At 43.5% G+C, this 113,304-nt stretch overlaps 3 protein-coding genes and 2 long non-coding RNA genes across 7 annotated transcripts; 4 read left to right on the forward strand and 1 right to left on the reverse strand.

The window, feature by feature from the left end:
* Positions 1–432: 432 nt before the first annotated feature.
* Positions 433–9,317, forward strand: TMCO2 (transmembrane and coiled-coil domains 2). Its single transcript, XM_067725639.1, has 2 exons — positions 433–3,321; positions 5,305–9,317. Exons 1-2 carry the CDS (start codon positions 3,100–3,102, stop codon positions 5,617–5,619), a joined length of 537 nt encoding a protein of 178 aa, XP_067581740.1. The 5' UTR covers positions 433–3,099; the 3' UTR covers positions 5,620–9,317.
* Positions 9,318–13,623: 4,306 nt separating this feature from the next.
* Positions 13,624–62,583, forward strand: ZMPSTE24 (zinc metallopeptidase STE24). Of its 2 annotated transcripts, none has more exons than XM_067725637.1 (10): positions 13,624–13,829; positions 15,801–15,947; positions 23,135–23,221; positions 34,299–34,415; positions 34,796–34,948; positions 36,301–36,442; positions 41,323–41,507; positions 54,863–54,967; positions 56,729–56,872; positions 59,626–62,583. In XM_067725637.1, exons 1-10 carry the CDS (start codon positions 13,707–13,709, stop codon positions 59,848–59,850), a joined length of 1,428 nt encoding a protein of 475 aa, XP_067581738.1. In that variant the 5' UTR covers positions 13,624–13,706; the 3' UTR covers positions 59,851–62,583. The 2 variants fall into 2 exon arrangements, with proteins under 2 accessions (XP_067581738.1, XP_067581739.1); XM_067725638.1 differs by having other exon boundaries at positions 62,146–62,583.
* A 3,689-nt stretch (positions 62,584–66,272) lies between these two features.
* On the forward strand, positions 66,273–69,258 carry LOC137218570 (uncharacterized). The gene is made up of 2 exons (XR_010940755.1): positions 66,273–66,845; positions 68,635–69,258. It is a non-coding gene; the product is annotated as an uncharacterized lncRNA (long non-coding RNA).
* On the reverse strand, positions 67,777–83,559 carry COL9A2 (collagen type IX alpha 2 chain). 2 transcript variants are annotated; one of them, XM_067725640.1, is made up of 33 exons: positions 83,425–83,558; positions 82,763–82,943; positions 81,433–81,516; positions 80,183–80,218; positions 80,036–80,098; positions 78,951–79,004; positions 78,791–78,826; positions 78,675–78,698; positions 78,313–78,366; positions 77,907–77,960; positions 77,739–77,786; positions 77,410–77,466; positions 77,268–77,321; positions 76,876–76,929; positions 76,426–76,479; positions 76,275–76,328; positions 76,100–76,153; positions 74,903–74,956; positions 74,486–74,539; positions 74,222–74,275; positions 73,233–73,277; positions 72,805–72,858; positions 72,136–72,189; positions 71,799–71,852; positions 71,642–71,713; positions 71,336–71,371; positions 71,147–71,191; positions 71,038–71,070; positions 70,701–70,847; positions 70,365–70,419; positions 69,845–70,033; positions 69,006–69,083; positions 67,777–68,560 (listed from the first exon to the last, which is right to left on the reverse strand). In XM_067725640.1, the coding sequence occupies exons 2-33, from the start codon at positions 82,832–82,834 to the stop codon at positions 68,361–68,363; spliced, it is 2,076 nt and encodes a 691-aa protein (XP_067581741.1). In that variant the 5' UTR covers positions 82,835–82,943; positions 83,425–83,558; the 3' UTR covers positions 67,777–68,360. The 2 variants fall into 2 exon arrangements, with proteins under 2 accessions (XP_067581741.1, XP_067581742.1); XM_067725641.1 differs by lacking the exon at positions 70,701–70,847 and having other exon boundaries at positions 83,425–83,559.
* LOC137218571 (uncharacterized) lies at positions 81,448–86,288 on the forward strand. Its single transcript, XR_010940756.1, has 3 exons — positions 81,448–81,985; positions 83,974–84,035; positions 84,974–86,288. It is a non-coding gene; the product is annotated as an uncharacterized lncRNA (long non-coding RNA).
* Positions 86,289–113,304: the final 27,016 nt, after the last annotated feature.

The raw sequence follows: 113,304 nt of genomic DNA on the forward strand, positions 1-113,304 counted from the left end.
ACTATTGTTTCTGTGAATATCGTGTGACCTATGGAAAAGTCAGTTTTTCTTTCGGAAAGAAACTTCTGAAAATCAGAAAAGTTGCTTGGTGTCCCCTCTTCACCCCCATGGTAGACGGTGAGGCCTCGCGGCTTTATACTCCTGATTCAGGACACAACCTCCTATTATGTACAGCTGAGTCTGCAAAGAGTGGCCCACTGTGCTAGCGGCCTGCTTTGTCTACACTTGCAGAAATATAGTCTGTGACGGCCTGCATTTGGAGGCCTGAACCTCTCTGAGGAAGTAACTGGGATAGTCAGGAGATTTAAAAACCTGTCAACCTGTATTTGGCAGGTTTAGCCTGGAAAAGAGAAGACAAGAGGCAATAGGAAAGCTATAGCCAGATATTTACTAAGCACACACCTTCTGCCAGCTTCTGGGGAGAACGTTGAACATGACAGGGTAAGTTTCCTGCATCCTGGAGATTAGAGTCTAGTCAGGAAGACAGACATTAAACAAAACACTACAAAAAATTAGTTAAGTAAAAGTGCTACAAAAGATGCCCTGACTGAGGGAACCAAAACAGAGGACAGGAAAATCTTCCTTAAAGGAAGCAATGTTTAAACCTGAAGAAGTAACAGGAGTTAGGATAATCCAATTATGTGCCAAGGCTTTGTGGTACAACAGCTTGGTGTGTTAGTGACATTGACAAATCCAGTAGAGCTACAGAGTTAAGAGAGTAAAAGGGAAAGGGGTAGGAGAGAAGATTGGATAGGTCAGCAGGAACCAGGTATTTTAGTGCCTGTCACTATGGTCTGGATTTTGGATTTTGTTTGAAGGACAATGAAGAACCTAGTGAAGCTTTGAAAGTAGGCACTGCATAAATCATAAGTTGCAGTGTAAGTCAAGAAGTCCTAACAGGGCACAATGTGGAAGTGACTGAGGGATGGATGGATGGATGACACTAAAGGTGGGGCTGAGATACCTCACATGGTGATAAATTCATCGCTGGAGGTGTTCTGGTGTCCGAGAGGCGAGTCAAACAATAGATGGGTTTTCAGACTAGATTCTCTTTGAGGAACTTTATGCTATTGAGATCTACAATACCTTGCATTTGGTCATAAACATCACTATAAATAATAGTTGCCCTCTTTTACACAAATTATCGAGTTCTCATTACAGTAGCCCTACAAGGTAGGAATTACTCTCACTTTACCAATGAAGATATTGAGCCTCAAGTTAAGTAACCTGCCCAAGGTAACAAAGTTAGTGAATAGTACAGCCTAAATTTGAACCCAGATCCATTATACTCCCAAAGGCCTATCCTCTTAACAGCTACTCTATAAAGCTTCTATAGAAACGAGTACACAAATATGGTAATGGGCACTTGATGGTTGAACAGTTTAGGCTATAAGGATATTTGGAATTCTTCTAGGGGACTTTGTATTTACTTAAAAATATTCGAATGCCTGCTAAGTACCAAGCACTAGGGATACAGTAGTCAATAAAATGGACTTGGTCCCTGTCTTCCTTGAGTTTACAATAGTCAGGGAAGATATATTAAACCCAAAATTGCACAAATAACCTTAATCGTGTTAAGTGCTTTGAAAGTAAAGTCTAAGGTGCCATGTAACAGGGGGATCTCATCTAGTATAGGAAGTCTTGGGTAATGATTCGGTTGTCACAACCATATTTTTCTCCAAAAAGTTTTTGGTTATCATTCTTTAATGGTTTCTGACATATGTTTAACTTGTTATAGTAAAATCCCAAGTCTTATCTGAGTAATTTGTATTCCTTTCTAGAAAAGATTCTGGTTGTGGTCAGTCACTAGCAGACTATGGGTTTAACATCATTAGCAGTCGCTCCTAAATCAGTGGGTCATTTCGCCCTGACATGGTACTATATATCCAACAACATTCTAGACTCCGCTTCCTGGATGTGTCCCTGACACCTCAAGCAACTTGCCATACCTCTGATTCCTGCAAGAACAAAACAGTTATTCTTTCTCCACCAGCCTTCCCTATTCATCTTCTTTCTTTCAGTCAACCAGATGAACAAATCAGAATAGCATCAGACAATATTTTTCTAAAAGTTGTCATAACTGACCCTTTCTCTCCTTACTTACCATGCCCCTCCCCTCCTCTTGGTGCAAACCCTCTTTTGGATTCTTGCTGTCTTGGTAAATGATCTCACAATTTATATTATACGCTTGTGTGTGAACTACCTTTTTTTCATGTAAGATTTTTGGGAACAGACCTTATATTTTATACTTCCGTACCTCCTTGTTGAGTAGATATGTACTAGTCAGTAAATAATGAACTTGATAACATGGCATATAGGTTATGGTACAGCATGCTACTGTTTACAAAGTGCTTAGGAAATGATACCATTTGTTCCTAATGTAAATCTTATGAAGGAGATGTAAACAGATGAGCAAAATGAGGCTCAAAAATGTCAAAAGCTTTTCCAAAGATCACGATTTCTAAGCAGTAGTGACATATGAAAAAGGAAATGCTACAAAATGATCCAGTAAGAACCTCCCTCCACATTTACCAAGTAAACTGTTCGCTCTTTAGAAAAGCCCTTTTTAAATCCTGTCTCCTCTCCTCTCCACTTAACCTCAGTTTTCTCAGTTGAAATGTGAAAATAATTGCTCTCCGTCCCATGGATTGTTGGAAATGTTCTATACACGGTTTAAGAGGGTAGCCACTAGCCACATGTGGCTACTTAAATTTACATTTAATAAAATGTAAAATGCTGTTCCTCAGCCACACTGTCCACATTTCAAGTGACTAGTGGCTTCCATGTTGGACAGAGCAAATATAGAACATTTCCATCATTGCAGAAAGTTCTGTTGGACAGTGCTGTGTTAGAGCTAGGACTTGCCGAAGATTAGAGAGAGTGCTATGACTGAACTGAAAATTCGGACCACTGTCTGCTTGGTTTTGAGTGAGAAGGTTCAGTGGGTGAGTGGGAAACAAGCTGAGCTTCAGAACAGTGATATCACAAAGCACAGCTCACAATGGCTTCAGAACTGGACTCCCAGACAACTCTTCCTAACTCTATCTAGGTTCCTAAAGCCTCTGCACATGCAGTTCCTGGAGCTGCTGTTATGTTAAAATGTCACCTTTGTCTTCTATCTGGGACATCATCTCTCTGAGCTCGATATGGAATTATCTACAAGCAACTTTTCTGAGAGAGACTAGTGTGCCTCAGCAAACAAGTTTGGGGCTACTAGATAATCTTGCTCCGGCTGTGCAAGTTATCCTGGAGATTTCCTTTTTGATTTTGTTGGGAATAGGAGTATATGCCTTATGGAAACGAAGTGTTCAGTCAATTCAGGTTATACTCTTTCGTTACAGAGAAATTTAAATAGTTTTACATTGAAATTTGGTCAGTTCCCTCCCATATTGCTGCCACCCAGTTTTAAGACCATGCATATAAACCAGAGTGAACCTTTGTCTCTGAAGTTGGTTGAAACTGCGTTATCCTTAAAAACTTCCATCAGTTATGTTTTTGGCATAAAAATGGTCTTTCTCACAATGATCTTTGGCTTGTCTTATGATAAAACACATTAAAGAAGTTCATAATCTGAGAAGGCAGCCTGACCTCCAAATTTATTTGATCATATATTTGTATTCATCTTTGAGTGTCTAACCGTGTGCCAGACACCATATGGAGTACCTCTTATAGAATAGCACTGCAAGTATAACTGGGATCTTGGGTTTCGCCTTTCTGTTCTTACTGTGCCTTTGCTCTGTAACTGATGAGGAAGCGTGTATATTTATTTAGTCATCACAATGAATATACAGGGGCTCTTTTGGGGAGTAGGAGTACAATTGGCTGGGATTATGAAAAACATTTAGGATTTTACAAGCATACCTCTGTTTAATTACCAATTATAGCTATATTGACAATATAGTTAAAATGCTTTGAGAATCCCAACAGTTCCATGAAATAGAGGTTATTTTCATATGACGAACTAGGAAACTGAGGTGCACTGAGGTTCAGCCTAAATTTAAGGAGACGGGACTTAAAGAGGGCTTTGTTAAAGGGTGACTGGTTTACTTGGTAAATGCTGAGATAAGTTATTACTGGATTATTTTGTAGCGCTCACTTATTTTCATGTCACTACTGTTGAGAAATCAGTCACATGCATTCTCCTAATCTCTCAAAACCTTGCATGGTAGGCAGGGCAGGGATTATTATCTCCATTTTGTAGGTGAGCGAACTTGGTTATCACTGACCCAAGGTGACATAGATTGTAAAAGCTGAGATTTGAACCCAATTTTTAGGATTCTAAATTAAATTCTTCTCCAAAAATCTCATTTAATATAGTCCAACTGACCTAAATCCCCAACAGGGATTTGTGTGTCTACATATTCATGTACATGTATTTCAATTAGAATATAGAAGAATAGAAGGCAAAACGCCAAACTCTTATCTGTACTTCTGGGTTCCGCTCTTGTTTGGTTATTGTTTAATTCAATCAGAAAGATGAATTCGCAGCCAAAAAGAGGTAGTATAACAGAGTGGTTAATAAGCTCTGGAGTCAGACTACGGGGGCTTCTTCATTCTATCACTGGCTGTGTGATGTGAGAGCAGTCACTTAGCCTGTAAACCCCAGTTTCCTTATCTGTGAAATCGGTTTGCTAACAGTGCCTCCCTCAGGGTTTTGGTGAGGATTAAAGGAGATCTTGTATGTATAAAGTTTAGCACACAGTAGTACTCAGTAAGCAGTGCTAGTTATTATAAGGAAAAAAGTTGATTTCTTTTCTTTTCCTACCAGGACTCTGTCCTAGCACATTAAAAAAAATTTTTTTCTATGACCAGGAAATCCAGTGTTTCAGACCACTGTGTCCTAAGAGAATATATATATGGAATATATATATGGAAATCAGAATTCCTGGATTCCAGTCCTGGCTCTACCATTTCCAAATATATGACCTTGGACAATGACAGAGTCCGAACTGGAAGGCATCTAAATGGTTATCCAGCTCTGTTTTTTTCTACATAAATAGGTCCTGCATAGGGAATGAAACTCCTAGCACAGAGCCTTGCATGAGGCAGACTTTCAGCAAACAGTATCTACTATTATTTTTTAAATTATATTAATTATAATAATCCCTGACCTGCCTACCACTCCATTTTGTGATAAAGATCAAAAGACAAAATAGGTGTGAAGATGTTTTGTTAGAAGCCTTGGCATAGGAATGAGGGATTATAATTACTTTTAGAGTCATCTTTTGTTTTTGCATCTACAGTAAACTGTGGCATTTCACATTTATAAACAAGTAACGTTCAACTTCTGTTGTTTTATTTTAGAAAATATTGTTGTTTGCAATCACACTCTACACACTTTACAAGAAAGGCTCAGATTTTTTTCAGGCTTTGCTGGTCAACCCAGAAGGGAATGGTCTCCCATTTCAAGACAATAATATCTTCCTGTCTTTGGGTCTGCAAGAGAAAATTCTGGAAAAACTTCAGACAGTGGAAAACAAAATGAAGGACCTGGAAAGGATGATCATTTCCCAAAAACCTGCCACAAAGAGGGATTGCTCCTCTGAGCGCAGCTGCAGCTGCTCTGACTGCCAGAGTCCCTTGCTTACATCAGGGTTTACATCCACATCTGAAATGTGATGGACTCCAATCTTTTCTAGAAAAGCACTGTTTCCCTCATGTGTGCAGTGGTGTATCAATAAAGACGGAGAACTATATTGAAATTACCCAGCCAGGACTGGCTCTCTATTCAGCAGGGCCCAGCTTCCACTTGTGTGTGTGGTGGGGTTACGTGGGGGATCGTGGTGGTTAAAAATGTCTGAGATTGTGGTGCCCACTTGGCAGGCTGGAGACCCTAAGCAGCCATATAGAAAAGGAATCATGGGAGTGGGAACAGAAGGGAGAGTGGTCAGGGATGTGGCCTGAGCTCCATGCTGAAGAGGTTGGATTCGATATAATAAAAACAGCAAGAAAGTGCTGTTAAGGGTGATGCTGTGGACTGTCCTATAGAGAGGGAGGCTGGCTCTTGTGCTGGTTTTTGGCCTAAAGATAAATATGTGGCCTGGAGTCTCCCTGCATTAATTATTCAGAGGTGGGCAAGGGTGGGGCTGGACATAAAGGAGATTGTTTGATTTTATCCAACTTTTACTAATTCTTATTCTGTGCTAAGAAAGCATTGTGATCATCCTTGGGAATCTGTTCTGAGTGCTTCTGGAGCACTCGGTTGGTTGGACAGGTCATTTCAGAACAAGGAATTATAAAAATAATACAGGGAATTCCCTGGCGGTCCAGTGGTTAGGACCCCGCGCTTTCACTGCCGAGGTCGTGGGTTCAATCCCTGGTCAGGGAATTAAGATCCCACAAGCCGTGCAGCCAAAAAAAAAAAAAAAAAGTAATACAGAACAAGGGTCATATCTTAGCTTAGGTGAATTCTCCTCTTGTGAATCCTAGCTTAGCAGGTAGGGAAGAAGGGAAGGAGGCACCTACCTGCCATTCCACTCAATGAGTGTGTCCCCTGCTGAGAAAGATGGCGTACTGGGGAGATGGTGGTAGATGGTTGTCTCAGTGGGTCTCAGATTCCACAAGCCTTATAGTGTGCGCATTTTGCCACAGTAAATGTGATTACAGTCATTGAAACGCTTTGTAACCATCTGACACCTAAATGAAATACTTTATAAATAGTGGTTTGTTGCCATGCTGGAGGAAAACTGGCTGCCTTGTTCCACAGGACACAACACAGCAGTCTCCCAAGTGATGCCAAGCAGGGCCCTGTGGGGTTCCCGGGCATGGAGGGGTTTTTGTCCCCCATTTCTTGTAGGCAAGATTCCAGCCTCCATGACCTTCCCTGAGTGCCAAAGGGCAGATCTGAACAGTTGCTCATCTAGGGAGGAGCAGCCAGGAAACCACCTGAGGCAGGATTAAAGGGACCAGAGAAGCTCCTCAAGATTAGGAGACCACCAGAGACCCTGCACACAGCCTAATCCTGTCAGCAGCCCCACCCTTTTGCAATTTTGCTGAAGAAAGAAGAATGTAAGACTGTTGCTGCCTAGATCCTTATCACATACCTCTGACCACTACCCCAGACGAGGCGGGGCACAGTTCTTGAGGCACTAGCCTGCGGTGTTCCCTCTCTGCCTGGCAAAGAAATAAAGCCACTCTTTCTTTCTCCTCCATAACTCTGACTCTGTATTTCTGTTTGGCATCGGTGTACAGAGAACCAAGGTTTTGGCATGACAAGTGACATCTTCCTAAGAGATTTCTGCAGGTAATTCTGGTCATAATTTTTGTCCAGTGCATGGGAGTTAGAATGCAACTCCTGAATAAAGATGAGACTTCACTGTGTAGTGCAAAAACAGGCTGGTGAATACAGGGCGGGGCCAGGAAAGCCTTGGCAGAGGAGGTGACACTGAGTTGTCCCATAAGGGGTTACACAGGCAGACACTGAAATGGAAAGTATTCCTGCTGGTGGGCTTACCACAGAGCCACGTGAGAAAGAGGATGGCTTACTTGGAGGGCAAGGAGAGTTTCAGGGTGACTGAGAACTGCCTATTTCCAGAGCGACAAATGAAGGACTTTGGCTTCAGGGAAGGACACACTAACCTCATCCTCAGATCAGCTTTAATTTCTGATGTGAACAGAACAGATGGGAGTTATCAACAATGTGCATTATCTGACGGTGTAGGTGGGAAGGTTTTGAACTGTGCTGCTGAAGGCGTGCTATGCAATCTTTTAAAGTCAGTGTCTCAATTTTTTGTGCTAAATTTCAGTGCCTTCGTGCATAGTTCCAGTCTTCTTGTCTTGGTTACCACTCTGGGGTATATCAAAGGAAAGTGTCAGAAGAAGGTCTAGAAGAGTAGAGTGATGTCAGGTAATGAAGGGCCTTAAAGTTCATGCCATACTGTTGGGAATGGCCCAGTGAAGGTTTTTAAACAGGGGAGTAACATAGATTTGGTAGTCTGTGTGGGAGACAGAGGATAGAATGAGCTAGATGCAAAAGAAACTGATGGGGTTGAAACAGTAGGGAAGGGGGCAGGGCACAACCTTTAAAAGAATGACATAGCCCGAGGACACGACATAAACTGATTAGAAACAGATAGGTCCAAGATGGCGGACAAGTCGACTTCCACTAGACCTTGAGCCTCAGTATACACTCATTGTAATACAGCGTGCTAAATGACACAGCCAGAGGCACCGTGACCGTTCCAAGGCCAACCATAAAGGTCAAAAAGTGCTCCACAACAAGAGAAGCCACCGCAATGAGAAGCCCGCACACCTCAACAAAGAGTAGGCCCTGCTCACCACAACCAGAGAAAGCCCGCATGCAGCAACGAAGACCCAACGCAGCCAAAAATAAAAATTAATTAATTAATTAAAAAAAGAAACTACAATGAGATATCGCCTCACACCAGTTAGAATGGGCATCATCAGAAAATCTACAAACAACAAATGCTGGAGAGGGTGTGGAGAAAAGGGAACCCTCTTGCATTGTTGGTGAGAATGTAAATTGATACAGCCACTATGGAGAACAGTATGGAGGGTCGTTAAAAAACTAAAAATAGAATTACCGTATGACCCAGCAATCCCACTACTGGACATATTCGCAGAGAAAACCATAATTCAAAAACACATGCACCCCAATGTTCATTGCAGCACTATTTACAATAGCCAGGTCATGGAAGCAACCTAAATGCCCATCGACAGACGAATGGATAAAGAAGATGTGGTACATATATACAATGGAATATTACTCAGCATAAAAAGGAACGAAATTGGGTCATTTGTTGAGACGTGGATGGATCTAGAGATTGTCATACAGAGTGAAGTAAGTCAGAAAGAGAAAAACAAATATTGTATATTAACGCACATATGTGGAACCTAGAAGAATTGTACAGATGAACCGGTTTGCAGGGCAGAAATAGAGACACAGATGTAGAGAACAAACGTATGGACACCAAGGGGGGAAACTGGTGTGGGTGGGTGGTGGTGGTGTGATGAATTGGGAGATTGGGATTGACATGTATACACTGATGTGTATAAAATGATGACTAATAAGAACCTGCTGTATAAAAAAATAAAATTAAATTTAAAAAAAAAGTGGGCAGTGGCCCAATTCCTGAAAATCCCCACCCCTTCCCCAAAATAGCTGGAATACTCCTCCTACTCGTTAGCCTATGAAATCACCCACCCCTATAACAACTGACAACCCCATACCCTGGGGCCACTCTCACCTTCTGAGATGGCTCACACTGTCTGTGGAGCGTGTTTCTCCCTAAATAAACCCACTTCTTACCTATCACTTTGTCTCTCACTGAATTCTTTCTGTGATGAGACATCAAGAACCTGAGCTTCATTAAGTCCTGAGACCAGGTGTGATCTCAGTTAAAAGACCGTGGGTTCAAGTCCCAATCTGAGTTACACGGTTTTGGGGTCACCTTGTTCCTGGCCCTCAGTTCCCCAGAAAAGATAAATGATTCTCACCACAATCATAAGAGATTGATACCAAGTATTCATTCCTAGTGGGGGGTCATTCTTTTCTTGCGATCAGATCACTTATGTCCAAGGCATCAATTAAGAGATCTTGGATGCTTGGCAAACAGAGAATCAAGGCAAAATAGGGAAAGGGTTTGAGAGCCATTCTATCATTCAGGTTAGATGGGGTAGATGAACTACCTTACACCAGTGGCCACACTCTAGGGAGGAGCATCCGTATCCTCTTCTTTGGCAAAACCCTGACAATAGCCTGTTTTGAGGCTCCCATGTCAGTCTCCACACAGACCAGCCCATCTATTAACACTATCTTTCTGCAAAGGGGAGCAAGTTATTACTTTCCATGATTCCCTTCTCCCTCCACCCCTACCACCCTAGTCCAGGCCACCAGCATGTCTCACCTGCATTTATGAATTGGCCTCCTAACTGGACTCCCTGCTTCCATCTGTGTCCCCTTTCAATTTATTCTCTACAGAGTAGCTGAAAAGATCATTTTACTTCTCTGTTCAAAACCTTTCAATGGCTTATTATTTCCCGCTGAGTAAAGGTCAAGTTCTTAACTAAAAGACTTTGCATTACGGCATGATCTGCATACCCCTCCTTCTTATTTTTTCCACTCTTTCCCCACTCTCTTACTGCTCCTCAAATATGCTAAGCATTGTCACACCTCAGGGCCTTTGCTCTTGCTGTTCACCGTGCATGGCACACTTCTCCCAGACCCACATGCCTTGGCTTCTTCTCTTACTTTCTTTGGGTCTGTACTCAAATGTCAGCTAACCTTGTAAGCAGATAGGGTAGGGGTCCCCAGAGAAAAAGAACCAGGCATGGCTTTCTTGATATAAGAGAAGCCATTTTAGGCCTATGCCGTTTTGTGATCTAAGCCTGGCCACAAGGCTTGCCCTTGAACAGGTCTCAGTAATTAATGAGTTTAAGGGAACAAAAAGTCAAGAAACAATAGTTCAAAATATCGTATATTAACGCATATTTGTGGAATCTAGAAAAATGGTACAGATGGACTGGTTTGCAAGGCAGAAATAGAGACACAGACGTAGAGAACAAACGTATGGACACCAAGGGGGGAAAAGAGAGGTGGGATGAATTGGGAGATTGGGATTGACGTATATACACTAATATGTATAAAACAGATAATTAATGAGAACCTGCTGTATAGCACAGGGAACTCCACTTTGCTGTCCAGTAGAAACTAATACAACATTGTAAAACAACTATACACCAGTAAAAAAAAAAAAAAGAAAAGAAAGAAAGAAAGAAAAGAAACAATAGTTCAGTGCTAAAACAGATTCCTGTAACAATCTGGTACATATCTTTGAGCTGTTCTTCAGGAACTTAAGTCCCCCCCAGGTGAAGGATGGTAACTACATGCAAAGATCCCAAACTGGGTGGAACCAAAGGAATGATGATGTTGACCTTTTCTGATTCTCATGACTTCAGTCAACTAGAGCTTGGGCTCTGGCAACCTTTGCCCCAATTCTATGCTGAATTCTCCTCTGCTCAAGCTCCTTCACGAATATGCTTAAACTTCCCCAATTTTGCTGTTCGGGGAGACGCTGCTTTGGGAAAGATCCTTGGTGTTCTCCTTACTTGCTGCAAGTAGTAAATCCTTCCTTCTCCCACTCTTTGGCTAGGTTGTGTCTTTTGTTTTTGTTTTTGTTTTTTGGCTGTGCCATGCGGCTTGCAATATCTTAGTTCCCCGACTAGGGACTGAACCCAGGCCCTCGGCAGTGAAAGCATGGAGTCCTAACCACTGGACCGCCAGGGAATTCCCATTGGTTGTGTGTTTTGGCTTGATACCCACCAAGAGGTGACCCAGTCTTTGAGTAACAACCTGAGAGGTCTTCCTTGACCATCTTACAGCACCCCTGCCAACACACTACATCCCTCTTTCCCTGCTTTTTCTTCATAGCACTTATCACCTCCTCTTTTACTGTTACATATATGCTTCTTATCTGTCAACTCCTCATCCACCCCTCTGCTTTTACTGTTACATATATGCTTCTTATCTGTCAACTCCTCATCCACCCTAGCCCACTAAGAATGTTAAGTTTCAGGAGAGGAAGGGGCTTTGGGTCACTGCTATATCCCCAGCACCTAGAACCCTGTCTGGTACTTAGCAGACACACAGTATTTGTTGAATAAATGAATGAATTCCAGTTTTGACTTTTAGAAACCTCATACCAGCTTCCTGATCCCTTATCTCCTCAGACACGTGGTGACAGATCAACTATGGTGCAATTCTCCCAAGTATGGTGAGCTAGTAGCTAATCCTTATTGGACACTTATTCAGAGCCAGACACATGACTAAGAGTTTTATATGATTTTTCTCATTTGATCCTCACAGTGTGAGGGGGTAAATACTATTATTCTCATTTTACTGATGAGGAAGTGATGCACAGAGGGGTTAAGCTGTTAATATGTGGTGCAGCTGTGACTAGAACGTAAACAATGACTCTAAACCTGTGCCCTTAGCCACACAGTTTGGGTGGCAGGGGCTTTGTGAGGATTTGGACTAACTGCAGCAGGCTGGGTGGACCCAGACAGGAGAAGACAAGACTGAAGAGGACATAGCAGTGATAGTCCAAGTGAGCATTCTGAAAAAATGTTTATCCCCTCATATTTTTAAGTTGATATCTAAACGTTTTCATCATAAATTGAAACAGTTGCAATGGATGTAAATTCTGGCAAATTGTAAATAATGACAATACACGATAAAACTGTTAAATCTTTCTTCATAGTGTGTCCAACAGAATCTACATAACAATTGAATAACCATCACCCATTTAAAAGTACATGAATGAGCTCTTTAACATTCGATAATTCTACACTGTTCCTTTATAACTTATATTTATGTTCCACTTCCCCATGTTATCCAAATGTAACACTTTTTATGTTTGAAAAACATTTTATAGATCACATCTTTGCAATAAAAATATGTATGTATTAAAGTAAAATTTAAATTTTTTTCCTGTAATTGTATGGCTCTACATATTAGAATTCTTCTGAACTGAGTAATTTTACAATTACCTTTAACATGTAGCTGCTCTTTTGACACGATTACAAATTCGATAACACATAAACATAAAAGGTAAAATTCTACTGGAAATGCATCTCTCAGGGAGATAGATGGGGCTTCTCCACCAATTAATTCAAGTATCTGAATGACTATTTCTTACTGTTAGATAAGCAGGGTCCACTTTCAATTTTATTTGTTTTTTGTTTTAGTAGATACGGTGCCGAGAAATATTACTCACATTAATGTATGATAATACTTGTAGTTTTGTTAGAATATTAATCAATTCTTTGGTTTTGTGGACAAAAAAAAAAATGCTGCCTGCTATTTCAGTAAACAAAAAATGTTGCCTACGGGACTTCCCTGGCGGTCCAGTGGTTAGGACTCTGGGCTTTCACTACCGCGGCCCCAGGTTCAATCCCTGGTGGGGGAACTAAGACCTGCAAGCTGCACGAGGGGTTCAAAATAAAAACAAAACTCATTACCCACTTTCTAATATGCCTGAATTCAGAACAGCCCAATATAGGCCAAAACACACTTATAATGCCTAGTCCCGCTCTTTAGTCTTAAGGTATCCCAGGGATGAACACACCACAGTCCGAGAAGCACCAGTTCAGAGGAATGATTTCTAGAGCCTGGGAAGCCGGCTCCTCTGCTGCTCTTCCCAGCGACCTCAGGGCCGGAGCGGCGGCCCACTCTGTCCGTTCCCGCTTAGCCCGAAGACCAGTGGTCCTGACCGCGGAAAGAACGGCGCAGGCTGCAGCCCAGCCAGGGCAAGCCCCGGAACGAAGAGAAGAAATTGCCACTCGGGAGGCTAGAAAGCGGAGAGTCCGCGGCTCTGCCAGGCCCAGGAGGGAAGCCGGACCCTCGGCAGAAACACGCCGTGGAGGGGAGGGGAAAGAATGTCGGTGCAACACGACTCAGGGGAGCAACAGCTGGCGGAGGTCGGAACTCGGACTGTGGGCCGGAAGTGAGGAAGGCGGAGCTTATCCTGTTCCTGCAGACACTAGGCGGCCCTAGGGAGCGTCAGCCGGGGGAAGAGTGTCTGTGTAACACTGCGGGCTGAGCAGAGGGCGTGGGATGGGACGGGTGTCGGTATAGGAGCTCTAGGGAGGGACGGATATCGCTGTGACACTGCGGGGGGATGCTCTGAGGGGACGGGTGTCGGTGTGGCACCAGTGCTCGCTGAAGGAGCCGGCGGAACGGGGTGGTCATGGGGATGTGGGCGTCGCTGGACGCGGTGTGGGAGATGTCGGCCGAGAGGCGTATCTTCGGGGCCGTGTTGCTCTTCTCCTGGACAGTGTATCTCTGGGAGACCTTCCTAGCACGGCGGCAGGTGAGCCTAGACAGGGCCCACCTGACCCCGACACCCGGCCAGCTCTAGGCCAGCCTCGGTCTCGACTCCAGGTCCCTGGATGATTGCTGCGGCCCCAGCACCGGCCTCGACCTTATGGGTCTCTACTGAGCCTCCTAACTTGGCCCGATGATGGGGTAGGCCTTGAGGGGATCTGGTGCTTCAGGACGTTTTCCGCAACGTGATCATGGGCCCCAGGCCGCTTAGGATCTGGTGAAAGGGAAGGCAGGGCTGCCGCCTTTTCAGGCCTGAGCTCTTGTACCTGCCCCACAGCTTCCTAAGGATTCTCGGGCCCAGACTTACTTCCTTTATTTTTGGCAGCAACTCATAAACCTTCAGAAAGAAGATACTAAAATTTTATAATCACAACTTCCCCACGATATTTGTGTCATGTTCAACCACAGCACTGGGAAGCCATTTTCTGAAAATGAAGATTTCTCAGTCCTTCCAAAGACCTGAACTCTTTTCCCTTTAAAAAATAAAAAAGAAAGAAAAAAAAAGTGTATATTGTTGTTTTTGCCCAAAGAACATTTTCTTAAAGGCTTCTTTATTGTTTTTATTCAAACAATTAAACAGTAAAGTAGAAAGTTACTTAATAACAGTTCCCTGGAGATAATCACAATTAACAATTTGATGGATTAGAGATATGAACTTTATTTATTTATTTTTTGGCCACACCATGTGGCCTGCGGGATCTTAGTTCTCCCACCCTGGCGGGCAGTAGAAGCTCGGAGTCCTAAACACTGAACCACCAGGGAATTTCTGAGATCTGAACTTTTAAATGAGATAGATTTGAAGTTTAATTGACCACTTTATGGCAGCCTTTCACTGCTGGTTTTCTTCTGTGTTGGCACTGAATCAAGTCAACTGTAATGGTTAGGAAAACCTTTCTTTTTTTAACTGCTGGAACCTTTTCCTTGAGCACTACAATCTTTTTCCTCTGCAAATTTCTCCTCTCAGATTACATTCTGTATGAATCTTTAAATTAAAAATTAAAAAATTTTCTATATCTGTCATTGTCTGGGTTATATCTAGATTTCTTTTTTTAGTCCAGGATATTCAAAGAGGTGTTAAGCTGTATAGCACTAGGTTCTCTGACTAGCTCTTAAGATAGCTTCATTAGTACAGAATGCTGTAGGCCTAGAGAAGATCCTTTGCAGAAAGTAAGCACGCAGTATGTACTGTCTAAATTGGAGTTGGGGTATTGAACATCTACCTACTTGTCTTACTTTAATAATAAGCCTAGTTACAGTAACTACTTTTCAATAATGTCTTCTTTCTTCAGTTATGCTTTCATGTAATGCCCTTTATCAAGGGTTTGGTAAGGTATCCAATAATAAATAGAGAATAGAGATTTATTGTAAAACCATTGTAGAAAATGCTGTCCATTATATTGTTTGGTATCTGTTCTCTGTATTATGTACCATGGGCTGAAATTACTTTCTAGAATTTGGTATAACGAGAAAGTTTGTCTTTCTTGAAGACCTGATCTGTTTCTGTCGTTCCTCAAATTTCCCTTAATTTGTCTTCTAGAATCAAATTTAATGACTAGCCACATTATCTGTTAAAACTCATGATTAGCATATTTACTTCCTTCTGTCCATGAATTTAGTTTCTATATTATAGGATGTGTGCTGTACCTGGAATGAGTAGTACTCTTTGTAATGTTACAATTTTGGTTTACCTCTGCAAACCAAAGTGTGTGACAGCTTTGATTTTAATTTCACCTAGTCAACTAGTTGCAGGTTCTCTCATGCTTTTACTTTCCTGCACGAGTTGTTTTAGTGGTCAGTGTACTTCATCAAACGCAGTATTTGTGTATGTATAAAGCAAATTCAACAGGCTTAAGTGACAAGTTAATGTTATAAACCAAAGTTTGATCGTAAATGACTTGTAATAAGTAATGAGTTAGCTTGACTGTTTCCTTAAGGTGTTTTCTTCAAAATATTTCAGAGACGGATATATAAAACAACAACTCATGTACCACTGGAGTTAGGACAGATCATGGATTCAGAAACATTTGAGAAATCTCGACTGTATCAGCTGGATAAAAGTACTTTCAGCTTCTGGTCAGGACTCTATTCAGAGGTTGAAGGCACTGTGAGTAATTTACTTCTTGGGGAGACAGTCTGTCAACTTATTTAATACTTTGGAATGTTTATTTTCATTTTTGTATTTTTGTGACACAAAAGAGGGTACCACACCTACAAATCCCAGAATGCTTTCTTAACCTTTGTTATTGATGGTAATGAGTGTGGAGCAAAACAGGCAGAAACATAACTATTTAGGCAGTTGAAAACTGTAGAATATGATAACTGTCACCCTGAGGCCAGGTATGAAAAAGAACTTTTTTTTTTTAATATTTATTTATTTGGCTGCATTGGGGCACGTGGGATCTTCATTGCTGCGTGCCGGGTCTTCCTTGCAACGTGCGAGATCTTTCAGTTGCAGCATGCGAACTCTTAGTTGAGGCATGTGGGATCTAGTTCCCTGACCAGGGATTGTACCTGGGCTCCCTGCACTGGAAGCGCAGAGTCTTACACATTGGACCACCAGGGAAGTCTCAAAAACGAACCTTTTGTTGTAAGTTATTCTTGTAGCAATCCCAGCTCCTCTTCCTGCCTCTCAACTCTGTAACCTGTCCTCTACATTGTAGCCCAAGGAATCCTGAAACACGATTCTGATCATGTTATTCTCCTACATAAAACCTTTTGCTGGCCCGCTGTTTCCTTCGGGGTAAAGTCCAAATTTCTTGGCACGCTTTATGAGGTCCTTTTGACCTGGCAGTTGCTTACTTGAGCCTCATCTTTTTATTCCTTCCCCCAAATTCTTTCCGCTTGTTTATTGTCCATCTCATACCCAGCTTGGTTTCTTATGACCTTGAGTCTTTTCACATGCTGGTATCTCTGTCTGGGGTGCCCTTCCTCTCCCACTTTGTCTCCACTCTCTCACTGGGCCTGACAGATCCCTACTGTTCCATTAGGATCCAGCTGAGACATCATCTCTTCTAAGAAACCGTTTGAAACTTCCCCATCTCTCAAGTCTGGTAAAGTAGCATCCCATTATTATTCCTATCAGAGTACTTAGCATATTGTATTGAATTTGCCTGTTTAGCTGACAGACTGGTAGTTCCCTAAAGATAGGGTACTTTAAAGTCTTGTTCATCATTTTATACCTAGTACCTGACATATAATAAGCACATAATTCATATGTATTGAATGAAATAATGAGTGACAGATAATTTTTACTTAGTACAACAGGGCCAGTCTTCCCCCATGCTAAAAGAAGAGAGGCTGTAAAGTACAGAGCCATGTTTCTCAGTCTTCTTTTCATGATCTCCCCTGGCCCCTGATCCTGGTACCTTTTTAGCCAATTTTCCTAGTTGCCCCTCCATGAAATTTTAATACCAGAGATATACTGTATGTTTGTTTCTGTACTGTATGTATACATATATATATATGTGTGTGTGTGTGTGTGTGCTTTACATATAAAATGAGTAAGATTCCCCCTGCCACCACAGACCAGTTCTTGGTTTTCTACCCCTAAGAACAACTGAAAGTGCATGGCGTTGAGGTTGAGAGCTGACTCTGAAATCAGGTGGCTTGAGTTTGAGTCTCAGCTGTACCATACCAGCTATGAGACCTCAGTCAAGTCACTCAACATTTCTGTGCCTCGGTTTTCTGTTAAAATCGTATGGTAATAATAGTTCCTCATTCATAGTGTTGGTGAGAGGATTGAAAATTAGTTAATGTATGTAGGATGCTTAGAATAGTGCTGGATCTGCAGTAAGTGCTCCAGAAGCATTGGCTATTGTGTTTTTATTTATTTATTTATTTATTTTTGGCTGCGTTGGGTCTTCGTTGCTGCGCGGGCTTTCTCTCGTTGGGGCGAACGGGGACTACTCTTCACTGCGGTGCGCGGGCCTCTCATTGCGGTGGCTCCTCTTGCCGCGGAACACAGGCTCTAGGCGTGCAGGCTTCAGTAGTTGTGGCTCGCGGGCTCTAGAGCACAGGCTCAGTAGTTGTGGTGCACGGGCTTAGTTGCTCCTTGGCACGTGGGATCTTCCTGGACCAGGGCTCGAAACCGTGTCCCCTGCCTTGGCAGGTGGACTCCCAACCACTGTGCCACCAGGGAAATCCCTTGTTGAAATTTTTAAGGGCTACAAAATAGTGCAATATAAAGTGATATAAACATGAATAGAATCCAGAAGTTTATATTAATGAAAAATGGGTATATATTCTTTTTAAAAAATAAACTATTATTTAGAGCAGTTTTAGGTTGACAGCAAATTTGAGCAGAAAGTACAGAGCGTTCCCATACACCCCACGCCCCCACATATGCGCAGAACTCTCCCACTGTCAATGTCCGGAGTCACAGTGGTACATTTGTTAGAATAGATGAACCTACACTGACACATCATTATAACTCAAAATCCATAGTTTACATTACCATCGCCTTTGGCGTTTTCCATTCTATAGGTTTGGACAAAAATATAATGACTTGTATTCACCATTACAGTGCCATACAGAATAGCTTCACTGTCCTAAAAATCCTCTGTGCTCTGTCTATTCATCCCTGCCTCCCCGCTAATCCTCGGCGTCAACTCACCTTTTTGTCATTCCCATAGTTTTGCCTTTTCCAAAATGTTATATAGTTGGAATCATGTAGTTTATAGCCTTTTCAAATTGGCTTCTTTCACTTAGTAATATGCACTTAAGAGTCTCCCATGTCTTTGCATGGCTTGACTTTATATTCTTTTTGAAAAAATGCTCTGTCATAATTCCTCCAGAACTCTTTTAGGTCCCTCAGTACCACTAAGAGAAAGATTCCTAAATTGATAATAAGGTTGTAGGTACTTTCACCATAAGCATGTTTGCTGTAGACAGCTTTGCTGTAAGCATTTTCACCACATAACCAATTGACTGTAAGGCAATTTTGCAGTAAAAGATAAAATAATGAAAAATAAAAGAGGGGCATTAAAAAGGACATAAACACGTAAAATGAATAACAAAATTAAAAAGACTTCATTGCAAAATACAAAACATTTGAATACATTTAAAATGTGTGTGGATTCATGACAATACTGCACAAATAACTGATTTTATTTTGTGAATTGTACCTAAGCACTTGTCTTCCAAGTCTTCTGTTCATAGTATTTTATACAGTTTTTTTCTTGTTGATTTGTCTCATTGTTCACAATTGCACTTTTTCTTTTTTGCTAAAACTTCTTCCTTTGTTAAGAGAAGTATCAGTTTTCAAATACTAGGAGGCATATTTGTAACTGAGCTCTGTATTGCGTTGTGAAAGCCTCTATACCATAGTTCGTTCTTGGTATGTAGTCAGATGTCCACTGATAGATGTTCCGAAGCTCTATGGGAAATGTGGGTTCAACTTTGCACCTTGGAGACCTCTTTCTCCTCCAAAGTAGTGTGTTTCAAAGTAAGAAACCAACTCTTGGGGCAAATCATCTGTCAGCTCAATAAAGCCATCAAAAACATTGCTAACTGGAGGATATACTAACCAGTTGAAACCAAACTGTCAACCCCAAAACTGTCAACCAGTTATTTTATCTTTCACAGCAAAATTTCCTTACAGCCGTTTGGTTATGCAGCGAAAATGTTTGCAGCAAGATATTTAAGGCAAAGAAGCTTATGGCAAAGATACAGACATGTAAAAATAATTGAGATTGGCTACCATAATTGCTTCCTCACTTAAAGAGAAGAAACTGGCTGTTTGTAGCTTTGTTAAATGATTACAAAATTGTCTAGTTAGTCACAAAATTTGCATTGACAAATATTGAATACTAAGACTAGTGTGGTTAAAGCAAAGACTCAGAGAAATTAAATGGCTTGCCCATATAATGGCCAAGTGACACTCACTGCTAAATGGGAGAACTGAATTTCAAACTCTGCTCTTCTGAGTCTTTAAAATTACACAGAAGAAACCATTTTTGAAACTCTAGGGACTGCAGCATGAAGGTGCTAAATTTATCCTTGGGGAATTAGTAAACTACATTTTCCATTAGATAGGAAGTATTTTGTGTTACTTTGAAATCCTGTTCTGTTTGAAAACAGTTTCATTAATTCCTATTTTGTGTTGATTAAAATTAATTGGTTTGTAAGCTTTGGTCACAAAGAACAAGTGCAAAGATTAATTTAGACTTTTTTTTTGCCGTGGTACTTTCTACCTGAGGGAACATAAGAGGCCCTTGTGACAAATTACAGATGCCACTGTTCACACAAATGTGACAGAGCACCCAGCGATAAAATGTCCCCCCTTTCTGAGACAAACTTTCCTGATATCTCATAGGTGTCAATAAAGAGCCCTCTCAAGAAATGGAATGACTGGGGAGTAGAGTCGGGCAGAGTAGAAAAGTTCAAATTACAGCTTCTCCAATTTCTGCTTGTTTCTGAGTCAGCAGTTTAGCCTCTTTGAGTCTCATTTTTTCTCCTCTTTAAGATGAGAAGAAGATAGATATTAAACCATATTTCATATGTTTTGTGGCAGGGACTGAGTAAGATAATGTAATGAAGCAATTAGTATAGTACTCAACACATAGCAATTACTTAGTCACTGGGTTTCTCTGGGCAAGTTACTTTAACATTTCTGAGTTTCAGTTGCCTTATCTGTAAAATCGAGATGACTATGCTCCCTGCCCTGCCTGCTTCTCAAGACGTTAGTGAAATAATATATGTGGAAGCACAGGACTTGTTTTCGCAGGCATCATTAGTTCTTTTTACAGGACATCCTATCAATACAGAGAAACTTCACTGTTCACCGTGTTTTGTTTTTTATTCCCCAAAGCATGCTAAGCAAGTTTGCAATAGCAGTTTCCAAATGCATTCATAAATGCATTCAAAGTTCATATTAAAGGTACCCTTGATACTTACTTAAAAGCTGGACTTTTGGAACTTCCCTGGTGGCGCAGCGGTTAAGAATCCACCTGCCAATGCAGGGGACATGGGTTCAAGCCCTGGTCCGGGAAGATCCCACATGCCGCGGAGCAGCTAAGCCCGTGCGCCACAACTACTGAGCCTGCACTCTAGAGCCCGCGAGCCACAACTACTGAAGCCTGAGTGCCTAGAGCCCGTGCTCTGCAACAAGAGAAGCCACCGCAATGAGAAGCCCGCACACCACAACGAAGAGTAGCCCCCACTCGCTGCAACTAGAGAAAGCCCACGTGCAGCAAAGAAGACCCAACGCAGCCAAAAAAAAAAAAAAAAGAAAGCTGGACTTTCAATAGTAGGTGTTCCAGCCTTTCCCCCAAAGCATTATAAATCCTTAATTCTGCATTATTTATTAGTATTGAGAATAGGATGAAGGAAATGCCATCCCAAGTCAATTAGTTCAACAAGTGGAGCATATACCACATACAGTGGTGCCAAAGCATGTCTTCTGGGAAAACAGTTTATATCCAAGATTGAGTTAGTTAAAGTAAAGTGGAAATAGCTGGATGTAGAGTTGAGGGGCCTTTAAAAAGGCAGTCTGTTAAAACAGTGATTTTCAAACTTTGGTGTACATCACATTTAACTGGAGACTGACTCTTAGGCCCCACTTCCAGTTTCTGATTCAGTAGTTCTGGAGTGGAGGCTGAGACTTTTCATTTCTAGCATGTTCCCAGCGACACTGATGCTGCTGTCCAGAGACCATATTTGCGACCCATGGTATTGTATCAATCCCCTGCATACTGGTAAAAGTCTAAGAGATGAATAGCATCAAGTATGAGTGTGATTGTGTGATTGTGATTAAGAATGCTCAAGTATGGCAATGGGAGTGTAAATTGATGTAAACACTTTAAAGAAAAAGCTGATAATACCAAATAGAGTTAAAACTCACCATATATTGGTCTAAAAAGGTGTAGAGTGTAAAAAGTAAGTTGTAGAATGATAAATACAATATGATGTCATTTATATGTGTATATATATATATTCTTTTTAAAAAAAATTTTTTTAAATAAATTTATTTATTTATTTATTTTTGGCTGCGTCGGGTCTTCGTTGCTGCGCGCGGGCTTTCTCTAGTTGTGGCGAGCAGGGGCTACTCTTTATTGTGGTGCACAGGCTTCTCATTGCAGTGGCTTCTCTTGTTACGGAGCACGGGCTCTAGGTGCTCGGGCTTCAGTAGTTGTGGCATGCAGGCTCAGTAGTTGTGGCTCGTGGGCTGAGAGTGCAGGCTCAGTAGTTGTGGCGCACGGGCTTAGTTGCTCCGCGACATGTGGGATCTTCCCGGACCAGGGCTCAAACCCGTGTCCCCTGCATTGGCAGACTGATTCTTAACCACTGCGCCACCAGGGAAGTCCCTGTGTGTGTGTGTGTGTGTGTGTGTGTGTGTGTGTGTGTGTGTGTATATACACATATATATATATATATTCTTAAAAAGCATATGTAAACCGCTTTATTATTTATGGATACATATATAAAAATGGAAAGTAGATTGGAAGGACACCTAAGAAATATATGATAGTGCCCAAACCCCTCAAAGCCACAAGGAACCATGTCTGAATGGATGGGAATATTGTGCTTCTAACCAAGGAGTGTGATCACACTCCGGGGCTCCACAAGTGAAGAAACAGTACGTTGACTCCTCTGGGCAAAATGATTCCACGAACTTGGTATCTGTTGTGAGAAGTCGTGTTTTGTAAGCATGTATTCTTTTCACATTTTAAGAGCTGCTCCCTCATTCATGTGTCTTATTGGTTTGGTGAATATCTGTGTTCGCTTTATCTGCCCAAGACAAAGGGTGGTGCTGAGAAAGTGCCTTACTCCTATGATACCCTGACTCCTACCTCAGGATTCACTTTTTCCTGACCCAGAGAAGGCTCTGATAGCTCATTCTGTCCCCCAACATGGTAGGTGGACATGACTCTGTACTTACACCGATACTAATGCTTTGTCCTAACCAAGAGGCTATTTCCTTTCAAGGAAAAGCCAGCTATGGAGCCATAAAGCCTGGCTCAAATTCCATTTCTTTCACTTGTTAGCTGTGGGATTTTCGACATGTTGCTTAGCCTTTCTAAGCTTAGTTCCTGATTATTAAGGTCTTTTGACAAAAGTTTTTTTTTTTCTCTAAACAGCTTTATTGAGGTAAATTAACAAATCATACAGTTCATCCGTATAAAGTGTACAGGCAAAAACCTTTTAACAGTGTAAACTTAGGATCTCAATTGGTTTGTATCTGTCTAAATGCATATTTTATCCTAAATAAGATCTCTCTCTTTTTTTAACATACTTTCATATGATAGTTTCTAGTACTGCTTCAATGTGACCAACATGTGCTTTGTTTTATAGCTTATTCTTCTCTTTGGAGGAATCCCTTATCTCTGGAGACTCTCTGGGCGGTTCTGTGGCTATGCTGGCTTTGGACCAGAATATGAGGTATGTCATTCATTAGCATATATTTGTCAGTCTTTCTTTTTCCTTGGCCAGCTTTCTACTAAAGTTAATTTTTTGGCTTCTACCGTTATTAGGCTTCTCTGTCTCTGCAGTCCTTGTTGACCTGTGTTAGCATAATGCAAGTTACTGTAGCAAACCCCAGAATTTCAATGGCTTATTACAGTAGTTTATTTCTTAATCACATAATAACCCAGTGTGAGTATTTTGGGTGTCAGCAGGTGACATCTTTTATGTGGTAAGTCAGAGACCCAGTCTCTTCTTATATGGCTCTGCCATTCCCTAAGTGCCCCTAAGTTCTCTGCATCCAACAGGCAGATGGAATGAGAGGGTGAAGAAAGTACATCCCCTTCTTAACTCCCTTGGCTCCGAAGGGATACCTGTCCTTGGCATTCACATTTCATTGGTGAGCCAGCCATTTAGTCTCAGATGCAAGAGAGCTGAGTAATGTAGTCTCTGGCAGGCAGCTGCTTCTTGGGAACAACTCTATGAAAGGGGAAGCATGAATTATGTTGAACTCACGCTAAGCAGATACCCTGTGCCACACATGCTTAGCAGATACTTTCAACAGAGACAGAGAGTATACCTCTTAGAATCTCCACTGAGCTGCTTGAGTTGACTGCCCACTCTTCCAGGAATTCCAGTTATTGGAATCAAAGCCTTCGACCTGAGACTTTCTGCCTGTAACGGATGCTGGGACACTGCTTTTGATTCTTTCTTGGAAATTGCCAAGTCTGTTCTCTCCTTCCTGATTGTTTATTTGAAATGTTGGGTCTTATCTATACATGTAGGTACCTTGGGCTTTAATTCAGCTCATCCTGTATCCCTTTTCTGTGTACCGTTTTCTAAAGGAGCCAAACTCTTTAAGACCTCTTCTTCCTGTGATATCTCTGTATCTTTATAGACTCTGTCCTGACCTGCTATATGCGCTGTTAGAGTTTAACTGCATGTTCTCCGTATTGTTTCATAAAAAATTTAAGGTGGTTTTGTATAAACATGACTGGCTCCTATTTTAGTTCCCATCTTCAATGTCACTTTCTCAGAGAGGCCTTCTCTGACCACTCTCATCTAGAATAGCATCCCTCTGTCACTCTTCTTTTTTTTTTTTTCCCCAGCCGAGCCATGTGGCTTGTGGGATCTTAGTTCCTTAACCAGGGATTGAACCCAGGTCCTTGGCAGTGATAGCGCACAGTCCTAACCACTGGACTGCCGGGGGATTCCCCCTCTGTCACTCTTTAGTGAAGCATATCACCTTATTTTATTTTCTTTATAGAGGCACTTACCACTATTTGCATTTATCTTACTGTTTATTCGTTTACTTTTTATCTGTCACCCTGACAAGACTTTTAAGCTCCAAGGGGACAGAGACCTTACATATTTTCTTCACTGCTGTGACTTGTGCCTAGAACAATGCCAATCATGGTGTAGGTATTCCATAAGTATTTGTTGAACGAATAAACCCAATTTATATACATACATATAAAAATATTCCTTACGTTAATGGGACATATTTTATATAATGTTCTGAGACATTATTTTTGTATTTAACAATGCTTTAGAGATCTCTTCCTGTCTGTTTATATAGATCTTTGTTTTCTTTAATGGCTGCATGGTACTGGCAGTCCTCACTCTGCACAGTTCTGATATACACACATTTCACTTACCATGGTTTAGTTAGTAACACCAGTCCCTCAGCAGGTTTAAATTTCAGTTACCACAGTATGTTACAGGCATAAAGTACAAGTTCCCTGCTAGCTCTTCAGTTCACAGATCACTGTGCAAATAACAGATGCTCATGCAGTGACCAATCATGTCAGTCTTTTCAAATTCTGCTGGTGACTGGTCACTGCACATCTGCTATTCAGTGATTCAGAGCGTGCAGTCGTCTTGCCTCCTGGTCTCCCGGCTATACATCCACATGACATTTTACAAAGATGGATCACTGAAAGAGGGAATTGGCCAACAAGGATGAAAGTGTAGCAAAGAAATAGAAGATGATAACACTGGAATTGAAATTCAAATCTAGGAACTTCCCTGGCAGTCCAGTGGTTAAGACTCCACGCTTCCACTCAGGGGGCATGGGTTCAATCCCTAGCTGATGTACTAAGATCCTGCATGCTGTGCGGCGCGGCCAAAAAAAAGAAAAAGAAATTCAAATCTAATGTACATGGTACAGAGGAAACAGCTGACCACATTCCCACCTGAAACAAGCTTTTTTGGGTTTTGTTGTTTCATAATGTATGAAGCACTAAAATACCCTTTCCCTGGATCCTCACCAGTACTTATTATATACATGATTTTTAACTTTTGCCAGTCAGGGAAAAAATGTTATTGTGCTGTTATTTTATACAACTTATTGAATGGAACTTGTTGAATGGAAAAGTCACTTATGAAGCAACATAAGTAAGTAAAAGTGTGTGTGAATATCCATACAGATTTTTAATATAACTAGTGTCCTGATGATGAACATTTAGATTGGTTCAATCTTCCTTCCTCCCTCCCTCTCTGCCTTCCTTCCTTCCTTTCTTCCTCTGCCCGCCTCCCCCAGCTCCCTTCCTTCCTATGCTGGGTCTTCGTTGCTGCACGCGGGCTTTCTCTAGTTGTGGCGAGCGGGGGCTACTCTTCATTGCAGTGCATGGGCTTCTCATTGCAGTGGCTTCTCTTGTTGCGGAGCACAGGCTCTAGGTGCTTGGGCTTCAGTAGTTGTGGCACACGGGCTTAGTAGTTGTGGCACACAGGCTTAGTTGCTCCGCAGCATGTGGGACCTTACTGGACCAGGGATCGAACCCGTGTCCCCTGCATTGACAGGTGGACTCTTAACCACTGCGCCACCAGGGAAGTACAGTTCAATTTTTCTTAATTGCATACACTCGTGCCCATCCTTGTACACATGTCGTTGTGCACATATTCCACATCTATAAGAAGTCTGAAATAGTATATACCAAAATTCCAAAAGTGGTTTTCTCAGGAGAGAATTTTGGCAATTTTTATTTCCTTATTTTTGCTTATCTCTTAAGAAAATTCAGCAATGAACATCTACTTCTCATATAATTAAAACCAATTTCTTCACTAGAAAAAGAAGAAGAAAACTAAGTGGACCTCAGCTTATCCTTAGGCATAGGCAGTGTGTCTTTTGGCAGGACTTTCTGCTTTCCAAACTACCAACAAATGGTCTTATAATCAGTGTCCTTATTTTTTGACAGTGATATTTGGCCCAGCCTTTTTCAGCAGGTAATCAACTTAATGACTCAGGATGCTCCAGAGTTCTGTTGCCACATTATACATATAAGATGGAATGAATAGGTTCATCTCAAACAAGAGGTGAACTGTGCCATCAGGATGTTTTGGTCTGGATCACTCTGCCCTCATGGCGCAGCACTTTATAATGTTCTGTGTCCTGGAGTCTTCAAGTGTTCACTGATAGGGCTAGAGCCCAGATCTTGTTGCCTTTGAGAAGCTATGCGTCAAAACCCCTTCCCCTCACTGCCCAGTAGATCTTATTCCTAGGATATTTTCTCCTTCCTGAATTAGAATTAGAGATCTTCTGAGAAAAACTCCTGGAGGTTTGTGTATTCTCCAACTTCCCCAGTGTGACTGTCACAACTCCTTTTTTTCAGATAGAATATCTTCCTTAACTCAGTCACCTGTCTAAACTCCAGCTCACAGTTGTCTGTTAGGAGTAGAAGGGTCTTAGAGAAGAGTAGTGAAAAGTAGCATTTTGGGGTTGGATTATGAAAATCTTTAAAAGTATAATGAGTTTGCAGTCTTATAGAGCAGTGGTCCCCAACCTTTTTGGCACCAGGGACCGGTTTCATGGAAGACAATTTTTCCATGGATGGGGTGGGGGGACAATGGGGAATGGTTTCAGGATGATTCAGGAGCATTACATTTTTTTAAAAAAATTAATTTATTTATTTAGATTATGTTGGGTGTTCGTTGCTGCGCATGGGCTTTCTCTAGTTCTGGCGAGCCGGGGCTACTCTTTGTTGTGGTGCGCGGGCTTCTCATTGTGGTGGCTTCTCTTGTTGCGGAGTACAGGCTCTAAGCACATGGGCTCAGTAGTTGTGGCTTGTGGGCTCTAGGGCGCAGGCTCAGTAGTTGTGGCGCACGGGCTTAGTTGCTCCTTGGCATGTGGGATCTTCCTGGACCAGGGCTCGAACCCATGTCCCCTGCATTGGCAGGCGGATTCTTAACCACTGAGGCACATTACGTTTATTGTGTACTTTATTTCTATTGTTATTACATTGTAAAATATAATGAAATAATTATACAAGTCACCATAATGCAGAAACAGTGGGAGCCCTGAGCTTGTTTTCCTGCAACTACATGATCCCATCTGGGGGTGACAGGAGACAGTGACACCCGAAGTGTGTTGCTTATGTCTCTGTGGTCTCGTTTTGGTTGCTGTCACTGCAGAAAACCCTGCTTCACAAAGACAGGATGTTGGAAATGGAAGCAGGCTTTTCAGTGCTTTTGTGTCAATCTCAGGATATTCCACCTTGATTTTCATCCAGAATGTATGGAGATTTGAAGTCGTCTTAAACACACTTTTAAGGCCACTGTCACTTACGATCTCAAGCAGTTGATCCTCTTCTAGCACAGACAAAGTTAATTCACCTGGCTTATTCACAAATGGGTCACAGATCCATTCCTTGCCAGTTCGGGGGTCTTTTGTGGTTGGGCAGTAATGCTCAAACTCTTTCGAAAGCTGAGATAGGTGATCATGCACCAGCTGGGAGAAAGAAGGCCCTCGCTCAGTCTCTTTCAAAATCTCTGCTAATGTTTGAAACATGTCAGAAATCCCAGTGTTCACTTGTCGACCCCATAATTCCAGTTTGGCTCTGAATGCCGCCACTTTATCTGTCGACTTGAGCACAGTTGTTCTCCCCTGAAGTGACAGATCGAGTTCGTTGAGCAGGTTGAATATGTCACACAAGTAAGCAAGTTTTGTGACCCATTCTGTGTCAGTGAAATGTGCTGCCAGTGGTGACTGTTTTTCTAAAAGAAATTTCTGGAGCGGCTCTCGTTACCTCAAAAACTCTGGCCAGTGATCTACCTTTAGAAAGCCATCTCACTTCTGTGTATAAGGGAAGACATGGGACTTCCTTGGTAGGCTAGTGGTTAAGAATCCACCTTCCAGGGCTTCCCTGGTGGCGCAGTGGTTGAGAATCAGCCTGCCAATGCAGGGGACATGGGTTCGAGCCCTGGTCTGGGAAGATCCCACATGCCGCGGAGCAACTGGACCCGTGAGCCTGTGCTCCGCAACGAGAGAGGCCGCTATAGTGAGAGGCCCACGCATTGCGATGAAGAGTGGCCCCCTCTTGCCACAACTAGAGAAAGCCCTTGCACAGAAACGAAGACCCAACACAGCCATAAATAAATAAATTTAAATAAATCATATATTTAAAAAAAAAAGAATCCACCTTCCAATGCAGGGGACGCGGGTTTGCTCCCCAGTCAGGGAACTAAGATCCCACATGCCACAGGGCAACTGAGCCCTTGCGCTGTGGATCCCATGTGCCACAACTAGAGAGAAGCCCGCACGCCGCAACTAAGACCCAACTCAGCCAAATAAATAAAGAAAAAAATATATATTTTTTTTTTAAAAAGGAGAAGATGTGTGTGCTCTGCATCCATCTCCTCACAGAGCTGCACGAACAGATGTGAGTTAAGGGCATGTACTTTAATGTGGTTGATAATTTTAATCACATCCTGCAAAATGTTGTTAAGTTCAGGTGACATTTTTCGGTTAGCCAGCAGTTCTCTATGGATGACACAGTGCGCAGACTCACATTCAGAAGTGACCTCTTTGACCCGAGTAGTGAAACCAGAAAGCCGTCCAGCCGTGGCAGCCGCCCTGTCCGTGCATATACCGATACAAAATGACCAATTCAGTTTTCCTGATATGTAATTGTTCAAAGACTTGAATAGTTCCGCAGCTGTGGTGCTGGTTGGCAACAAAAGTGCACATAACATATCCTCATGCACACCTTCCTGAAAAATATATCGCACAAAAACAAGCATTGTTGCCTTGTTGTCAACATCGGTAGACTCATCAACCTGGATTGCATACCGTGGTGACTCATTAATCCTCTCTAACAATTGTGCCTCAATATCCTCTGCTATTTCATCAATTCGTCTAGTTATGGTGCTAGCTGAAAGAGGAACACGTGCCACCTTTTGAACTGCAGTCTCCTAAAAGTTCATGACAAATGTCCTCAGCAGCAGGCAGGATCAGCTCTTCACCAGTAGGGAAGGGCTTCTTAGCTTTAGCTATGCGGTTAGCCACTAAGAAGGATGCTCTCAGTGCAGACACATTTGATGAAGTGGTGGCCTTCAATAATTGCTTCTGTTCTTCGTGTTCATGGTTTTTTTCCTTTGAAAAACTCCAAAGGCTTGTCTTTCAATGCAGGTGCTTGGTCTCCATGTGGCGAAGCAGTTTTGAAGGTTTCGTGGCTTCATTGGATAGCCGGTAGCCACATATTATATAAAGCAGGCTTGGAGAATGTGAATCCCCTGTTGCAATGAACCCGTAATTTAAGTAGGACTCTTGGTATTTTCTTTTAAATGTAGCTTTCTTTTTGTTGGCAGTCTTAGAGTCTTCTGCTGTCTCATCACTGGGTCTTTCCCCCTTTCCAAAGAAGCTCTCCAATGACGTTTGTTTTTTTACTCATCCTGGCTAGGGTTAGCTTGTGGGCTTACCAAAACGGTGGCTGAGACAAGTGTGCAGTGTGGGAAAGAGGCACGGATGGAAGTAGATAAATTAATGGGCGGGCCACACGCAGACTAAAACGTGTCGGATTCTGACTTAAAGCCTGCCACTAGGTGCAGCTGTACAATTGATGTACATCAACTCACTTGCCACAGTGAAGCCTGCCACCAGATGCTTAATTGTTGCTTGCCACTCACTGATAGGGTTTTGATATGAGTCTGCAAGCAATTGATTTATCATGGTCTCTGTGCAGTCAAACCTCTCTGCTAATGATAATCTATATTTGCCGTTGTTCTCCACTGCTAGCATCACTGCCTCAGCTCCACCTCAGATTATCAGGCATTAGATTCTCATAAGGAGTGCACAACCTAGAGCCCTCACATGCGTAGTTCACAGTAGGGTTCGCTGCTCTGGGAATCTAGTGCTGCAGCTGATCTGAACAGGAGGCGGAGCTCAGGCAGTAATGCGAGCAATGGGGAGCGGCTGTAAATACAGATGAAGCTTCGCCCGCTCCCCCACTGCTCACCTCCTGCTGTGTGGTCTGGTTCCTAACAGGCCACAGACCAGTACCGGTCTGTGGCCCCGGGGTTGGGGACCCCTGTTATAGAGCCATTACGAGCTTTTAAAGTAGAGAAGTGGAGTTTTAGATTCATCTAGGATGGATCGAAAGGGGAGGGATTGATATTAGGCGGGGGGACCATTTAAGAGGCTGTTTTACTGTTTAAGGCAAAATAATTTACAATGCTCTTGGAATCTTAGTGTTTTAAGGAGGGAATAAGCCTACTGATTGGGGAATTAGACTTACTGTTCATCTTCTTTAAGAAGAAAAATGGTTTATTGATAGAATTATTCATTTTAAATGGTATTTATGCATAAGATAAGTGAGATTAAGAAGAAATCAAGTTATCTTAAATTAATTCAAGGCTCCATACGTAGATGATTTATATGTTAGTGTGCAGAAGGAACTTGAACTTATGGCATATGTTGATAAACTAGGGAGAATGGAGAATGTTTCAGAAGACTACAGGTGAGCAAAATCTAGACTTTCAAAAGGAGAAAATGGTACATTCTGTGCAGAATGCTAAACTTGATAATCAGTGCCTTATCACAATTCTTCAGTGAATTATTAAAGAAGAGATGTATAAACTTTAAAAAAAGAGTAGAGGGACTTCCCTGGTGGTCCAGTGGTAGAGAATCCACCTTCCAATGCAGGCGATGCAAGTTCATTCCCTAGTCGGGGAACTAAGATCCCACATCCTGCAGGGCAACTAAGCCCGGGCGCCACAACTACTGAGCCCCCGCACCTCAACTAGAGAGCCTGCGTGCCGTAGACTACAGAGCCCACGTGCTCTGGAGCCTGTGCCACAACTAGAGAGAGAAAACCTACACGCCACAACTACAGAGAAGCCTGCACACCACAACTAGAAAGAAGCCCTCATGCCTCAACGAAGAGCCTGCGTGCCACAACTAAGACCCGATGCAGCCAAAAAAAAAAAAAGAATAGAGCCCAGATATAATCCCAGAGCAGCTTGTGAAGGGCACATGATAAAACATTTTATAGTTAATCTGAAAGACTAAAGACAGAGAAATAGCCAGAAAGATTCTGAATAAGTAAAATAATGAGTGGTAACTTTTAGATATTAAAATGTATCATAAATTTTAAATAGTGTATTGGTACCAGAAACAGGCCTAACTAAGTATATGTAATCTTGGTATATGATAAAGGTGGCATTTCAGATTGGTGAGGAATATATAGGTTATAAATTTTCTTAGGACAACTGAGAAAAAAATAAATTCCAATTTTATATCCTCCAAGAAAAAGAAAGACTTAGATGAATTGAGTATTTAAATATAAACAAAGATACATTGACAATACTTAAACAAAAAAAAACTATAATTTTTTTAAACTTTTTATTTGATATTGGAATATAGCCGATTAACAATGTTGGGATAGTTTCAGGTGCATAGAAAAGGGACTCAGCCATACATATGCATGTATCCATTCTCCCCTAAATTCCACTCCCATCCAGCCTGCCACATAACACTGAGCAGAGTTCCCTGTGCTGTACAGTAGGTCCTGGTTATCCATTTTAAATATAGCAGTGTGTACATGTCAATCCCAAACTCCCTGACTATCCCTTCCCCACTTCATTCCCCCTGGTAACCATAAGTTCGTTCTCTAAGTCTGTGAGTCTGAAGAAACTATAAATTTTAATATGATCTAGAGTTTTTAATTAATTAATTAATTAGTTAGTTAGTTAGGCTGTGTTGGGTTTTCGTTGCTGCGCACGGGCTTTCTCTAGTTGCGGTGAGCGGGGGCTACTCTTCATCGCAGTGCACGGGCTTCTTATTGTGGCGGCTTCTTTTGCTGTGGAGCACAGGCTCCAGGCATGCAGGCTTCAGTAGTTGTGGCTTGCGGGCTTTAGAGTGCAGGCTCAGTAGTTGTGGCGCAGGGGCTTAGTTGCTCCGCGGCATGTGGGATCCTCCCGGACCGGGGCTCGACCCCGTGTCCCCTGCATGGGCAGGCGGATTCTTAACCATTATGCCAACAGGGAAGTCCCGAAAGAACACTTTAGAAAAAATTGAGTACCTCAACACAAAAATGGGCAAAGGAAGAAATTCGTATGATCATAAAATACATGAAAAATATAAATCCATACTGACAATCAAAGAAATGTGTTTTAATACAACAATGAAGAATCGAGGAGTTGTGCTTCTTTCTTTGTTTTGGCCTATCATATCATATCGGGTAAAAAACAGTTAAAAGAATCATAGGACAGAATTGTTGAGGGATAGGGAACTAGTCTCATGGTGCTGTCAGACTGAAAACTATTATAGTTTTTCTAGAGGACACCTTGGCAGTTTGTATCAAAAATCTTTTCAAAGTTTGACACCAGGGCTTTCCTGGTGGCGTGGTGGTTGGGAGTCCACCTGCCGATGCAGGGGACACGGGTTTGTGCCCCGGTCCAGGAGGATCCCACATGCCGCGGAGCGGCTGGGCCCGTGAGCCATGGCCACTGGGCCTGCGCGTCCGGAGCCTGTGCTCTGCAACGGGAGAGGCCACGGCAGTGAGAGGTCCGCGTACCACAAAAAAAAAAAAAAAAAAAAAAAGTCTGACATCAGACATTTCACTTTTACAAATTTATGGGGAATGAATGAAACGGGTTCATTGTAGCATTGGAATGAATGCTACATACATAATGGAAATATATGTAATGGAGCCATTAGCAATGAAGTAGATCTATATTTATTGATATAGAAAGATGTTCGTGATATGTTAAATGAGTAAAACAGGTATTCAAACAATCTATACAATATGGTTGTATTTTTTGAAGATGGGATTCCGATTCAGTAATTTTGAGGAAGGTCCTGGAATCTACTTTTAAAAAATTTCTCATTTCCCATCTGGGGACAAATGCTGGCATAAACCACCCTGCATGTTGTAGCCAGACAAATCTCCTCTTTTCCTCTTCCCTTCTCCCTCTTCCTATGTTTAGAAACATAGTGGCTGCATCTTTACTACCAAGTCAAATATGCTTTGGTGGTGTACTCACACTTAAAAGAATTCAGTTTTACACTGGGGAGTAAGAGGGAGAGTGATGGTGTGGTGGGAGGGAGAGCGAGGGTTTTATTTGCTTCATTGCCTTCCCCTCCCCCCAAGTCCCTTCATACCAATTAGCCCTCATCCTCCACTGTCATAGGAAAAGATATTTGTAAAGAAAAATGAGGCAGTTCTTGGCTTTTGATCTCCTAAGGACCTGTTGTTAAGGCAATTAAAGGAGTTCTAGAGGGTTATTTTCTCTCTTGAGTTTTGGCTCTGTTAAAACTTTAGCACACTCTGCCCCACCTGCCCTGGCCCAGCTTTCCTGATGCTCCATTATGTTTCTCTGCCTGGTCCCAACTAGGCCCATCGTCTTGTCATCTTTCACTTTTAAGGTGCTCTTTTCTTTCTCCTTGCTTTTGCAAATTGTGTGGAATTCCTCCTTGCCTCTTCTGTCCCACTAATTTATCTCTTTCTTCAGAGTAGCATTCCATTTCTCATCAGTGTTGTAAGCCTTTCTTGAATTCACCAGCATATGTGGCTGAATTTAAGTTCTTTTAACCTTTTTGTCTCTATGACTTCAATTAACTTTCATATGGTGCCCGTGTAATAAAAGAGGAAGTGTTTTAGTGCCTCCCTGTCTTGCAAATAAACTCTGAGGGTAGCAGTGATGTTTCAGGCCCGTAGAATCAAGCACATTGCTTGAGTTATAGTAAATACTCAGCAAATACTCGTTGATTGGTTCCCTAATATTTCATTTGAAGAATGACTTAATATTAAAAAACTGCGTCTTTTTTTCTTGTGTTTAGATCACTCAGTCCTTGGTGTTTCTGCTGTTGGCTACACTTTTCAGTGCATTGACTGGTTTGCCGTGGAGTCTTTATAATACTTTTGTGATAGAAGAAAAACATGGTTTCAATCAGCAGGTAAAATAGAGAATGCAAATGTTCTCTTTTGTGCTTTTGTCCTCTGCTGGGAATAATTAAAACATAATTTGCTATTTTAGAGCATGAATTAATCGAGGGAAAAGGAACTGAAGATATGGTAAAGATCATAGTTTAAGGTCTTGCCATAAACTCTTCTAGCACTAATGTCTAGTGTTTTTTCAGCTAATAACATTTAAATGAGTTTATTTTAAACTATAAAATGCAAGACATTGACTTATTGTCTTAGGCTACCTGTTGTCATGTAGTCTCACTGCCTTTTAATTTTTAAAATTGCTTTAATAATGTATCCTTTCTATTCACTTATTTGTTATTTTAAAAGCAGTTTCGTAGTTTCTCATGATGACCTTTTATTTTTTCAGACTTTGGGGTTCTTCATGAAAGATGCAATCAAGAAGTTTATTGTGACTCAGTGCATTTTATTACCCGTGTCTGCACTTCTACTTTACATTATTAAAATTGGGGGAGACTATTTTTTTATTTATGCCTGGCTGTTCACACTAGTTGTGTCTCTGGTAAGTGAAATCTTTGTTTCGATTTTCTTTTACAAAATGTTCCTTGGTGAGATAACTGTCATTTAATCTTCATTAGCATTTAAATGATTCTTAAGAAGCAGAAGAAATATAAATAGGTGCTCATATAAATTCCCCTTCTGTTTTCTGCTTTTAGCTATAGAAATGGGAGAGTTGACTCTGACCATAGATTTTCTTCTCCTTATACTGGCTCTTATAGATTCTAGAAGCTAGTTGTTAGTTACCTTTAATGATGCAGTTGTCAAGCAGTTTGGGGCTGTGCATTTGTGAGTTGCCACCAGAGTGATGACTAAGTTTGACAATTTGATGACTCTTGACTGAGCTCCAGTGTCTAAAAACCATGGATATTTTGGAGAGAGAATAGATGTAAGCGGGATAAGAAAAAGAAAGCATAAACGTGTCTGCTTTCTCCTGCCCTCCTTCCCCTGCCTTTCCCTTCCTCCTCTCCCCTTTGCCCTTTACCCCTTCTTCTCTGTCCCTTGCCCCCTCCTCCTGCCCCTCCCCGTCGCCCTGCCTCTTCCCTTTTCCCCCCACAGCCCCCCCTTCTTCCCTCTCTTCCTTCTCCCTCCTTTTTCCTCTCTCCGCTTCTCCATTGTCCCTTCTTCACATCTTCTTTTCCTCTTCTCTTTCCGATATTCCAAACTGCTTCACAGCACAAACACTACAACACAATCAAAATGGCCTGTTAACAGCCCCCAGAAAATACGTCCTATCAGCTCTTCAGCTGCACTGATGGTGAGGTTTCTTTTAGTCTGAATTACCATGATGCTTATTGCTTCACCTCCTGCTGGTGGGATCATGACTGGAAAATGGGTGCTAATTGGACTTACAAATATATGTTGTATGGCAAATTGAAGTGACAGGAGAGAGAGCAGAGGAAATGCTCCCAAAATGCTTAAGGAAGTACTGTTTCAACCAGTGTGTATAGTTATGAACTGCAGGTCAGTAATATTAGCAGGCAAACCAAATAATAGCACACAGTCAAGCTCTAGTAGTTCTTTTTTTAGCAAACACTTCAAGTCTATTATGATTACCTTGAAAGACAGAATTCCAAGTTATGATGGGCTCATGAAGTGTCAGAAATCCCCAAGATAGTTTTGAATGGACCATTTGGCTTTTCAGTTATTACCATATAGAGACTATTCATTTTGATTTAATTCATCAAACAGATATTGAATGCTGTACTGGTACTATTTCGGGCTGGGAATACCAGAGCAAATAAGATAAGGTCCCTGTTCTCAGGGCTGGGATCACATAGTTTTAATACTGAATCTGTATAGAGTAGTTTCTCTTTAAGGACATATTCATAGGTTGTTCTCATATTTGCGTTTCAGGTGCTTGTCACCATCTATGCTGATTACATTGCCCCTTTATTTGACAAATTCACACCTCTTCCTGAGGGAAAGCTTAAACAAGAAATTGAAATCATGGCAAAGAGTATTGACTTCCCTTTGACTAAGGTGTATGTTGTTCAAGGTAAGGCTCCCTGGGGTAAGAAGATTTTATTTGAGTGATTTGTTTTATTTGATTAGTTTATTCTTAAAGCTTTAATAAAAGAACAAATCAGTTGGTTTGGGGTTTTTTTTTGTTTGTTTGTTTTTGTTATTTAAAGATTAGGATTTTACATTTTGGCTTTTGAAGATTTATAAGAATTGCTGACATAGTCCAGGGATAGAAACTGGTGGCCTGATGCCAAGTCCTGCTCCTGCCTGCAGCTATGTTTGGTTGGTTTTATTGTTTTTAATTCTGCACCAAGGCCTTTATCACTCCCTGCTATGTCATAATATTAGACTGATTTTTTCACTTCTATTACCTGCCTGGCTCCTATATGTAACTGAGTTGGACTCTTGCTTAGATTCCATTTGGCAGTGGTTTGGGGGCTCAAAAACAAAACCAATGTTATTGGCTTTGTCTCCACCAAGAAAACTTCCAGTGTTCTGCAGGACTCTGATTTCACCTGCAGATTACCCAAGATTGGTGCCACTTGGTATTTTGGATTAGTTATACTCTGCTTTTCTGATGATTGCTTTTGAAAATTAAGCTATCTATCTGTTAGCTTGTGTAAGACTACTAAAGTCTCAAGGAAACCTACAAAGATGCAAAGAAAAACTGTGTGGTACCATGACTTTCAGAATCTGTAAATTAAAATCCATGTAAATGAATGAGTGTAGTTCTGCCTCTGCCACTTACCAGCTGTGGGATCTTGGACAAGTCACTTTGCATCTCTGGGTTTCAGTTTTGCTTCCTCTGAACTGTGGTCTGGCAAATGCTTTCTGTAAAGGGCTAGACGGTAATTATTTTAGGCTTTGCAGGTCACATGGTCTCTGTTGCAACTATTCAACTCTGCCATGATAGTACAAAAGCAGCCATAGTAATACATAAAGAAACAAGCATGGCTGTTTTCTAATAAAACTTTATTTATAAAAATAAGTGGCAGGTTTGATTTGACCTGCAAGCCACAGTTTGCCCATTCCTCCTCTAAAGTAAAAATCACCATTGAGAAGTAGCTATGGCGGATGAAGGAGTAGAAACTGAGAAGTAATTGCAGGGTCCAGGAGGACAGAGATGGTCACAACTGGAAAGAATGAATTAACAGCAACGAGAAGGGTATAGAAATCTCAGACATTTGGCAGCCAACTAAAGGCACAATTAGAACATGTCTATGGGGAAATAGCAGAAAAAGAAGCCAATTCATACTACTGCTTTGGCCTCTGAGATTACTAGTCTTTTAATAATATTAAACTAGTAGCACAATGATCAGTATAGTAGGACAATCTCTGAGGCGCTTTTACTGAAGGGGCAACCTAAGTTGCCGATCACTTATAATCAGATAACGTGAATGCTAATGCTATGACAGTAGAGGTAGTCGAGAAGATATGTGATCTATACCATCAGTGCTATATGATTTTAGCTGAAATAGTCAGGGAAGGCTTTATGGAGGGTTATAACATAAGCTGGGACTTTGTGGAAAATCGAGATTTGAGTAGGTGGAGGGTAGCATTTCAGAGGTCAGGCTGTGGAGCCAATAGGTTTGCGTTTAAATTCTAGTTCTAGCACAGATTCCCCGTGTGACTTTGGACAACTTACCTCTGCTAAACAGAAGTTACTCATCTGCAATGCATGTTTCTGTTGTTGTTAATAATGTTGTCAAAAATATTTTGAGTAAAAGAATGTTGTTAATAACAATAACAACACACATGATGGATTTGTAAATTGAAAGGAAAAACCGAGTGAAAAACCAAGAGTCTTGCTCTCAGAAAATATCAGATAGTAAGTACTGTGCAGAGAATTAAACTGATGTGAAGTGATAAAGAATGGCTGAGTAGATACTTACGATTAGGTCATCAGACAAGACATCTCTGAGCAAATGAATTTAAGCTGAGATCTGAAGGAAGGAGCCATCCGTGCCAAGATCAATGGAGAGACCCTCCAGAGCTCTGTATCTTCAAGAAACAGAAAAAAGTCCAGTGTGGCTACCTCATGGCAGGAAAGTGTTATGACATGAAATCTGAGACATAGGCGAGAGTCAGACCACATAGGCCTTTGTAAATCAGAGTAAGGAGCTTGGATTTTATTTTAAGTCTAGGGTTAAAGCTATTGAAGGTTTTAGGCAGGAAAGTGACATGGCCTAGTTTGTACTTTTTACCTATTTTATGTTGCTATATAGAGAATAGACGGTAGGGGAGGCAAGAGTAGAAGCAGGGAGAGCAGTAAGGAGGCCAGTGCTGTTCAGGAGGAGATAATGTGGCTTAGACTAGAATAGTAGTAATTGATGGAGAGAAGTGGATATACTGGGGATGTGTTTTAGAGGTAGAGTTGATGGAATTTGCCGGTAGATGACATGTAAAGGAATAAGAGAGAAAGAGACATCAAAGATAATGACCTAGATTTTTGGACTAAGCAGTTGGATAAATGGTAGGTTACTAAGATGGGAAAAAACTGGGAGAAGAGCAGGTCTGTGAGGGTTTAAGTTCTGATGGGTGTGTTATATACCTATTGAACATTGTACTAGAGTTCTACAAGCAGTAGTTAGTTGCATGCCAGCCATAGAAACCAACTATAGCTGACTTAACCAGAGAAATTCCTTATTGAAACAATATTTGATAACTCACAAAGTCACCAGGAAAGTTAAGTTTACCAGACTTGGGAAGTGGACTCTCCATCGGGAGACCAGGAACTCAGAATCATCCTGCAGAACCAGTCTGGGGAGGACACTGCTAGTGGCTCCTGATGTTGGAGTCAGCAGTGTGTATCCCTAACATCCCTTCCACTAGCACCTGCAGAATTCATTCCTCACTGCCCTGCTTCTTTATGTAATTAGCTAACTGTTTCAGAGTCCCCAGTGGGTGCATCTGATTGACTGAGCCAGGGCACTGGGCTAGCTGCCAGGAGTGCTTGGGGAAGCAGATAGCTAGCTTTTTAGATTTCTCAAATGAGAAGCAGTCTCTCACAAGACTTGCATGATGCGAAATTCCCTAAACTCTGCAAGGGAATTCTAATACTGGTCAGGGAAAAAACTATGCTTGAGAATATAAACAACAGATAGGCACTTTAGCCATCCATGTGGAGATGTAGGCCTGTCAAATAAGCAGCTAGATATATAAATCCAGAGTTCTAGGGAGAGGTCAGGGCTAGAAATAGTGATATGGAAGTACCTGTATCTGGCATGTAGATACCTCCTTGGATGAGGGCACTTAGAGAAGAGAAGGGGGCTCAGGTCAGAGTCAGCAGAGGAGGAAGAGCCAGCAAAGGAGGCTGAAGAGGAGAGACCACTGAGGTAGGAAGAAAACCAGGAGAAGATGGTGTTTCTCTTGAGATAGGAGAAGAAAGTGTTTCAAGGAGGGAGTGGTCAACGGTATCAAATGCTGCCAAGAAGTTGATTGAGATAAGACATCATAAACGAAAGATGAAGAGACAGCTGGCCATGCCTTACAATCTCATAGAACGTTTTGGTTTTCAGAGTTCCCAAATACATTACTTCATACCTCAAGTGGTACGATAAATCCATTCAGTAAACAAGCATTATTGAATAAATACTACATGCAAGGCATAGTGATACAAAAAGCTTATGGTCTAGTGCAGGGACTCTTAAAACTTTAGTGAATATAAGAATTCCCTGGAGAGTTTGTTTAAAGATTCCTCGGCTCCATTCTCAGATATTGGGTGTTTCTAGTATTTACATCTAACAAGTACCCGTAGGTGATTTTGGTGTAGGCATTCTTTGGGCCACACTTTGAGATACTTAGACCAGTGGGAGATACTAAGACATTCATTTTGTTTTATTTATCTGCCTACTTCCATAGGTAACTTCAGGTAGCTTCTAAGAAATATTTTTAAATTAATTTAAAAATTAGAATCAGAGAAGATAGAAATGACATAGAAGTATAAGATCTAGATACCCAGCTTTCCAGATCCTAAGGTCCTATATTATTGACAAAATTGGACCACATATTTGGCTCTTAACTTCCAGGCAACCAAACCAAAAAAGTCCTCTCCTCATATCATAAACGGGAAAATAAAGCTTAAAGAAATTAAGAAAGTTTCTTACATTTACACAACTAATACATGGCAGAGCCAAGATTTGAACCTAAAGTCATTCTTAACCACTAAATTCACTGCACATGCTAGAACATAAAATATAAAGAAAATAAAGTATAGAAAATAAAGAAAATTATAAAGAAGAAGATAAAAATCAACCATAGTTCAGCTACTGTTAGCCACTGTTAAAAATTTAGGGTTTTTTTTTTCAGTCTTTTTAAGATAGTTTTAATTTTTTCTGATTAAATAAGTATACTGACTTTAAAAGCCTTGGAACAGAGCAAAGTATAAGGGAGGGAACAAAAATCCATATTTCTAGAAGCCAGTGATAAACACTTCAATATTTTAATGTATTTCTTAATAGGTTTGTGTTTCTGCTTTTCTATTTACATGTACATTTTTTCATGACAGTAATGGAATTTTATATACATGAAGTTTTACATCCTTTTCAGTTATGTTGGTGAGCTTTTTCCTATCTTGTTAAAATATTTCAAAAGTATACTTTTTATCTGGCTGCTTAAAATTCCATTTCATAGCTTTACCATAATTTAATCATTCCATGACTGTTGGATATTTAGGCTTTATTTATTTACTTATTGCTATAAAGCTGCAAAGAGCATAAATATTTGTTGTCAAGACTGCAAAGAAACAGGCACTTTCCACTGCTGGTGGTGATTTATGTTGATATAATATTCTTCAGGTGTTAAACAATTTGAAAATGTTAATGTCCTTTCCAGTAATTCAGTTTCTAGGCGTCTCTCCAAAAAACCCCATACTTTTTAATTATTTTTCCATGCTTTGAACTGTCTTTTCCTTAGGATCTAAACGCTCTTCCCACAGCAATGCTTATTTTTATGGCTTCTTCAAGAACAAGCGAATAGTTTTGTTTGACACTCTACTAGAAGAGTATTCTGTACTAAACAAAGACATCCAGGAGGAGTCTGGCATGGAACCCTGCAATGATGGAGAAGGGGACAGTGAAGAAATAAAAGCTAAAGTTAAAGTGAGTTCTTCTCTTCCTAAGAGACCCTGGCTTAGTTTTTATGAACAGTTCCTGTGACAACTCAAAATAACATTAATTTCTATGTAGTGAGTGTTGAATTCCGGGAGACTATCAAATAAAAACACAGTGGCCCCTTTGTAACTGTGGTATTTGGGAGAGATTATCATTATCGTTACATGCTAACTACCTTGCAAGCTTTCACAGAATGTACACAAGTATAAGGTAGGAAAATTCTTATGATTATAAGCTGTCTTTAAAACAGAGACTTTATATATAATTCCTGACATGTTTATGATTGAAGAATTCCCACAGGCAAGATAAAAAGGTGATAAACATCTCATTTTTAGCTTCATTGAGATATAGTAACTATAGGCTTTGGCAGTGGAGAGACTTGAATTTGAATCCTGGTTCTGTCATTTAGTAGCTGTGCATTCTTGGGTATACTATGTAACTTGGTCAGTTTTCTTTTGTTTGTTTAACAAATATTTATGAAATGTAAACTCTGTGCTGAGATACTTTCCTTGGCACTAGGAATACAAAAATAAAGAGGCAAACCTTGCTCTTAAGGAGTTTATAGTCTAAAGGGGAGAAAGTCATACAAGCACAGTACAATATGGTAATTGCTGCATTGAAGCTGTAAATACTGGATGCAGTGAGAGCACAAGAGAAGACGTTTGTTAAATCTGACCTTTTAGTCTGAGAAAGCTTTTTCTGAATCTTCTCCTGGATGAGGTCAGCTAATGCTGACTAGCAAAATCTAAAGTATACCAAGACTAAATGGGGAGGGGAAACACTGATAAGAAAACAGTACATATTTCATCAGAAACAGTCTCCAGTAGTTGTGTGTGTGATGGAATGTGCCATTGGCTTTGGTGTCATTCAGAGATGATTTGGGATCTGTGTAACTCTGGGCAAGTAACTTAAGCTCTCTAAATCTTTGATTTCTTAACTGAAAGACAATGCCATCAGGGTTTCTCATCTTGGCACTATTGACATCTTGGACCGGACAATTTTTCATCATGGGAGGCTATCTTGTGCATCATAAGATGTTGAGCAGCATCTCTGGCCTCTCCCTTTAGATGCCAGTATCAATCCCTCCTTTTCCCAACAACTGGGACAATGAAAAATGTCACTAGACATTGCCAGATGTCCGCGGGGTTGGGGGGTGCTGGAAGGAGGGGGCAAGATCACTCCTGGTTGAAAAACACTGGGATAAAGATGCCTACCTTTTAGGGTTGTTAAGATTAAATGAAATAATATATGTGAATAACCTTGTACTCTGTGTACTTTAAGTACCAGAAAATAACTTTTATCACTGAGCATCTGTTTTGACTCTAAAGAGATGGTCTAATAGAGTGCCTAGCCTGTTATAAATATGTAGATGGAACAAAATTCTGTGAAGGGGTTAAACAGTATTGGGTGAAGGTTAACTCCTTTGATTATATTTATTTTTAAGTGGGTTTATCAGATTTCCCCGGCGGTCCAGTGGTTAACACTCCACGCTCCAAATGCAGGGTGCATGGGTTCGATCCCTGGTTGGGGAGCTAAGACCCCACATGCCGCATGGTGGGGCCAAAAAAAAAAAAGGGAAACAAGTGGGTTTATCCTGTCCGGATATTGTAATAAAAGTCATTTTGGTCTGACCAAGAGTCATAGGATTTTAAGCTAGGAAGAGCTCTTAAGGTCATCTTATAGACAGGAAAACTGAAGTCCAGAAAGAGTAACCAGGTGACAACAGTGGGGAATCATACAAGTTCAGCAAGTCAACCTGCTGAAGAGGTATCCACATGCAGGGTGGATTACTTTATAGCCAAACCTGGGTGTTAGATAGTGGTCTGCTGATTTCAGTAATGAAATAACTGACCTTTAGTATCTGTGAGAACAGTATTCTTTGGCTTAAATCTTAGAAAAGATTAGTCTTTTGAACCACGTTGAATGGAGTTTGAGTTATTTTGTTGGCTTCTTGAAGAGTAGCTGCAAATATTTTAGCATCTATGTATAAGTTACATAGTCCTACCCTAGAGAACCTGTAGTAGAGGAGAGTAGATATGTATACAAATAGCTCATAGTTTAAGGCAGAGGGTGGTAAGTGAGTGGCTGAAATAGTGTGGCTTTTAGAAATTAAGAAATTAATGCAGATGCTAATGGTCAGACAGGTTTCTTAAAAGAGAGGATATTTGAACTAGGCAAAATTTTGACTTGGGGATGGAGCTTTTCAGGTTGAAGATATGGAATGAATAAAGCTATAAAGACAACTACACAATGGCTATTCTGAGACTAATGAATAAACGGATTCTTGTAGAAGGGGATAGAAGGGTAGGCCAGGACGAGTTTGTAAAGTACTTCTTCCTGAAGACATTGAGTGGTTGTTTTCAGTGGCCTGGAAAGTTTAGATTGATTTGGGTAGAGGCCAAAGCTTGTTTTAGGAAGTTTAAAATTTTGTGGCAACATATATGATAGAGCAAAGATTAGAGGCAAGGGGGACTTCTAGGGGCCTATTGCATCAAGATAACCAAGATAAGCATGAAATAAGGGCCTACACTAGAGTGAGAGGTGAGAATAAGTGTGGAGTCATAATAAAAGATGGATTTAAAGTACTTGGGTGATTGCTATTATGGGGAGTAAAGGAGGAAATCAAAGATTGACGCAGAACGCCAGTGCATGTACCACAGGTGAGGTGATTTTAGGTAGTATATCAGTATTTGAAATTTGAATGGCTATATGTGTATTAATGTATATTAGGAAAAAGATAAAACTAGCTTATCATGATTTCATGAAAATTGTCATTTAGGATAAGGTTAAGTTTTAAAAAGTGAATTGATTTTTTAAAAGATATTAAATAATCACACAGAGAATACACAGGTGTGGCAGAAGTTTAGGAAATAGTGGTTTGTTCAGCACCTGCTACTGAACACCTACTATGTACAACACAGTGGGGGATGCAAAAATGGTTTTAAGTCTGGATCACATAGAAAGGATGAAGTGTTTCATTTTGAACAGAAGAAAACTAAAGTTATCTGAAATCCCTCCTCTTAGAGATAACTACTATTAACATGTTGATGAATATCTCCATACTGGCTATTCACATTTTATAAGATGACTAGGAAACTTACTCTCTGCAGTTTTATCCTTCAGAAGACAAATTCGATCATTGGAACAACCTGTCTCAAAAGCAGTTTAAGTAAAAGGAAAACTTTTAATATATAAAAGCTGTACTTTTATAGAAGAAAACAAGTATTTCCCCAGCAAGTGCTAGGGTCATGTGAAAGTATTCCCAGTTGATAAGTATAGTAGAGGACAAGATCCAGAGATGTGGGTTTGGCTTTTACCCACTACTTATTAGCAAGGTGGTCTTAAGACATTTTAACTTCTTGGTGTCCTTTATCTCTAAAATGAAGATATTACTTCCCATCTTGTGCAGCTTGGTGTTGTGAGGATCAAATGAATCAGCATATGAATTTTATGAAAAGTGCTATAGAAAAGTGAAAGATATGTGGTACTTATTTTTGTTATTGTATGTGAAAGTTGCATGGGAAGAAAAGAAAATCCAGTTTTGTCTAAGAATCTACCACCAATAAACAAGTCTCCTTTCTGCAGAAAGTGACCCTTATTTAAGCTCTTTTCATTCCACATCTTTGAATGTGACTCCATGCAGTTCTGAATAGCTTCCTAAACCCAGACATCAAACCAAGAGACAAGAGCCTATGTTATCTAATAGAGACCTGCTTGTTTTATAAAAGAATTAATTCATAGTTCATACTGGGAGGCAGGTAACTAGTGAAACTAGAAGCCTAAAGACTGTGTACTTTATATAAAATGATGATAATGATAGCTGCCTTGTAGTAGTGGAGATTAACAAACTGTATGTAAAATATCTAATAATACAGTGTCTAGTACATAGACCATTTAATGAGTGGGAGCTGTTATCATTATTATTAAACAAAGCAGCCTATTTTGCTTATTATTAAACTAATAGACAAATTAGAAAACATGAATAATCCAACTAACCGTAAACATCTTACTATATATATTTCTAATCTTTTTAAATCATCATTTTTTAAAATCATTCTCCTCGGGACTTCCCTGATGGCACAGTGGTTAGAATCTGCCTACCAATGCAGGGGACACGGGTTTGAGCCCTGGTCTGGGAAGGTCCCACGGGAAGGTCCCACATGTCGTGGAGCAACTAAGCCCATGTACCACAACTACCGAGCCTGTGCTCTAGAGCCCACGTACCACAACTACTGAAGCCTGCGCACCTAGAGCCTGTGCTCCGCAAAAAGAGAAACCACTGCAATGAGAAGCTCGCATGCTGCAACGAAGAGTAGCCCCTGCTCGCGGCAACTAGAGAAAGCCTGCACACAGCAACGAAGACCCAAAGCAGCCAAAAATAAATAAATAAATAAATTAGTTAATTAATAAAATAAAATCATTCTCCTCTTATTGGGTGTATGGGTTGTTTCCAGTTTTTTGCTGTTAAAACTATTCTTGCAATGAATATTTTTGTATATAAATCTTCAGTTGCACCTCTTTATTTCCCCCTTAGAATACATGTCCATTAATTGGTGCTTTGTTCGTTATTCCCTCTTGATGGCCATTCCCTGAAGGTACAGGTACACATGTCTCTTAGCCATTTAAGAAACTAGGCTAGTTATCTCATTCTTCACTTTCTCTACCAAATGTATTCTGACGTAAATACTGATGTTTAAAAGGAAAAGAGATAATAAATGTAAATGCTATCTTGCCAGTCATTTCAATCTGTCCCTCTACCCAGCCTCATTTTGAAGTGGTCATTTTCTTTCAAAATGAGGAATTGGTGAAGGAGTGGAAAAGTGGTAGAATATCTAGATTCCAGTATCTTGCTGCCTGTGTTTCCATTAGGTTGCATTTTTCTAAGGTCTATAAAACAAAATAAATTTCCTTTTTGTCTATTTTTTTTTTTGTACGTCACTCTTTTAAGTAGCTGGAGTTTATTTCAAAACCGTTAGCCTTCACTTTCTGGGGTATATATTGTGTAATTGTTGCGGGATAGATATGTGTCCCATAGATGAAGCTTTTTTATTATTTTGTTTATTTTTTTAAAAACAAGAATATTTTTTAAATATTTATTTTTAAATAACAACATACTTTATTTTTTTAATTAATTAGTTAATTAATTTTTGGCTGCGTTGGGTCTTAGTTGCTGCGCGCAGGCTTTCTCTAGTTGCAGTCAGCAGTAGCTACTCTTCATTGCAGTGTGTGGGCTTCTCATTGAGGTGGCTTCTCTCGTTGGGAGCACCGGCTCTAGGCGCGCGGGCTTCAGTAGTTGTGGCTTGCGGGCTCTAGGGCACAGGCTCAGTAGTTGTGGCGCAGGGGCTTAGTTTCTCTATGGCATGTGGGATCTTCCCGGACCAGGGCTCGAACCCGTGTCCCTGCATTGACAGGCGGATTCTTAACCACTGAGCCACCAGGGAAGTCCCGAAAAATATTTACTTTTTAACTTTTTTATTTTGGCTGCTCCAGGTCTTAGTTGCGTCATGCGGGCTTCTTAGTTGCGGCATGCAAACTCTTAGTTGTGGCATGCGTGTGGCATCTAGTTCCCTGACCAAGGATTGAACCCGGGCCTGCTGCACTGGGAGCATGGAGTCTTATCCACTGCACTACCAGGGAAGTCCCTGATGTGGACCATTTTTAAAAAATCTTTTTTGAATTTGTTACAATATTGCTTCTGTTTTATGTTTTGGTTAAGTGTACAGTTCAGTGGTTTTTAGTATATAATGTGCAACCATCACCATATCACATTCATCCTTTTACTTTTAACCTTACGGTTTTTATATTTTAGATGTCTCATACATAGATAGACTTTGTTGTTACGGTTGCTTTTAAATCCAATCTAACACTCACTGTCTTTTTTTTTTGACAAGCTTTATTTATTCATGTATATTGTGATTACTGATATATTTGGAATTATTTTTACCATATTATTTTATGCCTTTTTTCCCCTCTATCCTTTTCATATCACCCCCACCTCCACCCCAAACATATACACACACATCCTCCTCTTGCTTTATTTTTAGAACTTATTGAAGGTTTTTAAAAAATGATATTTGGGTTGTCATTAATGTTTCAAGGTTCATATATGACTATTCTTTTAATGGTTGCTGTTAAAAATAAATCATGCCCATATAACCTAAAATCTTAATATATACAGTATCTTCACTGCTTCCTGAACAATCCAGGAACCTTAAATAAACACTTTGATCTAATTATACCCCCTTCATATTATATTTTAGTTTTATCTTGTTTATTTTTTACCCCTAAAATTAGCATTATTATTATTTTATACAGTCATTATTTAAGTTTACCTATGTGCTTACCTGTGTCTTTGCTTACCATTCCGTATTCATCTCACACCTTCCTTTTAGAAATTACCTTGCTTCTTCCAGAGTATATGCTTTAGAAATTTCTTTGGAAAGTTGTTTTTGTTTTATTTATTTATTTATTTATTTACTTACTTACTTATTGGCTGCGTTAGGTCTTCGTTGCTGCGCGTGGGCTTTCTCTAGTTGCGGCGAGCGGGGGCTACTCTCCGTTGTGGTGTGCGGCCTTCTCATTGCAGTGGCTTCTCTTGTTGTGGAGCACAGGCTCTAGGTGCATGGGCTTCAGTAGTTGTGGCACGCAGGCTCAGTAGTTGTGGCTCGCAGGTCCTAGAGCGCAGGCTCTGTAGTCGTGACGCACTGGCTTAGTAGCTCCGCGGCATGTGGGATCTTCCCCGACCAGGGCTTGAACCCATGTCCCCTGCATTGGCAGGCGGATTTTTAACCACTGTGCCACCAGGGAAGTTGTCCCTGTTTTTGTTTTTATATCACTCTCATTCTAGATATCAATTCAAGATTGACCGCTATTTATCCTAGCATCCTAATATTTGTTTATTTTTTTCTATTCTGTTCTGATTTCCTTTGTTCCTGTTGAAAAAGTCAGCTCTGTGAGAATTCCCTGGTGGTCCAGTGCTTAGGACTCTGTGCTTCCCCTGCAGGGGCCATGGGTTCGATCCCTGGTCGGGGAACTAAGGTCCTGCCTGCAGCATGGCCAAAAAAAAATTCTTCTCTGAGCTTATTGGGTTTTTTTTGTTTGTTTTGGTTTTTTTTTTTTTTTTAGTTCTTTCTGGTTATTCTTAAGATTTCTCTTCGATTTTCGTGTTGTGAAAGTATGGACTTCTTTATCCCAGTCCTGTTTGGGATATACTGTGGTTCCTAAATCTAGGGACTCATGTCTTTCCTGAAGTTTAAAAAATTCTTTGCCATTATCTAAAGTATTCCTTCTTTCCCGTTCTCCCTAGTCTATCTTTCTGGAATTCCAATTAGATGAATGTTATACCATCTCATTCTGTCTCCCATGGGTGCTAACCGCTCTTCTATATTTGTCTCTTGGAGCTGCATTCTGTAATTTTTCAGCTCTACACTCCAGTTCATGGATTCTTCCTTTAGCTATATTTAATCTGTTCTTTAACCAGTCCATTGTGTTTTAAAGTTCTAATTGGTTCTTTTTCAAATCAGTCATTTCTGGTAGTCTCTTATTCCTTCCTCATGTTTTTAGTTCCCTTGTTTGTATAAAACATGCTTCTTTTTATTCTGTATCTGATAATTCCAGTATCTGAAGTCTTAAGGAGCTAATACAGCTAGCTCCATATTGTTTCTGCTAACTCTTACTCATTGTGGCTTGTTTTCTGAAGTATTTGGTAATTTTTATTGTGAGTTCATAATAGGTCAATGATCTTAATCTTCGGGAATCTTGAAGTGTCTGAGTTTAGGGTACATTCCTCAATAGAGGATTTGTATTTGCTTCTATCAGTTGGCCCCAGTGCTACCAAGCCAGAAGCACTTTAATATCTCATCTTGGGGTTTTCTGGACCATGCAGATAATGTTTTTGAATTTTAATGGAGACTTTTCTTTTTTTTCCACTTTAGATGAGCTTGACACAGTTGGGCTACTTCACCAGCATTTTTTTTTTTTTTCTGGCTCACTCTTTGCCTCAGAGTATACCCCTTCATGGGATTAGGCAAGGGATGTTAATTTCAACTCCTCACCTTTGGCTTTTTCTTACTTTAAAATAAACTAAACTCTATGTTTAAAGATATTTGTTTTACCTTATTAAGCAGGTTTTTTTTTTAAAAGATATTGGGGATAGGAGTTTATTAATTAATTAATTTATTTTTGCTGTGTTGCGTCTTCGTTTCTGTGCAAGGGCTTTCTCTAGTTGTGGCAAGCGGGGGCCACTCTTCATCGTGGTTATTAAGCATTTTTAGATGTTTTTCAGAGTATGTGTGTGTTGGTGAGTGAATGTGGGTATGCACATGTGAGAGTGTGTGTATAAGATTAAATTGTTCATTGTGTCTTGGCACTATTTAAATTTAATCTGGAAAGTTTATAAACAGTGAGAATTTTATTTGGCTTTGTAAACATTATATTTTATCATTCATATGACCACCTACCATTTAGGTTTAGTTATTTTATTTAATTAATTTATTTTTATGCGGCGTGCAGGAACTTAGTTCCCAGACCAGGGATCGAACCTGTGCCCCCTGCAGTGGAAGCATGGAGTCCTAACCACTGGACCACCAGGGAATTCCCTATGTTTAGTTATTTTAAAACCAGTACTATAATAATATGCAAATGATTACATATCTGTTGACTAAAAAATTGTTTATTAGATAAATGTTGAATAATTTACTTTTATAGTTATAGCTGTGTGAAAGTTGAAAGCACAGGTCTCTGGCATCAGACTACTTGGCTTCACATCCCAGGTTTTCTGTTTATTGGCTGTGTGGCCATAGGAAAATTAGTTAATTTCTCTGTACCTAGATTTTCTCATCTTTATATTTTTATTTTTTTAATTAATTTTTATTAATTAATTGCTTTACAATGTTGTGTTAGCCGCCACTGCACAAGAAAATGAATCAGCCATACACATACAGATATCCCCTCCCTTTTGGACCTCCCTCCCATTTAGATTACCACAGTGCATTAGGTAGAGTTCCCTATGCTATACAGTATGTTCCCATCAGTTGTCTAGATTTTCTCATCTTTAAAGGGCAGTAATAAGTGTACTTATCTAATATGGTGATTATGATGTATAAATGAGTTATAATACAGTATTTAGCACAGAGGACCTGGTACATAGTCACTGTTTAATAAATGTTAGCAACTTTGTTGTTACTTTTTTAATCTTTCCTGGCCTATTCTTCATATGTGTTGAAGGAAAAAAAAATATGTATGCATGTGTATGTATATATTTTTGTGTATATATGTGTGTGTGTGTGTTTACATATATATTTGTAATGTTGGTTTGAGAGGCTATCATAAAGTTAGGGAAGCAGAACTCCAATAAATTTTAACATTAAATTTTACTTTATTAAAGTAACACAAACATACTGTTTAGAAGTTCAGAGTACAAAAAAAGCATATAATAAAATATAGCAGTTTCATGTTTCTCGCTTCTCTGTGCTGCTCACGTGCTGCCAGGGCCCTTTCCCCACAGACTGCAACTCTTTTAGCTTCTTCTGACATTTACACATATCATTTTCTATATTGTATGTGTACTATTACTTATTGACCCTATCTCTTTTTTTTTTTTTTTTTCCTGCACCGCATGGCATGTGACATCTTAGTTTCCCCAGCCAGGGATCCACCCCGCGCCCCCTGCAGTGGAAGCACAGAGTCTTAACCACTGGGCCGCCAGCGAAGTCCCTGACACTATTATCTCTTGACTTTCACTTACGGTAGATGAGGATTTAGCTCTTGTCCTAACATCCGCTCTGCTCCTCCCTTCCCTCAATTCTTCCAATATAGTCCTGTTACAGTTCTTGGTTTAATCAGTATCAAAACATTTTTGTAAACATTATTGTAAAACAGTGTTGTACCTATTCACTGCTGAGCATGCCTTACCTTTTTTCCCTCTTGCTTAATAATTGCTTTTTTTTTAAGTGTGCTTAGTTTTCCTTTTATCTTTTTGCTAATTCTTCTCACAACTTCTGCTGTCCTTCAGTATAATTTCCTACAAGTTTAATTGCATCATTAACCTTATTAGTTTTAGTCCCCCTCATCCCTGCCACACCCCAAAAGAGATCTCTATTTTCTTTCTTTGGGGTGGTTTCTCTGAAGCCCTGCTCTTCAGTTCTCATACTGGACTTCCCTTGTGCTCATCCTTGATTCCAAGTTGATTTGCTGTGTTCTCTTGATAGTGTACATCTTCTACTAGTTTCATCAGGTTAAAAAGATGGTATGGTGACTGAGAGTGTGATCATGGCAGCCCTTAACAGATTTTCTTTCGAGTCACACTGTTCAAATCTGGATGGGTTACGCTCTCTAGCTGGTGTATAGATGTCATTCTGGGGTTGCCCTTTACCATTAGAGATTTCCTTCACTTCTCTCCTACATTGGGTCTCCTGTGTTCTGTATTCCATGACTTTTTGTTCCTTAATTTACTCCTTCATTTTGGTAAAGAACATCCTCAATCCAGTACCTTCCTGAGAAAGACTGCATAGTAAAGTTTTTGAGTCCTGGCACCCAAATGCCTTCACTTTTCTGTCACATTCTTTTCTGTCACTTTGACTGGGGTTTAGATTTCTAGATTGGAAATACTTTTTCTTCAAGATCGTGAAGGCATTGTTCCATCGTCTTTTTTTTTTAATTGCTTTATTTTAAAAAATTAATTAATTAATTTTTTGGCCGCACCACACAGCTTGTGGGATCTCAGTTCCCCTACCAGGGATAGAACTTGGGCTGCAACAGTGAAAGCCCGGAATCCTAACCATTAGGCCACCAGGGAACTCTCTCCATTGTCTTCTTGATTTCAACAGTGCTGGTGAGGTGTCTGAAACCATTCAGTTTACTTATCCTTAGTATGTTACCTTAATTTTTATGCTTCTAGGAAATTGTTGGCTCCTTTCTCTGTGTTCTGAAATTTCACATGCCTTGGTGTGAGCCTTGTTTTTAAATTGAAGTATAGTTGATTTGCAATATTATATTAGTTTCTAATGGACAACATAGTGGGTCTGTTTTTACCCATTGTGCTGGGTATGCATTGGGCCCTTTTAATTTGGAAGTTGAGGTTCTTTGGTACTAGGAAACTTTCTGGAATTGTTTTGTTGATGATTTTCTCCTCTCCATTTTTTTATTCTCTCTTTTCAGAGTTCCTATTATTTGAATGTTGGCTTCCTTATATTGAACTTTCTTAGCTTTTCTCTCCTGCTTTTCCATTTCTTTATTTCTTCTATTTTCTGGGAGATTCCATCATCTCCCAACCCTTTTCTTTTTTAAATAAATTTATTTATTTATTTTTGGCTGCATTGGGTCTTCCTTGCTGTGCGTGGGCTTCTCATTGTGGTGGCTTCTCTTGCTGCGGAGCACGGGCTCTAGGCGCGTGGGCTCAGTAGTTGTGGCTCGCGGGCTCTAGAGTGTAGGCTCATTAGTTGTGGCGCAAAGGCTTAGTTGCTCCACAGCATGTGAAATCTTCCCAGACTAGGGCTCGAATCCGTGTCCCTTGCATTGGCAGGCAGATTCTTAACCACTGTGCCACCAGGGAAGTCCTTCCAATCATTCTATTAAGCTTTAATTTCCAAGATTTATTTTTCTCTGAATTTCCCATTTTTACACTATCCTCTGTTTTTCCACGAATATAATATCTTATCTCTGAATTTTCTCCTTCTATAATTTCTGTTTCTTCCATACTGCATTTTTTTCTGTATCTGGTCTTCCATCTTAACAGCTTACTTACCTTGTATACCTGATAATCCTTGTTCGTGTACTCCTTAGTAAAGGAATGGGACTGAAAACCTGATTGGAATCTCTGAGCCTGTAGATAAGGCTTATCAACTTTGAGCTTCACTGTAGCTTGGCTTGGATGTGCTTGTAGTTGAGGAATACCTGCTGTTAGTATCTTCAGGTCTTTCCTGGTAGAATGGTCAGTTCCCAGGGAGTACTCTTCTAGTCTTTTGCCTGGTGGGTAGTTATCTGGGAGCCAGGTATGGGGAGAGGACTAGTTTGGGAGAGGGAGTTCTCAGTGTTCAGTGTACCATACCATTAGGTAAGCAAATACATGGTCTGTTGCTAGTGTACCCAGGCCCTCAACTATGTCGAACTCCCAGTTGAAGTGTCCTATTCTTTTGCCCTATCCAGGGAGAATGAGCTTTCAGGCTTTTGCCAGAACGAGGAGGAGCACTTGCCTTTTGGTGTGGAGTTGGAGAAGGGATCTGGAGCTTTAACCATTTCTCACACAGCTCTCAATTCTTATTTCAGCCACCACCTCCTGTTCCCCAGTTCCAGAATTACCTGGTACTGTTAGTTCTCGAGCCCTTTAAAGACTGTCAGTGTTAATCAGTGTTCTCAGCCAGTGTAAATCAGGCTGGTTCTCTTTTCTCCACTGCTAGCTTATGATGTAACTTCCTTTGGCCTGCCTAGTCTATTATCATTTGTCTGTCTGCTTTCCTGCTTCCAAAATGTTGTTGCTCTTGCCACCTCACCTGTTTTCCCTATCCTTGTGGGTTTATATCTTAAAAAAAAAACAACTCTTGATTGTAGTTTTACTGGAGTTTTTAGAGGGAATAAAATTAGATGTGAATGTTCCCTCTGCCATCTTAGCTTGGAAGTCTCAGTTTTTTAAAGAGCATTTCCTGGTGTTTTTGGGGGTCATAAGTGACATGTCCTTATTAGCAGATAATTTGGAAAATAGGAAAGATATGAAATAAACATCACTGTAATTCTACCATATAGAAAAACTATTGTTGACATTTCGATATACTTTCAGTCTGTTTTCTATATTTGTGTATTTTTACATACACATTTGCATTTTTTCATAATTGGAATCATACTATATATTTTTAGTTTTGTTTCCTGCTTTCTTCACCTAATGAGCCATTTTCCCATGTCAGAACATAATCTTTGAAAACATCTAGTGGCTATTCATCTAGTGGATGTATAACATAAATGTTATTTGGCACTATCATGAGCAGTTTCCCATGTTGCAACATAATCTTTGAAAGCAAAATTTCTAATGGGTTTATAATATGGCTGTCACATGACTGTGTCATGATTTATTTAACTATTGTCCTATTGATAAATATTTATATATTTTTTAATCTAAAGTAGACTCATGAAGTCAGAATATGTCTGTCTTGTTCATGATTCTGTGTTCAAGCTTAACCCAGTGTTTAATGTGGAGTGGTTCAGGGAATGTTTTGTTAAGTGAATGAACAGTTCTGCACAAAAGTCCGATTGTTTTCTTAAGTTAGAATCTAAGAAGGTCTCTTTCTGGGTTAAAAGGTATAAACTTTTTGAAGTTTGTTGATAATTTATTTTCAATTTGTTCTTCGATTCAGAATAAGAAACAAGGATGTAAAAATGAGGAAGTGCTTGCTGTGCTAGGCCATGAACTGGGGCACTGGAAGTTGGGACACACAGTCAAAAATATCATTATTAGCCAGGTAAGTTTGGAGTGACAATTCTCTTTTTATGACAGGATAGTCAAATTATAAATATAGCAGGCATGAGAGTTCATATAGTAGAGAGGTTAATACAGACTCTGTAGCCAGGCTTCACATCACGGCTCCCTGACTTACTACCTGTGTGACCTCAGGCAAGTTCCTGAGCCTCTCTCTGCCTCCATTCCCTTATTGAGTGATGATATCTCATAGGACTGATGTAACAATTAAATGAGTTAATATACGTAAAGAATTTGGAGTAGTACCTGGAATATGGTAAGTACTATAGAAGTATTTATTGTTATCATCATCGTCATCGTCACCACCTCCTGAGTCACTCGGCTAAGGAGCTGTGAAGATCAAAAGGAGTGAGCCCAGATAACTTGGGTATTAAAATACTTTTTTTTTTTTTTTGCGGTACGCGGGCCTCTGACTGTTGCGGCCTCTCCCGTTGCGGAGCACAGGCTCCAGACGCGCAGGCTCAGCGGCCATGGCTCACGGGCCCAGCCGCTCCGCGGCACGTGGGATCTTCCCAGACCGGGGCACGAACCTGTGTCCCCTGCATCGGCAGGCGGACTCTCAACCACTGCGCCACCGGGGAAGCCCTAAAATACTTTTTAAAGAACATTTTTTCTCTTTTAAAAAAGTCATTATAGGGGCTTCCCTGGAGTGGAAAAAAGTCATTCTATACCCATAGGAAAAAAAATTGGAAAAGGTAGTAAATATAAAGCACATAATAATTTCTGTAATATTCCGCTGCTGGGTATTAATACCACTAAACCAGCAGAGTGACCACAGTTTTAAGGCTCTAAGTGAAGTAGCACTGTGTTTTGTTGACTGGTTCTGAGCATATATGGCCTCAACTGAGACTTAAATGGGTCTTTGTACCTTTCTAAAAGGCTAGCTGGTTCTGGGTGATGGATTGTATGGGAAGACTTGTGTACCCCTGTACGTACCTTCCTGTTGCCTTACATCTATAGGTATAAAAATGAATTCCTTGGCGGGAAGCTATGTTGTACGGATACATGGCAGTGAGTAAGACATTAAATAAGTCCAAATCCAAGTTTAATGTAAGTTATTCAGTTTAATAAGGAAAATCACTGCTGCTTTCATGAAGGAAGGGGTCCAATAGAATCAGCCTACCATGAGGGTGGTGGACTGGTCCCTGAGGTACCTCATCAGGGCCGGGATTGATTGCCTCTTCTGAAAAATTGTACACTCAGCAAGAGCCAGTGGGGGGATGTCTGTGTTGCTGATTAATGCATTGATTCCATCCCTATCACCATGGCCACTCTGTTCATGAGCCCTTGACCAAGTCCTAGAGTGGCTAAGGAAAGAAGCTGGCTAACATCTGCAGAGCAGATATCTTCTCCACCTGATCATTGAGAGGGCCTTCTCTACCGTGGAACGCTTTTGGTGAACATTCACGTTAGACCTAAGTATTATCATACTCTGGGCTAATTTTGAAAGTTTTACCACATACCCCTTTCCAGATCTTCTTGTTAGCCATCCACTAGTTTGTTCCAAGGTCCTAGTCATCCAGCTAAACCATTATTTGTCCACTAACATGAATTAGTGTATATATCCTCAGCTCAGGCCCTCTCTCCTTCTAGAATAAAAGTAAAACTATAAAACTACCTAAATAACTTTTTCTGTGATTACACTAACATCATTCTTAAAATCACATCATGATGTCTTGTTCTACTGATCCCACAGTGAAATCAGCTTAGAAATAACTTAGAAATTTTGTATCCTTCTTTCTAGATGAATTCTTTCCTGTGTTTTTTCTTGTTTGCTGTATTAATTGGTCGAAAGGAGCTTTTTGTTGCATTTGGTTTTTATGACAGCCAACCCACTCTAATTGGACTATTGATCATCTTCCAGTTTATTTTTTCACCTTACAATGAGGTAACGTATACTCTTTAAAATTATCTCACATATGCCCTTGTCTATTTCAAATCTAGAACCTTTAGAGTAGTGAAAAAACAGAACAAAACTATAGTTTTAACAAGCAGATGAAACAAAGTTTTAGTCGCTTGATTTACTAGCTAGTATAAGAAAGTAGCAGAAAAACCCAATCCCAAATAATAAGTGCTTGCATACTGTTAGGGGAAAAAAAAAAGTGGAGAATTAGACTTTAGTGGTGAAAACCTTGATATAACAGGTACCTAGAGACTTGGTAGATGGAGATTAACTATCGGAATGCTATGTCCTAAACCACATATTCACCAGTGCTTGGGTGAAAACCTTCTGTGTGTGAAGGGACAAAGCAAATATAATTGAGTGTAAGTATGACTGGATAAGGGAGGCTGTATGACAGTGTTCCTCTGATTGTATTCCCTGACCACCTGATTCATAGTAGCCTTAGCATCCCACCCCACACCCTCTGAATCAGAATTGGGTGTTTTATGATAAGTGTAGTTTAAGAACCACTCAGTAGGGGGACTCCGTATATGTGATAAGAATAGATTAATGAGACTGTATATGAATAAATCCAGTGATGGCAACATGTCCTGATACTAATTGATTAGACTTCCACATTAAGCCAAGAAATAGTATCGGGGATCTCGAGATGTCTCCATTCAGAAGAATTCTTTCTTGGGACAGGTTGTAGAGTTAAGGTTTTAACTTTCTCCGTAAAAGGTGGGGGTGGGCTGGGGTGTAAGGCATCAGCAAAGAAAAATGGAGAGGAATAGATCATGTTTGTATAGCGTTGTCCTCAGAATCTACATTCATTTTCAGAGAACTGAGATTTATTATCTTTAAACTCTAAATGTTTTAATTTTTTATTTTACCTTTTGCTGAGAGTATAAAATGCTGTATATAGACTGTTACTTCTTAAAGAGGTTATAGAACACCTTATAGTGGTAATTGTCATTTCTGTCTTCAGTCACAATTCAGGAATGCCTTAAGGACACTGAGTTATGTATATGAAATGCCCCAGACTGCTTTGCTCTTTAAGCAGTTATGCTGTTTGTTTGTTTATTTATTTGTTTAACTAATTTTCTTATCTCTTCGCTCACTGTCAGGCTGATAATCCTTGCTAATATCAGTGTAACTTTCTGTTATGGTCATTATCTGTTTATAATTTTCTTCTTCAACCAATCATAGACTGGGAAATCAGATAAACTCATTAAGTAAAAGTTACTAGATTTTGACTGAGTATAAGTGTCCTCTAAGGAAGGCACCAGTAACGTTAGTGGTTCTCCTTTGGGCATCTAATTTGGCCTCTCAGTTTTTGTCTTTGTCTCCTTATATTGAGTAGTTGCGTTCACTTCAAAAAATGTCTAAGTAAATGTGGGGTATTAGAGTAATTTGAAATGCGAGATATTAGCAACTGTTGTAAAAACTTTGGTGAGCCCAGGAGATTCATTTCAAAAAGACTAAGTATTTAAACAGAAAATCTTATGTTTAATGTCAGCATTTAAGAGGTCATTATAGGAAAGACATATTTTCCCAGAAAATGGGGAAATTGCCCCATCAAGAAGAGCTTGGAAACCTACAGCAGAGTAGGTAGGTATAGGTTATATCTGCTTATGTTTCTATTTATGTCTTACAGTGAGATTCAAGGAACAGTTAGCCTGGGACACTTGAAATCAGGAGATAGATACATAGATAGATACATAGATAGATAGATAGATAGATACTAGTTAATGAGTCTGTCCCAAAAAGTACATTCAAGATTTGGAAAGAAATTTCAGGTAGAATTCAGATATTAGCTTTGAACATATCTAAGAAGGTATCAGGAACTCCCAGACTTTATGTTGAAACTCTATATCTGCTAGTGGCAATAAGAGGTACAGAGGAGAGACTTTTTAAACTTTTTTTTTTATTGCTGACATATTTTAAAGTAAGAAATAGACATCATGTCATTCAACCTGTAATACTTCAATATGCAAATAAATTACTTTTCCCTCAAAATTTATATTTTCGGATGAAATTTGTCCTCTTCGTAGTTGTCACCTTCAGGGACTGAACATTTATTCTGATGAAGCTACCATAACTCAGAACACTTTAGAAAATTCTATTTTGAGATTGTCATTAGTGGCTATAATATATATATACGTGTGTGTGTGCGTGTACACACACATATATATATATTAGAATGTTCTCAGTTATCATTTAAAGGTGGATAAGTGAGCAAGAATTTTTTTAAAAAAGAAAAAGAAGAGTCTGAATATAAATCACCACATCTTACCTGTATCTGAGGAAGGTAGTGTCCATGGGCTTTGGAATCATCAAGAATTTCAGCACTGCCACCTTCTAGCAGTGTGACTACAAGCAAGTTATCTCATCTCTCTGAGATACACCTTCCTCATCCGTAAAACAGGAGTAAGAGTAATTACCTTGTAGGATTGTTGGAGAATATGTAAAGTGTCAATTCAGTGCCCAGCACATGGCAGGTTCTCAAATGTTAGTATTTCTTTAAGACTGACATTCCTTTGGACATATATCTGTTTCTGGTCTGTTGGCTTGCTGGGGAAAAGGCTCAATTTTTAATAATTCCCCCACCCTAGGTCCCCTAAATATGAGTGATCTTTCTTTTGGCCTGCTGTTTCTCTTATCCTGAGCCAAACTTCCTCTACAGTTTTGGCTCATGAAACCTTTAGTGACAACAAAGAGGGGAGCAGTGGTTAAAACACTTTTATTTACTTTTTCAGGTTCTTTCTTTTTGCCTAACAGTCCTAAGCCGCAGATTTGAATTTCAAGCTGATGCGTTTGCCAAGAAACTTGGGAAGGCTAAAGACTTATATTCTGCTTTAATCAAACTAAACAAAGATAACCTGGGTTTCCCTGTTTCTGACTGGTTGTTCTCTATGTGGCATTATTCTCATCCTCCGCTACTAGAGAGACTCCAGGCTTTGAAAAATTCAAAACAAGACTGAGTTGCCCAGGGTCTGCAACTGAAGACGTTTCTGATGATTTCTGTCCTGGCAGCATGTTCTGGCTCTTGATGTTTTTAAACTTTTTTTTTTTTAAGAAAAATTATTAAGTATGGAAAAGCCAAGATTTAAATACATTTAATATCTCATTTCAAAAATGATTTTAATAATCCATTTCTTAAAGAAAACACTGGATGAAATTTTGAGGCTTAATGTTTTTAAAGGCTTAGTTTTATCTTTAAAATCTAGTTTACCGTCAACTTGTAAAATCACTTGAGAAAATACAGAACTTGTTTTATTTACATGCTTATATGGAACCTGCATATAAGGCGTCTGGGGGCATATGTTTAAAAGGGAACACACCTCTGAATCCTCTCTGTAAGACAGAAACAGTGGTCCTGAATCACTGTGCTCATACCTAAGTTGAGACTTATTTTTACTTTCATGCTGTTATGATTTAAGCTGGCCAATCAATGTTTTAAATAAGGAAGAAAGCTAATAATTGGTAAGGCTGATGTTTTGTAAATGAAAGTAGTTAGAAATATGCTCTCTCCTGTTCTATCAAATTTCTCTGTTCCCTCTCTTGCTATACACTGTTCAGGAGTTTCTAATAATGCTTTGAAATTAGGAATTATGTACAGAATGTTTTAAATCACTGGGTTTTGTTTTTGTTTTTAAGAAAGTCTTTCTCTTTCTTTCCACCTGGTGGGTATGATCCCATTAGGGGTAAACGAGTATTTTTCTAAACATTCAGCTTTTTCTCATTCATACTCTTGTATTCAATAAATAGTGCATCCTTTTACTTAGCAAAAATTGCCATGTTGAACAGGCTTTGCTATTTTAAAAGTGGGAGAATGTGGAAAGAAGAAGAAATGACATTTTAAGAGATGTAAGATTGAAATACTGATGATTCTCTTATGATGTTACAGGGAAAAAATATAATTTTCTATCTCTTTCAAGGACAGAAGAGTTTTCGTTTTTATTTTTCTAAGTTTTGTCAGTAAGTCTTAAGTGCTATTTAATCAGGCCTGATTCCATTTTAGAAAATTATAGTTCTTGATATGCTGACAAGTTTTATTTTCAAAACAAATGTCATGAAAGATTTCCAGTTTTTGAAGCTGCATGTTTGACTGATTCAAATCTCTGTCCACTTTCTGAATGAGACCCAACTTTGTGCCTAGAGCTCCCACCCGCTGGTGATGTGTACCTTCTGGGCATTTATTCCAAAGTGGGATCAACTGTGCGTGCTTGGTATCTGGCCAGAAAGTCTTTTGCTCAGCTGATATTTGGGTGATGTCTTTACATGGAAATATAATAAAAATAAACATCTAGTTTAGTACCGTATTATTTATTTTCCTAAGGCTGAAGAGGAACAGTGCTATGATTTGATCCAGCATCTTTCATCTGTGAATTCATGCTGTGATAACTGCCTTTCCTTCCTTCCGTGCCTTTAAATACAAATTTCAGCTCTGCACAAGTGAAACATTAAAAATTGCCAGTGCATATTGATGTTCTTTGTCTTTAATTTGACAAAATTTGTCTGTCATTTGTTACCTAGTAGATATATGTTTATTACCCTAGAGGAACCAAGTGCTAGTACTGGGTTGGCCAAAAAGTGCCTTCGGTTTTTAAGTAAAAATAAAAGACACATTTTTCATTTTCACCAAGAACCTCTTATTGAAAAATGTATTCGCCCTTTTGTTCCACTACCTTCTGCCATTTTTCAGGCAACTTCATAATTCCATCTTCCCAAAACATTTTATCTTTTTGAGCAAAGAACTGTTCCAGGTGCCTTTTACAGTCTTCCAGGGAATTGAAATTTTTTCCATTAAGAGAATTCTGTAAAGACCAAAATAGATGGAAATCTGAAGGTGCAATGTCTGGTGAATATGGTGGATGAATCAGAACTTCCCATCCAAGCTATAACAGTTTTGCCTGGTCATCAAGGAAACACGCGGCCTTGTGTCATCCTGATGGAAGCTTACGCGTTTTCTGTTGACTAATTCTGTACACTTTTCTCATCGAGTGCTGCTTTCAGTTGGTCTAATTGGGAGCAGTACTTGTTGGAATTAATCGTTTGGTTTTCTGAAAGGAGCTCTTAATAGAGGACTCCTCTCCAATCCCACCATTTACACAACATCACCTTCTTTGGCTGAAGACCGGCCTTTGGTGTGGTTGGTGGTGGTTCATTTCACTTGCCCCACGATCTCTTCCATTCCACGTTCTCGTACAGTATCCACTTTTCATCGCCCGTCACAATTTGTTTTAAAAATGGAACTTTTCATTACATTTAAGTAGAGAATCACATGTGGAAATATGATCAAGAAGGTTTATTTCGCTTAACTTACATGAAGCCCAAACATCAAAGCGATGAACATATCCAAGCTGGTGCAGATGATTTTCAACGCTTGATTTGGATATTTTGAGTATGTCGGCTATCTCCTGCGTGGTATAACGTTGATTGTTCTCAATTAATGTCTCGATTTGATCGCTGTCAACTTCAACTGGTGTACACGACTGTGGAGGCTCGTCCACCGAGAAATCTCCAGCACGAAACCTCGCAAACCACTTTTGACACATTCAATCAGTCACGGCACCTTCTCCACACACTGCACAAATTTTTGTTTTTTGCATTTCGTTGCGTTTTTACCTATCTTGAAATAATAAAGCATAATATGCTGAAAATGTTGCTCTTTTCTTCCATCTTCAGTATTAAAATGGCTACATAAAAATTCACCAACTTTGATAAGTCTTTTTTTAAACGCACACTGATATGACAGCTGTCACGTACAGTCTAACAAAATTGTTTTGAATGAAGTTAAAGACAACTAAGTGCTACTAGAGCCATCTGATGGAAAAAACAGAATGAACCTTTTGGCCAACCCACTACGTGAAGAGTAGTGTGAAGGAGCGGCCTGAGTGCCCAGTGGCAGCAGGACCATCACTGCACCTCACTCGGAGTCCTCTTCAGTGCTCCACTCCAGAGTGCCACTTGCTGGTGTTTTCTCAGAAGTGTCATTCAGAACCATTCCTTCTCCATTCCCATAACCTCTCATTGCCTTAGGCCTGTTTGGTCTGCTCCAGCTGCCTCTTTAGTCTTCCTTTCATGTGGCAGCAGTAACTAGCTTTTTTTTGGGGGGGGGGGCATACCCCGTGCCATGCAGGATCTTAGTTCCCTGACCAGGGATCGAACCCGCGGCCCTTGCAGTGGAAGCGCAGAGTCTTAACCACTGGATCACCAGGGAAGTCCCAGTAACTAGCTTTTTAATATGTGATTGTTTTGACCTGGTCACCTACAGTTTATGGGAGGCGTAGGGATGGCCAGAGGATACTGGTAGGTTCCTGAGGTATTGACCAATCAGGGGAAGGAGTAAAGAGGCCAGCCAAGGAGGGAAAGAGGTGGCAGTCTGCACCCTAATATTTGGTGGGTGTGCAGGGGGCTGAGTGAAGTAGATCAAGACCTCAGATTAAATGGCATGACCTCAGCAGGGTTTATCTCTGAATCTAAGGCAGAGTCCTTGTGTGTACATACTGCCTTTATCTGACTTGGCTTTTTGCTGAAGTCTGAGAGCTGCTAGTAAGTCCTACCTCTGTTTAGGATAGGAGCTGGGATTAAATCAACGACTTTAGTATCAATGGTGGTTCCAGCTTGCCCTTGACCTGTATATTCTCACGCTCACCCCTAATCCTTTATGTGGTATTTCCCCTCCCTGAGGACTCGTTCTTCCACTTGGTCTTTGTCATCAATCTTTTGGATTCGTTTGTACATATATACTTTATGTAGCTTTGGCTGTTTTGAGTTTTCTATCGTCATTTGCAGAAAAGCTTTACCTTAGCAGAAAGCTTACCTCGAGGGCCTTCAGTTCTGTCATAGATGCTATACAAAGAAAAGTACAGAGAACTTCTTTCCAGAAACTCCTGATTCAAGATCATGATGATGTGAGCAAGTAACTCTTGTGTCAGGCTATGTACAGTTTGGTGGAAAAGCAGGAATAATGCATAGTGGGATGGTATGGCCCTATTCAGACAATATGGATAGGGAAACCTCTGGCTCTTCTCTTATTATCCAGGATAGTTTCCAGGGAGGAGGGTTTGCCAAACAATATGACCAGAGACAGATAGGAAGATACCTCCATGTGTTCTAAAAATCTGTGAAACCAGGACTGTTCTTACCCAGCGAGCAGGATGAAGCTGGCATCTCAGTTAACAGATAACCTGTGCCTTCAGGTCAGAGCTCCCCTCTGGCTCTCTGCCTGATGATTGACAAACAGGGAAGCATAATTTAGGGTTAAGATCCAGGGCAGGGCTCTAGAATGCAGCACACCACTTACTATGAAGACCTCGGGTAAGGAACTTGACTGAGCCTTTATTTCTCCATCTGTCATTTAGTCAGCAAATACTGTGCCCACGCGCTGTACCAAGCTCTGCTCCAGGTGCTAGGGAACACGTTAGTAAGTAAACGATAGAAAATCCCCGCCTCGTGGAGTTTACATTCTAGTGTGGGAAATAGACGGTCAGAATACACAAAACAGGTATCAAATGGTGACACATGTCTTAGAGAAAAAGGAGGACCTGAGGTGTTTGTGGGTTGGGGGGAGGAGGGGAGTTGATAAAAGGTGTCACTGAAGGTAATGTTCGAACAAAGACCTGGAGAAAGTGAGTGGGTGATCTCTGCAGGTGCTTGGGGAAAGAGCATTCCAGGAAGAGCGAACAGCAAGTGTAAAGGCCTTGATGTGGGAGCAGGCCTGCTGTTTGAGGAACACCAGAAGGCCAGAGAGGCTGGGGTGGGATGTTCTAGGAAGAAATGGTGGGAGATAAAGTCTGACAGGTAGGGATGCAGCAGATTTACAGGGTCTTGTAGGCCACTGGAGGGACTCAGGCTTTTATTAGACTACAGTGGAAGTCATTGGAGGGTTTTGGGCCAGGGAGTGACATGGTCTAAGTTTTAACAGGATCACTGGCTGCTATGTTGAGGAGCAAGGGTACAAGCAGGGGACTAGTTGGGAGTCTCTTGCAATACTTCCACAAGGGACTTCCCTGGTGACACAGTAGATAGGATTCTGCACTCCCAAGGGCAGGAGGCCCAGGTTTGATCCCTGGTCAGGGAACTAGATCCCACATGCATCCCACAACATTCTGCTTGAGACAACAGCGCTCACAGAACGAATGAATATTTGCTAAACAAATGAGTGAAAAGGTGGAGATTGGAGATGAATTAGCAAGAACAGGTGAAGGCAGAAGGAGTTAAAGGTGATGCAAGTTTCGGGCCTGGGTACCGGGTAGATGGTAGAACTAGTTACTGAGATAGGAGACCCTGAAGGAACAGGTTAGGGGCAGGGAGTGACCAGTTTGGGATGAGTTGAGTTTGAGGTGCTTATCAGAGAGGGTGTGCAAAGGGGCAAAGGACACATTTCTTCTCATCCACTTGACTTTAGTTGGTTGTAACCTCATGAACAGCAGGACAGAGGCCCATTAACCAGGACAACTGGCTATGGGTCCTGTCACCAATGGAAGCCTTCCTTTACAGGTAAGATACAAGCCCACCATTTATCCTGGGGAAATTTCTGCCCCTAGCAGGATCTTTTGGATTAGCCTGTCTACTGCTGCTCCACTGCTCTTGCCAGTGCTTACCCGGCCAAGGGTTTGTCAGCTTCTAAGCCCACCTGGTGCCATCATATGGTACCCATTCCTGGCGGAGGAGGGAACAACCTGGATGCTCTGGGTCATCTTGGAAAATGCCTCAGCCACACACAAGCTGAGACCAAATCCCTTCCTTCCTGGTTTGACGATTGGTGGGGTCTTCTTTGCGCACCCTGAACATATTATTCATTCACTTAACAACTATTTTATTGAGCACCTGCTATGTGCCAGGCACCGTTTTGAGGTTTTGTTTTTGAAACTTTCTTTTGTTTTCTCTTCTCTTTTCAAATGACTTTTTTCTTATGTACAGAGGTATGTATGTATATATCTCTGGTGAAACATTTAAGTGCTACCCTCTTAGCAAATTTCAGTTATGGAGTCTTATCAGCCAGAGTCACTTATGTTTTACCAGGCACTGGTTTACGTGCCGGGGAATGGAGTGGCAAACAAGACCAAAGTTTCTGCCGTTATGGAGCTTATATGTTGTATGTTGAATAGTGATAAGTGCTAAGGAGAAATAGTAAAACCCAAGGTGGGTATCAATATTGGGGTAGGGGTGAGCAGGTCACTTTTGAGTAGAGACCTGACGTGAGGTTGCTGACCGTGATATTTTGAAAAAGAACATTCCAGGTAGAGAGCATAAATAGCATGTGTGTTGGCGCAGCATGTTTGAGGAGCAGCACAGGGGCTAGAGTGGCTGGAATGGAATGTACCAGGGTCCAAGCGTGGACCTGAGGTCAGAGAGGCTTCTGGGAGAATTGTAAGATCAAAGTAAGGACGTGTGTTTTTCCTGAGTGAATCACCCTCCAGGAAGTATCAGAAAGGCTACCAGCCACTAGTTCCTAGGAATCAGCCCCCTTTTGGCTCCTTCAAATGCCTGAGTCATAAGGAATGAGGTGTAACTCTGCATAAGATCTGTGAATCGTGTAATTCAAATCCTCCAGTGGAACTACTCTCAGGGAAAGTCACAGAGAAGGAGAAGGAAAGAGGCCAGGGCCAGCGCATGAGGAAACCTCAAGGCATAGACTGGCTCTCTAAGCCCGAAGTTTCAGGCACCGGGACAAGTAAAGTGACATGGCCTGGGGAAGGAGAGCCCTCCCCCAGCAGGTAGGAGATGCCTGAGAGCCTGCTGCTCAGGGCCAGGGTTCAGCTGCCTCCTGTAGCCCTCACCCTCTCCCCTCCACTGAGCTCTAGATGCCGCATTCCAACAGCTCCCCTGGCAGCCACAGCAGCAGCGGCGCCTTCGGAGGGGCCTGGGATGCTGTGACTCCGGATTTGCCAAAGCTCTGAGGGTGAAGCCACCTCTGTGGCCCTTAGGGCTACCCTGCCTTCTCCTTCCTGTCTGTCCCTGGATTGAGGTAAGGGGGCTGAGAGGTCACCCATGGGGTATATGTGTGTGTGTGTATTGGGGCAGGGGAGGCTACTGAGGGCAGTTCTCAGCATCTGCTGGCCAGAGGAAGAGAAGCCTGCTCCAGCGTAAGTGGAGACTTACAGGCAAGTTTAGGGTGAGGTGTAAGAGAGACCAAGCTTCACAAATGCTGGGACCTCAGGCCGGAGTCCTGTGTCTCCAGGAGGAAGCTGGCAGAATGCTTCATTTGGGGGAATAAATGCCCAAATCAATAATGGCGCAAAGGGATTGGTCACTCCCTGAATTTCAAAAGCTCCCATCATTGCATGGGTCAGAGGTACCTGCCACGCCCTTTCCTGCTGCTGCTGCTTGGAGTGGCCTTGCTGGCCTACACGGCTATGAGGCTGGGAGCCCTCAGGCTGACACATCAGATCTGAGTCAGTCTCCCCTAGATGTTCCCTCAGTGAAAGTGGCATGAGTGAATGTCACTTCTGCCCTCATCATCCAGGTCCAGGTCTGTTTTTCTCACGGGCCTAGAAGCCCCTGGAAGGCAAGAGCCAGGTCTTCCAGTCTTGGCTGCCAGCTCCTGCCCCAGGGCCAGCACACGGTGGGTGCCAAAGCTCACAGAGGACCTCCTGTGTGTCAGGCCCTGGCAAGACATTGGGTGCGCCCTACTGAATAAATGAGGCAAGGCCAAGTCCTTGCCCAGCTGTACAAGGGCTGGGAAGGATCTGCCCAAAGTTAGACAGAGGGTCACCATCCTAACTCTACCTGCAGGTTCATCCCACAGGTGTTCCTCAAATATGCTGTACCGTCCTCATAATTCAGGATGGGCCCAGAGGCAGGTACCCCGCCCTCCACCCTCCCCTTCTGGAGCCCTTGACCATCCTGCTTAGGTCGTGGAGGCCCACCCCTAATCCACAAGAAATTAAGCCCAACATTTGCATCCTGGTTTGTACCCAAGTCAGGGGCTTTTATTTACAGAGAGGCCTGGGTGGACCTAGCGGTTTGGTGGGAGAAGGTGATGCCAGAAAGGGAAGGGAGATGGGTGTTTAAATATCCAGATGGGAGGAATGCAGGGAGGAAGTAGTGGACTGGCTTAAGGATGGCCACCTCTGGGCAGTCACCCAGTAAGCCCAGGGGGTGAAAATGGAATCAGGAACCAGCAAAGGCGTCAGTCCACTTGCCCCAAGGACAAGATGGCCAGTGGAGGATGGTGTAAATTAAGGAGACATTTGTTTTGGTGACATCTGAGCGGTGCTCCGGGAAGGAAAGCCACCCCACCCTCTGGACCTCGCACTCTCTGGTGCCACTTGCCCTGTGTTAGCCTCACCTTTTCACTCCGATGTCCTCCCTTCCCTTCCCCCATGTTTTAGAATTTCCTTTTCCTCAAGACTCCTGGGTCCCAGACAGAGGTCCCGGGAAAGCTAGTTTCCTGGGCAGAGGAATGGGATGCATGTCCACCCAGAGGACATCCAGTCCTTTCCCCCCAGGATGCCCACTGGGCTCCATCTTGGCCTGATGCTCATGGCCCCTTGATGGATCCAGGCTCTGTGAGGCGTGCAGACGTGTAGGCTGAGGCTGCAAGGCAGGCCGCAGGCTCACAGAATCCTGGCAGCCCCATGGGGCCTGGCAGGCCAGGTCGGCCTGCCTCTCCTGGGGCCCCTGCGACCCCTCGATCTCCATCTTTGCCGTTGATCGCCTGGCCAGACCGGCCAGGCAGTCCTGTGAGAGGGAGAAGGTCAAGACATCAAGGCCTCCTCCTGTCTCAGCTTTAGAGTTCCTGTCTCACTTTTCAGGTGGGGAAAATGAAGCCAAGGACCCCACAGAGAGAAGGGACTCTGCCCCAGTCACAGAGGTTCTGAGAGTCGTGTCTGATTGTCCTTTCCTCCCAACTCCCAATCAGTGTCCGTGGGGAGCACATGCCCCTTCCTTTCCCTCCACGAAGCAGATTTTTGTGCAACCCAGGAAGTCCTCAGAATCCCAGCTGCCCAGTTCTCAGCCAGACCCCGCCCAGAGGCTCCTGGGTGCTCCAAAAGTATCAAAACCCGGCTGTGTGGGACTGAGTTGGCCGAGCATGAGGCCTCCATGGAAGAGACCCAGTTGTCTCTGGATCATTAATCCCAGAGCTGAGGGACACAACTGCCACTGGGCAGTGCCAAGATCTTACCTGGGATCCCTGGGGGCCCAGGCATCCCGGGATGCCCTCGTCCAACTTCTCCCCTATCACCCTTCTCTCCACGTTTTCCTGCAGAGAAAGAATCAAGCCTTAGTTTTTCAGAAGAGGAAAATGCTTTTTTTCTACTCGGCTTGCTACTTAATTGCTATTTCACACACAACAATTATTTGTTTTGTGCTAGTTTATAATAGGGGAAAGTTGGAAATGACTGCAGAACTGATTAAATAAAGGCAAGTCCAAAGGATGGAAGGCTATACAGCTGGTAAAGTTCTTTACAGGAAAGTGTCTAATAATCACAATAGTTGGCATTTACTATGTGCCAACTCTATGTAAGTTACCTATAAATGTAATCTTCATGACAACTACGAGGTTGTTGCTATTAATATCCCCATTTTACAGATGATACATCTAAGGCCCAGGAAGATAAACAGGTAACTTGTTCAGGAGCCACAGTGAGAAAGTGGCAGAGTCTGGACTCACACCTGTCTTGTGACTCGAGCTTGCCTTCTTGAGTATTTTGTTAATCTGCCTCCCCACTTTTAGAGACGTGGAAGGAGGTTTATGGAGTACCACTAAGTATATTTAAAACAAACAAAAACCCAATATATAAAACAGTACATTCATTTCTATCGATTTGCTACTGAAAAAGCAAGCCCAGGAGTCACATGTGGGAGAAATGGGTACAAGTGTCTATACCTCATCCTGGGAAGGGGAATGATGAAAGACAAAACAGGAGGCAGGGCAATCAACTCAGTAACTGAGGACCCCCCCAGGGGCTGGTCTTGGCCAAACCCCCATCCCCTGGCCACCACAGACAGAATAGCACTCACCCTTGGGCCCGGTGTTGCCAATCTGACCCACGGCTCCCACGATGCCGGGAATGCCCCGAGGGCCAGGGTGCCCAATGGGTCCCTGTTTGCCTGGGTACCCAGGAGGCCCAGGGGGTCCTGGGAGACCCATCATCCCAGTCGCACCCAGAGCCTCCCGCTTGGCACTCACAGCTATCTCTGCCAGTTGCTCTGGAGGGAGGGAAGGAGACAGAGAAGTCTGTAAGCTGGATGTCAGCTCAGTAAAACTGGGCAAGGCAGAGCATCCTGGCCCCTGGCCCCTGGTCCCTGCGTGTGCACGCAGAATAGCCTGGGGGTTAACCTCCACCTTCCTCAGGCTATTGTACGGATGTCAAAGGTCCTGAGAGGGCAGGGATGTAGGTAAGGTCCCCAGCCCCTTGGAGGCAGAGCTGGAATGGCCGCCCCTGACTCCAGACACTCCAGCAAGGCCACTTGAAGAGGCTCCTGAAGGATGCCGATGCCCTGGCTTGTGAGGAGGAGTTGTTGCCCCCCCGCCCCTCACCTTGCAGCATCTTCAGCACCACATCCTCAATGTGCTGGTCACTGGCATCTCGGCCCTGAAAGCAGAGGAGGTCTTTCAGGAAGAAGCCCCTGGCTGCCAGGGCTGACCGCTCCAGCGCGATGACCCCCTCCTGTTCCCGTTTTCTCACCAGAAGTATTTTCAGCATCTGACTGAAATCCCTCCTGCACCCACACCCATCCTCTCTGACCCTGAGGTTTGGAACCAGCCTCAGGGAAGCCAGCTTCCTCTGGGAATTCCCAGCCTTTGGAGCGATAAGCAGCAACCCAAAGAGATGTCCTTCCAAAGAGATGACTCCTGCCCTGGAGGCCAACTTACCGCCACGCCCTGCCTCCCGGGCTGTCCGGGCAAGCCTCGGTTTCCAGCCAGTCCTCGAGGGCCCGGGAGCCCGGGGTAGCCCTGCACCCCCGGGGCGCCTGCATCCCCGCTGGGGCCCGGATAGCCGGCTTCTCCGCGGACTCCTTGCTGCCGAGTGGGGTCGGGGCAGAGCTGGGGTCAGAGGACGCACGCGCGGGGAGCAGCGGGGGTCGGGGTCGGGGAAGGATGGGATGGAGGGGAGGGAAGCCTGGGGAGCCGCGGTCCTGGCCCCCAGCGGCGCCGAGGGAAGGGGGGTGGCGGGAGAGGGGGAAGGTGGTGTCGCGGCTGCAGGACTCACCTGTCCCTTGGGCCCTGGCTCGCCAGACTCGCCCTGCAAGCACAAGGAAGCGCGGTCACGAGGCTGTGGGGTCCCAGGGCCCGCCTGCCGCCCCCCGCAGCTGGCTCACCTTCTCGCCTTTCTCTCCTGGGAGGCCAGCCACCCCCGGGTCGCCCTGCAGATTGAGACCGAGTCAGACCGCGGTGGCCCCGCGTGGCGTGGGAGCAGGGGCGGGGCGGCTGTGCTGGCTTGACACCTGCGTCCCCCGCCCCGACGCGGGATGCCAGACGGCGGGGGAAGGGGACATGCTGGCACTCACCACTCCGCCGCGGGGCCCGGTCTTCCCTGGGAAGCCCTGGAGAAAGTGGGGAGTCCAGAGCTTGGTGAGCTCGGGTCCAGGGGAGGCTGGGTCCACAGTGTCCCCCCAACCCCGGCTCCTGGCCACACGCCCCTCTGCAGCTCTGCCTCTCACCGCCCCCCCCACACCCCGGGGTCCCTTGGGACCCGCAGGGAGAACTTTTCCCACGAAGATTTGCGGTGCTCAAGGATCTCACTGCCCTCCACCGACTCCTCCCGCAGAGTCTTAAGGCGTCTCTCCCTGGTATTTTCCAGCCCCATTTGGTACCTTGTCTCCCTTGATGCCTGGCAAGCCTTGGGGCCCTGGAATTCCGGGGGGACCCTGTTCCCCCTTGGGGCCCTGAGGAGAAAAGAAACCAGAGGAATAAGTCAGATGAGGTGCCCAGACAGGCTCCCCGTGCCCATCCCAGCCACCCTGCACTTACCTGTCGGCCTTGAGGGCCTGGCTGCCCCACTGGCCCCCTCTCACCGTGGTCACCCTGAAATGGAAAGTGAACGTCACATCCTGGCTCTCAGCAGGGGCAGCCTCTCCCTGCCAGATACCAGACCCTGTGGTCAGGGTGCCCTCCATTCCTGCTGTCACCACCGTGGAGGTCCTGGGCTCCACTTCAGACCTGCAGACTGAGGCCCTGACTGGGAGGCCTCATGCAGGCTGGGCAGGATGGGCAGGCACTGGATCCTTGAGAGGACCCAGATCCTGGGTCCAGCAGTGCCAGCTGCTGCAGAGGCCCCCAGGGAGGGGCCGCTGTGCCAGGCACTTACCTTCTGCCCCATGATGCCCGGGGGACCGATTTCTCCTCGAGGCCCTGGCTCTCCCTGGGGGACCGAGAAATCAGAGGTGAGCAATAGCCTGGAGGATCCCTCCCTTCCACACCTGGCCGGCCCCTACCCACCCTTGGGGCTCAGCTAATTTGCTTCATCAGGAAGACTTCCTTCACCTCCTCATCTTCCGGTCCCTGTACTTTTCCTTCATAGGACCCAATACAGTTGTAGTCATCATGCGATCATTTATTTAATTTAATGTCTGTCTCTCCCACGAAACCGTAAGCTCCATGTGAGTAGGAGACTGTCTATCTCAGCGTCTAGCGGGTTGCAGATATTTGGTGAATGTTTATGGAATGAATGAATGAATGACTTCCTGCTGGATTCTCAGCCCCAGTCAGCTGGGCCATCTGGAGAGGTCCTACCCCAGGACAGAAGCAGCTCCAACGCTCTCTGCACTGTACACAGGGAAACCGGTGCCCAGAGAGAGAAGAGAGCTTCCCTGCGTCAGTGGCAGAGCCTCGACTGGCACCGAGGGCACCCCTAGGCTAGGGCTCCACCTCACAGTCTCACTCAGGCCCCATACAATGTGTGCAGGGTCCTCAGGCCTGGGGGAGCGGGGGAAGGGAGCAAAGCAAGAGGCCTTGTGTCAGAAGAGGGGACACTCACCTCCTTCCCGGGGGAACCAGAGACTCCTGGGAAGCCTTGCCGGCCTGGCTCACCCTGCAGGAAAACAGTTCTGAGGTCAGTCTGTGTAGCCCAGTCAGGCCCTTGGCCTTGGAGAAGCCCAGGGAACCTTAAAAAGACTCTGGAACCAAATGAGCTGGGGAGAGGAGAGGGTTCTTGGTGAGGTCCTCTGGACTCCATTGATCTTCCTGTTTCTCATCTAGATATGCAGCCATGCCATCCTGTCTCCTCTAGCCAGGATGAGGGTGGGAGGGAGGTGACAGGAGGGAGGTGGTTAGGCCCAAAGGACTTGTGTCCAGGCCAAGTCTCTGAGCTTGGGCTGAGGACGGGGCCTTGCAGTCTTTAAGCCGTGTCCCTGGTCCCTGCCCCCAGGCTCGCTTGCTCAGATGAAGCCAACTCTGCCCTCTTACCTTGTCTCCAGGGCCTCCTTTTGTCCCAGGCTGGCCGGGCACACCCTGTAGAAGGAAGCTGATGTCAGTTTCTCCCCTGGCAGGGGGAGCCCTGTGCACCTACTGCTTTGCCTCCCGGATTCCTCCCCTGCCTTATGGGAGCTGAACAGCAGAAGGCCCAGCCATGAACTTGACTGTGCCTAGCCGCGAATCCCTGGTGAGAGAGGAGATGGGTACAGAAGGGCCTGCCTACAAGTGCCTATGGTCCGTGGGGAGAAGAGGGCCACACGTGAGTGCGCACAGGAACGCAGTCTGCACGTGGACATGTTAGCAGGCCTCGGCCTCAGTACCTCTGGCAGGGAGGGACGGGGGTTCCCAGAAGGTGTGGGCTGGAGGTGGCCCTGACGGTGAGAAGGCACAGGGAGATGGGAAGGGCATTCCAAGCAGAGGGACCAGTACAGGCTTGAATGTGTGGAGGCAGAAAAGCCAAGGCCATGTTGAGAAGGGAGAGAATGAAGAGAGGCAGTGGCTGATGAGGCAGAGGGATAGGCTGGGGTCAGATTATGGTGGTCCTGAGATGCTAAGATGAGCTGTGACGACGAGGAGTGTAGCTGTCCTGTTCGTAACTTTCCCTGCCACTTACTGTACCTCAGTAACTCTATTGAATGACTGGACAGAGTGACTTTCCTGGAGGCAGCAGGGGAGGGGGAGCACGGAAGGTGTTTAGCAGGGAAATGGTCAGATTCCACTTAGCCAACATGGACGGTTGGAATGGTCAAAGAGAAGGCCGGAACAACTGTCCAAATGACGAAGCCTAAGCCAGGCCAGACTTGGTGAGGAGGCCTGAGCTGGGTGGGGACAAGGACTAGAGCACAGCCCTGGCTGTGTGACCTCCATCTCATCAGTCACTCACGCCACCTTGGGGAGGTGGGCCACAGAGTGCCTGGCCTCCTGGAGGAGGATAAGCAACTTGCTGTGTGGCAGCCCCCATGGCTCCGCCCCATACTCACCACTAGGCCCTGGTGGCCCGGGTTTCCTGGCCGCCCCACCTGTCCTGCACTGCCCTGCAAGAGACAGAACCAGAGACACAGATGAGTCTCCCACCTGAGTGGAGGCAGGGAAACTGAGGCCCCGAGGCAACCAGGAATGTGTCCGTGACATGTGTGAGGATCCCAGGCTCCTAGGCCTCCAGGCTCAGTGTGACGGGACTCAGAGCCTCAGCTGCAAAGGCCCCTGACCCTTGCCCCAATCCCACCAGCCGTCCCCCCTCCTACCTTCGTGCCAGGTGTGCCTGGGGTCCCGTCCTTGCCGTCAATGCCTGGTGGGCCCTGCTCAGGAAGAAAGTGAAGGGACACTCACAATGGGGAGATGCCTAGGGTCAGGCCACCCACCCGTGTCCCTGTGTGGGTCAGGTCACCTTGGGAAGCCCCACCAGCTAATTGGGGGTGGGAGAGTGGAAGTGGGAAGGGATATCGTGGAATGGACCACAGTCCTTCCCTTGTGTGGGTGATGAGTGTCCCAGGACGTCTCCTACATCACCACCCTATTTACAGGTGAAAAAACTAAGGCGCAGAAAGAGGGCATTTCCCGAGGTGACAGCCCACCGGCAACAGAGTTCAGTCTAGAATCCCAGGCTCCTCCTCCTCTGGGGGCTTGCAGAGCTGCCTGGACCCTGCCCTCTGTCCACTTACGGTTGCTCCCTTCGGGCCTGTTATTCCCTGGGGTCCTCGGATACCTTGGCTGCCCTGCAAAGTAGACAGAGATCAGATCAGCTTCAGGAGGCGGAACTCCTGTCTGGCTGTTCAGAGAAGGGAACAGCTAAGAACAGTGGCCTCCGGGTCCCAGGGTCCCTGTGGCACAGGCCATGCTGTGCAGGGGCTGGAGGAGAGGGGCCTAGTTGTATGAGTTTGCTCTGGACCTAGTGGGAGGGAGTAGAGGTCAGCACCAAGCAGGCTGGGCTGGAGCAGGACAGGGGAGGAGCCAGCGCTCCTGAGACCCACCAAGGCCCTGAGTGACACTGATGTGAAGAAACACAACTAAAGACAATGTGTGGACTTGGTTTGGGTCTTGCTTTGAACAAGAACCCTGAAAAGACATTTTTGAGATCACTGGGAAAAATTGACTACAAGCTGATGATTAGATGACGTTCAGGAATAACTGATAATTTTGTTGGAGGGATAGTGATATCGTGGTTATGTGAGGAAAGAGCCTTATTTGTAAGAGATACATTCGGAAGTGGGTAACATGACGTAATGTTAAGAATTTGCTTGAAAATATCAGAGCAAAGCAATGAAGTGAAGGAAAGAAAGGAAGAAGAGGATGGATGAAGTGAGAGCGGTAAAAGGTTAATTTGGGGAGGTAGGTACATAAAGGATCACTATATTATTCTCCCTACTTTTGCGTTTGTTAAAAAACTTGCACAATAAGAAAACTAACAAAAAGAAAAACAACCCTAACTTTACTTTCTGCTCAATTTTTCTGTAAACTCAGAACTGCTCAAAAGAGATAGTCTTTTACTTTAAAAAAAAAAGAGAGAGAGTTAAGAGAACTGGGATCTGGACCAAATCCCATTAGCCCCATGACTGATTCCCTGGAATTTCATTGTCTGGCCCCAGTGACCGTGGGACTGCATTACACGGTTCTCCCGAAGTCTGAATTTGATCAGCAACAGGCTGGGCTTGGAGGAGGGGGCTGGCTGGGCTCTGGGCACAGACGTTCCTCCCTCACATCAGTCACCCACATGCACAGACACGCAGAATAACGTATGCACACACACACACACACACACACACACACACGTTTGTGCACGCATGTGAGCCTTGGGTGGAGCTGAGTCCACCCAGTTCTCCCCAGGGGCCGTGACTGGACAGGAGTGCCTGAGGACTCACCACGTCACCCTTCTCCCCAGCTCGGCCTGGTGGCCCCTGCGGACCTTCCTCACCCTGGAAAGAAGGACAAACAGAAATGCAAGTTATGTGGGCTCAGGGGGAGCCGCAGCCCTCCGCAGCCCTAGGAGCTGTGTCTGGAGGAGGTGGGTGTGGGCGGAAGCAGGAGCAGACTCACTGGTGACCCGGCGGCGCCGATGGAGCCCACCATGCCTTTGTACCCTTGAGGACCCTGGGGAGAGCAGAGGTCGCGGGTCAGTCCTGGCTGGACCCCAGAGGCCAGGGGGCTGGTTCCAGCAGCTCTTGCAGGACACCCCAGACCCACTCACCGTCTCTCCTTTGGGTCCCGCCATGCCCGGGTAGCCCCTGACGCCCTGGGGACCCTGTCAAGACAGAAGAATGACAGCGATGGCAACTAGAAGGCCCACTTCGTGACACCTTCCCTGACCCCCACCTAATTTTGTCAGTGCCTCTCTGAGGCAGGCACGGAGTCCCTATCACAGATGGTCACTGATGCTCGGAGATGGGAGAGACTCGCCAGGGTCACTCAAAAGGGACAGTGGCTGAACCTGGGCCTCAGGTGAGTCTTCTGGCTGACAGCCTTTGTTCCTGTCCCCCAGCCTCTCACAGTCAGCCTCAGCCTCCGTCCCCCGCCCCACCCAGAGACACACCAGCTGGACACAGGTGTCTCTTTCACAAGTTAGAACCCAGAGCACGAGAATGACTCCACTAAGGTCTCCCAGGAGAGGTGAGGAGGGCCCTTGGAAAGTGTTCCTTACCGGCGGTCCAGGGATGCCTTGCTCTCCAGAGGCACCCACATCTCCCTTGGGACCCTAAGGGGCAGGAAAGAGCAGTCAGATAGGCAGGCAGATCGAGAGACAAACATACAGACAACCAAAGACACCATCCTCTTCCCAGCAAAAGCAGACAGGAAGCCCTCCTAGAAACCATACGGTCCCATGTGACGGACCGATGCGGAAATGGAAGCACAGCAAGGAGAACGGACTTGCCCAGGGACACATTGACCTAGAATCTAGGCCTCTTGCCTCCCAGCTCAAGGCTTTATCCCCAGAGCCCCACAGGGGAAGGGGAAGGGAGAAGGATGGGGGGCAGGCTCCTGTAGGCCCCTCTCCACACACATCCTCCCAGGGCCCTCAGCCCTCACACTCACCGGCTTCCCCTGGCGGCCGGAATCTCCCAGATGCCCGCGCTTGCCAGGATGCCCCTGCAGGGAAGGAGAGAGCTCAGAGTAGGTCCTTCCCCCCCCACGCCCCCCACCCCCCCGGCCCCCAAGCCTTGGGCCAGGAGCTCACCTTCACTCCCTGCAGCCCCGGGGGCCCTTTCACGCCCGCTGGACAGTTGGTTGGACACTGGAAAGGAAATCCCGCAGGGCTCTGTGGTCACTGGCCAGCCCCAGGCCAACTGGGCCTTGCTTCCCCATCTTGCCAGCTCCGATTTCCCCCTCCCACCGCACCTGGCTGCACCTCTCAGCTGCAGCCCCTCCCCATCTCCCTCTGACCCTACCTCCTGAAGGAACCTATCTCCTTGCCCGCCCCTCTCAAGATGACCCGCCCCTTCCCCGGATTAGCCCCGCCCCAGCCCCCCCCCCCCCCCCCCCGCCCCAACCCCCGCCGCCTTTCACCAGGAAGTCCGCGCTGCCTTCCAGACCCTGAATGGTTCCTGGGCGGCCCTGAGAAAAGATGTATGGAGACGGAGTCTGAAGCAAACTGTCCCCACCCAAGGCTGGCGCCAAGGACTCTTGTCCTTCCCCGGCCACACACTGCCATGTGGGAGGTCTGAGGACACTTACCGGTTTCCCAGGGGGCCCTGGGGGCCCTGCTGGTCCCTCTGGTCCAGGATCCCCCTGGAAGCAAGAAGGACCCAAATCATACCCTTGTCCAGTCCTGCCTAGGTCACCCCTGCCCCCTCCTCCAGTTCCTGCTACTGCACTGTCCACCCTGCCCTCCAGGTCACCTCGTGAGATCTGGGCTCTTGGGGAGATCAAGGCCTGATCTTCGGGGGGATGGCCCCAGCCCTTGGCCTCCCTGGAAGACCTACCACAGGGTGGGCTCAGCAGGAGGGGTTTCTGCCCCAGAACTGCAGGAGCTCCCTGGTGGCCAGAGGCAGACTCAGGAAATCCTGGAGAGATACTGAGCTTGCCAGCTTCAAGGCAGAGGGCAGGAGGCAGGGTGAGCAGAGGGCTAGCTGGGGCTCACCTTGGGGCCCGTGAGTCCCATCTCACCAGGGAGGCCAACAGGTCCGGCTGGTCCCTAGGGACAGAGACATCAGTGGCTGGGATGCCTCAGAGGGTCAGCCCAGTCCTGGCACAGAGGGACCCAGAGCCCTCTTCCCCACTTTCACTTTGCAACCAACACCAGAGAAGCTGACAGATTAGGGCTTTAAGGGCCAGAGAATCTCAGAGCCAGTGGATATGCCCAGAGTTCTCTGACAAGTCTGCCCATTTCCAACACCATCACAGAATGCTGGCCCCTCCCCATGCTGGTCGGTCCCCTGGAAGCCCTCTGTACCCTCCTTCCCAGAGAGTCCCAGGGACTCTGCCCCATCCCTGCAGACTTACAGGAGGTCCGGCAAAGCCAGGGCCCTGGAACAGAAGAAAAGATTAGGTTCATGGCTCCTTTTACAAGTCCCCCTCCCCACAAAGGGTCCTTTAAAGCCCTTGCCAGTTATACTCACCGGCAGGCCGGGGGGACCTGGGAGCCCAGGCTGCCCCTGTAAGAGCAATGGGAGAGGCTCAGAGGCTAGGGTCTCCTGGGTCCCTGCTTCTGTCTGCCAAAGCCCCTCCCAAACTCTGGCGCTAGATTGCCCGTGCTGAGGCTCCCAGCAGGCTACTTACCTTGACTCCAGGGATCCCCATGGGACCAGGCTCCCCCTTGGCTCCAGTTAGACCCTGGCGAAGAAAGAGAAGGTACATCCGTGAGGGGCGAACCTGCTCCCTGACCCGTGGGGCAGGGCGGGTCCAGAGGTCTCTCCTGGGTGGGCCCAGGCTGCCTTTCACCACACTCCATGAAGGCCTAAGGGCGGCTACACCTCACCTTCCCTTCCCCCAGTTCCCACCATAGTCCTTGACGATTATTGTCTTTTGAAAGATGAGAAACCAAGGCCCAAAGATTTGTCAGCCCAGACCTCATGCCTCCAGTCTAGGAGTCTAGAAAACCTAGATAGACATAGGTCTGGATTAGCCATTTTCTTGATGTCTGCCCTTGGCAACTTTTTCTGAGCCTTAGTTTTCTCATCTGCAAAATGGATTAATAATCATGCTTGCTTCTCTGGGTGGCTATGAAAACCGATGTGGAAGGCAATGTATTTTGTAACCGTGGACGAGTTGGAACGGCCCTGGTGGCTGGTCACAGCCCTAATGGGCACCTCGTGCACCAACAGGGCAAAGGCAACTCATGGGGACCTCTTCTTCCTCCCATCTTTCAGTGACTGACTCAAATGTATGCCCCAACAAGAAGACTTCCCATTGCCCCTGGCTGTGTCCAGGAGCCTGTGACCTTGGGGTCCCCGGGAACTCTGTGCTATCAGCCAAATACCGTTCCTCTCCTGAGTGGTTGCTGGGGCTGTGACGGGTGGAGTGGGGAAGGGAAAAGGAGAGGAAGGGAGAGGGAGCATAAGCTCCCTCTGGGCAGAATACTCTGCCCAGAGTATTCAGTTTGATACTTAGGGCCAGAAATGTGAGACTAAACTCTGGCTGCTGCCGATGAGCAGAACCCCTCTCTGGACCCCCATTTGCTTGTGATTCAATGCTCCTGGGGTGGGTGTGAGGCCACAATCTCATATGAAGGTGAGGGGGGCTCACAGCTGTAGAGTCTCCGTCTTGCTCTGAATAGCAGATCAGGGAAGATGCCAGAATTGGGTTCTGGAAGTCAGTGGGTGGAGCCCTCACCTGCTCTACCTGACGCTCAGGTAGGTACTCACGTCAATCCCGGGCTTGCCGGCTGGCCCATCTGGCCCCGCTTTGCCAGGCTCTCCCTTAGGTCCCTTGAAAACAGAAGTGGAGCAAACATTAGACACAGGAGGGCAAGACCTGGAAGGGTCAGAGGTCAAGGAGGAAAAAGTACTCACCGGAGGGCCAGCTTTCCCAGGGGGCCCCTTGTCACCCTGCAAGATACAAGTTGTTGAGACAGCACACTATGGCTCGTGCTCCCCCAGATGGGCACACAAGCCCTGGCTGGCCCGTCCCACGCGCTCCTCTCCTCACTCTCCTCTCTTCTGTCCTGGGTCCTCTCAAGCCTTGTGCTTTTTAGGAAAATAGCTCCCTTTCCCTCAAGAAAACCATAGGTGGGTTGACACCAATCCCAGGCAGGCTGGAGAGGGTGATAACAGCATGCGAGTGGGTTCTAGTCATGCCAGTGTTGGTAAGGGGCCAGTTAGGAGACCTGCGAGCAGGGTTGTTGGCTCCAAGTTACCTCGGAGAGCAGGTGCCTCTTGGATTTGAGCACGTGTGGGGAGAAACGTGGGGTTTTTAGGAAAACATGAAGGGGAGGTAAGTGAAGGGGGCAGTGGCGGCCTTCTGGGTTAGGGTCAGGAAAACGAGATGGGGCAGGGGCAAGGACCAAGGGGACAGATTCAATGTGTCACCAAGGCAAGAAGAACCTCCTTCCCCTATGACAAAGGATCCTTGGTGGAGGACAGATATGGGCTGTGGAATCACATTCAGCCCCAGAGAGGCTTCCAGGCATTTCAGAGCCTGTGGCGGCCAGAGAGCCTGGCAGGGACCCTTCACCCTGTGTTTGGAGGGTGGGGCACCAGGTTGAATAGAAGGCTGTCGAGATGGGTAAACATGGGGCTGACCTCCTGGGGGAGCATCCAGAATGAGCTATTTAACCCTCACTGTGGTAGGGAGAGCAGGGAACGAGACCAGCTAAAATCGGGGAGAAAAATGCAAAGGGAAGAGACCGGAGTCTGGCCCTAGCTGGTCAGCGGTCTGGCCAAGGCTCCCAAGCTACCCTGAAGAAGCATCCAGACGTGCCAGGGGGCAGGGAGAGGAGGCAGGGCGTCTCCCACCCGAAAAAAGAAGGGAGGAGGGGGCGAGGGATAAGGAATCGCTGTGAGCTGTGGCGGGCAGACCGAACAGCAGCTCCTTGTCCGCCGGCGGCTGTAAGGGGCTCTGCCTCTCGGGGCTAGTTTGAGGTTTTTGTAGAACAAACGGTCTCCTTGTGGTGCAGGCTGGCGTCGCCTACTGGCAACAGGGGGCACTGCATCTCCAGGCGTCAACCTCACCGCCCCGCCCCCCGCCCCCCACTCCCAGGGCTCACAAAGTTCCCCTTTGTCCGCCGCCTCTCTCCCCCTCCCTTCCCAGGTTAGAGACTCACGTCGATTCCGTCGGATCCAGGCACTCCCGGTGGCCCCGGTGGCCCCGGGGGCCCCGGGGGCCCCCGCTCTCCTGGTGGACCTCTCTGAAAACACATACAGGGGTGCAGCCCTCAGATAGTGCAGGGAACTGGGCATCCAGGAGTGCACCTCTCCCTAAGGAAAGGGAGCTCCTCAGGGAGCCGCGAACTCCCCGTTTATTGAGAACCCACTGTGTACCAGATACTGTGCACCATTACATATATTATCTTATTGAATGCTCAGAACTGTGAGGCCGAAACTAACAAGCCCCAGTTTGCAGTTGAGGAAACAGGCTCAGAAAGATGAAGGGGTCCGTGATCACCGGAAGTAAGCGGTGGAGCCAGAATTCCGTCCTAGGTCTGCCCACCTCCTTCCACTGTACCACGTTGCCCTTGCGCTGTCGTGGGTGGGAACAGATGGAGATGCTGATGGCTCAAATAAATAACCGATGGTAAGGAAGATGGTGCCTAGAGACGCTTGGTCCTCAGTGGACGGTTGCTCGCATTATTTTTAGGTGAACAACAGATACTGAAGGTGAGTAGGTACCCCTTCCTCTCCCCCCGGTGCGGATAAAGTCCGACGGGACAGCTGGGGAGGTGCAGAGAGACGGGGCGTGAGGGAACCCAGGGAAGGGAAGCCTGTTCTCTCCTCCTAACTCAGAGCACCCCTCTCGCAGCAACGCTCCTCCGTCCTCCCTTAGGTGGCTCTCTTACGGGGCCACCCCCGACTCGGGTGGGGGTCCCCCGCCTGCCAGGTGCCCGCGCCCTCCCCAGGCCGAGAAGTGCCAGGCTGGCGCCCGGGCCCTGCCCCTCCGCGCCCGCGTCCCGTTAGGCCCCCCTCCCCCCAGCCGGCCCTCGAAAGTGAGACGCGAGCGCGCGAGCCCGGCAGAGAGGCAGCAGCCAGCGAGAGCGGCGTCTGGCTGGAGCCGGCGCCCCCTGGGAGGCGGCGGGGGCGGAGAATCCGGAGCCCCGTGAATGGGCACCATTGTGTCCCCCGCCACCTGGGCTCTCCGGGCTGCCAGGACCCGGCGCCAGCTCTCGCCGCACGCTGCCCGTCCCAGGCAGGGCCGAGCATCTCGGGACAGGGTCCCTCTGGCTCCCCGGCTCATCCACCTCCTTTCACTGTGCCGAGACGCCCCTCGTTTGTGCCCCTCCTAAGGGGACGTGCGCCGCGGGACTGTCCGAAGCTGCCCTTCGCGCTAGGGAGTGTCAGCAGAGGGTGGAGGTCAGGCAGAGGGAGCCCTTGACTAGACCGCGGGATCCTGAACCCCGGACCCAGACCCCGCACTCCGGACCCCGGCGCGGGACTTACGATCTGCGCCAGGGCGAGCCCGAGCACCTGCAGGAGAACCAGGAGGCTGCGGCGGGCGGCCTCAGGGGCCATGGCGGGCGGCGGACTCGAGGAGGATGGGTGCCGGCTCCGCGCACGCACCGACCGCTGAGGCTCCGGCGCGGCCGCGCTAGCTGCTCACGGACGGGGCGGGTCCGGCCTCCTGAATATGCGGCGGGGCGGGGCGGGGGACCCGCGGGGGTCTGTCACCTGAGAGGACCCGGGGAAGGAGGCCGGCGCCGTCGGCCCAGCTCCGCCCCGCTCCGTCTAGCCGCCAGCGCCCACCCTCCATCCTCGCCTCGTACTTCCCCGAGCCATCGGCCGGGTAATCCAAAGAGCCGCCAGGGTGCGGGACGGGGACCAAGCCTCCGTCTCTCTCTGAGGAGGCAGAGGGCCTTCCCAGGTCCCTGTCCAGCCTGATCTCCAGGACCCAGCCCCTTCCCCCAACCCACAGTCCGCGTCCCATCCCCTGAGCCATTTCTTCGGCCACTTCTGCCTGCGAGCTCCGGCCTGGGTGCTCTACGCCAGGGCCCAGGCCCAGGGTGCCTCAGGTTCTGCAGACCTTGGAGCAGGCTCTGCCCCTCCCCACCCACCTCGTCCCTCTCCACAAACAATCATCAGGCCTCTTCCGTATTAAAACATACCCTTCCTGGATCAGCCATCCTGTGAATACCCACTCCGCCTCCTCCCTCTGGCTTCACTAGCACTTCTAAACTTCCTCATCTTCCTCTCATCTCCCTGCTTCTGCCCCTGCTGGAGGTCACCAGTGAGGCTTAACCCCTCTTCAGTCCTCCGGTCATGAAGCTATTGGCACCTGGGTCTGCCTTAGCCATTCCATTCTTGAAGTCTTCCCTGTCCAGGTGTCCACCATCCAGCCCTTCTTCTATTGCTTTTTCTTCTCTGCAGCTCCCTTAAGCACCAGAGTCTGTGGGATTGGCCAGCTCTCTCCCTCCAAGTGATCTCCATGATCATGGAAACAACCATCACCTTATTTACCAGAGTTTCCAAAACCAACCTGTCAAGTATAGCCTCTCTCCAGAGTTTCTTACCTTCCCTTTCATTCACTTAAGCAATGTTGGTAGAGTGCTTTGGAATCTGACTCTGTCACTGAGTATGACCACAGGACCTAAAACCATATGAAGTCTCAGTTTGCTCATCTGTAAAAAGAAATAACAATAGTCCCTATCTTACAGGTTTTTGTGAAGACTGAATGGGATGATGCATATGATGTCCTTACCCTAGCAAGCAGCACATAGTAGGTGCTTGTTACATTTCTGCTTTCATTATGATTTATTGAGGACTCTCTGTGTACCAGTCCTGCACCCAGTGTGGGGAAAACAACCACAAGCAGGTCAGCTAAAATAGTGAAGGAGAATACTCTCTGGAACCTGGGAAAGTTCAGCTCCATTGGGCATGTTGGCAAAGAGCCTTGGGCTTTGAAAGGGGTTCCTGGAGCTGAGTTTGGGAGAAAGGGCTTGAGAGAACTTAATTGCACTGCCTAACGGAGTGAAGAAGGATTTGGAGTTTGTAGGAAGTAAGATGAGAGGAGGAGGAGGTGAGAGAGGGCTGATGGGCACTGCCTGGGTGTGCGGAACTATTTGTAAAGGACGTCTAAGAAATGGGATGTCCAAAGTTGTTGGTTTTATGTTGTTTATTTCTTCCTCTCTTTGTAGACTAAACACACAAAAGCCTCCGAGGAGTAAGTGTTGTTTTTTTGTGTGTTTGTGAAAAGGGGATGAGCTTCACGTTTGGACAGCACACATGAGTGTATTCATTGTTTATTGCAGCATAACAAACCATCTGAAAACTGAGTGGCTTAAAACAACCACTTCTTGGATTGGGAATTCAAGAATGGCTCTGCTGATTGGTTCTGACTTGAGGTCTATTATAAGTTTGCAGTCAGATGGTGACTGGAATTGGGGTCAGCAGGAGGCTTCTTCACTCATGTTTCTGGTGTCTGTACTGGGAAGCCTTCAATAGGCTGGAACAAATGGAATTTCTTGGGCAGCTCTCTCCTTGATCCCGTTGTGAGCTTGCCACAAGTATCTCCCACATGGCAGCTTCTAGGTAGCTGAACTTCTTACACAGCAGCTCAGTGAGAGCAGGACAACACCAGACTAAAGCAGAATTGCCTCCCAGGACCCAGGCTCGGAAATCACACAGTGTCAACTTCACCACATTCTTTTGGTGCAGGCAATTACAAAGGTTTGCCCAGTTTCAAGGGGAAGGAACAGAGACCCTCAACTCCTGACGGATGAGTGTCAATGTCACATTTCAAGAAGAGCATGGGGGCCCAAACAAGATGTCAGCCTTTGGGTGAGTACTCCCAGGTATGTTCGCCACCAGCTTTCATGTCCCAAGAGAAGGCCCCCCTCCCACCTCCCCAGGAGACCCTCCAAGACCAGTAGGAAGAAGCAGAGACATGAGGAATGCACATGCATAAAAGAAAGACCGTGTGAAATCACAGCGACAAGGCAGCCACTCGTAAGACAGGGAGAGAGGTCTCAGGAGAAACCAACCCTGCCAGCACCTTGATCTTGAACTACCAGCCTCCACAATTGAGAGAAAATAAACTTCTGTTGTTTAAGCCAACAACAACCAACAAAACAAAACAAAACAACCCCCCCCCCAAAAAAAAAGAAGAAGAAGAGCATGGAGGACGGGACATATATTGGTGCAGCCATCTTTGGAAAGTACAACCTAGCACACTCGGGCTTATAAACTGAACCAGTCCAGTGGAAGCTTAAGCTCAAAGCAGGAGCTGATCAGGAGAAATCTTAGACACAAGACATGGATCAGAGGTTCCAGCCAATCTCATATAGCTGTTAAGGAACAGGGAATAAATGGAGAGTCATATATCCACATTCCTGGAGAGGAAGTCTCAACGTTGCAAAGATGTCAACTTAGTCTATAAATTCCAAGTTAGTTTTATACCGAGTTTAAAATTAGAAAATCTACTAATGTAATTCACCACATTATTAAAGAAGAAAAGTTTAAGATCACCTCAAAATGCCAAAAAAAGAAACTCAAATGTCTGCTCTTGTCTTTCCACCTACCATAGTAATTACCTCTGCAAGAATAAACCTGAAAATGGTGGCCCAAGAAGCCAGGAAGGAAACATTGATCAGAAGGAAACATTGACATCACACCCTACCAACCTCATCTCTCCCAAAGGATGCACAGAGCCTGGATGCAGCATCATTAGTCATTAGGAGAATGCAAATCAAAACCACAATGAGGTAGCACTTCACACCCACTGGGGCGGATATAATAAAACATCAGGTAATGAGGGCTTCCCTGGTGGTGCAGTGGTTGAGAGTCCGCCTGCCGATGCAGGGGACACGGGTTCGTGCCCCGGTCCGGGAGGATCCCACATGCCGTGGAGCGGCAAGGAAGCCCCCACTAACTTTTAAAGAATTTAGAAAGTAAAAAAAGAAATTCTGGGGCTTCCCTGGTGGCGCAGTGGTTGAGAATCCGCCTGCCGATGCAGGGAACGCAGGTTCGTGCCCCGGTCCGGGAAGATCCCACATGCCGCGGAGCGGCTGGGCCCGTGAGCCATGGCCACTGAGCCTACGCGTCCGGAGCCTGTGCCCCGCAACGGGAGAGGCCACAACAGTGAGAGGCCCACGTAACGCAAAAAAAAAAAAGAAAGAAAAAAAAAAAAAAAGAAATTCTGGGGCTTCCCCGTTCAAGGAACTGCCAGGCTGTTTCCAAATCAGCAGTACCATTTTACATTCCTATTAGCAGTGTATGAGGGTTCCAATTTCTCCTCATCCTTGCTAACATTTCATTACCAGATTTTTTTTTTTTTCGGTACGCGGGCCTCTCACTGTTGTGGCCTCTCCCGCTGCGGAGCACAGGCTCCGGACGCGCAGGCTCAGCGGCCATGGTTCACGAGCCCAGCCGCTCCGCGGCACGTGGGACCTCCCGGACCGGGGCACGAACCCGTGTCCGCTGCATCGGCAGGCGGACTCCCAACCACTGCGCCACCAGGGAAGCCCTATCCTTCATTATTGAAGTTTATTTTCACTGATTTTGGGTTGATAGTCTTTTCTTTCAACACTTGAAAAGTGTGCCACTTCCTTCTGGACTTCACGGTTACTGGTGAGACATCAGCATTCACATTGCTTTTTCCTCCCTTGAGGTAATGTAAGTGTTTTTTCAACTGCTGCTTTCAAGATTTTATAAATGCCAGTTAGGCGAAGTTGACTGGTAGTGTTGTTCAAATTTTCTATATCCTTACTCATGTTTGTTGGTCTATAAATTCTATCAATTATTTTAAAAGAGGTGTTAAAATCTCCTGCTACAATCGCGGATTTGTCTAATTTTCAATTTCACTTTGTCAATTTTTGTTTTGTGTATTTTGTAGTTCTGCTATTAAGTGTGTTGATATTTAGGATTGTTATGTATTCTTGATTAATCTGTTTATCATTATAAACTTACCCACTTTATCTTTGGTAATACTCCTCGTCTTGAAGGCTATTTTGTGTGATATTAATATAGTCACTCCAGCTTTCATGTGTTTAGAGTTTGCATGACACCATTTTTTTTTTTTTTTTTGGCTGCTTTGGGTCTTCATTGCTGCGCGTGGGCTTTCTCTAGTTGCAGCAAGTGGGAGCTACTCTTCATTGCGGTGCACAGGCTTCTCATTGCGGTGGCTTCTCTTGTTGTGGAGCACAGGTTGTAGGCACGTGGGCTTCAGTAGTTGCGGCACGTGGGCTCAGTAGTTGTGGCTTGCGGGCTCTAGAGCACAGGCTCAGTGGTTGTGGCACATGGGCTTAGTTGCCCCGCGGTATGTGGGATCTTCCCGGACCAGGGATCGAAACTAGGTCCCCTGCATCGGCAGGCAGATTCTTAACCACTTCACCACCAGGGAAGCCCCTGCATGACATCTTATTTCATCATTTTACTTTAAACCTTTTGTGTCTTTATATTTACATTTCACCTCTTGTAAACAGTACATAGTTGGGTCTTGATTTGTTTTCCAGCCTGATAATCTTTGCCTTTTAATTAGAGTGGCCCACCTACATTTAAAGTAATTATAGACATGATTGGGTTTAATTTTATCAACTTGTTATTTTCTTTTATCTTCTCTCTTGTTTCTTGGTCCCTTCTTTCCTGTCTTCTTTTGGTATAATTGAGTATATTTTAGCATTTTATTTTATCTCCTCTACTGGCATTTTATTTATTTTTTTAAAAAATTTTATTTATTTATTTTTTATTTTTGGTTGTGTTGGGTCTTTGTTGTTGCGTGCGGGCTTGCCGTGAGCGGGGGCTACTCTTCATTGTGGTGCACGGGCTTCTCATTGCGGTGGCTTCTCTTGTTGTGGAGCACGGGCTCTAGGCGCACCGGCTCAGTAGCTGTGGCTCACAGGCTCTAGAGCGCAGGCTCAGTAGTTGTGGCGCACGGCACAACTACTTAGTTGCTCCGCGGCATGTGGGATCCTCCCAGACCAGGGCTCGAACCCATGTCCCCTGCATTGGCAGGCGGATTCTTAACCACTGAGCCACCAGGGAAACCCCTCTACTGGCATCTTAATGATATCTCTTTGTATTCTTTTATTAGTGATTGCTGTGGGGATTTACAATATGCTCCTCTATCTTATCACAGTCTACTTAGAAGTAATATCATACCACCTCATGTATAATGTAAGAACCTCACGACAGTATAATTTCATTGCCACCCGTCCTGTTCATTATACTGTTTTTGTTGTATATTTTACTTCTACATATGTTATAAACCCCACAATATGTTGTCATTATTTTTTGCTTTAAGAAGTCCATTGACCTTTTTTCCAAGAGAAATAAAAATATTTTATCTTCATAAGAACCTATAACGTTTGTATTTTTAGAATTAAATTCCACAAATAGTTTAGGTACTATCTTCTATTACTGTTTCAACATGGCTGTTCTTGGCTTTGCATTTGCCTGGGGTACCGTGACTTCTTAACTGGTTTCTGAGTTCTCATAAAGGCATTCTGAACTGTATATTGTTGTTAAGTCTGTATCTTTGTTGGGGAGCAAGGTTTGGACTTCCTATTGCACCATCTTGCTGACATCACTCTCCAAAAGTCCACTGACTTTTTTTTTTAAATAAGTTTATTTATTTATTTATTGGCTGTATTGGTCCTTCCTTGCTGCATGTGGGCTTTTCTCTAGTTGCAGCAAGCAGGGGCTACTCGTTGTTGTCGTGTGTGGGCTTCTCACCATGGTGGCTTCTCTTGCTGCAGCGTATGGACTCTAGGCGCACAGCTTTCAGTAGTTGCGGCACGTGGGCTCAGTAGTTGTGGCTCACGGGCTTTGTTGCTCCGCAGCATGTGGGATCTTCCCAGACCAGGGCTCAAACCCGTGTCCCCTGCATTGGCAGGCAGATTCTTAACCACTGCGCCACCAAGGAAGCCCCCACTGACTTTTAAAGAATTTAGAAAGTAAAAAATAATATACTTCATGTTTATCAACATATTTACCATTTCCAGTGCTCTTCCTTCTTTTGTGTAAATCCATAGTGACATTTTGTATAATTTCCATTCAAGCTGAAGTCCCTTCTACATCATTTCACACATTTGGGTCTTTGGTGACAAATTCAACTTCAATCTAACTGAAATTTCTTCATTTTGTCTTCATTTTTGAAATATATTTTCATTGGACCTTGAATTCTAGATTTGCAGGGGTCTTTTTGTTTGTTTTGTTTTAGCACTTTAAAGATATTGTTCCAGTGTCATCTGGGATCCACTGTTTCTAGTGACTACTCAGTTGTCATTTTTATAGTTGTTTCCCTGTATGTAATATGTTTTTTGAAAATCTCTGGCCACTTTTAAGTTATTTCTTTATTTTTAAGTTTTCAATAGTTTGACTATTATGTATTCTGATGTGGTTTGATTTGTACTAAACATACTTTGTGTTTCTGAGCTTCCTGTATATATAGATTGCTACGGTTTTTTAAAAAATTAAATTTAGAAATTTGTTAGCAATGTTTCCTCAAAAATTTGTTATTTCTCATAATCTCTCTCTAATCTTTCTGGAACTCTAATTATACATATATTGGACCCTTCAGTAGTGTCCCATAGATCATGAAATTTGTGATTATTTTTTCCCAATCTTTTATTTTTCTCTATGATTCAGGCTGCTTGATTCCTATTATCTTGTCTTACATGTATGGATTATTTCTTTAGTTGTGTCAAATCTGCTATTAATTCATCCAATACATTTTAAAATTCCAGATATTGTATTTTTCATTTCTAGGCTTTCCATTTGGTTCTTTTCTACTGTTTCCAAGTCTCTCCTGAACTTCCTCATTTTTTTACCTAATATGAAATCCATCTTTTCTTGTAGACTATTAAACGTATATTTTCATGGTTATTTTAAAGTCCTTGGGTGCTAATTCCAATATCTGGATTGTCTATAGCTCTGTTTCTTTCTCTTTTTTTTTGAATTTTATTTATTTTTTATAGAGCAGGTTCTTCTTAGTTATCTATTTTATACATATTAGTGTATATGTGTCAATCCTAATCTCCCAGTTCATCCCACCACCCACCCCTGCCACTTTCCCCCCTTGGTGTCCATATGTTTGTTCTGTACATCTGTGTCTCTATTTCTGTATGGCTCTGTTTCTATTGACTTATTTTTCTATTTGACTATGAATTACATTTTTTTGGTTTCTTGGTTTCTTCAGTATATATATATATATATATATACACTGGACATGAATGATGTGCTATAGAGACTCTGAATTTTGTAATATTCTTCTGAAGAGTGTCAGAGTGTCAAAATATTTTTCAGCCAACAGTTAACTTACTGGTGGATCATCCTGAACCTACGGATGTTAGCTTTTTGTTGGGGTAAGTCTACTTTTGGTTCTGCTCCTAGATCTAGGGTATATCTCTTAGTTATAGGATATAGAGGTTTTTCCTAAGCTGTGGTCTTTCTGGGATTTTAATAGAATCCTGGGTATTTGCCAAGCATTTCTAACCTAGCATAATTTAAACTCCAAACTGCCTTTCTTGCAGTGGACAGCAGCTAAAATCTTTGCTCAGTTCTCTCATCCTTCATTATGGATTTCTCCGTGGGGTACTTGGAGTCTTGTTTGTGCATGTGCAATTCAGAAGTTAGCCAAGGATTAGAGGCAGTTTATGTACAAATTTTTGGCCATCCCTCCTTTTGGCTCTTTTGTTTCTGGTGTTTTCCCCTAAATTTTTAGTCACTGTGGCAGCTATGAACTCTGTCCTCTGATTCATCAAACCGATAGGATTCTGGATTTCTGTTTGAATTTTAGTTTCCCTGTGCTGTGAAAATTGAGAAATACCTTTGGCAGAAAATCCACATCTAGCGTGGCTCCCTTATTTTAAATGCTGAATCCTCCTTCAGTTTGTGCCTGCTTTTGGTCACTTTCCTGTTCCATAATTTAGTTTTTTTGTTGAATATTTTGACAACTTCCTCCACTGTTACCAGAACTGGAACTCAGCCCAATTTAGGAATTTAACAACTATTTAGTGAACACCTGCTTTATACTGGGTAGGTATAACTTTGAACAAGGTAGACGCTTCACAGAGCTCACACTTGGGGGTGGGGGGGTCAGATAAAAAAGAAGCATGCTGTAGGCTGTGTTATAGGAAGCTTGGAGGACTATGGGGGCCAAGGATATATTGATGTCAACTCTCTAACAAGGATTTTGCTAAGGGTCCTATTTGTAGCTCCTTCTCAGATATGCTTAGCTCAACCAAAAAATTTCCTTGATCTTTTCTTTCTTTTTGCTCTTCCTCCCTCATTTCCTTCCCTCCACTCATCTTCTTTCCCTTCCTTCTTTCCAAAATATTCGCTGCACATTTTTTTCTATACCCGGGCACTGTTCTGTGTACTACAGAGGGTGTGGTTATCCTTAGCTGGTCCTTAAAGACTCTCCCCTCCAGAAAGTCTTCCCAGCCTCTACAACCTGGATTAGCCAAGAGCACATGACTGAAATTCATTAAAAAAAATTTTTTTCCACGGACTTACTTACTATGTTTCCGGCCTATAGTGTGAGGAATTAATTAAGTGACAAAATCATAAAAAGGATAGCTAAAAACTACTATTTATTAGGAACATTTATCATTTATATATTTGTATTATTATAATATAATTATATATTTATAATAATACATATTGAGCACTTGCTAGATGACAAATATTGTACTAGTGTGTTATGTGCATTTGGTTGTTAAGTCCTCACAGCCCCTCGATGAGGTTGGTCCCTTGATTATTCCCATTTTATGACAAGAAGACAGGCTTAGAGGAATGAAGTGATTTCCCCTTGAGCTCTGCACAAAAGTGGGTGACAGAGCAGGGAGTGGAATGAAATCCAGCCCCGCCACAAGCCTGCCATCGCTTTTATTTTGCTGCTCCTAGCCCTTCTTTTTTTAAATTAATTAATTAATTAATTTGTGTATTTATTTTTGGCTGCGTTGGGTCTTCGTTGCTGCGCGAGGGCTTTCTCTAGTTGCAGAGAGCGGGGGCTACTCTTCGTTGCGGTGCGCGGGCTTCTCATTGCGGTGGCTTCTCTCGTTGGGAGCACCGGCTCTAGGCGTGCGGGCTCCAGTATTTGTGGCACTCGGGCTCCAGTAGTTGTGGCTCACGGGCTCTAGAGCGCAGGCTCAGTTCTTGTGGCACACGGGCTTAGTTTCTCCGCGGCATGTAGGATCTTCCCCGAAGAGGTCTCGAACCCGTGTCCCCTGCATCGGCAGGTGGATTCTTAACCACTGAGCCACCAGGGAAATTCCTCTTAGTGAATTCTTAGACTTGAGGCCTGTGCCACTCCAGTTTACAATACTCGGATCTCTAATCTCTAATCTTCCAATCCCTGATCCTTTCTCTGCAATTCTGATGGGAAGGAGATGTGGACTTGGGTCACGAATAAAAGGTCACGACCCCTTCCCCACCCATTCCTCCCTCTCTGTGAGAGTCCAACTCCTGGCCTGCAGAAAATCAGGGTTCTGGTCCTCTGGTGTCACCTAGTGGTTCTCTGCCGCATAACACCATGCTGAAAACTTCACAAGGTGAATAAAAGCCTTTTTCTCAGGTGGAAAAGTCCCTAGGGAGATGGAATGGAGAGAGAAGATAAAACACGGTGGGAAGTCACTGAGGGAGAGATCACAGCTTCTGGGGAATTACACCTCAGAAATTGTATTCAGCTAAACTTGGGTCCTGAATCTACCACAAACTAATTGTGTGACCTTGGGCAAGTCACTTCACCTCTTTGAACCTCAGTTTCCTCATTTGTAAAACAGAGGCAACACTAATGCCTCTTGATGTCCATGAAGTGCTTAGCACGGTGCCCTGCAAGCTTTGGATATTTATTTTAGGTAGAAGGAACTTTGTAAGTAAAGACAGGGAACAGGACGAATGTTCAGAGCACAGGTAACATGAGCCCTCCTCCCTGCTGGAATGGGGTGGGGGTAGCGGAGCACGGGTCTCTTAGCCACAGCACAGTGAGAGGAGCTAGAAGCCCTTCTTGGAACCAGCTGCCCATTCTAAGCAGAGCCCCAGCCTTAAGTAGGTTTGCTCCCCTGGACTCTGGCTGCTGTCATATGCCTAGCAGAAAATGCCAACCACCATTCTTCCTTCTCAAGCCAGAGCAGAGCTCCTCCAGACTCCTGTGAACTGCCCAATCCTGGTCTTGGTTCCATATTCCCCCCTATTTCTTGCATCTGATTCTTTCCCAGTTCTGGTACAACATTAGTAAACCCCAGTGCTGGCTCCCATGAGTTATATTCTCCTTGTTTTCCTCCTGCTTTTCTATAGGTGTCCCTTCTCAAGTTCCTTTGTGGGTTTCTTTTCTCTGCATACCCTTATTTACCACTCCAAAGGGTCCTGTCTTGTCCTTTTCTTCTTAATGCATATGTTCTTCTTGGGCCACCTAACCCACTCCACTGACTTTAGCTATCACTTAAGTTTTCCCCAGAGCCTCAGAGCACTTATCCAACTGCTTCTTGGATGTTCCCCAGGTATCACCAACTTGATATGTCCAAAATGAAATGATCTGCTTGCCCCCAAGCTTGCTCTTCTTCCTGTGTGGCCCACACAGCCAATGGTTCCTTTGCCCTGTTGCTTAAGCCAAAAATCTGGGTGTCAGCCTGGACTCTTCCCTCTCTTCTCCCCCAGAAGTATTATCACCATGTTCCAGTCACAATACCTCACATATGTTTATCAATCCATCCCCACTGCAACTCTGGACTCCAGCTTCTTTTGCTTGGATTACAACCACCTCTGAATTTGACTCTTTGCCTCAGTTTTGCCCCTTGTTGGTTTGTTGTGTTCCCTTCTGGAGGCTCTATGGGAGAGTCCATTTCCTAGCCTTTTCCACATTCTAGAGGCTTCCCACATTCCTTGGTTCATGATTCCCATCCTCCATCTTCAAAGCCAGAAAAATTACATCTCTCTGACCATTCGTTCAGAGTCAAATTTCTCTATGCTTCTCTCTTCTGTTTTCCTCTAATTAAAAAAAAAATCACATTTCCTTGTGATTGCATTTGGACCCACGTATAATCTGGGGTAATCTCTCCATCTCAAGATCCTTAACTTCATTATATCTACAAAGATCCTCCTACAAATTCACAGATTCTGGGGATTAGGATGTGGACACGAGAGCTCTTATTTTACCCACCATAGTCATCTCTCTGCCCTCCAAGTATGTCTGTCTTACATGAAAAATACATTCACCTCATTCCAAAAAGTTCCCCCAAAGTCTCAACCCACTAAAGTATCTACTCAAAGTCCAAAATCTCATCAGCTCAAAAGTCTCAAGTCTCACCACTGAAATTGTCTGTGTTTGTTAGGTATTGGATGACACTCAGTATAATCTAGTGAAGTTTCTCTCCATCTGTGGACCTGTAAGCTCTCTGCTCCCCAAATAGAATGGTGCTACTGGCATAAGGTAACAGTTATAGATATTCGTGTACAAAAAGAGAGAAAAAGAAGAGATAAAGGAATCACCAGTCCCAAGTAATTTCAAAGTTAAGTTGGACAAACTCCAGTAAGTTTCAAGGCCTAGGAATAATACACTGTAGCTCAAGGCTCAGCTCTCCAGGCCCACAGATCTGCCTCCTGAGTCATTTTTCTTTTTTCTTGAAAGATAGCAGCTGTTTCAAGGCTAGTTTTATCAGCCTGTTTCTTGCCTGTAGAATTTTGGGAGTCATGTAATCTTCTTTCATTTCATCCTCTCTGTCCCTTTCAGTCCAAGTTCCACTGTTTCTCCTGGTATAAAATTCTCAAGAACCTTGTAGGTCTCTCACGTAAGTCCCAAGAATTCACTCCATTAGACAAGAGGCTCCTCCACAGATCTGCCCTAGATCGTTTCATTTCTATTTTTGGCTTCTGTTGAGATAGCTGAGGGGAATCTCTGGGTCACATACGTAATCTTTCCAAAAAGCCTTTATACGGCTGAATGCGCAAATCTTTGGATCTTTCAGAGAAATTAACAAAAGATTGTCCAGCACATCCTCAGCCTTTCCCCTGAAGCAGCTTTCCTGGCTGTGAATCTCTTCATTTTAATATCATGTGCAATTTAGATAGGCTGAGAATTCCCCAAATCATCAAGTCCTGGTTCTTTTTTGTTGGTCAGTTCTTCTTTCAATTTATGTTTCCCCTCTCATTTTACCGTAAGTGGCAAGAAACCAGGCCACACCCTTCAACTCTTTGCTTGGAAATCTCCTCAGCTAAATATCCAAGTTCATTGTTGATAAGTTCTGCTTTCCACAGAACTGCAGGGCACACAGTCCTAAGGTTTGGGGGTTTTTGGTTTGTTTGTTTTTTTTGGCCACTGGGTATCACCCTTTCCTCCAGTTTCCAATGACATGTTCCTCATCTCCTTCTGAGCCTGAGGCCTCACAGGCAGCACCTCTAGCATTCATATTGCTACCAAGTCTGTTCATGCTGATTTAGGTATCCTGCAAGTCGATTTATGTTTTCTCTGCCATGCTTCTTTCTGAGTCCTCACTGGCAGAGTCATTAGTCTCCATATTTCTACTAAGTTTGTTCAAGGTGATCTCGGTTTTTTTCGTTCATACCCCTCAGAGTTTCTCCCGCCTCTTCCCACAGTCCAATTCCAAAGTCACTTCCACTTATTCAGGTATCTGTTACAGCAGCCCCAAATCTGTATTATTAGTTCTTATTGCTGTTGTAACAAATTACCTCAAACGCAGTGGCCTAAAACCACACAAGTCTGTGGTCTCAAAGTTCTGTGGGTCAGAAGTCCGACACTGGGCTAAAATCAAGATGTGAGCATGGCCGTCTTCCTTTCCAGAGACTCTAGAGGAGAGTCTATTTCCTTTACTTTTCTACCTTCTAAAGACTTCCTAGGACTTCCCTGGTGGCACAGTGGTTAAGAATCCGCCTGCCAATGGAGGGGACACGGGTTCGATCCCTGGTCCGGGAATATCCCACATGCTGCGGAGCAACTAAGCCCGTGCACCACAACTACTGAGCCTCCACTCTAGAACCCATGAGCCACAACTACTGAGCCTGCGTGCCACAACTACTGAAGCCCGCATGCCTATAGCCTGTGCTCTGCAGCAAGAGAAGCCACCACAATAAGTCCTCTGCACCCCACTAAAGAGTAGCTAAATAAATAAATAGGACCCAATTCATTATTTAATAAATAAATAAATAAAGGCTTCCTATATTCCTTGGCTCATGGCCCTCCTTTTCCATTTTTCACAGCCAGCCATGGTACATCTTTCTTATCATTCTTCCATAGCAAATCTCCTCTGCCTCTCCCTCCTGCCCTCCCCCCACTTCCATAGAGCCCATCGGCTAATCTAGGATAATCTCCTCATCTCAAGAGCATTAATTTAATCATGCCTGCAAAATCCCTTTGGCCACGTAATGTAACATATTCACAGGTTCCAGAGGTTAGGATGTGGAAATCTTTGGGAAGCCATTATTCTGCCTACCACGCCCCTGCAAATTTTAGCCAGTGTGGTCTCTCCAAACAAATTCAGTCATGTTAGTTCCCTGCTTAAGATTCTTTCTTTTTTTTTTTTTTTTGCGGTATGTGGGCCTCTCACTGTTGTGACCTCTCCAGTTGCGGAGCACAGACTCCGGATGCACAGGCTCAACGGCCATGGCTCACGGGCCTAGCTGCTCCGTGGCGTGTGGGATCTTCCCGGACCGGGGCACGAACCTGTGTCCCCTGAATCGGCAGGGGGACTCAACCCCTGCACCACCAGGGAAGCCCCAAGATTCTTATTTTTTTAATTAAAAAAAATTTTTTTTTAATTTAAAAAATAATTATTTATTTTTTGGCTGCATTGGGTCTTCGTTGTGGTGCGCGGGCTTCTCATTGCAGTGGCTTCTCCTATTGCGGAGCACGGGCTCGAGGCGCACAGGCTTCAGTAGTTACAGCACGCAGGCTCAGTAGTGGTGGCTCACGGGCTTAGTTGCTCCGCGGCATGTAGGATATTCCCGGACCAGGAATCGAACCCGTGTCCCCTCCATTGGCAGGCGGATTCTTAACCACTGCGCCACCTGGGAAGTCCACTGCTTAAAATTCTTAAATGAGTTTTGTCTTGGGGGAAAACATATCATGTTGTACACCTGAAATTAATATAATGTTATATGTCAATTATACCTCAATTAAAAAACTGAAAAAACAAACCTAAAATGAATCTTGAATGGCTCCCCATGGACTTCAGGATACAGACCAAATTCCTATTGTAGCTGTTATAAAGCAACTTTTGTGATCTGGCCGTCCTTACCCACTGGACAGTCTCTCACCTTCCCCTGCAGTCCTGCCTCAAGCACCCTGCAATACAGCCTCATGCAGCCACTTAGTTCCCATGCTGCCACCAAGGTCATTGTTCATTGAGTTCAGTATCGAGTTTAGTTGAGCATCATCCTCTCTTGAAAGCCTTCCCTGTGTTAGGTGTTTCCCTCCAACGCCTTCCAGCATGTTTCTCAAGGCAGGGTGTGTCCTATGACATTGGAATGACCTGTGGACTTTTCAGTCTCCCCCACTAGATTGTAAACTCCATGAGGGCAGGGACTGTGTCTGCCCCATTGCTGTGTCCTCTATGTGTGCCCCGCAAGGGTCCACTATGAAATAGGCTCTTCATGAGTTTGCTTTGAGAAGTAATGGACACGATTCCTTCCAGCTCACACATTCTGTTCTGTGAACTCTCACTGCAGGATGCGCTGGAGGATTTTGGCAGAGGTGTCCAAGGCAATCATCATGTTCGTGGGAGTGATGCTGAGCTGTGAATGACAGAGGCAGAAGTGAGAGCCTTGAGTGGCCAGACCATTGCCTCGCTAATAGTTTCTGCTGATTCCCAGCTCAGAAGGCAACTCTTCTAGACCCAACTGTCACACCCCAGGGTAGTCAAGGAGTTTCCCTTCTGTTGATGGAAAGGAGACTCCTCAGCTCTAAAGGTTCATGTTTGCTTTTATTTTTTATTGTTTTTTGTGAAAAACAAAATAGTAAGTAGCATCCAGACTCCCACCTCTTAAAAATGCTTTCTCTCTCAAGCTCTCTCTCTCTCCCCACCACCATACACCCAATCTGCTTTTCTTCAACATATCAACGCATCATGGATTTCTTTGATCAGTACATAAAGACTCTTCTTTTTTTAAATAAGTTTATTTATTTATTCATTCATTCATTTATTTTGGCTGCGTTGGGTCTTCACTGCTGCACGTGGGCTTTCTCTAGTTGCAGTGAGCGGAGGCTACTCTTCGTTGCAGTGCACGGGCTTCTCATTGCACTTGCTTCTCTTGTTGTAGAGCATGGGCTCTAGGTGCGCGAGCTTCCGTAGTTGTGGCTCGTGGGCTCTAGAGCGCAGGCTCAGTAGTTGCAGCACACAGGCTTAGTTGCTCCGCGGCATGTGGGATCTTGCCAGACCAGGGCTCGAACCCGTGTCCCCTGAGTTGGCAGGCGGATTCTTAACCACTGCGCCACCAGGGAAGCCCTTTTCCATTATAGTTTATTACAAGATACTGGATATAGTTCCTTGTGCTATGCAGTAAATCCCTGTTGTTTATCTGTTTTATATACAGTAGCGTGCATCTGTTAATCTCATACTCCTAATTTATCTCTCCAACTCCCCTTCCCCTTTGGTAACCATAAGTTTGTTTTCTATGTCTGTGAGTCTGTTTCTGTTTTGTGTATAGATTCATTTGTATCATTTTTTAGATTCCACATATAAGTGATATCATATAATATTTGTCTTTCTCTGTCTGGCTTACTTCACTTAGTATGATGATCTCTAGGTCCATCCACGATTGCTGAACATCTTTTAATGTGACTAGGATTACATAAACAGTGGATGCCACTGAATACGCATCTTAAGGTGCTTTTGCTATTATTTCTGACTAGGAACATCTTTTAATGTGTTAGGATTACATAAACAGTGGATGCCACTGAATACGCATCTTAAGGTGCTTTTGCTATTATTTCTGCAGGATCCATCCCCAGAAGAGGAGTCCCTTGTTCAGTAGTACGTGCATTTAAATACCACTCCAACTATGTATCAAACCACTTTCTGAGAAGTTTGTAACCTCTTTTATGCTCCCACCATGGTTTGTGGGCCTGCCATTTTTCTACACCCTCACTAATACCAGACCTTACCTATATTTCATGTGTTTGCGATCGTGATAGGAAAAACATGCGCTAGCCAAGTAATTCCTTTTCTTTTTATTAGTAGGGAGGTTGTGCCAGACATTTTCATGACACCATTTTGATCTGGTTGACATTTTCACTCTATGTTTATGAATATAAATGTTTTAATCAGAATTGTACCCAGTATTTTACAGACCTAATATTTTCAACACCTCTACTGTTCCAATGAGTTACCCAAAGGTATACCACAAGTGGCAGAACTAGGTTCAGAAATCAGCTCTCTTAAACTCTAATTTGAAAAGATACATGATCCCTAATGTTCATAGCAGCACTATTTACAATAGCCAAGACATGGAAGCAACCTAAATGTCCACTGACAGGTGAATGGATAAAGAAGATGTGGTACATATATACAATGGAATACTACTCAGCCATAAGAAAGAATGAAATAATGCCATTTGCAACAACATGGATGGACCTAGAGATTATCATACTAAGTGAAGTAAGTTAGACAAAGAAAGACAAATATCAAATGATATCAGTTATATGTGAAATCTAAAATATGATACAAATGAATTTATTTACAAAACAGAAACACACTCACAGACATAGAAAACAAACTTATGGTTACCAAAGGGGAAAGGGGGTGGGGGAGGGATAAATTAGGAGTATGGGATTAACAGATATACTGTTTATACTATATATAAAATAGATAAATAACAAGGTCATACTGTATAGCACAGGGAACTGTATTCAATTTCCTTCAATAAGCCATAATGGAAAAGAATATGAAAAAGAATATATATATGTATGTATAACTGAATCACTTTGCTGTACACCAGAAACTAACACAACATTGTAAATCAACTATGCTTCAATTTAAAAAAAAGAAAGAAAATCAGCTCTCTTGAATCCCAGTTCCACACTATTTCCTCTAGCTCATGCCCACTCACCATGGCAGGAAGCAGCTGCATGAAAACAGAAAACCCCAGGTTACAAACATGGGCTTATTTCACAGTTTTCTTTCTCTGGTTCCGAGTTTAAGCTTCTCTGAAAGAACCAGTCATGTCACTATTCTACTCCATCACATAATCTATTCATTCTATAATTTTTTTTGAGTGCTCAGAACTGAGAAAGTGATGTTTAGGCAACAGCCTGTAGATGAGCAGAAACACGCTAGATGATCCCTTGAGTGTTTTGGGCAGAACACTAATTTGTCACCCACTTAAGCCAATAGTCTTTAACTATTCATTCAAAATGTATTCAACTGAGAGCAGAATACTGTATAAGGGAAGGTGGGAGAGGGAGACCTATTGAGGGAAGTATTCTTTTACTCCTCCATTATCCTAAGCAATTCAACTCTAGCCCAAACTTGCAAAACAAAAGCCCTACTTTTAACCAAATCTACCTATCCTCTCTAAAGGCAGTTGCTGGAACACACGCTAGTAGGTTTCAAACCCTCCATCCCACCCAAAAGTAGTACACATTATTCTTGAAAGGGGTTTGTTTTGTTTTGTTTTTTAATATAACCAGTCTTTATGTTTCCAGGGTTTCCTCTTATGATTTGGGGTCTGGATCTGTGTGGGAGCTAGCCAAGTGAAGAGGAGGGATGGAGTGGGGATGAGGGGTGTGGAGTAAGGCATGGTCTTCTGGGCAGCGGGACCAGCCAATGGAGATCCAGAGGGGAAAAGAATCCTGACCTAGAAGGACCAAAATTATGTCAGGCTGGAGGGGAAAGGAGTGGGGGAAAGTCTGACATCAGAGTTTTTTCCTTCTCTTCTACATATTATATTAGAAAAATATCTTCAAATCTGTTATTTCTATCACATGTCATACTTTTCAACTCATTTTTATATCTCTCAGTATATTTTTGTATTTGTTATATCATTTTTATATCAAATCATTTATATCTGTTATATTTGTGGTGTCTTCTAGAATATGCATCAAGGAGCTAGATGATGAGATCAATGCCAATGGTCCCCTTACTCTCACCCTCCGCCCCTACAGAAATACGTTACTTAACCAGTCTCTATGTTTGCAAAAATAGTAATGCTGGGAAGAAAGTTACAATACATAATTAATTGTGGATTTACTGGATTGTCTCCTTTGTACAGTGCTAGAATGGGAGCTCAAGGTCTGATTTTTTGGGGAATTCCCTGGTGGTCCAGTGATTAGAACTCCGAGCTTTCACTGCCAAGGGTTCAGTCCCTGGTCAGGGAAGTAAGATCACACAAGCTGCATGGTGACTAAGATCCCGCAAGCAGCGCAGCTCGGCCAAAAAAAAGTCTGATTTTTTAAAGTATTTAATATATTGCTGGTGGTTTTCCAGAAAAAAAAATTAAACCAATTTAAATTTCTAACAATAGTAAATGGAAATGCATAGTTCCTTATATCTTTAACAATGCTGGTATTATAATTAAACTTCTTTTGCTAACCTGGTAAGTTTTTAAAAACCTCGTTTACATATGCATTTCTTTCATTACTAATAAGGCTAAATATTTTTCTTATGTTTATTAACCATTTGTACATTTTCTGTGAATTGTCTTTGAATGATTCTTTGTCCATTTTTCTATTGGCGGGCATTTTATTGATTTATAGTATAGTATTAGGATATTATCATTTTGTCAGTTTTGTAATACATATTTTTCCAGCTTGTTGCTTGCTTTTATATATAATTTATGATTTTTATAGCATATAGATTTACATTTTTTGTACATGTGAAATCTTCTATGGTTTTCATACTTAGATAATTCCATGGAAACAGCCTCTAAATAGTCACCTTTACAAAACTCATTTTGAGGGCTTCCCTGGTGGTGCAGTGGTTGAGAATCCGCCTGCCAATGGGAAGGGACACGGGTTTGAGCCCTGGTCCGGGAAGATCCCACATGCTGTGGAGCAACTATGCCTGTGCGCCACAACTGCTGACCCTGTGATCTAGAGCCTGCGAGCCACAACTACTGAGCCTGCGTGCCTAGAGCCCGTGTTCCACAACGAGAGAAGCCACCACAATGAGAAGCCCGTGCACCACAACGAAGACCCAACGCAGCCAAAAATAAATCAAGTAAATAAATAAATAAAACTGATTTAATGTGTTATAAATTGTGCTTAAAGATATCCTTGCATTCAACTATAATTATTCCTTTTGAATAAATTCATTAAAGTGGAATTATTATCATGACTGAACATGCAATATTCTAAGACATTTAATATATATTTCTGAATTGTTCCCCAGAATTGTGTTAACAAATCTGTACCCCTCCCCACAGCAGTATACAGGATTACTGGTTTTCTACCTCCTAGACCAAATGAGGGTATCATAATTTTAAAAGCTTTGCCAATATAACAGGTGAAACCAATTTTATTATTCTATTAATTTGTATTTATTTTTAGTGAGAGCAAATTTTTTTCATATGTTTATTGATCATTTTGTTTTTTAGTGAAAGTACCTGCACATATCACCTACCCTATTTTTCTATTGGGACATTTAATGTATTAAATGCTCCCACAATTGCATTTCTCTGAATTTTTCTTAGATTACTATTTTTGCCTCTTGTTGGTGCTATGTTATTTAATGCATGAAGTTTTGTGACTTCAGTTATAAAGTGGGGTCAAAAAATAGGCCTGCTGCTCATAGTTAATAATAAGGATAGGCCCCCTTTGTTGGGACTTCCCTGGCAGCGCAGTGGTTAAGAATCCGCCTGCCAATGCAGGGGAAACGGGTTCAAGCCCTGATCCAGGAAGATCCCACATGTCACGGAGCAACTAAGCCCCTGCACCACAACTACTGAGCCTGCGCTCTAGAGCCCGTGAACCACAACTACTGAGCCTGTGCACCACAACTACTGAAGCCCATGTGCCTAGAGCCCGTGCTATACTACAGAGAAGCCACCGCAATGAGAAGCCTGCACACCGCAACCAAAAGTAGCCCCCGCCCCCATTCGCCGCAACTAGAGAAAAGTCTGCGTGCAGCAACGAAGACCCAACGCAGCCAAAAATAAATAAAATATATAAATTTTATTTTTTTAAAAAAAGGATAGGCCCCCCTTTGTTAAATACCTACAATATCCCAGATACTTCTTAGGTACTTCTCATATATTATTTCAAATGTTCATAACCACCACTTTAATCCCATGTTAGAGATAAGAACACCGAGGCACATGAAGGTTAAGTAGGTTGAGGTCACATAGAGAGCAAGTGGAGAGCTCTTCATTATTTCTAATCCTCATGACAACTTGTGTGGTGTTATTTTCTCTGCATTCCAAGCACCCATTTTCCATTCTTTCTAAGGTCACTCACAGGAGCCCCTTGTCCAATATGGTATCTTGTAGGTGGTTTTTGGAAACAGCAGAGGGCTGGTGAGTCAGATAGACAGCAAGAACTGTCTCCAGCCTTTTCAGAGGGCAAAGGTTGGTGGAGTGGACAGTACTCTCCAGCCCTCTCAGAGGCTGTGGAGGTAAATCCCCCACCAGTAACGAGGAGCAGGTGTGTGGCCATGTGATCTCTGTCTCAAGAAGCCATGGAGTGGCTGCCCAGCTGGGTTCAGTACCACAGACCAGGCCAGAGGAGCCAGGGGAGAAGTCACGAGCTTCTCCAGCCACGACCTTCAGCAGGGTACCCAAACAGAACCAGCCGTACCTCAGGGTACATTAGCACCAGATATGTAGGGATCAGATCAGACCCATCACACCGTTTTGGAGATTAGCAAAAGGCACAGAAGACAATGTACAAACCTGAGGTCCCTACTCCATGACACCATAAGAGCATGACCAGAAGAGGTCCAGGAATCAATGAGGACTTCAAGAACGGAGGAAAGTGGGCTTCAAGAATGGGTGATACACCTGTTTCCTGGTAAGAGACAAAACCAAGAGAAAGACTGTATTATTGGTGAAAAACTGAATTTGTGTGGCAATTTGCAAATCTGGGCTACGTCCTGTTCAGGCACTAGTTGTATAATATATTTGGGTAATAGGGTCCCATCTTGCTGGATCAAGGGAAATTCCTTACTCGAGGGTACTGACAAAGTTATTTGGAGGTCTGTTGAGTCTACCTGGATGAATATTCCAAGTATATGGTACTTAAAGGGCTGAGAACCTAAAAGCCTTCTTAAACTCAGGAACTTATTGGAAAGAACCAAAAGAACACCATTGTCGAATAGGTTTAGTCATGTGAAGAACATTTCTGTATCATCTTCTAAAACATTTTTTTATAAAGTCATTTCTCTTTAAGAAAAATAAGCAATAATATTCTGTCCTACTATGCTTGTTCATTCATTACAAATAATGGTTGCAAGCCTCCAGAGTTGAGAGACTTCTGAAGACACAAAGTAGGGAACAGATCCAACTGATCCTACACTTTACCAGGAATCACAGGGACAAGTCATAGATGAGGAGTTCCTTTGCACTTGTCCCACTCTCCTTGGAAATATCCACTCCTGTTCCATTTTTCTGGTGACTTCTTGGTGCAGGGAGTGCCATTCTGGAGTGTCCCAGCTTTGGTGGAGAGCAGTGGTTCTTGCATCATAGATGTCCCATCTCCTCCCTTCCCATCATTTGGAAGAGGTGATAGAGGGCAGGACTGAGAGGTTTATGGAGAGAGGAGGAACTCTATGACCTTGCAAATGTTTCACACACACTGGAGCAGTACCCATCTCTCTCTTGGCATTTGTTGGAGATTGCCCATTTCAGAAATTTCACAGGAAAGGGCTCTGGACAGGAAAACAGAACCCTGGTTCTAGTCTGAGCCCTGTCCTTTTCTAGTTAACCTGGAGCTAGAATCTGGTTGGAGTCTGCATTTATTCTGGTGATACATACAAAATTTAATGACTAATTCTTTGATTCCTCAAAGAAGTGATTCTTAACCTTGTTTGGGTTATGCATATTTTTCAAATCTAGGACCCACTCCTCAGAAGAGTGAACACACCCACACACCCATGAAATTTGTCTTATAATTTCAGAGGGTTGACAAGGCACTAAAGTCCACCTATGGACCCAGGTTAAGATACGCTCCAAGCTTTAATGATATTAGGAACATTGTGAAGTTCAACCTCCTCAGCACAGCAGACAAGGTCCTTTATAATATGGCCCTTTGCTCCTTCTCCAGCTTTTCCTAACACTCATCACATGTACCCTTTCTAACAATTCACAGTTCTCCTTTTCCACTTCTGCCTTTTCATGAATACGTATATCTCTGCCTGGAATGTCCTTCTGCTTGATTGCCTGGAAACTAACTCTGTTAAGACAGAGTTAAGCACTTCTTTTTGTGTGTTATAGGTACCAAAACAGGGCATTTTGATGGGCTGTTTGATCAATGGTATCAGACAGTCACTATGTCAAATCTCCATGTTAACATGTAAAAACAGTGTTTCTTTCAGCCAGTGTGACTGGAGAGGATTTTCTGTCCCCTCTTTCCTCTATTCCTTCCCCTGCTTATTTCTAATGGAAAGGGATTCTTTCAGCATAATGAATTATGATCAGAACCACCATTCCATGAGAGGCAGATAATATTAATAAGAATTCGATTTCTATGTCTTGTAGATTCTCCCATCTGAAGAATTCGCAAGTTCTAAGGCTACTTTTGCAGAAGAGTGACAAAATCTTCTGCTGCTTTTCCAGGATGGGGTCAGGAATGATGTTATCTATGACTCTGACCATCATAAACCCTGTGGCAGATGCTGTCTGCTGGCTGTCCACAGCCATTCCCAGCCCCCTTCTCTACTGTTGCTTTCCAGTATAGGGCCTGGAAAACCAATCACACACTTTCCCCACCACCTTTGTAGTTAGGGGTTGAGTCATGCAGCCTGGTTCTGGCTAAGGAGCCTTAAAGGAAAGTCTGCTGGGAGGTTCTGGGGAAAACTTTGCTTTCTTGATAAAAGGGATTGAAGGCATTCTTTCTTCCTCTGTCTTCAAAGATGATGTGATATTTGGAGCTGTGGCAACTATTTTGTGACCATGAGGTGATTAGCATGAGCAGTGGTTCTCAAACTTGAGTGTGCAGCAGAATCATGCAGAGGGCTTCTTAAAACACAGACTGCTGGGACCTATTCCAGAGTTTCTGATTCCTAGGTCTGAAGTGGGCCTGGGAATTTGCATTGCTAACAAATTTTCATGTGATGCTGATGTTGCTGGGCTGGGGACCACTCTTTGAGACCCACTGAATGTGAGAGTGGGAATCTAATAGCTTAATGAGGGCAAAGCAGAATAGAGTCTGGATGATGATGGCCTTGTCAGGTAGCTTAATCAATGTAAATAACTGCCCCGCCTGTGGATTTCTTGTTCTGTGAGAAAATAAACCACTGTTTGTTTAAGCCATGGTTATTTGGCTTTCTTATGACTCACATTCAAAAGCATTCAGAACTTACAGAGCGCTGGACTCTGTGGGGAGGGCAGATGGAGAGAAAAATCCAGAAGGATGCTTATTTGAGGCTAACTTAGCATGGAGTAAAAACCGCCTCAACAGGAAATATTTTGAAACATTTCTCAGAGTCCATGGGTATGATTATAGTAAAATTGTGGTTTTTAAAAAATGTTAGGTTAACTAAAATTTTTTTTATCAAACTAAAATGTTACAATATATTAAAAGTCTAATTATGCAAGGCTTATAATGACAAATGATAATGACCTGCCCTACCCCTACCCACCCTGCTCCTACTCCTCTGAGGCAACTGTTTTCAGGGGGTTTTTGGGGGGTTTTTTATCTTTTTTTTTTTTTTTTTGGCAAGCATTTTTTTTAATAAATTTATTTATTTTAGTTATTTATTTTTGGCTGCGTTGGGTCTTCATTGCTGCGCGTGGGCTTTCTCTAGTTGCCGTGAGCAGGGGCTACTCTTCATTGCGGTGCGTGGGCTTCTCATTGCAGTGGCTTCTCTTGTTGTGGAGCACAGGCTCTAGGCGTGCGGGCTTCAGTAGTTGTGGCTCGCGGGCTCTAGAGCACAGGCTCAGTAGTTGTGGCACACGGGCTTAGTTGCTCCGTGGCATGTGGGGTCTTCCCAGAAGAGGGCTTGAACCCGTGTCCCCTGCATTGGCAGGCGGATTCTTAACCACTGCACCACCAGGGAAGTCCCTGGCAATCGTTTACAATGCCTCTTGTTTCTTCTGGAATTTACAAATTTACCTAAATGACACGCTTATACTACCATTATATATCTTTTTGGCTTTGTTTATTCGTGTCCTGCTATGGAAGATGAGCATTTAGATTTCTTTTTCTATATCCTTCCCCCCCACACACACCACCTACTTCCTGTCCCACATCTTCCCAATATAGTTAAATAACAATATTTTGCTCAATTAATACTCAATGTCTCTCATATTATGACTAAATATTATTGACTGCTGAGCCTTGTATTCACTGATTACATTTTTTCTGGCTAAACTTTTTTTTCCTCTGGAGTCAATAATTGCTCCATTTTTTATTTGCTTAATTCTCTATGAATCTATGATTAATTCATACCCCTTATCCTCTGACAGAAGAGAATTTCCTCTTGGTTCCAACACATCACCTAATCTATAAATTTCATTTTTCTTGGCACTGGCCATTCTACTGCTCCAATCTGGGGTAGCTACTCTGCTGTATAACTGTCACCCTGGAATTTCCCTTCTCCATCACACTGGGAATAACCTCTATCTTTTTCCTGTTGAATTCTCTCTTTTTTGGATTTGGTGTTTCCCTTTTCCTTGATTTACTCTGTCATTTTGGACAAAGTATGCATGGGAGGTGAATCAGTTAGGTTCCAACAGGAAGCATATGGCCAACACAAAGAGGGCAATTGAAAAGAGTTTAAAGAAGGGACCATTTTACAAAATGTGGGCAGGGTTAAAAAAATTCAAGGGGCATGATGTACCTCGGGGCTAGCAACAGCCGAAAGCTGCTACCCTCAAAGCTGAAAGGGGCAAAAGGAGCTGGTGTTCCCAGAAGGTGGTGAGAGCCACAGCCACAGGAGAGGGCCACCCCATAGGCACTCTGGCTGTCACTTAGGAATGTGGTGGTTCTGCCAGCAGGGAGAAAGCAGGGAAAATAAATAATTCAACTTCTATTCACTCCTGCCCTCTGATATCCCACTCATGCCTCCAACTGGCTGAATTCAACCAGAAGCCAGTGTGCAGGGAAGCTGAGCTGATACCATACACAGAGTTTGCCTCTTCGGGCACAGAGCAGGGTGAAGGGTGGAGAGTGGATATGGGGGGTGGGTGCAGTGGAGCACAGCCAGCATAGGAGGTAAAATTTTGAAATCTAGTGTATCTGAAAGTGTCTTTACTCAGTGCTGCCTCTAGAGCAATAGTTCTGCTGGTATAGAATTCTGGGCTGGCAACTCTTTTTTTTTTTTGCTTTTTGAAAGCATTCTTATTGGAGTATAGTTGATTTACAATGTTGTGTTAGTTTCTGCTATACAGCAAAGTGAATCAGCTATACATATACATATATCCACTCTTTTTTAGATTCTTTCCCCATATAGGGCATTACAGAGTACTGAGTAGAGTTCCCTGTGTTATACAGTAGGTCCTTAATAGTTATGCATTTTATATATAGTAGTGTGTATATGTCATTCCCAATCTCCCAATTTATCCCTCCCCCACCTTTCCCCCTTGGTAACCATAAGTTTGTTTTTTACATCTGTGACTCTATTTCTGTTTTGTGAATAAATTCTCTTGTACCATTGTTTTAGATTCCACATATAAGCAATATCATATTTTTCTGTGTCTGAATTCACTCAGTATGACAATCTCTAGGTCCATACATGTTGCTGCATATGGCATTATTGCATCCTTTTTTATGGTTGAGTAAAATTACATTGTATATGTGTACCACATCTTTTTTTTCTTTTTGAATTTTATCTATTTTTTATACAGCAGGTTCTTATTACTTACCTATTTTATACATATTAGTGTATATATGTCAATCTCAATCTCCCAATTCATACCACCACCACCACCCCCACCACTTTCCCCCCTTGGTGTCCATACATTTGTTCTCTACATCTGTGTGTCTATTTCTGCCCTGCAAACCGGTTCATCTGTACCATTTTTCTAGGTTCCACATATATGCATTAATATACGATATTTGTTTTTCTCTTTCTGACTTACTTTACTCTGTATGACAGTCTCTAGATCCATCCATGTCTCTACAAATGACCCAATTTCATTCCTTTTTATGGTTGAGTAATATTCCATTGTATATATGTACCACAACTTCTTTATCCATTCATCTGTCGATGGGCATTTAGGTTGTTTCCATGACCTGGCTATTGTAAATAGAGCTGCAATGATATTGGGGTACATGTGTCTTTTTGAATTATGGTTTTCTCTGGCTGTATGCCCAGTAGTGGGATTGCTGGGTCTTATGGTAGTTCTATTTTTAGTTTTTTAAGGAACCTCCATACTGTTCTCCATAGTGGCTGTATCAATTTACATTCCCACCAACAGCGCAAGAGGGTTCCCTTTTCTCCACACCCTCTCCAGCATTTGTTGTTTGTAGATTTTCTGATGATCCCCATTCTAACTGGTGTGAGGTGATACCTCATTGTAGTTTTGATTTGCATTTCTCTAATAATTAGTAACGTTGAGCAGCTTTTCATGTGCTTCTTGGCCATCTGTGTGTCTTCTTTGGAGAAATGTCTATTTAGGTCTACTGCCCATTTTTGGATTGGGTTGTTTGTTTTTTTAATATTGAGCTGCATGAGCTGTTTATATACTTTGGAGATTAATTCTTTGTCCATTGATTCGTTTGCAAATATTTTCTCCCATTCTGAGGGTTGTCTTTTCGTCTTGTTTGTAGTTTCCTTTGCTTTGCAAAAGCTTTTAAGTTTCATTAGTTCCCATTTGTTTATTTTTGTTTTTACTTCCATTACTCTAGGAGGTGGATCAAAAAAAATCTTGCTGTGATTTATGTCAAAGAGTGTTCTTCCTATGTTTTCCTCTAAGAGTTTTACAGTGTCCGGTCTTACTTTTAGGTCTCTAATCCATTTTTTAAAATTTATTTATTTTTATTTTTGGCTGCATTGGGTCTTTGTTGCTGTGTGCGGGCTTTCTCTGGTTGCGGTGAGCAGGGGCTACTCTTCGTTGTGGTGCGCGGGCTTCTCATTTCAGTGGCTTCTCTTGTTGTGGAGCACAGGCTCTAGGCGTGTGGGCTCAGTAGCGTGGCACATGAGCTCTAGAGCACAGGCTCAGTAGTTGTGTCACACGGGCTTAGTTGCTCCGCAGCATGTGGGATCTTCCCGGGCCAGGGCTCGAACCCATGTCCCCTGCATTGGCAGGCGGATTCTTAACCACTGTGCCACCAGACAAGCCCCTCTAATCCATTTTGAGTTTATTTTTGTACGTGGTGTTAGGGAGTGTTCTAATTTCATTCTTTTATATGTAGCTGTCCAGTTTTCCCAGCACCACTTATTGAAGAGACTGTCTTTTCTCCATTCTATATCCTTGCCTCCTTTGTCATAGATTTTCACAGTACTGATTCTTCCAATCCAAGAACATGGTATATCTCTCCATTTGTTTGTTTCATCTTTGATTTCTTTCATCAGTGTCTTATAGTTTTCTGAGTACAGGTCTTTTATCTCCTTAGGTAGGTTTATTCCTAGGTATTTTATTCTTTTTGTTGCAGTGGTGAATGGGACTGTTTCCTTAATTTCTCTTTCTGATATTTCATTGTTAGTGTATAGGAATGCAAGAGATTTTTGTGCATTAATTTTGTATCCTGCAACTTTACCAAAGTCATTGATTATCTCTAGTAGTTTTCTGGCAGCATCTTTAGGATTCTCTATATATAGTATCACGTCATCTGCAAACAGTGACAGTTTTACTTCTTCTTTTCCAATTTGTATTCCTTTTATTTCTTTTTCTTCTCTGATTGCCGTGGCTAGGACTTCCAAAACTATGTTGAATAATAGTGGTAAGAGTGGACATCCTTGTCTTGTTCCAGATCTTAGAGGAAATACTTTCAGTTTTTCACCATTGAGAATGATGTTTGCTGTGGGTTTGTTGTATATGGCCTTTATTATATTGAGGTAAGCTCCCTTTATGCCCACTTTCTGGAGAGTTTTTATCTAAATGGGTGTTGAATTTTGTCAAAAGCTTTTTTTGCATCTATTGAGATGATCATATGGTTTTTATTCTTCAATTTGTTAATATGGTTGATTTGCATATATTGAAGAATCCTTGCATCTCTGGGATAAATCCCACTTGACCATGGTGTATGATCCTTTTAATGTGTTGTTGAATTCTGTTTGCTAGTATTTTGTTGAGGATTTTTGCATCTATATTCATCAGTGATATTGCTCTATAATTTTCTTTTTTTGTAGTATCTTTGTCTGGTTTTGGTATCAGGGTGATGGTGGCCTCATAAAATGAGTTTGGGAGTGTTCCTTCCTCTGCAATTTTTTGGAAGAGTTGAGAAGGATGGGTGTTAGCTCTTCTCTAAATGTTTGATAGAATTCACCTGTGAAGCCATCTGGTCCTGGACTTTTGTTTGTTGGAAGATTTTTAATCACAGTTTCAATTTCAGTGCTTGTGATTGGTCTGTTCATATTTTCTATTGCTTCCTGGTTCAGTCTTGGTAGGTTATACCTTTCTAAGAATTTGTCCATTTCTTCCAGGTTGTCCATTTTATTGGCATAGAGTTGCTTGCAGTAGTCTCTTATGATGCTTTGTATTTCTGTGGTGTCCATTGTAACTTCTCCTTTTTCATTTCTAATTTTACTGATTTGAGTCCTCTCCCTCTTTTTCTTGATGAGTCTGGCTAAAGGTTTATCAATTTTGTTTACCTTCTCAAAGAACCAGCTTTTAGTTCTATTGATCTTTGCTATTGTTTATATTGTTTCTAATTTCATTTCTTTCTGCTCTGATCTTTATGATTTTTTTCCTTCTACTAACTTTGGGTTTTGTTTGTTCTTCTTTCTCTAGTTCCTTTTGGTGTAAGGCTAGATTGTTTATTTGAGATTTTTCTTGTTTCTTGAGGTAGGCTTGTATTGCCAAAAACTTCCCTCTCAGAACTGCTTTTGCTGCATTCCATAAGTTTTGGATCATCGTGTTTTTGTTGTAATTTATCTCTAGGTATTTTTTGATTTCTTCAGTGATCTCTTGGTTATTTAGTAATGCATTGTTTAGTGTCCATGTGTTTGTGCTTTTTGCGGTTTTTTTCCCTGTAATTGATTTCTAATCTCATAGCATTGTGGTTGGAAAAGATGCTTGATATGATTTCAATTTTCTTAAATTTACCAAGGCTTGATTTGTGACCCAAGATGTGATCTATCCTGGAGAATGTTCCATGTGCACTTGAGAAGAAAGTGTAATCTGCTGTTTTTGGATGGAATGTCCTATAAATATCAATTAAATCTATCTGGTCTATCGTGTCATTTAAAGCTTGTGTTTCCTTATTAATTTTCTGTCTGGATGATTTGTCCATTGGTATAAGTGAGGTGTTGAAGTCCTCCATTATTATTGTGTTACTGTCGATTTCCTGTTTTTTTTTTTGCGGTACGTGGGCCTCTCACTGTTGTGGCCTCTCCCGTTGCAGAGCACAGGCTCCAGACACGCAGGCTTAGGGGCAATGGCTCACAGGCCCAGCCGCTCCGTGGCATGTGGTATCTTCCCGGACCAGGGCATGAACCCGTGTCCCCTGCATCGGCAGGCAGACTTTCAACCACTGCGCCACCAGGGAAGCCCAATTTCCTGTTTTATAGCTGTTAGCAGATGCCTTATGTACTGAGGTGCTCCTATGCTGGATGTGTATATATTTATAATTATTATATCTTCTTCTTGGATTGATCCCTTGATCATTATCTAGTGTCCTTCCTTGCCTCTTGTAACAGTATTTTAAAGTCTATTTTATCTGATGAGTATTGCTACTCTAGCTTTCTTAGATTTCCATTTGCATGGAGTATCTTTTTCCATCCCTTCACTTTCAGTCTGTATGTGTCCCTAGGTCTGAAGTGGGTCTCTTGTAGACAGCATAT

The sequence above is a fragment of the Pseudorca crassidens genome, chromosome 2, assembly GCF_039906515.1.
Source record: "Pseudorca crassidens isolate mPseCra1 chromosome 2, mPseCra1.hap1, whole genome shotgun sequence".
Taxonomy (NCBI): Eukaryota; Metazoa; Chordata; class Mammalia; order Artiodactyla; family Delphinidae; genus Pseudorca; species Pseudorca crassidens.

Excerpts from the sequence above, each read along its gene's own strand:
- TMCO2 (XM_067725639.1), top strand. The coding sequence starts at position 3,100 with ATGTCACCTTTGTCTTCTATCTGGGACATCATCTCTCTGAGCTCGATA. Across the intron at positions 3,322-5,304 it reads GAAGTGTTCAGTCAATTCAG|AAAATATTGTTGTTTGCAAT; the intron begins GTTATACTCTTT and ends GTTTTATTTTAG.
- ZMPSTE24 (XM_067725637.1), top strand. The coding sequence starts at position 13,707 with ATGGGGATGTGGGCGTCGCTGGACGCGGTGTGGGAGATGTCGGCCGAG. Across the intron at positions 41,508-54,862 it reads AAATAAAAGCTAAAGTTAAA|AATAAGAAACAAGGATGTAA; the intron begins GTGAGTTCTTCT and ends TCTTCGATTCAG. Across the intron at positions 56,873-59,625 it reads TTTTTTCACCTTACAATGAG|GTTCTTTCTTTTTGCCTAAC; the intron begins GTAACGTATACT and ends TTACTTTTTCAG.
- COL9A2 (XM_067725640.1), bottom strand. The coding sequence starts at position 82,834 with ATGGCCCCTGAGGCCGCCCGCCGCAGCCTCCTGGTTCTCCTGCAGGTG. Across the intron at positions 78,827-78,950 it reads TGGGGATCCCTGGAGTCAAG|GGGCAGCCTGGGCTCCCAGG; the intron begins GTAAGTAGCCTG and ends TTGCTCTTACAG. Across the intron at positions 71,071-71,146 it reads CAGGAGAGAAAGGCGAGAAG|GGCGAGTCTGGCGAGCCAGG; the intron begins GTGAGCCAGCTG and ends TTGTGCTTGCAG.